Genomic DNA, 144,179 nt, shown 5'->3' on the forward strand with positions numbered 1-144,179 from the left:
AGTAATTTATAAATGAGTAAGTGTCTGCTTTTTGTTGTGAAAATAATTTTTTTTTATTTTTTTGGTTTTTAAAAGTTATAAAAAATTTTAGTTTATTTTCAATTTTATAAAAAAAAATTGGATAAAAGAGAAACCAAAAAACAATAAATAATTTGTTCCATTATGTAAAATAAACTTCAATTTTTATTTCTCAATTTCAAAATTTGTTGAATTTTTTATAATTCTTTAAAAATTAAAATTAAAAAATAAAAATCATCGTTCACTAGTAATTAAATTCTAATTTTTTTTCCTAATGTAATTGCACCATAAGACTGGCTCTCCTTTGGTACGAAATATGTATGTAACTCCTTTCCACCAATTTTTTTCTTTTTTAGGGTTTGGGATTGAGCAATTTGTTGATTAACCCTAAGTTTAGAAAAGGATATAAATCTTAATTAATGAGCAATTTTTTACATTTGTGTGATTTCAACAAAATATGACATAAAATTGTAATAAATTTTGTTCAAACTCATCCAAATTCTGAGGTTCATACTTTAAAATATAAGAGTAAGTTTGCTTAATTTATAATCAATCTCCATCAATTTGATATTGTACTTCTTTTATAAGGATCCTTTCTTGCTCTTGAAGAAATTCTGGAAAGTTAATGAGGCTGATCAGGACATCCAAAATGGGTTTTCTTATTTAGTTATTGTTAAGTTTTCTGTTCATCCTCTTTTCAGGTTGTAATTTCTCATCTCTTTCTTAATATATTTTGTTATATTGTATTAAATACTACTCATTCTGAAAATTTGATAATAATCTCTCCCATGCATGTATACATCTTTTGCATGTTTAATTAAATTCAAAATTGAGGTTATTTGGTATTTTTTGGTTGGACACAAGTGTCGCAATATCCTGGGGATCGTCTCTCTAAAGGAGATCAAATCTTTGAATCGCTCACATAATGGCGACTTCAAAGTTAATGAGAATAATGAGTTTACAATTTTCTCCAACAGGTCGCAACGTCTTAAGGGAGTGATTTCCAAAAAAAAAGTCAAAATTATGAATTGTCTCGATTGAATGACGACTTCAAAATAAATGAAAATAATGGATTTAAAATCATATCTGATAGAGTCGTTACTAACCTATTTTATCGCGGGTGAGGTTAGAACACTAATTAATTGCTACCAATTAATTGATTTCTAAGATAACGTGGGGCCAATAAAATGATGCTTAAAGTTTTGCACATCGAGATAAGGTTCAGGGCCAATCATACTGGCGTCAAGTTTCAAAAGAAGGTTTATTAGGCATGTCCATTTAATTTAATTAAAAAAGCACACAAATATATGTAGAGACAAGATACACGTACAAGTGAATATGTTAAGTTATTGTGTACTCAAATAAATATGCGAGAAAATATACCAAATAAATAACCATAAAATATGTGCATCGAACTCTGATGATCAAATAAAATCACTCTCGAGCAAACCCGAAGTGATTCTACTAGATGTTCCATCTCTAAGGAAGTGGTTGAGCATTGGATGGATTGCTTAACCTTATTTTAGGAGTTTTCTTTTCTCCTGGAGATGTACACACACCCAGTCACCCATGCACATGCAAATCAAAAGGTTTCAAAAATATATAATAAAAGTAAATCATGCATAAACTAACTAATTAAGATTACATTAGAGGTTTCAAAAATTAAAAGGCATAAAAAGGGGTCCTATTGGGTTAAGCACCTTTCAAATTTTTTTCATGATTTTTTATAAAAATTTTTTTGGGCATTTTTTGACTTTTTTTTTATAAATTTTTTATGGAATTTTCAAAAATTTTCACTGCATTTAGAATTTACTTGTCTATTTTTTACTTTTATTACTAAATTTTTTCTTCTAATTTTTTTTCTACAAAATTTTGAATTTTTTTGGTATTTTTCTTATTTTTAAATAATTCAAAATAGTTTTCCCTTTTTATATTTACAAAAAACCAAAAAGTATATAATTTTTTTTATTTTATAAATTTCTAATGTCTATAGAAAATTTTCACAAATTTTCTGATTTTTTCGTATTTTTAATTTTATTTATTAATTTTAAGATGATTTAAAAAAAATATTAATTATTCTTTTTTATTTTTGAGAAACCTGATAGTTTTTTATTGACTAGAACAATGAAACTTGTATAGCCATCTCCTTTGTTCATCTTCTTTGGTCTTAGCAATCAAGAGGCAAACACATGACTAGTTTAAAAAATGCACAAATCTATGTACCTCTGTTAATTGCATTACATTATTTATTTTAAATTAAAAACAGCCATGTCAGCCCTCTCTCCTTCATCCTCACATATTAGAGTACGACTCTCTAGATCTTACTCTTTGTTTTCATCTTCTTCTTTCTTTTAAGGAATGAATTATTATTATTTTATTTCTCAAAATATCTAACATTTTAGTACCCCACCCTCTCTTCTATGTGTATCGATAGGAGTCCAAATGTTACAAGTCATTCTTATTTAAATTTTTACAGGTGGTCGCAGTTGAAGATCAATCCATGTACACCATTCAATTTTTGACAACACATTTTTTCAACAATCTCTTCTCTATCGAAGATGAAGAGTAGTTGATCAAAAGACATTCTTTTGATCTGTAGACGACCTTTTTATGTTTCATGAATTGATACACCAATTACCAAGTGCATGCAGATCTTTTATGACACCATCAGAGCATCCAAACTAGACAACAGCTTAGAAACTTTAATCTCTTTTTAGTGTTTTGTTTGGTTGCTTCTAAGAAAATACCTAAATCTTTAAAGCTAATCTTGCAGTCTACTTTGACTAGGTAATTTTTATCTTACATAGCTTGAACGTAAGATTTCTTTGAGATTGTATTCCATTCAAACTTGTTGTGGACTCTTCTTGCTTAATTTGTTGTTGTTGATCGGACATCGTGACACCTTCGGCCTTTTGATTTCCTCCTTTGAATTTTGTGCATTCCTTTATTTGATAGTCCATCTTGAAATTTAGGTAGAATGTGCCTCTCTTGCTAATCTTTTTCATAATCCTTAAAAATGATCTACCATATTTTTTGATGAACAAATAGAAATAAGTTCTCGATTTCCATACCGTTACTATGTCTTGATCTTTTTCTTTATCGACTGACTTTAGACTAGATATGTTAGAAGAATGACTTTTTTTTGTTAAGCTCAGCATTATAATCGATAACGTCTTAAGTTATATACTACTTTTAAATGGATGATATAGGGTACCCAAATTTAAGTTTAAGACTTGTTTCATCAAAAACAAAAAAAAATAAAAAACAAAAAAAATGGATGCAAATATTAGGTTAGATGACTAAATCTCAAACAATAAACGGACCATCTTTCACGTTGCTGTTCAAAATTTCCTCACTATATTCTATATACATATAAAATAATTTTTTTCTTGATTATAATCAAACCTTTTGCTTTAAAAATAGAAAGAAAAATAAGGATAAAAAATAACAACCAATTAAACAATAAAAAGAAAATCGTATTTTTCTTTTTATTTTTAATTTTTTGTTTTCAAATTTCAAAACCCAAAGGCTAAAATTTGATAGCTGACTGGGCAGATCCCTTCCATTAAAAAGTGATCTGACATTATTTGATAATAAAATTTAAGTAAAGAATAAAACCGATGTTAACGCAAAGTTGAATGATTGGTTTAAGCTTATTGACATTAATTCCGAGAGCCAATCGGGGAGTCCTGATGATGCTTTCACGGCCTCTGAATTCGTCAGCGAGAAAGCCATTCTCCGGCATATATACCTAACTCCCCATTTCTCGCCTTCTCCTCGTAAATTTGAATTGCCGGCCGGAGGACATATAACCATATCCCATCGGCGAGGGGAAGTTGCCAGCGCACCGATGTTAATCCGGCGTTCAATCTCCGTCGATCTGTAATCATCAATGAAATCAGTGTTTTCCCGATAATTCATTACCACATGTTTCATTCTCTCTCTTCAGCACGCACTTGTTCTTTGCAGATTTCTCTGATTCTAATCTATTTCGATCCAATAAACTGCCAAATGGTTTCAATTAGTACTCTTTGCCTGTCTTAAATTTTTAATTTATGTCTTCTTGTTCTCATTGATCAATTTGCTCGTTTTCCCTTGCGTCTTCTTCTTTCTCACCGATCTCTCATCTCAATATAAATCAAACATGTGTAACAATAATATATTAGAATTTTTTTTTAAAAAAAATTGATTGAAGCAAGTACTTTTTTTTTTGGATTACGCACTGAATTTTCACGTGTCCATTTTACGGTCCACATGACTAATTCCACACCCCTTAAAACTGACCTCACAACTCCAAAGGGAGGTAAATTTCAGGAATCCACGGGTGGAAACAAACCCGAAAGGGTTTGAATACCTGACCTCATGAGAGATACTCCCGCAGCCCGCACTACCACTTGAACCACACCGATTTACCCTGGGGGTTAAATTGAAGCAATTACTTGATCGGAAAGGTGCATGTTGTGCATATGCAACTCTAATATTTAAATTTATTATTTTATTTATATAATATTCAATTTTTTTTTAAATGAAATCTATTTTGTTAAGCTATTAGCTATGTATAATTTGTTAATCTTATAAATTGTAATTGAAAAATAATTTATAAGATCAAGGGAATTTTAAACAATACATTTTTCTCTTAATTAGTTGTACAAATCCATAGCCCATAAAATTAATTTTATTTTATTTCAAAATTAAAATCGATGTTTGAGAATAGTTGTGAGATACTGGTATATATATACAGATATATATTTTGTACTGGGTTATTTTTGAAATGCTGGTTGTGGATATGGATATCTGGATGTTATAGTGTTCGTTTTTGGGTTGTTATATGGAACTCTGGTATTTATTTAAGATTATTTATTTATATTCTGCTGCGTGCATGTTAATTATGGTATCAAATGCAATTGATTAGAACACGTGGCATTCAGGCCTCATTTGGCGGGTTTTGGGGCCTCACAGCTAGAACGTAACATTTCTTTGAGATTGTATTCCTTTCAAACTTGTTGTAAACTCTTCCTGCTTAATTTGTTGTTGTTGATCGGACATCGCCTTCAGCCTTTTGATTTCCTCCTTTAAATTTTATGCATTCCTTTATTTGATAGTCCATCTTGAAATTTAGGTAGAATGTGCCTCTGTTGCTAATCTTTTTCATAATCCTTAAAAATGCTCTACCATATTTTCTTATAAACAAATAGAAATAAGTTCTCAATCTTTTTACTTTGCCTTAATCCATTTCTTTATTGATTGACTTTATTGATTGACTCTGATTCTAATCTATTTCGATCGAATAAACTGCCAAATGGTTTCAATTAGTACTCTTTACCTGTCTTAAATTTTTAATTTATGTCGTCTTGTTCTTATTGATCAATTTGCTCACTTTCCCTTACGTCTTCTTCTTCTCACTGATCTCTCATCTCAATATAAATCAAACATGTGTAACAATAAAATATTAGAATTTTAAAAAAAAAAAAATTGAAGCAATTACTTGATCGGAAAGGTGCATGTTGTGCATATGCAACTCTAATATTTAAATTTATTATTTTATTTATATAATATTCAATTTTTTTAAATGAAATCTATTTTGTTAAACTATTAGCTATGTATAATTTGTTAATCTTATAAATTGTAATTGAAAAATAATTTATGAGATCAAGGGAATGTTAAAAACAATACATTTTTCTCTTAATTTGTTGTATAGATCCAAAGCCCATAAAATTAATTTTATTTTATTTCAAAATTAGAATTGATGTTTGAGAATAGTTGGTTTATTAATTATTTTTAAAACTAAAATGCTCCTTACACACGTACACCATCAAATTAAATTTAAAATTAAAATTTAATTTTCATAAAAATTTAAAATTAGATTTTATGGGAGTTAAGGGACTACAGTATTAAGCTTGTTGATAAAATAATTTTAGAAACTAGTTAAAATTTAGAAGCTCTTGGAGCATAGTGACAAAATTTTGGACGATAAGCATGATCTAATCATTTAACTTTGTGTTAGTGTTGGTTTTATTCTTTTAAGAAAATTTAGATACACAAATTTAGGTAGCTAAACTTAAATTTTGTTACCAAATAATGTCAAATTTACCTCATGCATATAAAAATGTAATTTAATACAACATTAACAATTGATAATCAAGAAAACTATGAAAAAAAAATATTATGTATGTATATAGAACATAGTGATCACGAAATTTTGAACAGTAACCATGAATGATGATTTGTTTATTGTTTGAGATTTACTCATCTAACCTAATATTTGCATTGTTCGTTCTTTATTTTTGTATTTTTCTAAAATAGGTTTTGAACTTAGATTTGGATACCCTATATCATCCACTTAAAAGTAGTATATAACTTAAGACCTCATCGGTTATAATGCTAGACTTGACAAAAAAAGTCATTCTTCTAGCATTTCTAGTCTAGAGTGAGTCGGTAAAGAAATGGATTAAGGCAAGGAAACGGTATAAAAATCGAGAAGTTATTTCTATTTGTTCATCAAAAAAATATAATCGAGCATTTTTAAGGATTATGGAAAAGTTTAGCAATAATAGAGGCACATTCTACATAAATTTTGAGATGGACTACCTGATGAAGGAATGCACAAAACTTAAAGGGGGAAATCAAAAGGCTGAAGGCGTCACAATGTCCGATCAACAGCAACAAAGCAGGAAGAATCCACAACAAGTTTGAAGGGAATACAATCTAAAGGAAATCTTACGTTCAAGCTATGCAAGACAAAAATTACGTAGTCTGAAGAGATTGCAAGATTAGCTTTAAAGATTCAGGTATTTTCTTAGAAGCGGATTAACAAAACACTAAAAAAGATATTAAAGTTTCTAAGATGTTGTCTGGTCGGATGCTTTGATGATGGTATAAAAGATCTGCATGCACTTGGTAATTAGTGTATCAATTCATGGAACATTAGAGGCTATCTACATATCAAAAGAATGTCTTTTAATGAGCTGCTCTTTATCTTCGATAGGGAAGAGATTGCTAATAACGTTTGTTGCCAACAATTGAATGACATACATAGATTGATCTTTCGACCGCAACCATCTATAAGAATTCAAACAAGAATGACTGTAACATTTGGATTTCTATCGACGCATGTAGAAGAGAGGGTGGTGGTAGTAAAATGTTAGATATTTTGAGAAATAAATAAAAATAATAATTTTTTCACTTTTTTTTTTTTTAAAAAAGGATAAAAAAAATTAATAATGTAATGCAATTCATAGAGATACGTAGATTTGTACTCTTTTGAAAGTAAGTAGTCATGTATTTGCCTCTTGATTGTTAAGACCAAAGAAAGAGGACCGGAGGAGATGTTGTTCTACTCAATAAAAATCTATCATGTTTCTTGCAAAAAACAGAATAATTGTTTTCTTTCTTTTTAAAATCATCTTAAAATTAATAATTAATAATAAAAATATTAAAAATATGAAAATTTGTGAAACTTTTCTATGAAAATTAGAAATTTAGAAAATAAAAAAATAAATATAATTTGGCATTTTTTATTGCTCAGAAGAATTTCGTGAAGAGCCTGGTTTAGATGCTTGACTGTAGATGATAAAATTCAGGTTAAAGGAATATTGATGACTTCAGCTTGTGATTGCTGCGTTCAGAGAAGTCAGGAAAATATTGATCATATTCTTCCTTTAGGTGAGGTGGCTGCAGAGGTTTGGTATCGGGCTAGTGTGGCATTGGAGATTCCTTTCCAACAATCTCTTCCTTGGAAAAATAAAATGACAAATTGGTTCCACTATACTAAAAATCGTCTATTAAAGGTACTTTCTTCGGGCTGATTCCGTGTTTGATTACATGGTACCTCTGGAATCGAAGATGTAAAGCGAGAATGAAAGGAGTAATGCAGATCAGATGTTGAGAAATGTTGGATTCGAGGTTAGTTTTATTGCCGAGAGCAACAATTCTTTTCAAAAATTGAAGAAGTCGGATACTAAAATTTTGAACGAGTTTCAAATTAAGCATCAGGGAGTTTGCGACAAGTCTGAAAAAATTATTTCGTGGGTTAAACCTCTAGTAGGGTGGATAAACTTAATTGTGATGGGAATTATAGGGGCAACTCAGGTACTTCAGGAGGTGGAGGAATTATTCGGGATTGTCATGACATGGTAAAAGCGATTTTTTCTAGTTATTTTGGTAATGGTACGAATAATAGTGCGGAATTAAAAGCAATCAGGGAAGGAATTCATTTGTGCAAACGTTTGCATTATTTTAATGTCATTATTGGAAGTGACTAGCGAATTGTAGTTGATTGGCTTCGGAAAGGTAGATGTACTTTATAGTATATTTTGGAATTTTGGGAGGAGCTCGTGGTGAAGTTAGAAGGAGTGAACGTCATGATGTTGCATCAATATAGGGAAGACAATAGTGCAATTGATTTTCTTGCTAAAGAAGGAGAAAGAGGAAACTATGTAATCTACGAAAAACAACAACTTCTACCATGTTATCTGAAAGCTATTTGTCGGATGGATAGGTGAGGTCTTGTTTCCGTTTGTCGTTAGTTCAACTCTAGAGTTTCGTTTGGTATATTTTGATTTGATTTTGGTTGTGTTTATGTTTTTATCTTCTTTGCTAGGTATATTTAGTTTTGTTGTCCTAGTTAAGTTGGTTACTGGGGTTGGTTTTTTGGGAGGGTTTTTTTGTACCCTCCCTTATGTTTTATTTTGTAACCATGGATTCCTTCGCCAAAAGTGATGGTTTATTAATAAATAAATGGAGGTGCCGCTTTCTTTTAGTAAAAAATAAAAATAAAAAAAAATCTGCCATGCTTCTAAAAAAAAAAAAAAAATTGTTTTCTTTCTTTTTAAAATCATCTTAAAATTAATAATTAATAATAAAAATACTAAAAATATGAAAATTTGTGAAACATTTCTATAAAAATCAGAAATTTAGAAAATAAAAAAATAAATAAAATTTTTGGTTTTGTGTAAATATTAAAAAAGGAAAAAAAATTCTTTTAAATTATTAAAAAATACAAAAAGGTCAAAATTTTGTAGAAAAAAAAAATTACAGTAAAAAAATTTAGTAATAAAAGTCAAAAAATGACAAGAAAATTCTAAAACGAAGATAATTTTTCTTTCCTTCCCCTTCTTTCAATCTCTCTGTTTCACTCTTTATCTTTCTTTCTTAGTATGAGATATGAATTTTTCTTTCTCCATTTTGTATTTGAGAAGCTCCCTATTTGTAGGCAAAGTAGGAGCCAAGGAAGGCCCTGATTGACCCTCCCATTTATTGGATCAGGCAATTGATTGATTCTTTTATTTATTTTACTCATTAATGCATTACTCTTTCTCCTAGGCTCAGCCAGGCCCACTATGGGCCTACAATTTCAAAAATAGTCCAAAATGGGCTTTGTGTTGGTATAGGCCCACAATAGGCCTAAAAAACACAAAACAGGCCCAATTTTTGGGCCTCGTGATGGGCTGCTACTAAGCTGGAAATTTTTCTTCTTTTGCGTGTGTAGGTGCAGGACTTTGGGAGGCTCTACAAGACCACTGAAGATGTTGTGTGTTGCGTTGTGTGTGTGTGTATTTTTTTTTAAAGTATTCATTTTTTATTTTTGATTGTATTAATGAAGAGCAAATTATTGTACAATGGTCCCATCTATGCATACATAAATCCGACAATGAGGAGAGCAAAATGAGTGACCATGCCTAGGAAAAAAACCTTATACGTCCACAAATTTAAACTAAGAATAAATATTAGAAAAACAAAAAAGAATCCTAAAGTTTTGTTGTATAAAGTCTCGGACTTCAGGACAAAATGGGGTGTCTACATATATATATATATATATATATATATATATATTTTAATAGTACCACTACAAACCATGTCTCCCAATTTTATTAGAATATATTAATTTTTTAATTTTTAATTTTTAAAATTGAGAGTTGGAGGACAGAAAATGCATACGATTTTATTTTCATACAAAATAGAATATTCAAAACCTAAGCATATGCTTAGTTTCATAAAATAATTTAATTTTTTTCATTCTGATTTTCTAAAAGTTACAGAAGAAGATAATTTTCATTTCTACAACATTTTTTTGAAATAATTTTGGCACTATTTCTCTATGAGATTGGTTTTATTTTTTATTATTTATTTTTCAAATAATTACAAAAATGCCTCACTATTTTTAAATTTTTAAAATTATATAGCATGAAATTCAGATCTTAAACCTTAATTTATGTGAATCATGTTCAAAATTTCTTCAAAATCTACACAAATTTAAAGTCAAATTCTAAAATTCTATAATTTCAAACATTACAAATTAAAAAATTAGAAAACAAATTATCTATTATTTTAAAATGTGAAAATATAAAAAAGAAAAAATATTTTATGCAGGCGGGGAGGAATATGGCATGGCACATGGGCTTGCTCCTGCTCTGCAGAGTTTTCCTTTTTCAGTTCTTTCAATTTTTACTTTTATATTTTGAGAAGTATTAAAAACTTTTGGGGGGAGGCCCGAGGGGGGTAGGGTTGGAAATGGTTGTCCGGATTCTCGAGTAATGACACCCCACCCAGAGATTTAATTCCCACGCCAATTTTTCTATTAATTAATATGCACAAAACCCATAAAGAGGAGAGAGAGAGAGATCCAGAAGGAGAGAGAGAGAGAGAGAGATGGCGGATTGGGGGCCGGTGGTGATAGCGGTGGTGCTGTTTGTGCTGCTGACGCCGGGGCTGCTGATCCAAATACCTGGGCGGTCGAGGGTGGTGGAGTTCGGGAACATGCAGACCAGCGGCGCCTCCATCCTGGTTCACGCAATCATCTATTTCGGTCTACTCACCATCTTCCTTGTCGCCATCGGCGTCCACATCTACACTGGTTGAATTCAATCGATTTCTTCAATTTCTATTGTAATCCCTCGCCTTGAATTTCTAATTTCTACCTTGTTATCATAGATCTTTTTTTTTTTTTTTTTTTTTTTTGTTGGTTGTATCCATACCTCTCACTAAATTAACCTTGAATCTTCATCCTTAATTTTAATTATTTATACCGTTTTGGTTTTTTACTTATTTATTTTTATTAATTGGGCGTTTCTGCTTGGACTTTTAGATTTTGTTTTCTTGATTGGAAGAAATTGATAAATTTGATGGTTGAAAATGCTAACAACATCTGTCAAGTGTCAACATCATCATGAACTCTCTCAATAACCCTGATAAACCGTAAACCGTCTGGCGTGGTCGAATGGTGACTTGCCGGAGAACCAAAACCCAATCAGGAAATCCGATTTGCGACAAGGCCATGCTTGATATTTCTATTCAATTGTTCGTATAATTTTTCGTCTTAAAATTTTAATTTCTACGTTATTGTTTGTTTTCTTTTGAATCTGATTTTTTTTTTCTACGTGAAGAAAATGGTAAACATGGTTGTCAATATCATCGGAAAGAAATACTGGAAATCCGTCGAGCCGTCTGAACGTTGACTCGTCGGAAAACCAAAACCAAAACCCATTGCGCAATCGGCCACTTAAAAGGCACAAAAAAAGAATGTCCAAGCTGTTTTTTGGGAGATGAAACGTTTCGATTTTTGGGTTTTGAATAATATATTTTATTTAAATTATTTATATAAAAATAAAATCACATGCATTTTCTATCCTCCCTATGCAGAAGTCTAGAAATTTCTCACCGACCCCACACTTTATGCATATAATAATAATAATAATAATAATAATAATTATTATTATTATTATTATTATTATTATTATTATTATTTAGTTTTAAATTTTATTTTTTAAAGTAAAAAGACAAAAAAAAAAAAATCATTTCTGTATTTATGGTATTATTTGAAGTGCCAATGGTATTGTCTTTAAAATAATTTAATGTTAATGTTAATGTTCTATTATAAAAAAATCGATTTCAAGGAAGTAGGGTACCTATTTTCACTATTAATTTGTTGAAGAATAAATGGAAACATTTATTCAAAATTTTTTACCTATTTCTTGTTTTTATTATAAAAGTATTAATTTTATTTTTAGAAAAAAAATATTTTAAATCTTTTATTTGATTATTTTAATTTATTTTATTATTTTTATCATAATTTTATGGGATATTTTTATATTTTATATAATATGTAATTCAATATTTTTGTAACATCTTAATTGGTTGTGCTTAAATGCCTATATGTACATTAAAAAATTACATGACTTTGCATAATGCCTCACCATCACCAAAGAAATCAGATAAATAAAACATTAGGACACAAAGAAAAAATTAAAAGAACTACATCCTAACTTTTGTTTTGAGACTAACATCATGTTTGATTGATACAAAATTAAATAGAGAATGATCATGAAATTGTGAAATAAGAAGAGAATGGAACGTAATTTGAAAATTTTAAGTGAAAAATATGTAAAATTAAGTATTAAATTTATGTACATTAGCGCAAAATTAATTTTATTATGTTTAGTTTGCCTCCTATAGCACTAATTTTAGTTTAGCTTGTGGAATGAAATTGAGTCCTAGTTGACTGAAATAAAAATTTGAGCTGAGAATATGAAAAAATCAAGGAGATAAATCCATTTCAATTATTCTCAGTTTTATGTTTTTAGATCATAAATTTTGTCTTGATAAAAGAAAAAAAAAAGAAAAATAAGAAGGAATTTATTTTTTATTAAATTTCTTTCAATATCAAATGTTATTAAAAATAAAAGATGGTTAATATAATTAAAAATCAGAAAAAATTAAATGATTATAGTGTAAAATTTATTTTTTTGTTTGTTGATTTAGTGTGTGCGCGCGAGCGTATGTATATTTGTTTCTTACTCACATTCGTCGATAACTAAATATAAAAAATGGATTCTTTAATATTTTATTTTTTAAAACAATAATTATATATAATTATTAGAACATTTTGGAGTAATTATAATAGTTGTACTAGTATCTTTTTTAGCTTAGAGTTTTACAAGCATTTTGGATAGTTGGAAAAATCAAACGAAGAAAGAAGTGTTGTTTTAGTATTAGCACCAACAAACCTTAAATTCACTGCACGATTATTTCGTACTTTCTGTTTTTCATCTTTAGGTTCACAAATTTTATTTTAAGAACAAGACATGATTTTGCCTTAAATTTTTTGGGTACATGTCTAAATAATAATAATAATAATAATAATTCAGGTCTAATGGTCGAGAACTTTCAAGAAGAGAGGTTTCATTTTTTTCATTCTAACAGTGTAATAGGAAGGAACGCGTACAGACTGGTGAAATAATGACCCAAGCCATAAGCTGTTGGGTTGTACAGTAATGCCTTTTGTCCCAGAAAAAACAACTACAATGATGAAGTGGTGTCCTACTACGTTAGAAGACTATTATAAGCATTAGTTTGGCAATTGGCATCGCTGTACTGTTGGTCTCATGCTGCCCACCCTTGCATGTAATTCACCCTTGGCCCCGAGGCCGTGGCTGCGGCTGTCCTCTCCTCTCTTTGCAATTGGTACCTGCGCCAGTACTCTGGAAATCAGATCGGTCTAAGGAATAGTAATCGTCCCTTTGAATTAAGATTTTGGTGAGATCCTGTCGTGCCAGTGGATCCAAACCGAATGATAAAAAGCTAACAGGGATGAAAGTCCTAGTGTGGTGCAATCAAAGGCCATTGAACAAAATATTAGGGGTAAGTTTAGTTCCTCTATTCTCTTCTAATTTTTTATTTTTAAAATAAATATTATGTAAATTGTGTTCGGTAATTAACTCTTTCAATATTTGAAAGTTTATTTTTAACTTTTTTGAGAAGGCTATAAAAGTTATAAATTTTAAAATTTTAAAAATTAAAAATTAGGGGCTTGTTTAGTATCATCATTGTTTTTGTTTCTATGTTTTATTTGCATTTCTCCACAATGAAAAAATAACTTATTAAAAACGCATTTGTTTATGTTAATAGCTTTCTATTTCAGTTGCCGATTTTCAGCTCTTTGCCAAAAAATTGAAAACCTAATTTTATGATTTTCAATTGTTTTAACAACCTATTGTCATAAATTTTAATATTCAGGAATAGTCTTCCGAATTAAATTATTTTTTCTATATATATTTAAATTAAAATCAAAATTAAACGATCGTATAAATTTAAATGTAATTAAAATAAAAAATATACACAAATTTTAAAAAATAATAATAAAGTCAATTACATAATACTTTTACTATTTTTCAATTGCCATGTCTAATAAAATTTTATTGTAAAGTAAATTTTAAAAATAAAATAATTAAGTTTTATAAATATTAACTAAATAGGTTGCTGATTTTCTAATTTTTAGTTTCTATTTCTATTTTTTGGTTTTGCTTTAGGTTTTCAATTCTCCAATTATTTAAAGTGATATCAAATGACCCCTCTAGCAAAATATTTTGTCTTGTCGTCCATAATTTTTTTAAATATTATAAAAATATTAAAGCACTAATTATATTTATTCTGCGTCATCGAGATGCACTGCACAGGCTGCCACTATTGTTGTCGGCGACATCACTCGCCTAACACACTGACACGCTCCTTCTTCACCCGACTGACATGACTCGGCCCAGAAACTCGCAACCCGATTTGCGATCCGCCAACAGCAACCTGTACCGAAAATCCGCGAGCACGACCCGACTCGGAGACCGACTCGCGTCTAGATTCACGGATCCTCACCGACACGCGAATTGTCCAAAAGACGCCACGTGGTCTAATGGTGCTAACTGACGCCGTTAATCTACTATTAAGAAAAACCGGCCTAGCCAAACTTGTCCAAAATGGTTTTTAGCTGGTTCAGTGTTATTTGGACTAATTCTTTGCTTCCCAAAACTGGCTCCTCAAGGTTTTTAACCTTTTGAACACACTGGTGGCATTAGATTTGCCAAAATCCATCCCTAACATTCTATTTTTGAAATATATCAAACCCGATGGCGAACAGTACTCCATAAGCTCTCATTCCAAACTTGACAAAGGACAACTACATCAACTAGTGCATTCAAATGAGAGCCCTACTAGGTGCTTAGGATGTCATGGACATCGTTGAAGATGGGTACGAAGAAGCCCCATAAAAAAAAAAAAAGCCGAAGCATCTATGTCTGATGCTCAACAAACGACCCTCTGTGCCGATCGAAAAAGGGATTGCAAAGGCAAGTCCATTATCTACCAGATCCTTGATGAGGCTACCTTCGAAATCATCACCTCCGCCAAGTCGTCTCAAGAAATTTGGAATACTCTCCTTCGGACATACAAAAGAGCCAATAAAGTGAAGAGGATTCGCCTCAAAACTCTACGAGGTGAATTCGAATCCTGGCAAATGAAGTTGTTTGAGTCCATTGCCGAGTACCATACTCGGGTAATGGTTGCCTCAAACTAGTTGAGGAGAAATGGAGAGAATCTCACAGATATGAGGATATGTGAGAAAATTTTGCAATCTTTGGATCCAAAATTTGACTACATAGCCATCACGCTGGAAGAAATGAAAGATCTGGATACCATGTCTGTAGAAGAGCTCGTAGGATCTTTGCAAGCTCACGAGCAGAAGGTGAACAGAAGAAGTCATAGTAAGTCACTGGAAAAAATCCTACAGTCAAAACTATCATTGACTGATGGGAGACATGAGCAAGGGGGGACGTCGCATTGAGAACTAACATGATGTCAAGAATCTCGTGGAAGAGGATTTGGATATACTGAATCCAGAGGAGGAGGCCGAGGTCGACAAGGTTCCACGAAAGGAGGACGTGGACAAAAGAACAACATCCCACGAGGAAAAAGAAATGGAAGAAGAGGTGGTAGTTACAACAACCATCAGAACATTGATAAAAGAAACATTGAGTGCTATAACTACCATAAGTTTGGCCACTATAGCAACAACTTTTGGGCGCGACAACATGAAAAGGTTAGCAAGGGGGCTAACCTTGCCAAAACTGAACATGTAGCTGGAGAGTCGTTGATGCTAATGACGCACAGTTCAACCTAGGACCAAAGTGTTTGGTACCCTAAATCTGGAGCCAGCAACCATATGACTGACAGAAAGAACCTGTTCATTGAACTTGATGAGAAAGTTTAGGAGGCGATCTCTCAAAAGTCCCAATCCGAGGGAGAGGAGATGTTCTAATCAAGCGGAAGGCTGAAGATAACGCTTTCATCTCCAACGTCTATTATGTGCCAAACAAGAAGACCAACATCTTGAGTCTCAGACAGCTTGTGAAGAAAGACTACCAAATTAGAATTAGAGATAAGCAGATGCTGATATCAGACACTCGAGGTAAGCTTGTCACTTAAGTCACTATAGTAAAGAATTGGATGTTCTCTCTCGCCATCCATCACAACACGCCAAGATGTCTAAGCGCCATCATCAACAACAAAGATTGGTTGTGCCATCTGAAGTTTGGACACCTTAACTTTAAAAGGTTGAAGCAGTTAGGAACCAAGAATATGGTGAACAACTTACCCAACATCTAGCATTCGAATGAGATATGTGAAAGTTGTGTTCTGAGCAAGCAACACAGAAACAACTTTGGAAAGCAAACCGACTGGAGATCTACCACGCTGCTCTAGCTAGTACATGCAGACGTGCGTGGTCCATTGAACCTGATTTTAAATGGACAGTGTAAGAACCCGAACCATGATAAATAGGTTAAATAAATAAGAGAGGGGTAAAATGGGTATTTGATTAGGCTTCATCGATGAAGCCAGAATTCGTTGACGAAGGCCATGCATTTCTCATCGACGAAATTTAGGGGCTCGTCGGCGAGGAGAAGCCGAGAAGTTTTAGGAACCAGTGATATCAGGGTTCGTCGACGAATCCTCTACTTCGTCAACGAGTTGGGCTGGGTCAAAGGGTTATAAATAGGAATTTTCATTACTTCCTCACTAAGAAACTTCAAATATATATCTCTCTCTAGAACTCTCCTTACTCTCTCTCTCTAGATTTCTTCGCAGATCGTTGCTAGAATCGGGAATCAGAAGTTATCACGAGGATCGTGGAAGGATTCTCTACAAGTTCTATGGATCGAAATCCTGTTTCGGAGATTTTTCGGTTTCGGCGAAAAATCGAGGTAAGGCTCGATTTTCATTTCTGATCTAGTAGTTTTGTAGGTAACAATCTCGTGAGTATATTCTGTACTGTGATTTGTAGGTTTTGGAACTCCATTCGCTGTTTAGGGGCCTTGGAGTTCAGGATTTGCTATTCGGGGAAAAGGTAAGGGGAACTGTGTTTATATCGGTTGTTTTTCAAATCGGACTCGGTGGAACTGTGGTTCACGGTCCTGTTTGTGTTTTGGCTACTTATTTAGGGGGATCTAATGGAGAAAATTATGGGTTTTTCATTATTACAATTTTGGGAAAAAGGGGGCGATGGGTTGCATCCCTGATTTTGTTGAAAACTGAGGGTATATGTTGATTTATACTGTGATATTGGGATAGTCGTGCCTTGACTTGTTTAAACTATATTTGTTTGGAAAATCATGATTTAGATTGCCAAATGGGTATGATTTATTTGGTTATATGAGCATGCATATGTTGTATCTTGGTGAAATAGGAACGGGGTTCCGAATTGTTCTAGGTTTGAAAATCCAGCTTTTGCCGAAGAGTGTGCAATACCACTAGATTGGCTGGCTTTTGAGCCGAAGGGTGTGTGAACACCAGATTTGCACTGGTTCAACACTGATGCTATGCTAGGTTACCGGGGGCACCGGCGTTTGCCGAAGGGTGTGGAATATCACCAGACTGCCGGCGTTGGTCGAAGGGTGTGAAATACCACCAGATCACCGGTTTTTACTAAAGGGTGTGAAATACCACCAGATAGTCCAAATTTGAGCCGAAGGGTGTGATGACACCAGATTGTATTATTTGGTTTGTGAAAATACTAGAACTATTTTTATTGTTTTGACTATTGAACTATGCATGTTAATATGTCATGATAACACTCATATGCCACATACCGATATAACCTGTGTTCTTCCTTACTAAGAGGTGTCTCACCCCTGCTATATATACATTTTTACAGGTCCTTTGAGTGACCGAAACTAGCGTCCTAGTGTAGGGAGCATAGTGGCCGGTGTACTGCGGTTAGCGCTTGGGTAAGTGTTAGGATTGTATTTTTGGTGGGTTGCCATTTTGAGATGTATTTGGGCACCCGTTTGTACATTTTTAATAGAGCCGTGTTCTGCTCTTGTATAGACTCTGGTATGGTACTATATATGTTATATAGAATGACCTTTTTCGCTGCGTATGTGATTATGTTTGGATGTGTTTAGGGTGCCTGGGAACCCCACGGGGTTGGACCCTCATCCATTATACTGTATCTTTGGATGTTTTATCGGATACAGGGAAAGGTTAGATTACATTTTCACCCTTGGGTCCCATTTCAGGATTTAGGGCGTGATAGACAGAACCGATACTTCTTCACCTTCATTGACAATTAGCAGGAAGACTTGTGTCTACTTCCTAAAAAGGAAATCAGAAGTGTTCGACAAATTCAAAGAATTAAAAACTCTCGTGGAGAAGCAGAATGGCTATTGCATCAACTCACTCCAATTATACTAAGGAGGAGAGTATAAGGCAGAAGCTTTTCAGGAATTCCTTAAGCAACAAGGGATTCAAAACCAGTTCACACAAGCCTACACTCCCCAGTTGAACAATGTAGCTGAGAGGAAGAACCGCATGATCCTTAACACGGCCAAGAGCATGTTAAAGGATAAGAATGTGCCCAAAAGTTTTTGGGCAGAAGCAGTGTTATGAGTAGCCTATTTGCTCAACAGGTGTGCTACGAAAAGTCATGATACAAAGACACCACATGAAGCTTGGAGTACTCATAAGCCCAATATGAGTCATCTTAGAGCGTTTGGCTCCATAGCCTATGCCAAGATCCCAAAGGCAAGAAGGACAAAGTTAGAAGACAATTGATAGAAGTGTATCCTTGTTGGATATGACAACAACACCATGGGATATCGACTCTACAATCCTATCAACAAGAAATTCATTTTCAGTCGGGATATCATTTTTGAAGAAAATGAATCTTGGAAGTAGGACTAGGCTGAATCTTCCAAAGATGCAAAATTGACGCTTGAAGGAGAAGAACCCACCTAGACAAAAGAAGTGGCTATCGAGTCACAAGTTTCCGAACTGTAAAAACCTACACACAGTTTCCATTGACCACAGAGGAATGAAGCTCCATCACCAATTGAGCGTGAAATATCAGACATGAGGCTTAGAGGAGCCCGTACCCAAGTTGATCTGTATGAAAATACAAAACCTATGGAGGAGTATGTTACTCTATACTGTCTATTGTTGACTAGCGACTTGATTAGCTTTGAGGAGGCTAACGAAGAAGACAAATGAATAAAAAATGATGGATGAGTCCATTGAGAAAAACAAGACTTGAGAGCTAACAAATCTCCTAAAGAGTTGCAAGACTATTGGTGTGAAATGGATCTATAAGACCAAGAAGAACGCTTAAGGAGAAGTCCAGTGATACAAAACAAGACTTGTCGCCAAGGGCTATAGGCAGAAAGAAGGGATTGATTATGGTGAAATCTTTGCCCTGATTTCTAGGCTTGAGACTATCAGATTATTAATTTCACTCCCCGCACAAAATGGATAGAAGAGTAACCAGTTGGACGTGAAATCAACATTTCTGAATGGTTTTCTCGAAGAAGAGATCTATATCAATCAACCACTTGGATATGTGAATAAGGGCAAAGAAGATAGAGTGTACAAGCTGAAAAAAGCACTCTATGGCTTGAAGCAGGCACCTCGTGTATGGAACATGAGGATTAATGATTATTTCCAAAAGAATGGATTTGAAAAGTGTCCCTATGAGCATGCGCTATACATGAAGATGGAGACAGACTGAAGCATGATGATTGCCTGCCTATATGTTGATGATTTAATCTTCACCGGCGACAATCCAGAGATGTTTGCCATTTTCAAAAGAAGCATGGTCAAAGAATTTGAAATGATGGATATTAGCCAGATGACTCATTTCCTTGGCATAGAAGTCGTGCATAATGAGAAGGGAAGCTTCATCTCCTAGAGCCACTATGCAAAAGAAATAGTGAAGAAGTTTGGGATGGACAACTGTAACCTTGTGACAACTTTGGTTGAAATGAGATTGAAGTTGAGAAAGAATAAGAAAGGAGATGTTAACCTCACATATTTCAAGAGTTTTGTTGGAATCTTGAGGTATTTGACGTGCACTAGACCAACCATACTCTGTGGAGTTGGACTTGTTAGTAGGTACATGAAGACTCCTAACTAGTCTCATCTGAATACAGCGAAGAAGATACTCCATTATGTCAAGGGTACCATCACTGATGGTATGTTTTATTTATCAAGAGGTGGTTGCAAACTTATTGGCTATTTAGATATTGAGGAATGGATCTTGATGAAAGAAAAACGCAATTGGATTCACATTCTTCATGGAAGATACAACATTTACATGGTCATCAAAGAAGCAACCCATCGTAATACTATCATCATGCAAAGCTGAGTATGTTATTAGTTCAGTTGTTTGTCATGGTATATGGATCAAGAATGTACTGAAGTATCTGAGATTTTTCTTAGATGACCCCACAGAAGTCTACATCGATAACCAATTAGCAATTTCACTTGCGAAGAATCCAGTCTTTCATGAAAGAAGCAAACATGCATATTGATACTCGGTATCATTTTATCAGGAAGCATGTTAAGAAGAAAGAAGTGGAGCTGATGTCTTGCAGAACGTATGATCAGATTGCTGATATTTTCGCGAAGCCACTCAAGAATGATATTTTTGTACGACTCGAGACAATGCTCAGAATGATAAAGCTAGGATAGTCAAGTTGAAGAAGGATGAAGAAGAAGTAAAAGAAGCAGGTATGGGAAATGGACACATTTCCTACACAAAAGAAAATTTGTAGCCATCACCTCTGTAAATCACGCTGGCCAATCCTCAACGTTTACCACTTTTTCTCCTATAAATTGGTGTTCATTTTTCTGCGTAATATATGGTGGAAAAGAGGAAGAGTAACCAGTGAGAGAAGAAGAAATTGTGTATTTTAAGATTTTTTTTTTGTATTTTTTAGATTATTATTAAAATCAAAGAGTGTTTGTGTGCAATTGAGTATTTTCTCATTGAATTTAAATTACAACCAGTGATTGAACGAGTCCCCTCCACCCATCAATTTTCGCAAAGAGACTAAATATTTTTAAAATGATATGAATAAATTTCTTTTTAAAAGATCCTTTAAAAAAGTTAAAAGAATATTACGGTATATCATGTGGGGGAGAGGCTATTTGAGAAGGTAGAGTAGGTATTACCCGATCTGCAGTGTTGGCTCGCAGCCTAATGGATGAAAGAATGTATCACCCTGTGGCTGAGTTAGCTGCAGGTCATAGCTTGCTACATTTGCCCTTGGATCCCAGTGGAGAGCACTGGCTTGGTTTCCTTCATCCAACTGTGAAATCACAAAACATGTACTTAATGAATCTCAATTTCAATCTTCAATTCAAATTTAAAATTTCATTCAGTTGGTCAAAAGGCAGTATACGTGATGCTGTACAATACCCCTACTATTAGCTTTTAATTAGTATTTTTCCTCATTTTTCCAAAATTTTTCCCATTCTTACAAGTTATTATTTAGTTACAATATTTACAAATATGGATACATAAAGATTTTTAAAGTTTGACACTTAAATTATTCTCTACTATTGATATCATTGTAACTTTCATTCTTTCCAAAAAAAATAGTAACTCCAGTATTTGAGATGTTTTGCACATTTGAGTAATTCATCAGCATAAATGGTCTACCCCCTTTATCTTCCTCCATTAGATATTAAGGTGTTATCATCATTAGAAAGTCAAGGTCTGGAAGTCCTAAATCCCGACATCTAACATAAAAGCAAAGTTAACCAATTAATGAGTAATCAAACCCACATGGAAGTATAAAGGATAAGTTTACCAAATTAAGGACTAGTCAAAGATTTTGATCATCATAAGGATAATCATATGGTAAGTTGCAACATAATCTCCATATCTCCAGTTAAATTCTTTTATAATGCTCAGAATCAAAAAATTCTAAAAACAAAAATATTACATACTTTTTCGAGGTAGTATCTGAGAGGCATTACGACAAGACAAAGCTAGATGTGTCGACCCCACATGTAGTTGTGTAATGCTGGAATTTCTTCGGGGACACTAACTCAAGAAGGCTAAGCCTACTATTCTTAAAATGCTACCTAATAACAATGATAATTTCAAGTTTGGGCAATTAGTTTGACCAATTTTCTAATAGAGCCATCAAGATTTTCTCTGATATTGTTTTGAATTGGTTTTGTTTTTGAATTTGTATTTGTAATTTGAATTTTGTATATTTCTATTTCATTGTATTTAGGAGTTGGTTTAGGCAGACTTGTTAATTGAATCTTTCCGCTTCATTGTATCTAGAAGTTAGTTTAAGCCGGTAAAGCTGTCGTATTTGATTTTCCTTGTAATCTATAAATACTGATCAATGAAATGCCATCTTGTGTGTGGCTTTTATTTCCTTTCCTATCTTGTAATAATTTTAAATTGCTACCTCTATTCTTCTTTAAGCCACCACAGTCATGACTACAAACAATCATTAATCAAATTCTTCAACCTCCCAACTTGCAATTCACAACCCCAACGATCCAAACAATACCTTAATCACCATCAATATCTAAGCTCAGGCCCCACTCAAACTCACCACCAACATTAATTACATCTCATGGAATTGAAGTTTCAATTTCACACCCTCTTTATCAGATATGATCTCCTAGGATATGTAGATGGATCAAAACCATGTCCACTGGCCACAGTTAATACAAACAACACCACTACACCAAATCCTGCTCACATCATATGGGTTCGACAAGATCAATTTATTCTAAAAGCCCTTGTTTGATCCCTTTCTCCCACTATCATTCCTTTCATTGCTCGAGCCAAGATGTTGTAGGAAGCATGGACAATTTTGGCAAACACGTATGCTAAGCTGTCACGAGGACATATTAAGCAGGTAAAAAGTCACCTTAAAAATCTAACTTTGCCGTTAACAAGTTGTCGCAATTCATGCATAAACCAACCTCATATCATTGGATTCTTGTTAAGAGACTTCTTGATTTGTTATCTTTGTGGTTCGATTACTGAAGGCATACTCCTTTACTGTGAATCACCACAATCTTTACATGCTTTCTTCGATGTCGATTGGGTTGGGAACATAGATGATTTCATTTCCACTAATGCATATATTGTTTACCTTGGTCGTAATATGATTTCCTAGAGTTCCAAGCAGTGCTATGTTGCCTAATCCAGCACTGATGTTGAGTATCGATCTGTTGCAGATACTGCCGCCAAACTCAACTGGGTGTACTCTTTCTTAGCTGAACTTGGCGTGTCTCTTTTACATTCACCTGTGATTTACTGTGATAATATTGAGACTGCCACTAATCTTTGTTCCAACCCAATCTTCCACTCTAGAAAGAAGCACGTGGCTATCGACTTCCATTTTACTTGTGATCAACTTCAATAGGGATGTCTGCGTGTTGCTCATGTTTCTAACTAGTAAAGACCAACTTACTGATGGTCTAACAAAGCCCCTATCTAGGATACCGTTTCTTACTCTCAAAACCAAGATTAGACTCGCTACTCGAGCTCCATCTTGAGGAGGCATAATAGAGCCTTCGAGATTTTCTCTGATATTGTTTTAAATTGGTTTTGTTTTTGAATTTGTATTTTGTATATTTTTATTTCATTATATTTAGGAGTTAGTTTAGGCAGACTTTTTAATTCAATATTTCTCTATTTCATTGTGTCTAGGAGTTAGTTTAGGTAGACTTGTTATTTGAATCTTTGGATATCTTTCAATTTCATTGTATTTAGGAGTTAGTTTAAGTAGAGCTTTTGTATTTGATTTTCCCTATAATCTATAAATGCTTATCAATGAAAAGCCATCTTGTGTGTGGCCTTTATTATCCTTTTCTATCTTCAATGATTCTCTCTTTATTTTCTTGGGAAAAGGGTTATCATGCCAACACAATATGCAAATTGTTTAAAACCCTAATTAATAGGTAATTGTTATTTTTAGCCTCTACATGACTAATAAAAGATTTTGTATTTTTTTTATATCATGGGTAAAGACTTTGTAATCTAAAAAGAAAAATATATTCCCATAACATGTTCATAATGTAAGAAGCAATTCAGATGTACATACTCTTCCTTTCAAATTCCTATTAGATTCATGAAGTACATGTTCCTGCAAGAAAGAAATAAATATTCAGTAATATGGCAGAAAGAGTAACTTAAAAGTGTTAACCTGACATCCTTACCCTTCTTTGAAGATCATAAAGTTGATCAACCATAAGCTGGGTCTGCAAATAGATCAAATATAATCATTATGCATAAATTTTATGTTGATATTCCCAAAGGCAGAATGCATTTGTTCCACTAGTTTTATATATGGGATCAATTTTTCCCAATTAGCACCATTGACTTTTGTAAAAATATAGAATTTCTATCAATTTACAAAATTTTTCTAGTTAAAAATAGGATAAAATGCCTCCAAATCCTCTCAAGCTTCTAGAAATGATATATTGCACCACCGCACTTTAAAAAATGCCTAAAAATGACCATTACTTTATGCACCTATGATAAATAAGTATTTGAATTTAATTTGTACTCTTATCAAAGCACAAACTCAAGCCTAGCCCATCTGTACATACATATATGTACATTTTTACATGTGTTAGAAATACTGAACAAGTATAATTGTATTTCTTATTCATAAGACTATACATGGGTGCCTATTTATATAGGGGGTACGAAGTGTTGTACAATTGTAGTACAAGTGCAGTACAAGTAAATAAGGAAAGTACAAGTAAATAAGGAATACACGTTAACAACCCCCCTCAAATTCAAGGTGGGTGGGAGACTAGCTTGAGGTTGTCAACCAAAGTACGATGACATCCTTTAGGATGTGACTTGGTGAAGATATATGCAAACTGATCTTTAGAAAAACTAAGAAAAGCTTGAGAGCACCATGGACAAGATGATAATAGATAAAATGACAATCAATCTCGATGTGTTTAGTCCGTTCATGGAAGACATCATTGTGAGTAATGTGAATGGCACTTTGATTGCACAATAAAGAGGAGTAGCAGAGGATGTGGACACACTTAAGTCCTTAAGAAGCCGTCGTTGCCAAAGGAGCTCAGACGTGGAATCAGCAAGGGCATGATATTCTACCAGTGGTGGACCTGCAATCAGTGGGATCTCCTGCCCAATCAACATTAGAGAATGCACGAAGAACAAGCGGATACTTAGCAAAGTAGAAAAGGCCATGGAAGAGAGTGCCCTTCAAATATCAAAGAATGCGTATAACAGCAGCATAGTGTGTCGATCATGGAACGGACAGATACTGGCACACCTGGTGAACAACATAGGAGATGTCAGGACGAGAGACAGTGAGATAAACTAGGCTGCCAATCAAGTGTCTGTAAAGAGAGGGATTAGACAATGGTTTCCCCTCCTGAGGGAGTCAGATGCACATTAAGTTCAATTGGAGTGTCAATAGTCTTACTATCAGTGAGTCCAGCTTGAGACAAGAGTTCAAATGCATACTTGGCCTGAGAAATGTAAAGACCATCTATGGAATGAGTGATTTCAAGACCCAAGAAGTAGTTGAGATGCCCAAGATCTTTCATCTCAAACTGTTGACTGATAAAATCCTTGAGTTCTTGAATGCCAAGGGGTCATCACCATTTATGATCATATCATCCATATATAGGTGAAGCAAAATGATGCCTTTGTCAGTGCGATGAAGAAATAAGGCAGAATCATAAGAACTGGCAATGTAACCCAAGCGAATGATGGTGGAGTTGAACTTGGAAAACTAAGCACGCGGAGCTTGTTTAAGACCATAAAGTGCACGTCGAAGGTGACAAACCTTGTCTGGTTCAACAGAGAGACCAGGTGGAGGTTGCATATAAACTTATTTTCTTAACTCCCCATTAAGGAAGGCATTTTTGACATCCATCTAAAAAAGGTTCCACTTACTAGCACTAGTAACAGCTAAGAGGGCACGAACAAATGAGATACGGGCAACTGGAGTAAAGGTCTCCTCATAATCAATCTCGTACTCATGTGTAAAACCTTTTGCAACAAGACGAGCCTTATAGTGCTCAATGGACCCATTAGAGTGAGTTTTGATCTTGTAGATCCACTTACAACCAACAACGGACTGTCCAGAAGGGAGAGTAACCAAATCCTAAGTATGGTTCTTAGATAATGCATCAAGTTCCTCTTTCATTACAATCTTCCATAAAGGGTCAGTGGAGACCTCACGATAGGTGTGAGGCTCATGCAGTGTAGTAATGGTAGTGTAACAATGATAGTCAAGTAAGCATGCAGGAATGGATCTTACCCGAGTTGAGTGATGAGGTGGAATGTCTTCTACAAGATCTTCAGGTGGAGCAGAAGTAGGGGACCCAAGCTCAGGGTTGGGTAGCCTGTCGTCGACCTGTTCATATTCCACCTGTTTATTGAAGGGTGAACTGAGAAAGGGATTAAAAGTATCTGATGGTTGGATAGAGAAGTCTATAGGAGGATCATGAGCTTCTATAGAGGAAATAGGTGACTCATCTAGAAAGATTTTTGACATAGATGAGGTAGATAGGGAAGATCAAAAGTGAGAGAGCTAAACAAAGGATTAGTCTTCCTAAAAGACAACATTACAGGAGACAAGAAGAAAATGAGAAATAGGATCATAACACCGATACCCCTTTTGAGTTTCGCCATAGCCAAGGAAACCACAAAGTTTGTTGTGCTCATGTGGCTGAAGAAGAACAAAACAAGCAAAACCAAAGGAGCGAAGGTGATGATAGTCTGGAGGTGACCCAAAAAGACGCTCATATGGAGTTTGATTTTTGATGATAGGACAGGGAATGTGATTGGTAGTATGAACAACATGAAGAACAACTTCATCCCAAAAAGGGGCAAGAACTTTGGTAGAGAGAAGGAAAGCACGAACAGTGTCCAGAATATGACGAAGTTTTCGTTCGGCTCTACCATTTTGCTTAGAGGTACCTAGATAAGTTAGGTGATGTACAATGCCATATGAATGCAAAAAGGCTTGAAAAGCATTTTGAGTATATTCAAGAGAATTATCAGATTGAAAAATCTTGATACGTTTGGAAAATAGTGTTTCAACCATTTTTGCAAAGTTACTATAGATTGGAAGTAATTCAAAATGAGTTTTCATAGGAAAAATCCAACTATAACGAGAATAATCATTTATAAAGATAACAAAATATCGGGATCCACCAATACTAGTATCAGGAGAAGGTCCCCAAACATTATAATGAATTAACTAAAAAATTCTATTAGTGACAGATTCACTATTATTGAATGGTAAAGCTGGTTGTTTGCCTAATTGGCATGACATACAATCAAAATTGTCTTTGGAAACAAAACCTAACAGACCCCTAGAAGCTAATTGTTATACCCGAGAAGAGGGTGCATGACTAAGATGAGTATGCCAAAGTGCGAGAGAAGGTAAAGAAGAAACCGCAGCAGTTGCAGCAGCAACAAAAATAGGAGCAAAAGGTGGAAGATGAAGGTTGTCCATAGGAAGCATACGCCGAACTCTAGGACCGGTCCCAAGCTCCTGCCCCATCCTTGGATCCTGCATAATACATCCAAAATAGTCAAAGATAAGGCAATAACCTAGTTAAGCTAATTGTCCCATAGAGAATAAATTATAGGATAGGTCAGGTACGTGGAAGACCCCAGGAACTGAAGGGTTGGAGATCAAAACAGACCCTAGACTATTGCCATGTAAAGTGGAACCATTAGCTATATGAATATTTAGAGGGTGTGGTGCAGGTTCAAGTTTAGAAAATAAGGACGAGTAAGGTGTCATGTGGTTGCAATAGGCAGAATAAAAAAAACCAAGATTGAGACTTACCAGGCAAGATTGAGAGAGCAATGGAAAGAGATGCATTACTAGCCATACGAATAGCCTGAGCTATTATGTCTTGTAGTTTAGTTGAGGAGAGGTGGATAGTGGATCCAGAAGACTGAGACTCAGTTGAGACAGAAGGCATTGGCGGAGTAGAATCAGAATTGGCAATAATTGTAGTAGATTTGTTGCGATGGTAATAAGTCTTAATAGTGTGCCCAGGAGGCTTGCAATAGTTGCAAAACTTTTTGTTGGACTGCTTGCGACGATTGCTAGAGCAAGAGGCGTCAAACCCTGATTGCGAAGGTTGGTCTGTGGGAGCAGAAGGAGCAATAGCTAGAACATTCAGCTTATTCTGGGCTTGAAGGGTTGCAAGACGAGCTTCTTCTCCAGCCAAGTCATTTACAGCAGTATCAAGAAAAAAGGGAGGACTACAATTAAGAAGCAGACCTCGAATGGGCTTATAGGTCTTGTCAAGTGACATCAAGAACTCATAGAGACGGAATTCATCTCGAACATTAGCATATTGTTGAGCATCTTTTGAGCATTCCCAAGTTGGATTAGAAAGGTCAATTTGGTCCCAAAGGAAGCGAAGCTGATCATAGTAGTCATTGATATATTGCCTTGGTTCTTGCCAAAGCTTATGCAACTCAACCACTAACTGATATTTCATGGATTCGTGAGAAGTGGAATATCGTTTGGCCAACATATCCTATGCAGATTTTGCATCTTCAAAGCTGCCCAACAGATTAGAGATGGAAGGAATGGAAGTGTCTCGGAGCCAAGTAAGGATCATATAGTTATGACTATCCCATTCAACTAGGCGAGCAATGAATGCAGTAGCTTCTTTAGCTGCCCCCTTGACAGGAATAGTGATTGCATAAACACAATATTGCCAAAGCGTGCGACCTTTAAGAAAACTGCGCATAGCTTGAGACCAAGATAAATAATTTCTAGTCCCCTCTAATGTAGTATTGATGGAGCGAGGAATAAAAATATCCTTTTTATCCATTTAGAGACGCAATATACAAAAATAGACTGCAAAAAAAAAAAAAAAAATGAAATATATGCGTAAAATTGGGTAAGGAGAACCTGGTATGAAAAAGTCAACCCTGAGAAAGTCAACGATCAGTTTGGTCAACAGTCTGGTTAACGGTCAGCAGTGATGATGTGGCGTGCTTACCTGGCAAGCTGACATGATGGTGGGGCCTAATAATGATTGTGTTAAATTACACTAGGTAAATTCTCAAGTAAGTGGGGGGTCACAATGGACTGCTTAAGTCTTACTTTTCTAGATAGAATTTTCCTTAAACATGTAATTAGAACAATATAACTCCTGAGACCTCCAATCTGGTGTGTAGGCAGCCAGTGATTGGCGCTTGAGGTGCGTAGACACTAAAGCAGAGGATGCAGTGATTTGTGGTTTGATTCCTTGACGGCGGCAGAAGCGTTACAGGGAAGGAGCAATACCAAGAAAACAAGACTGCTAAGAAAAGGTTAGAGTAGTGGCTCTGATACCATGTTAGAAATACTGAACAAGAATAATTGTATTTCTTATTCGTAAGACTATACATGGGTGTCTATTTATATAAAAGGCACAGAGTGTTGTACAAGTATAGTACAAGTGTAGTACAAGTGCAGTACAAATGTGTAGTACAAGTATATACAAGTACAGTACAAGTGTGTAGTACAAGTGCAATACAAGTGTGTAGTACAAGTAAATAAGGAATGTACAAGTAAATAACAACATGCATATATGAATATAATATTTTCATAATTTTAATATCTTTTTATATAAACAAGTGGCTTTGGTAGACTTGAGCCTTTCTCAACTTCAGCCAAACGTGGCTCACCTAATATTCAAGTTCAGCAATATGCAAGCTTGATTCAATTTGCCTAGTACTACACTCATATATGTACACACACATTATTACACATGCATACAGCGTACTCATAAAACATGTATTCATCCACAGCACAAATGGGTGGTAAAATATAAGAGTAACTAGAGAACTACTACATATCAAGTGTAAAGAAAAGGTGCATTTTAATGATAAGAAGTCTTAAAAGTAAATTTACTAATGTCAATAGAATATTCATATCCATATGGTGAAACAGTACCCTTGTTGATCTGATCTGCCTCAATGAGAGATCAACCTGCCTTTCAAGAGACTCAAGCTCCTTGGTGCTAAGAGAGCCAAGATCCTCGCCCATGAAATTCCTAATAAGCAGCAACCAGCCAAGTGAATATACTTCTTTCAAGAAACATCTACACGTGCGTATGCACAGACACACACACATGCATATATATTAGTCAATTAAAAGTCCTTACATATACAAATACATATGGTTTGCATACGACCACTCATTGATACATTAATTGAAAATTAATAGGAAAAATCACCATATCAAGGGACTTACCTTTCCAATCGTCGTAGGTCATCATAACGTATTTTAAACTTCAAATACTCCTGGTAACTACTTTGTTCCTAAATATAGAAAGTACTAAAATTCATCATCAAATATTCTGTGATCAATGGGTAAATTTAAAAGAACCACAACTTGATCAAGGTTCGTAAGAAATATATTTATTCATTCTAAAAAGTAAGAGTTGGATTACAATCATTTATTAGTAAAGATCATAATTTGACTTAACATGTCTCGGTTTGCATAACGGGATGGACAAGAATAAAATAAAATAAAAATTAAATGCACACATGACAAATGAAGTGATAAAATTAGTTCTTATGCACAAATATGTAGTTAGAGTATTTTGAACGTTTTCCTCTTCTTTTTTTTAAAAAAAAAAATAAAAATAATTATATATAGTTTATTTTATTCATAATTCAGTGAAAAAGGTTAAGGAATAGGGTCTGTCTATTTATTTATTTTTCATTTCCAGAATTCCAAGTAATTAAAAAAATATAGTTTAGTTCCCAATTTTACAATATGTATATAGGAAACCAAGAGTACAGTAAAAACAAGATGTTATTTTTATAATTATTTGAAAAATTAGATATAAAAAACAAAATTATATTTCACTCCCAAGAAAAAGAAGGCATTAATTCTTTTACATTTCTCTCTCTCTCTCTCTCTCCCAATGTTTCCCAAGTTCTAATTAAATATAGATAGGAAAAAAATGCACATAGAATTTGTTTCATTTTTTGTGAAGAATTTAAAGAGATTATCATAAATCAACCAAAAGGACAATAAATTTGTAAATTAAGCTTAATTTATATCTTGTTGCCTTCATGTCAAAGGAGGATGATGCATATGCAACATGTATGGTTATAATAAAAAAAAAATAAAAGGAATTTGACCATATATTTTTTCATCATATTTAATTTTTTGTGCATATATATTCCACACGGCTAGTTGTAGTCATTAAATTCAAAAATAAACATCTAGTAAAATAGTGTTGTACACACCCTCCTAATATGTACGTACAATATTTCTATATTTAGGTTGTATTTCAACTAGACAATAATGAATTTGTGAGACCGTATTTTCTGAGTATTGAAATATTTCGGTTGATTGACATGGGGTTAGCTGATTTTATGGGCAATTCCATCTTTTGAGTTGGAAACTTTTCGATCATACGCATTTCGCTGAGTTTTTAAGCCAAGTAATATTAAGGAGATGTGTACATATAGGGATTTCTTCAAATTTCTGAGATTTCAGAAAATAAATTTCACAATGTAAAGGTTCGCGTAGACAATAGTGGGTCATTAATGAGCAAAAATAGATCATAAGAGACATAATTTTATTTTCTATGTACAATGAAATTAAGTGTATATATATATATATATATATATATATATGAGAGAGAGAGAGAGAGAGAGTGTCTCAATTCAAAAACTGAAGATTCCTAATTACCAGCACAATTAAACTGATCTAAACAAAAAAGGCGCCATTAACAGGAGACTTTTATAGCCATAAAGCATAAGTCTGTACTTTTTTTTTTCCTGATGTTGCATGAAGAAAAATAACAACAAAACAACCATAAGCTCAACTAACCTCCACCAAATGTAGAGTCCAGAAAGAAAATCAAAACTTCCGGAAACAATGAACCAAAAATATAAACAAACAAACCTAAAAATCTACTTTTAAAAAAAAATTGGGTGATTTTAGTTTCGAAATTACAGGGGAATGTTTCTATTCTAAGATAGAAACCATAAATTAAGCTGTTGCCTTAACAAAAGTTGTCAACTTACACTGATTTAGTTAAGTATGTATGAACCATCTCTATCCATATGGAAACGTGCCTCATCATGCAAGAGAAAATCTCTCCCCAAATTGATCACCCAATTCTCTTCCTGAAAATGGTATAGCTGCCCTAATCAACTTGCTTATATAAAACTAAAATGGGTTCCCAGAATTATTGAGTCCCACATCTTAACATGAAGTGATTGAAAAGGAAGCACCATCGTCATCCTTCATTTTAGGTTCTGCATGAAAGGTTAATGTTATTTTACAAGTTTTATTTTCAGAGAATGCCTGCATATTGCTCCCCTGTGTTTTGCTTGCTATTGTAGTTTGAAGCATTCATTCAGGTTCCATTTCTTGCGGTTATTGTGTTTTTTAGGCATTCATGTATGCGTTTTTTCTACAGAAGAAAAAATCAAATATCAATTATGTTGAACTCTTTTTTATTTTATTTTTTCAATTTAGGATTTTATTGTTTACAGTCTTCTGCTTCTTCTCATTTGTTTCGCAGGCATCATGCCTCGGTAGTGTATCGTTCAATTATTTTCATATATAGATTCTTGTCTTGTCTTTTCTTTTTTTCTTCTTTCCTTTTTAAACCCCAAAACTAACACGGCCCACAAAACCATTCGAAATTTTGATCATGTACCCCAAGAGTCTTCACTTTCAACCAAATGTTCCCACCGACACTCAATTCTTATTGCATGAGTTCAGCTTTGTATGTTCTTGTTGTCTTCGTAGTTTGTGCAGTTTTCTGTCCTAAAAAAAAAAAAGAAAAAGGATTACAGGTTTTTTGGTCCATAACATGGTTTTTAATTTGTTCTTATAGAATTTTGTTCATATTGTGTTCTTATACAGGTTTTCTCATAGAAGAAGATGTGGCGAGCATGATATCATATGCCAGAACAAAAACAGAAGAGTTGGATTCATGCAGCAGCAGTACCCACTGGCAGCCAAACAAGTTGCGCAGAATACAGCACATTAGTGCAGCCTCCCCACCAAAATTCAAAGGCGTGGTGATGCTGCACAATGGGAATTGGGGTGCACAAATTTACAGCAACCACCAGCGGATCTGGCTTGGAACATTCAAATCAGATAAGGAAGCTGCTATCGCATATGACAGTGCAGCCATCAAGTTTAGAAGCGAAGATTTGCATCGAAACTTCCCATGGAATAGTTTGAGTGCTCAAGAGCCAATTTTCCAAAGCCACCTTACAGCAGAAGAAGTCATAAACATGATCAAAGATGGAACTTACCAATCCAGGTTTGAGGAGTATTTGAGGAACCAACCTTACATAAATAGCAAAGTAGAGCTCAGCCTAGCCACTGCTGGGCATGTGAGTGAAGCCAAGGAAGGAGGGTCCTCATGCCAACAACTATTCCAGAAGGAGCTCACTCTTAGTGATGTAGGGAAACTCAACAGACTTGTGATTCCAAAGAAATATGCTGTGAGATATTTTCCTCAGCTCTCTGACGGGGAAGACAGCATGCAAGTAGTTGTCTTCGACAAACAAATGAAGCCATGGACATTTCGCTATTGCTATTGGAAGAGTAGTCAGAGCTTTGTTTTCACCAAAGGATGGAACAGATTTGTCAAGGAAAAACAGCTGAGGGAAAAAGATGTGATTACTTTCTACAAGCGTGATAGTAGAAGAGCCATGAAAGAAGGAAGGTCGTTCCTAATGATCGATCACGAAGAAGAAAATAATTTCTGTTTTGTTAAGGGGTTGGAAGAGTTGGAAACACGAAAGGCATCTCTGATGGTCAATGAAGGAATTAGGCTTTTTGGTGTACAAATTGGGTGATGCAACTTAGGGGACTGTTTGCGCTCAATTTGAGAAGTGATTCGGATAATATTAATTTCAAGCTAATTATTGGAATACCATGACTTGTTTAGGTCTCGCGTGTAGAAATACCAATATTTCTTTCTATTTAATAAAGTATGACAAGTCTTAGAACTGATTTAGTTATTGTTTCTAGAGGAACATTAATAATGACTTTCAATATTTTTCTCTAATAAATATGTCATTGCAGCCTTTTACCAGAATTGGTATTACTTTAATCTGCAAGCAATATTGCTGCAACTTCCAACATTTATATTCATTAATATGTGCAAAACATTATTCAATTGCTAATGCCCTGATTCTTTAAAGTAGCAAGTTGATAATGTTAGGAATCTGAGGAGCCCATGGGTGGGCTTGATATGCATGGGTGAACACCAACTTGACTCAAAAGCTTAAATCTTGAGCCCAACCATGTATATAAGCACTTATCATCTACTTTATTTTCCAATGTGGGACAAGCTCACAAGTGAAATTCTCAACAATCCCCCCCTCACTTGTGAGTTCCAACCGCTCCCTTTTGAATGGAATCAGTCTTCCTTTTTGGGAGTAAGTTCAATTCTCCAACAGTTGCTCAAGTGGGCCTTACCACTGGCACCTTAAGTGCGTCAGATTGCATTCAACGTGCTTCCGAACCAATCCTATCTCTTACATCTTAACCCTATTTGGATCCATCCGTAGCCTAGATAATCCTTATTAGTCTCAGTCACACACTTGGTCCTCCAACTGTTAGCATGTTAGGAGAATTAATTTTACGTCTCGACTTTTTTTACGATGTCGCTCACCTAGAGTTACAAACCGTTGGCTCTGATACCACTTGTTAGGAAAATGAGGAGCCTATGGGTGGGCTTGATACACATGGGTGAACACCAACTTGACCCAAAAGCTTAAGCCTATTGGGTCTTGGGCCCAACTATATATATAAGCACCCATTATCCACTCTAATTTTTCAATGTGGGATAAGCTAACAAGTGGAATTCTCAATAGATACTTCCACTAAAATTACAATGAAAGCAATCAATGTAATGTTTATAATATAAAAAAGTTATGTCGTTTATGTACCAGAAAATTAGTTAAGGAGAACAAAAACTATTTGTTTTATTTTCATACAACATGATTGGGACAGTTTTATGCCTTTCATTTCACTAACATACTGACTGTTGTTAAATTATTCTAATGAATATTGTCAAGGATAATAACTGATTGAATTGTGAAAATTTTTAGTTACTTTCAAAGGAATTATGTTACCTAAGATAAGCAATGTATAATTTTTATCAGCAAATAAAATCTTATTAAAAGGGTATCAAAGAGATGGCATCCAAGTACACTAAACAAGAAAAGAATCACCACACAGCAAGATCTCAAAAGAATCAAAAATGACTGGAGGATCATTAAGAAATAGCCCACCATGCCAGCTCATAACAATGGTTCCACTGGTCTCTATTGATCTGTAGGGGCATAGCCAATGAAAATCTTGTGACCACTCTTACGTGGGGAAAAGAAACTCTTGACTAAATTTTTATCAAAGATTGAAAGTATGTGATGAAGGAGGACTTGTGGTAAAGGGTAATAATAAGTGAGGCAAAGAAAAATCCAAACATGGATCAAGTCAGAAATCCCGCAATCAATCTAAGAAGAAGAAAGCAATCTGGTGTTATAAATGCGGTAAAAAGGGACATGTGAAACCGAAGTGTCCGGATTGAAAGAAGGGAAATTTTGAAAAACATGAGAGTACTTCAAAATTTGTGAATGCTATTCAAGAAGGAGGTTCATTGTGTAGTGATGGTGATGTTCTATTAGTTTTAGCGGGGTCGGATAATCTAACGGACTCTTGGATACTTGACTAGACATGTTCTTATCACATGGCTCCGAACAAGGAGTGGTTCAACACTTATAGGTTAGTGAATTCTGGATCAGTTCTTATGAGTGATGATGTTTCTTGCAATATCATTGACATAGGAAATGTAAAGATAAAAATATTTGATGGTGCTGTGAGAACGTTGTGTAATGTAAGACATATACCAGAGTTGAGGAAGATTTTGATATCATTTGGAACTTTGGATTGTAATGATTTCAATTACAAGTCAGAAGGTGAAGTTATGAAAGTATGGAAAGGAAATCTGACTGTAATGAAAGAGCAGAAACTGGATGGGAATATCTACACATTGTAGGGAACTACCATTGTAGGTGAAGCTGCAGCCATAAATGTTGAATCAGATGAAACCGTCTCATGGCATATGCGCCTTTAGCATAAGGGGGGACACGACATTAAGGAATTACACAAGAGGAAACTTTTGAAGGGCTTGAAATCATGTCAGCTAGAATTTTGCAGGATTTATGTTCTTGGAAAACAAAATAGGGTAAAGTTCGGATCAACTATACACAAGACAAAGGGTATTTTTTATTATGTGCATTCAGATGTTTGGGGCCCGGTTAGAGTTGCATCAAAGGGTGGACATGTGTATTATGTGAGTTTTATTGATGATTACTCACGGAAGGTCTGGGTTTACTTCATGCATCACAAATCAGATACTTTTGTCAGGTTTAAGATTTGAAAAGCTGAAGTGCATAACCAGACGGGGAGAAGAATCAAATACTTAAGGTCGGATAATAGAACGAGTACGATAATTCTCGGTTTGTAGAGTTTTGTGTGCAGCAGAGCATCAAGAGACACTTTACAATTTGCTGGACACCTCAGCAAAATGGTGTGGTAGAATGGATGAATTGGACTCTTACTGAAAGGGCTCGGTGTCTCAGATTAAATGCAGAGCTACCGAAGAACTTCTAGGCAGAGACAATGAGTATAATTTGTTTTCTGATAAATCAATCACCAAGGGCATCACTAGAGGGTAAAGTGGTAGAAGAGGTTTGGACAGAAAATGCAATAGACTACTCTGGATTGAAAGTATTCGGGTGTTCAGCCTATGTTCACATATCTAGTCAGGAGAGGTCTAAGCTTGACCCAAAGTCTCATTGTTACATTTTTTTGGGATATCTAGAAGGTGTAAAGGGGTACAAGCTGAGAGATACAGTGGCAACAAGGTGGTGATTAGTAGGGATATAGCCTTTGATGAGAAGGTTATAGTGAAGTGTACTCAAGAGTGTGATGAACAGAAATAGAAGCCAGAAAGCTAGGGTAGTGATGAACATGTTGTGCAGGTGGAATTGGAAGCTTAGGGCAACGATAATGATTATGGTCCTATGGTTGCAGGGAGCTCTTGCTTCGGAAACTAGCAAGTCAATGGTATTCCTATGCGGAGATCCAGACACACTATCAGACCTACACCAAGGTATGGATTTGAAGAGTTAGTATCTTATGCTCTCCTAACTAGTTGCAATAATCCAACTATATTTCAAGAGGTAGTGCACGACTAGGAGAAAGATAGGTGGATGAATGCGATGATTGAGGAGATGAAACCACTACATAAGAACCAAACTTGGGATTTGGTGGAGCTTGCAGATGGGAAGAGATCGATAGGTTGCAAATGGGTCTATAGGAAGAAGGAGACAATTTCATAAAAGGAAGGAGAGAAATTCAAGGCACGGTTGGTGGCAAAAGGATATTCACAGAAGAAGGGGATAGATTATGATGAGATCTTTTCTCCAGTGGTTCGACATACTTCTATCAGAATTGTGTTGGGGTTGGTAGCCCATTATGATTTTCATTTGGAACAAATGGATGTAAAGACGACGTTTCTTCACGGTTACTTGGAGGAACAAATCTGCATGGTACAGCCAAAGGGATTCATTGAACTAGGAAAAGAAAATTTAGTTTGCAGGTTGAAGAAATCTCTTTATGGGCTGAAATAGTCTCCAAGGTAATGGTATAAACAATTTGATTCTTACATGATCAAGATTGGTTGCAAAAGGTGTGAGTATGACTACTGCGTATATGTGAACAAGCTTGAGGATGATTCTTTTATTTTCTTGTTATTTTATGTCGATGACATGTTGATAGCTGTAAAAGATTTAACTGAGGTGAATCAATTAAAGGACATGTTGTATAAGGAATTTGACATGAAGGATCTTGACTTGGCCAAGAAAATACTTGGGATGGAGATTCGCCGAGACAGGACTGTAGGAAGATTATGACTATCTTAAGGCGATTATGTGCATAAGATGTTGGAGAGGTTTAGCATGACTGATGCAAAATCGGTGTGTACACCTTTACGAATCATTTTAAGTTGTCTACTATAGGTTGCCCAAGTATGGATGAGGAAATCCGAGACATGTCAAAGGTCCCCTATGCTAGTGTTATGAGGAGTTTAATGTATGCCATGGTGTGTACGAGGCCAGATTTGGCTCATGCTATGAGCGTGGTAAGTAAGTTTCTCTTTAATCTAGGAAGGTAGCATTGGGAAGTCGTCAAATGGATACTTAGATACTTACGAGGTACATCCGGATATGACATCATGTTCGGCAAGCAATATAGTTGTCCTTCAGTTATGGGGTTTGTAGATACTGATTATGCTAGAGATATGAATGACAGAAGGTCTACAACGAGATATGTATTTACCCTTGTTGGAGGACTGGTATGTTGGAGATCCATGGTAAAGTCTTTGGTAGCATTATTCATGATTGAAACGGAATATATGGCAGTTGCCGAAACTGCAAAAGAAGCCTTATGGCTTAGCGGTTTAGTTAGAGAACTGGGGTTACAGCAAGATGGAGTGGCATTGCATTGTGATAGTCAGAGTGCGATTTATTTGGCGAAGAATAAGATATACCATGTTAGAATCAAGCACATTGATGTGAGGTTCCACAAGGTTTGGGAATTGATTGCTTTGTGTGAGCTTGTGTTGGAGAAAGTTCACACGTCTGAAAATATAGCAGATATTCTGATGAAATCGGTTACTTTTGAGAAGTTCAAGCATTTCTTGGACTTATTTCATGTCTCCAATTGATAGAAGGGAGACAAACTGAACCAAGCGATTCAAGTTCAAGGTGGAGATTGTTGTTTATGGTATGAATCTTATACTTGGGGTTTATAAATAAAGGGAAGGAAAAACATATGAATACTTTTTGGTGTGGTGTAGCAGTAGGGACTTATCGACGAGTGCCTTGTGCTCGTCGATGAGTAGATACCGAGAGCCAGAATTTCTCATAGTTGAAGACTCGTCGATGAGAGGATAGACTAGTTGACAAGTGGGCTTCTTTGGCTCATTGACGAATCCCCTGTACTCATCGACGAGTGCGCCTGGGCTGTGAGTAGTGTTTTTGAATTTTGAATTTGAACGTTGGGGAGGTTGGGTAATTGGAGGGAAACCTCTGAGGGATTGTTATATATGTCATTCTTGGCATGTATTGACAGAGCGAGAGAACATTGTGAAGTGTATTGTGTAGTTTGACATTTCCTTAGTGAAATTGTTTGTGCCATTGCTTCCGTGGATGTAGGCTTTGCCGAACCACGTAAATCTTGTTGTTGTTGTTGTTGTTTATCATTCTCTGATTGTGTTTCATTTACTTGTTGTATTTATTCCACTGTACATCCTATTTATCCAATCCTTATTGCAACAGTCTTGTGCGTGTTATTATTTTTTCTTTGGCATATGTTTTTTTCCATTTTGTTTCTCAAAAGTTTTTGGGAATTTCGAATTAATTTCCCCACAACTGGTATCAGAGCCTAGGGTTAGGTTTTGATTGGGAGTAATGGTAGAGGAAGCAGGAAGGGCACCTGGAATAGAAAAGTTCGTTGGCACAGATTTTGGATTCTGGAGGATGCAAATCGAGGATTATCTTTATGGGAAGAAGTTGCATTTGTCGCTTCTAGGGGAAAAACCTGCTACTATGAAGGATGAGGAATGAAATCTTCTCGATAGACAGGTACTTGGAGTTATCGGGTTAACTCTGTCTAGGTCTGTTGTACACAATGTTGTAAAGGAGAAGACCACAACAAATTTGATGAATGCTTTGTCTAGTATGTTTGAAAAGCCATCAATAAACAACAAGGTGCATCTGGATGAAGAAACTATTCAATTTGAAGATGACAAAGAATACATCAGTCGCTCAACATCTGAACGAGTTTAACACTATCACAAATCAATTGTCGCCGATGGAAATTGATTTTGATGATGAGATCCATGCACTGATCGTTTTGGCTTCCTTGCCAAACAGTTGGGAGGCATTAAGGATAACAGTAAGCAATTCTATTGGAAAAGAAAAACTAAAGTACAATGACATACGAGATTTAATTTTGGATGAGGAGATTCACAGAAAAGATGCAAGTGAAACCTCAGGATCTAGTTTTCCCCTAAACCTTGAGACAATAGGCAAAGGTAATGATAGAAATTCAAATTAGGATAGATCAAAATCCAAAAATTCTAATTGGAACAAAAGTAAATCTAGATCTGGCCAACAAGTACAATGCTGGAATTGAGGGAAAACAGGTCACATTAGGAGGCAATGCAAATGTGATACCCCATGGATGAAAAAGACTTAAAAGATTAGATGTTACTACCTATATCAACAAGGTGCACCTTTCTTTTCGAGAGCCTTCCCATAAGAACTCCATAGTTAAGTGGGGCTAGTCATTAGTCCGATAAGGCCCGCCCCCTACTGTTTGGTCCAGGTGGAGGAGGAGAGACGCAGTACTCCCTGGTAGACCTAGGTTGGGGCATTACAAATGGTATCAGAGCCAACACCCAGCCGGAAGTGTGATGAGATTCACATTGCTTGGGTTTGGAAATGTGGGTTCACAACGAGGACGTTGCGTTCTATAAGTGGGGGAGAATGTGATACCCCATGGATGAAAAAGACTTAAAAGATTAGATGTTACTACCTATATCAACAAGGTGCACCTTTCTTTTCGAGAGCCTTCCTATAAGAACTCCATAGTTAAGCGTGCTTGAATTGGAGAAATCTTAGGATGGGTGACCACTTAGGAAGTTTTTTCAAGAAGTGTGTGAGTGAGGACAAAACACACTGAAAAGGACATGTGTTGATTTGTGGGGCCACTCATTAGTCTGATAAGGCCCACCCCCCTGTTGTCTGGTCCAGGCGGAGGAGGAGAGTCGTAGTGCTACCTGGCATACTCAGGTTGGGGCGTTACAACAAAAGTCTTAAGAAAGAGAATGCAGATGATTCTGCTAATGCTATAACAGAAGAGGTACATGTTGCATTACTTCTTGCAGTAGATAGTCCACTTGATGATTGGGTTTTGGACTCAAGAGCTTCGTTTCTTACCATTTCACACTCAGAAATCATACAAACTATGTTGCAGGTGATTTTTGTAAGGTGTATTTGGCGGATGGTACAACCTTGGATATTGTGGGTATAGGAAATGTCTGGAAGTTATTGCCCACTGGGTCTGTTTGGTTACTAGAGAAGGTTCGACATATTCCTGACCTGAGGAGGAATCTAATTTCTATTGGACAGCTTAATGATGAAGGGCATACAATGTTGTTTGTTGGTGGTACTTGGAAGGTCACAAAGGGAGCCAGAGTATTGGCTCTTAGAAAGAAGACTGGTACTTTATATATGACCTCAAGTCCAAAGACACAATTGTAGTTGTTGAAGCAAGTACTGATACAAGCTTATGGCACTGCAGACTTGGTCACATGAGTGAGAAAGCGATGAAGATGCTACTCGTAAAAGGGAAACTACCATAATTGAAGTTCCTTAATTTTGACATGTGTGAAAGCTGCATCTTAGGGAAGCAGAAGAAGGTGAGCTTCTTGAAAACTGGTAGGACATAGATAGAGGGTTCAGTGAGTATTGTGCGGCACATGGAATCAAAATGGAGAAGACCATTCTTGGGACACCACAGCAAAATGGTGTGGCTTAGAGCATGAACAAAACTCTCAATGAGCGTGCTAGGAGTATGAGGTTGTATGTTGGACTACCAAAAACTTTCTAGGCGGATGTTGTTAGTACTGTAACTTACCTGACGAACCAAGGACCTTCAGTTCCCATGAAGTTCAGACTTCTTGAAGAGGTTTGGAGCAATAAAGAAGTAAAGTTTTCCCATTTAAAAGTTTCATTGGCTATGGTGATGAGAAATTTGGCTATCAGTTTTGGGATGAACAAAAAATAAAAATCATCAAAAGTAGAAATGAGATATTTAATGAACATGTTATGTACAAGGATAGGTCAACTATAGTGCCAGATGTCATAGAGATAGATCAGAAGAAATATGAGTTTGTCAACTTAGATGAATTGATTGAAAATACTATCCAGAAAAGGGGTGAAGAGGATAAGGAGAATGTAGAATCACAGGTAAATTAGAGTACACTTGTAGCTAAAGTCTGCAGATCTTCTAGGATCATTAGACCTCCACAACGTTATTAACTCGCTCTAAATTATCTTCTATTGACTGATAGTGGTGAGCTAGAGTGTTATGATGAAGCCTCGCAGGATTAAAATTCAAGAAAGTGGAAGTTAGCCATGAAGGATGAGATGGATTCTATGTTGGGGAATCAGACATGAGAACTGACTGAATTGCCAGTAGCGAAGAAGACTTTGCACAACAAGCAGGTATACATAATAAAGAATAAGCATGATGCTAGCAAGCGTTGTAAGGCTAGATTAGTTGTAAAAGGGTTCCAACAGAAGAAGGGCATTGACTACTCAGAAATATTTTCTCTAGTTGTGAAGATGTCAACAATTAGACTGGTAATGGGAATGGTGGCTGCGAAAAACCTACATTTTGAGCAGTTAGATGTGAAGATGCCATTCCTTCATGGTGACTTGGAGGAAGACATTTACATGATTTAGCCAGAAGGGTTCATTGTTCAGGGACAAGAGCATCTAGTCTACAAGCTGAGAAAGAGCTTGTATGGCGTAAAACAAGCTTTAAGACAGTGGTATAAGAAATTTGACAGTTTTATGCATAAAATTGGGTTCAAGAGATGTGAAACTGATCACTGTTGCTATGTTAAGTTCTTTGACAATTCTTACATCATTTTACTGTTGTATGTAAATGATATGCTCATTGTAGGGTCTAACATTGAGGAGATCGATAATGTAAAGAAGCAATTGTCAAAACAATTTGCAATAAAGGAAATTCTTAGCAGGTTCAGCATGAATGAAGCTAAACTAGTAAACACACCCTTGGCTACTCATTTCAAACTAAGCAAAGAACAGTCACCAAAGACAAAAGAAGAAAGGGACCATATGAGCAAGGTGCCCTATGCTTCAGCTATTGGCAGCTTGATGTATGCTATGGTGTGTACAAGGCTATACATTGCACATGCAGTGGGAGTTGTGAGCAGATTCATGAGTAGGCCAGGAAAGTAGCATTTGGAGGTAGTCAAGTGAATTCTGAGATATCTAAGAGGTTCATTAGATACATGTATTTACTTCACAAATGCAAGTTTGAAATTGTAGGGTTATTGAGATGTTGATTTTTCTGGTGATATTGATAATAGAAAGAAAACTACTCAGTTTGTATTTACTCTGGGTGGTACAACTATATCTTGGGCTTCAAATCTACAAAAGACTGTTACTTTGTCTACTACAAAAGCTGAGTATGTTGCAACAATTGAAGTTGGAAAGGAGATGATTTGGTTACATGGCTTCTTAGATGAATTGGGTAAGAAGCAGGAGATGGGCATTCTATACAGTGACATTCAAAGCGTAATTTTTCTTACTAAAAATTTGGCTTTTCATTCAAAGTTGAAGCATATACAGAAAAAATACCACTTTATCCATTACCTTGTTGAAGATAAGTTGGTAATACTTGAGAAGATCTGTGGATCTAAAAACCTGACAAACATGTTGACTAAGAGTGTCACTATTGAGAAGCTGAAGTTGTGTGTAGCTTCAGTTGACCTTCTAGCTTGAGGATAGGAGGATGAGTTGCAGGGATGAGGAATTGTTCTTTTGGAGGATTGCGGTTGATGTTAGTGATTGAACTAATCTCCAAGTGGAAGATTTGTTGGGCTTTGTGGAGCCTAATTGTGTTTGATTCGGATAATGATTCGACCGGAAATAATGTTGCATGGTTTTTTTAATGGGAGATTTTTTTTAGGCTTAGTCCATGGAGTGGAAGCTTGGGCCACAGTTTTAAGAGAGAGGAAAAACTATACTGCCGCACTCTGTATTTTTCTATGATAATAGTGAAATCCCTATAACTTTGTGGACATAGGCAAATTGCCGAACCACGTAAATACTGTTTTGTGTGTGTGATTATTTTTTTTTTTTTGCATGTGTTTTGCTCTATTTTGTTTCTCACAAGTTTTTGGGAATTTCGTGATAATTTCCCAACATATCCATTGGTAATATTTGGCACCAAAACTCATACAATCTTTTGTAAAAGTGAATGAGGTGATCAATTTTTCGAATAGTGAAATTTCTAGTTAAAGGAATGATCCAAAAAAGCCCTTTGATTTGAAATCTAGAGATGTTGATTAATGAGGGCTTCCTTACCATAGGACAAATTGAAAAAAAGAAAATATTGTCCCCATTCACCACATGAAATGCAAAAAAAAAAAAATTATCCCTAACTTCTTATCAAAGGTGATCCACTTCTTTCATGAATCTCTGTACCCATTTCCCTCAAAGGAGTTTATTGAAAGTAGAGAAAAATATTTTTGACAAGGCAGTTCTCCCCTAAAGCTCCTCCAAAGAATCTCCTTTGAATCCCTTTAAGCCTTTAGGCAACTAAAGAAGGTAAAGGGAAAAGTGACATAATGAATCAGGAGGTTAGTCAAGGTGCTATTGATAAGTATAAGTCTCCTAATTTTGGACATGAAGTTCCTTTTTCTAGTTTGCCGACCATTTCTTAAAATTTTCAACTAAGGGATCTAAACTTGCTTATATGTGAATTTGGCTCCAAGAGGAAAATCAAAATACTAAATTAGGAAGGTTCCCATGTTGTAACCCTGAAGTCCAATAAGGAGAGGCCTCCTAGTATTCTTCACAACATATTCACCTCTAGGCCTAACATTGCCTGAAACCTAACCAAAATGCATAAATAGTTAAGAATTTGGCGAGAGTTTTCTTCAAAGAAAAGGTGGCCTCATTTGCAAAGAGAAGATAAAAAGATGATGGTGTTCTCCGCTTGATTTTGGTGCTGCCTAATGAAAATAGTTTTTTTTAGCGTTATGACAAGGACTTTCGCGAAAAGCTTGCAGATACTTCCCACAAAGTTGATTGGGCAAAAGTCCTTAATATATATTGCTGTGAAGGGAGACTGTGATGCTTAATGAGGAAGGTCCATTCTTGCAGCCGAGAAGTCCAGCAAGGAGAGGCCCCCTAGTGTTGTCCCTAACATATACTCCTTTAGGTCGAGACTACCACAAACCTGACCCAAATGCATAGAAAATTAAGGATTTGGTGAGCCTTCTTCACAAAAAATGATGGCATAATTTGCAAAGAGAAGATGGGAAAATGATGGCATCACCCACATTGAAGGATTTGGTGTTGCCCAATGATTCTAGAATAGCGCCTTTTTCTTTAGTGTTTCTTAAGTAGGATCTTGTCGATACCACAATTCTGTGGCGAAAGTAGCTGATATATATTGTAGAGAAGGGATTGGGTGGAACGGATCTTTTCTCTATTTAATTATAGTAAAGGGATTGTAGGAATAAAATTAGTTTCACGTTTACTTACATACGCCCATTTAGATGTAGGAATGAATTTAATTTGAAACGTATTACATATACCCATTTAGATGTCAAACTGTTGCATCTATAAACATTTGTAGCAAGCAATAAATTCAATTTTTACTTCTAACAATATACAACTATATAAACTTTTTCTCCAACAGTTTTTATGTATTTTGGTTTGTTTCATAATTTATTTAGGATAAAAGGCATTAACTTTCCCTAAGGTTTGGCAAAAAAACACTGGTGACACCTAAGATTTCAAAAATTTCTAGAATCTTCCTTAAGGTTTCAAAAATTACACAGACCTTTGTTGATGCCTATTTTGATTAGGGTTGCCTCTTTTCTTTAACTTGACAAGTTAGAAAGATTTTAGTACCCTTTTATTCCCCCTTATAAATTATTATTATTTTTAGCCTTTTAGTGCTTTAATTTGAGTTGGTGAGTCCCTTTTCCAAATTGGATGGATCTTTTCATAATTATTTTAACTTTTTATGTCCCCCAAACACAGTGAGAGGACAAGGAGGTAATTCCTTCTTGCTCCCAGTGTACCCTGGATGACACCTTTTAACCCCCTAAATTTTGCTTATAGACAGGAGGCACGAGGTGGAGGAAACACGTTAAAAAGGGGGAGCTAGGCCAACTTGCATCGAGAGAGAGAGAGAGAGAGAGAGAGAGAGAGAGAGAGCACACATCTTGAACATGCATACGCTTCCACGTTGGAGGAGTTTTCACTAGAAGAGAAGAGAAGGAGCACTCATGCTTGGAGGGGAGAAATCTGTGCTCAGAAAGGTTAGAAGGGGAAGTAAAATCATACTGGTCTATGTTCATTGGAAGAAGTGAAGAAGGTTCGAGAGGGTTGTTTACTTGCGGATACAAGTTTTCTCTTTCTCATCGGGTTTTCTTGTGAGAAATATCTAAAGATAATCATAATAAGGTATGGTCTCTCACCCTTTACTTCATTTTGTTGTTTGAGTTTAAGATGATTTTGTTGGTTTTATGTCCCACATTGGTGGGAAGGTTTTTTAAACTTTTAGTTTGAGGGTAAAAAATGAGCTTTCCTCATCATTTGTAAACACACCTCCCATTTGTAGAGTTACAAATAATATTTATACTCTATAGGGTATTTCTAATTACTATTGATAATTTAAAATTTACTCAAATTGTAATTTTTTGAAAGTAGTGGATTGATTGTCAGCGCTCGAGAGCGTATGTAATTCTTTACTGAATCTTGTAAATTATTGTGTTATTTTTTATTGCTGTCTTTTATTATTAGTTTCTGAATTGTTTTAGTTTTTTTTTTTTTTATGTACTTAATAGCAGTAGTTGTTGTATTGGTGTTTGACACAAGTGAGGTGCTTGACATAACAATTGGTATTAGAGCTAGGCTGAATAGTGCCGATACGAAGGTGTTTCTCTGTTAGGATCCTCGATTCCATTTTTGATGCCTAAGAAAGACCTTGTATAAGCAAGTGCTCAGAAACCATTGCGACTCAATCACTCCCTGGAGGTCGGCTTGGTCAAAGTGGAATTTTATAAGATATACAAAGTAGATACAATTGAGATAAATGTGGTACTATTTATCCTAGGCCTTCTGTTCTGTTGGTTTACTTTTGGATATATAGTTTTGGAAGATGACAAAAACTGCACCTGTAGTAGTAGAAGAAACTCTGTTTATATGAACTCCAACCCCAACAACTTTGTCATCATCTTCAAAGATGATAGCTATTGCTCGATTTGAGGTGGAGAAATTTGATGGTACTAAGAATTTTGGTATGTGGCAGCGTGAGGTGATGGACCACCTATACCAGTAGGAATTAGATATTGCTTCAAATGATAAGCCAGGGGATATGAGCGACAAAGATTGGAAAAAGATCAATCGTCAGACATGTGATTCAATCCGTTTATTTCTTGCTAAAAATCATAAATAGTGTTATGAGGCAGACATGCATCTGCAAAGAAATTGTGGAAGACATTGGAAAATACATTTATGACCAAGAGTTTGGAAAATTGGCTCTATTTAAAAAAATAAATTGTTTCGCTTCTAGTGTCAACTAGGAATTTCTATAAATGACTACATAAATGCTTTCAATAAAATTTTGGTTGATTTATTGAATTCGAATGGAAAGTTTAAAGATGAGGATAAGACCTTATTGCTATTGAATTCTCTCTCTGATGATTGTGAACATCTCACCACCACTTTATTATCTGGGAAGGATAAAGTTACTTTTGATGCTGTTTGTACTACATTGATTAATACTGAATGCAAAAAAAAAAAAAAGGATTAGAAGGTTCATAAGGAAATAGTAGCAGAAGCATTGACAATAAGGGGACGTTCTCAGAGTCGTAAACTTGGAAGGAGTAAATCTCGAGGGAGACCTGCTAAAGGTGAATTAAATGCGTTTTTTACCTTCTAATGCCTATATAGCCAAGCGTGATGGAAGTGAGTTAGATGGATTTTGGTTGTTCCTATCACTTGTGTCCCAATAGGGAATGATTTTCAAATTTTGAAGAATTACAAGGTGAAGTTATTTTTATGAGAAATGATAATACCTGTAAAACAACTGGAATAAGTTCAATACAGTTAAAATGTCAAAATAGAACTATTAAAACCTTGACTAATGTTAGATATGTTTCAAGCCTAAAGAAAAATGTAATCTCATTAAAGAAAAAATTGATCTCATTAGGTGCCTTAGAATCTAAAGGGTTCACTATTACTTATATTGATGGAACCTTGGTTAAATCAGGTGCGCTTGTCGTGATGAAAGGTATTAGGAAAAATAACTTATATTATTTTCAAGGTAGTACAGTTATTGGCTCAGTACAAGTTGTTTATGAGAAAGATGTAGGTTCAGATACAACCAAGTTATGACACATGCAATTGCCATATGCAAGTGAAAAATCTTTGCAACATTTGGTTAAGTGAGGTTTGTTGAAGGGTGCAAAGGTATGTAAGCTTGAATTTTGTGAACATTGTATTATGAGAAAACAGATAAAAGTGAAATTTGGCACTACAACCTATCGGACTAAAGGTATTTTAGACTACATCCGCAAAGATGTATGTGGGCCTACCAAAACTGCTTCATTGGGTGGTATGCATTATTTTGTCACTTTTGTTGATGATTTTTCCAAAAGAGTTTAGGTATATGCTATGAAAAATAAAAATGAAATGTGTGATATTTTCCTAATTAAGTGGGAAAAATTGGTTGAAACTCAAACTAATAAAAATATCAAACAACTCAAATCAGATAATGGTGGTAAATACACAAGTGATCCATTTATGAAAGTATGTCAAGATGAAGGTATTGCTCAAAACTTTATAGTTAGAAATACACCACAACATAATGGGGTGGAAGAGTGCATGAATCGGACTTTACTAGAGAAAGTTTGATGTATGTTATCTAATGCTGGGTTGGACAAAAGGTTTTGGGCTGAGGCTGTTAGGTATGTGTGTCATCTCATCAACCGTCTACCATCATCTGCTATTGGGAGAAAAATACTCTATGAGCTATAGTCTGGAGAACCTACTAATGATTATGATTTTTTACATGTGTTTGGTGATGTTACTTATTATCATGTTAAAGAATCTAAGTTGGACCCAAGAGTCAAGAAAGTAAAATTCTTGGGGATTAGTGCAGGAGTCAAAGGATATCGTCTTTGGTGTCTAGAGACAAAAAATATGATTCTAAACTGGGATGTGACTTTTGATGAACTTGTGATGATAAAGAAAACAATATGTAAGGAGTCACCAGTTGAAAAAAAGACTAGTGGTACTTAACAATAGGGGGAGGTTAAGACAATTTTGGGAAACTCAGAAAGAAAGGAACTCTCTAGTCACAATGAGAATAGTATAAAAAAAAGACGGGATTTTAATTTAAGAATTTTCACAGCAATAAGAATCGATTATTTCTCAAAAGCCATGAAGAGAAATTTAAAAACCTACTTGGTATACTAACATGGTGGCCCATGCACTTCCAGTTGTAAATGATGATGTTCCTTGCACTTTCAAAAAAGTAGTGAGGAACTCTGAATTAGATAAATGAAAAAGAGCAATGAATGAAGAAATGCAATCTCTTTATAATAATAATACTTGGGAGCTAGTCCAGCTGCCCAAAGGTAAGAAAGCAATTTTGTTGCAAGTGGGTTTATACAAAGAAAGAAGGATTTGCAGACGTAAATAATGTTTGCTTCAAAGTTAGATTGATAGCTAAGGGTTGTGTATAGAAGGAAGGTATTGATTATAATGAAGTATTTTCTCCAATTGTTAAAAATTCTTCCATTCAAATTTTGTTGACTTTGGTAGCACAATTTGATATTGAACTAGTTCAGCTTGATGTAAAAATTGCATTCTTACATGGTGATTTGGAAGAGAAAATCTATATGACTCAGTCAGATGAATTTAAGATTGCAAAGAAAATTGGGTATGCAAAATGGGAAAACCGTTGTATGGTTTAAAAAAGTCTCCAAGACAGTGGTACAAATAATTTCATCAGTTTATGACTAGTCACAAGTACATTAGAAATAAACATGATCATTGTGTTTATTTTCATAGACTACAAAATGGATCTTTTATATATTTACTCATACATGTTGATGATATGTTGATAGCTTCAGAGAACAAGGTAGGGGCCATTTTGGTTGCATTTAGTTAAAGAGAATGTAGACCCAATGGTGCTCTTGTCATTATTGCAGGTAACAGGTCAAGTAATGCCAAAATGGGCAACTTTTGGGTTAATGTTTCTGGTCGGAGGATCGCCAAAGGCCAATGAGGGTGGTTGCATGCTTTGGAACACATGGCAATGGGCCATGGTGGTCAAGAAGATTAGTTGCAAGGTATTGGGTAGTGTTTCGAATGAAATCTATTGCAAGAAAAAGGACATCTCGATAGGCCAGTTGACTAGTTTGCTAAACTGGTCAACTGCACCCCTTTTCTGCCTTAGTCCGATTGACTAATCTCTCTCCTCTTTTTCCCTTTTCACCATTTTGTCTTTGATGTTTCTTATTTTGAACTATTTAAAAAAAACAAAATAAAATATTTCTATTTGGCAAATAAAGATTTTTTTTCCTAATAAAATGATCTTTGGAAATTCAAAATATTTTTAAAAAAGGGTACAAATTGAAAATGGTCAAGGAAAAGGATATCATTGATTTATTTGTGGTTCTATTTTGGAAAATTGGAGAGAGAAACACCCGCTTGACTTGCACTTATTGCTTGTTAACTCGTATACTCGATGTGATATTTTATGCTTTGATTTGCTCCTTTGTAATTAGCTTCATTTAATTGCAAATCAGTTTATCCTAAATGTGTCTTTTGGAGCTCATCTTAAAATTAAGTACCTCTGTGTTTAATCGGTGAGTTATTCATCTTGGACTATGATATGGATGGGAGAGTGAATTTCACCGTATAGTGCCTTTCTCTTTCCCTATCATAGGCACAGACAGATACTCTCTCTTAAGCCCATATGGGTGAATGTGAGTAGGTGCCTACACCTCGAGTTTGAAACGCAAAGAGAAAACTTGGAATTCGTCTTCCATTTTTCAAAATGCTTCCTTTCCAAAGACTTTTTGACTTGATTCTAAATTTTCTTTTTTTCTTTTTTTTGGTTGATGATGAAGCCCTAGTATGTAGTGTTTAAAAGAAAAAAAAAAAAAAAATTCCATTTGTTTGTTAAATCTTCCCATTTTAAAGAAAATATTCTTATTTCTAATCTTGTATCCAATCAAATATACTCTTTTTAATTACATCTTCTTGTTTGATTCCAAATTAAAAATCTTTCCAATCTCCATTAAATCACGAACTACAATTAATAGTTTCCCTCTCAAGCAACATTAAATTTCTGATTTTAATTAGTGAATATTATTGGATTTCAACTTTCCATCAGCATTTATATAATCCCCGATTCAATCAGTGGATTTCCTCTTAATCACCATTTAATCTCTAATTTCAATCTTGGATTTCAACTCTCATTAGCATTTAATCCCCAAGTTCTATCAGTAGATTTTCCTCTTAATTACCTTTTAATATTTTATTTCTATGTTGAATTTCAAAACTCCATCAGTTTTAAATCCTCTATTTTCAATTAATAGATTTTCATAACCAATGACCATTTAATCCTTGATTTCAACCACATGATTCAAATCTCCATCACCATTAATCCTCGATTCCAATTAGTGATTTTCATATCAGTAATCATTTAAACCACTAATTTCAATCATGGATTTTAAATCTTCATCACCATTAATCTTTGATTCCAATAAGTGATTTTCATATCATAGACAACATCAGTTCGTAATCCAATCAATGATTTCATATGAGTCATTCAATCCTTAATTTTAATTAAGAGATTTCAATGTCGATCTCTGTCAATCCCTAATTTCAAATTTATTCCAACTTTTTTTTTTTTTTATTTGGTTACTAATCAAAATTCCATCATATCCATTTAAAAAAAATCAATTTTAAAATCCAATCATTTTCTTCGGTCAAGTCTAATCTCATTTTGAATTCGATGGCACACCAAATTTCTCCATCTTTTTATTTTATTAAACAATTCATTTTTTTTAATAAAAAATCAATAATTTTGAACTCATCAATTGCATTAATCAAAATTCTTCCATCCTTTTTCACTTTCTCTGTTATTTTATTTTCAAAATTTATGATTTCCTAAGTCCAACACTTTTTCAAAATAAGAGCATATTAGGGTTTCTAACTTTGTTGTTGGGACTCTTGGATGATGATATTTCATCGGATGATCGAAAAGGAAAATCGTTCTTTCTTTTTTCTTTGTTTAAAATGTGTGGACACACACACACACACACACACACTCAGCAGGAACTCCTTCTAAAATGGGTGTCGATAGGGGTGTTGGTTGATTGACCTCCCTTGGAAAGGTTGGGCAGCCACCTTCTCTGTGCACAAACGTACTCTTAAGCCCTTTTCTCTATTTTGTAGTTCTCCTAGGGTTTTTTCCTTTATTTTCCCTCTTCAATAAATAAATAAATGTGGCAACTCCACTTTTTCAATCATTCTATCTAGTAAATAGGATCTTTGTTTTCCTTTTGTTTTCTTGTTTAGGATATCACCAGGCAACTCCTATTCGTCGGCACCTTTGGACGAAATTTAGTGTCGATAACCTCTTTTGAGATTTTTCAAAAAGATATAAAACTCTTCTTAAATATTTTTTTTAACAAAAATAATTTTTTAAGGGTTATAACTGTCTTAAAAATTAAATGTCAAGAGAGGTCTGTGTCATTTTTGAATTCATGAGATTTTTGAAATCTTAGAAAAGGTCGCTATCTTCTAACCAAATTTCAGGCAAGATTAGTGTCTTCTTCCCATTTATTTATGTTTCCTAAAAAAGGACAGACTAGATTTCAAAATAACTAAGATGCTAAATTTGTTGTTCAACTGAAAGGTTAATTTCCAATATTGTCCCTCTATCCAAATGTACATCTTTGTGATAGCAACATGCTTGTAGTCTTGTTGGTTGTCCTCTCACACAAACATTCAACAAATATAATGCTTGTGAACAAAAACTAAAATTGAGATGTGCATGCATGCCCCTGCGAGGGGTGGGGAAATGGAGTTTTACCAGTGCCTCCTTAGCTGAAATACTTGTCTCTGGTGGTCCACAGTTGCATTTTTCATACCTTTCAACTGTTTTCAACATGCTGAAAATTGAAGTGAAAAACATGGTTTCAATATTAGATAATGACAACAATTAAAAAAAAAATTCATATTTTCAAATAATGATTATAAATTTTTTTAAATAAATCATGATATTGACAAAAATAGAAAATGAAATCATAATATTTCTTATATAAGGGTAAACAAAAAAACTCAAAGAAGAATTTATAATCACCATATGTTAGTTTTTCTACTTTCTGAAGTATGTTATTCGCATGCTTTTGACTTTTGAAGTGTAGAATACAATTAATTGAATGCCATCTACAATCATGCATTGCATCTAAAAGTTCTTAGTTTCCATGCTTTCTTTTCCCTTTCCTTTCTTTTTGTTATATGGCATCAATTAGAAGTTGAGAATTGGAGGTGGTAGACTACAATAAAAGACTAGCTCTTATTAATTTAAGGAAATAAAATAGATGCCTAGCACCTTCCACTTGAACAGAAAATGAGATGCTTACACCAAACAACAAACACCCTTATACAACCTAATACACCTCACAACTACAAGATGACACTCAGGGCACTTAGCAATCTCACTTACAACACTTCCTTTTTTCCTACACACAACACACAGTCACAATTCTTTCTTGTATGCACAACACACATAATTTTTGCTACTTGTGTGAAATTGGAGCCTTGAGCTCCATATATAGGTTCTAAAAGTAGGTGCCAGCTACGTAGAAATTTCTAAGACACTAGAGCTGGTGTTTTTAGATAGAAGTGGGGAAAATTTTAGAGAAGAAAGTTCTAGAGAGGGGTAGAGAATTATCTAAAGGACTTTGCTGGAAAAAGAGAGAAGGAATAACTTTTAGGAAGAAGCATTAGAGAGAAGCATTAGAGAGAGAGAGAGAGAGAGAGAGAGAGAGTGCTCACTCAACACTATCCCTCAAAGATAACTTTCTCTTAATGTTGCTTTTGAATTCATCCTAAGTTTCTTTTTGTATCATTTGAACTTGGCACCACTATGTCCTTTATTAAATAGGTTTGCAACTTGTTCTTCAGTATAATGCACTCTAGTACTCCATCTTCTTTAGTTAAAGCTATATATGTTGGGTGTCCCTCCTTGTGGGGCCCAAGTCTTGGAAAAGTTGGGTCTTTCACAGCACCTTCTTTTTGGAAAAGGACGTGGTGTAATATTTTTATTTTACATTTTATATTTTATATTTTATATTTTTTGGCTTCTCTAAGAAGCTTGGCTAGAGACTTTCGGTATTCTGGCTCTCATTTTGTGTTCTGCAAGTACTCTTGGCAACCCCGGGTTTTAGACTTGTTCCAGTAAGCAAAAGAAGTATTATCAGCATATTGGGCTTTCGGTTGTGCTTATATTTGTATTTGTAAGGTTTGTGCCTTTTGTACCCACTTTGTACGAACTTTGGTGATAGTGGATTTGGACCGTCGTATCCCGTGGATGTACCTTAATATTTGAGGGAAACACGTTAAATTTCTTGTGTCTCACTTTATTTATTTATATATTTGCATTATACCATTGATTTACTTGTGGGAATCTTATATTTTTTTCCCAACAAGTGGTATCAGAGCCGTGTTATTTGGACTCATTAGGATTGTGCAAATCATGGATGGTAATGTTGGCCGTATAATTAGCTTCAATGGAAGCCATTGGGTAACTTGGAAAACAAAAATGTAAAAATGTAAGATCTTTTATTTTACAAAGATTTGGATGGACCTATTGACAGTGATAGCCGAAAGCCTAAAGATAGAAAGTCGGTTACAAATAAAGCTTTTCTTATTCGAAAATTGGTGAACTTGAAATATAGAGATGGTGGTTTTATTACCGAGCATTTGAATGAGATGAAAAATATTATCAATCAACTTGCTACTATGAAAATATTTTTTGATGATGAGTTGCAGGCTCTAATGCTTCTTAACTCTTTGTTGGAAAGTTGAGAGACTTTGGTTGTGACAGTTAGTAATTCGGCTCCCGATAGAATTGTTAGTATGAACCAAGTAAATAGCATCTTGTTGAATGAAGAAATAAGAAGAAAAGTTGGCTTTTCTCATTTAGAAGCACTTGTGTCAGAAAATCGGGGGAGAGGTAGAAGCTGTTGGGGTTGTCCCATGTTGTTTGTGGAAGGGGCTGGTAGTCAATTATTAAGTGTGAGGGAAAACCTCACCCCATGAACTAACTTTTGGGGTTGAGGGCCTTGGACCACCCAGTACTCGTATCAGAGCCATGGTTCAACATTCTCCCTAAGATGCCTAGTACGTGGTGCCACCGATTTGGGAGCCTCATGTGTGAGGGAAAAGATTGTTGGGGTTATCTCATATTAGTTGTGGAAGGGGCTGGTCAGTTATTAAGTGTGAGGGAAAGCCTCACCCCATGAGTTAGATTTTGGGGTTGAGAAGGCCCTGGACCACCCAACAGAAGTAAGAGTAGATCTCCTCACCGTAATGATAAATCAAAAGGCCGGTCTAGCTCAGTTTCAAAAAAAAGATATTGAGTGTCATTATTGTCATAAGAAAGGGCATATGCAGTGGGAGTGTAGAAAATTGAAATTCAAGGAGCAAAACAAAGAGAAAAATTTTGAGAAAAAACATGAAGGCACAACTTTAGTTGCATTTGATGGTGATCTTATGGTTGTTTGTGATGAAAATGTCATTAATTTGACAAGTCAGGAGACTAATTGGATTATTGATTTCAGTGGGTCATTCCATGTCTCTTCTCGGGAAAATTTCTTCACTTCCTAATCCAAAGGAAGTTATGGAGTTGATGGGAAATGAAAGTTTATAAAAAATTATTGGCATGGGAAATGTTTGCTTAGAAACAAATATTGGATGCAAGTTGGTGCTCAAAGATGTGAGACATGTATCTGACATTCGGCTAAATTTGATATCTATCATAAAGCTTGATGATGAAGGGTTTGACAACCATTTTGGTGATGGAAAATGGAAGCTCACAAAGGGTAATTTGGTGGTGACGAAAGGCAAGAAGACTAGTATACTTTATATGATGCAAGGTAACATTGGTAATGGTGTTGTGAATGCAATTGAGAGTCACACTTCTACCGATTTGTGGCATAAGCAGCTTGGGCGCATGAGTGAAAAAGGAATGCAACTTTTGTTCAAAAAGAATCTTCTACTCGGGATGAAAGGTACCCCTCTTAAAACTTGTGTTCATTGTTTGGCCGGTAAGCACTATAGAGCTCCTTTCCGTACAAAGTTTGTTACTAAAAAATCTAATGTTCTAAAGTCTTGGAAAAGTGTTCCACCTTTTAAACTTCTTTTGTAGGGTCTCTCGTGCACGGTTCCAGCACCTTCTTTTTGGAAAAAGGTGGTGTAATATTTTTTTTTATTTTTTTATTATTTTTTTTGTTGGCTTCTCTAAGGAGCTTGGCTAGAGACTTTTCGGTTGTGCTTACATTTGTGCTCTATTATGGTTGGCTTTTGGAGTTTTGTTCTCAATATTTGATGAGGTCTTTCTTCTTGTTACATTTGTTATACACTTTTGTGTATTTGTAAGGCTTGTGCCTTTTGTACCCACTTTGTACGAACTTTGGTGATACTAGATTTGGACCATCGTGTCCTGTGGACGTACCTTAATATTTGAGGGAACCAAGTTAAATTTCTAGTGTCTCACTTTATTTATTTATTTGCATTACACCATTGATTTACTTGTGGGAATCTCATATTTTTTTCCCAACAATATAAGTGTACTTGGAATGTGCCTTTCATTGTCTAGTTGACTTGTGAAGTTGAGGTTAAGGACCTTCCTTTTCTTCCAACTCATGTAGTTGACTCAGTCTATCTTCTTCTATAGCCTTGCGGTAAAATCTTATTTGTCATGGACTCATAAATTTTCCAAGGACTTAGTTCTAGATGCTTTTCTTGCTTGGCCTTTCCAATGGGTTCAACTTCCTCAACTTTCTTATGGTTTTGTTGAATATTGTTAATTAATTTGAGTAATTTGCCTTGGAACTTTTCTTTGATTTTTTTGTATTTGAATGCAATATTGCTTGTGAAGACCACCATGACGATGTCTTGTTAAATAATACATTCCTAGAGGGATAACACAATTGGTTTTGGGATCACAACATCTTCATCCCTTACTTTGAATATCATAGCCCACAAATATGAAAAAAATTTCCTTCTTGTTGAACTTCGCCTATAAATTATTAGACACAAATACATAACATACCAAGCCAAATACTAAAAATGACTCACCGTTGGTTTGACATTCCATAACTTGTTGTAGGTTGAAGTGAATCTTGTCTTTTGTTGAGGTAATCTATTAATCACGCACACTAATGTCTTCATGCACTTGACCCAAAAACGTGGTGGCATGTTCTTGACATACTACTACATGTTTTGCAGAATGTCGATTCTCTCTTTAAGCTACACCTTTCTGTGGTAGACAAGTCAAATTGTTGACTTATATTATATTCTTAAAGATAGAATGATAACTCTTTTAATGTGTACTCTCCCCCATTATCTAGTGTAGACAACATATCTTATGTCTTGTTTCTTTTTCCACCATCTTCTTCAATTCCTTAAATTTGTGTAATATTTTGATTTTTATTTCATAAAGTCAAGCTGGACATAACTAGAGAAATCGTCTATTAAGGTTGTCATGTATTGAAATTCACTAATGAACTTCTATTTTACTCTTTCAAATTCGTCCAAGTCAATAATTTAAAGAGGCTTCTTGGTATGAAACGTTAAATCTCCAAATGGTAATTGATGTGCTTTTCCATATTGGCATCCAACGCACACGCTGTCTTCTTGAACATCTACCTGGGGGAGGCCTTTAAGCATCAACTTCTTCATTATTATTTTAAACTTGTGAGAATGCGCAAGAATGCGCATGCCCAAGTCTTACATGCCACAAGTCTGTTATCTCATTCTATTTTGTCCTATCTATGTATGCTTCTTGAGTTGCCATTACATATACAGACTCCAGTATTTGCTTCTTCATGATTGGTGTACCCGAAACTCTAGTACACCCTAACTTTGTTTGAGTATAGCACCATGTAATTTTGTGAAGCAGTGAGTTGTGAAATTGATAGCAAATTTTTCTTCATTCCAGGAACATGCAACAATTTCTACAGTTGCACTCTTTATAAGTTGAACCTTGGTGCTGTCACTGTTTGTCCAATATGAGTTATTGGATGTTTAGAGTTGTTGGCGCTTACCATGACTCGTCCTCCTTTATATTCAAAAATATAATTTCTAATTTATTTACTTTTTTCCAATCATGTGATTAGAACATCCATAATCTACTACCCAATCACTATTATAATTAACTACTTTATCACTTACCATAATGAGTGTTGATTCTTCCTTTAATTTGATAATGCAAGAAACTACGTGCTCTTCATTAGACTTGTCCTTTGTTATTGCGAAGGATGTTTTGAGGTCCTATTCTTCTTTGTAGTCCTTTTTACTCTATATGGATGTTGCAACATTCCCTTGAGCTAGTTTGTATCAACAATCTCGAGTGAAGTGTTTTCTCTTCCCATAGTTATAACATTGTTTTGCCACCAATATCTCTTATTTTCATTTCTTCTTTGTTGTGGTTTTGTTAAGCTCCCCGTCATATCTAGCCTTTTTTGCCTATCTTCTTGCATATTTCTAGATTTAATGTCTCCAATGTGTATCCTCACAGCTACTTATCTTTCCTTTAAAGATTCTCTTACTAAAGATGGCCTTTTCTTTATCCTTTAGTGAGAATCTAGACATTTGTTTGTCTAAAGTCTCTAGATTGGCTAAAATATATTTTCCAACTCTATTAGAGTTGGTTCTTCGGCCAATCCATGAGTGGTACTAATGAGACTATTATATTTTGGCCTAAGATCATGAAAAATAATTCTTTTCATTATTGTCTTTGAAAATTTATTTTCTAGGTCTAAATTTATTTGAAACCTCTTCACAAATAGATTTAACTTTCATAAAATATTAACTTTATATATTTTTCTATGAGATTGATAGAGCTTATTTTTAAACTACTGGAGGTTTGGGTCATATGTCCTGTCAAATATAGCTACAAGGGCATCCCATGTATCCTTGGGCACTTTTGTGTCTCTGATGTGTTGTAATAGCTCATCCTTTATTGTTGCTACCAGCACATACAATGCTTTGGTGGCTCTCTCTTTCCATTTCTTCAATTCTTCAACATCAGTTGGTGGTGCAGTTTGGCTAGTGCCAACTATCTCCTATAAATCTTGTCCAAGCAAGTAAAGTTGCATGCAAATAAACTAATTTTTATGATAGTTATGGTTGAGCTTCCTTATATTGCTTGCCAAAGTTGCAATATCCACCATCATTACTTGGTGATGTCCTGTACTTAACCAAGTAAGCTTGGACCTAGACCAATTGACTTCACAACCACATACACATACTAGAGAAATCTCCTTTAACCATGATCTTTGCAACTGTCTCAGATTGTCAACTTTAGTACCATTTATTGAGAATTGAAGGTGGTGGACTACAAAAAAAAGACTAACTCTTATTGATTTGAGGAAATAAAATAGGTGCCTAACACCTTGCACTTGGCCCGACAATGAAGCACTCACGCCAAACATCAAACACTCTTACACATTCTACTATACCTTACAATTACAAGATGCCACTCAATTAACACTCTTAGCACTCTCACTTATAGAGCACTTCCTTGCCACTCACACACACTTCCTTGCTATAATAAAAGACTAGATCTTATTGATTTGAGGACATAAAATAGGAGCGCAACACCTTACACTTAGTTAAACAATGTGACACTCACACCTAACAACAAACGTCCTTACACACTCTAATATACCTCATTATTAAAAGATGCCACTTAACACTCTTAAGACTATTACTTTTAGATCACTTCCTTGCTACCCACACACATTCACAATTCTTTCGTACACATAGCACACACAATTTTTACTACTTGTCCAACATTTAAGCCTTGAGCTCCTTATATAAATGTTGAAAGAGGATGGCAGCTAAGTTGAAATTTCTAGGAAGCTCCTGGTGTTTCTATATAGAATTAGAGAGAATTATGGAGAAGAAAGTTCTAAAGAGGAGCAAAGAATTATCTAAAGAAAGGATCAAGAAGTTTGCTGGAGAGAGATAGACAAAAGAAACTTCTAGGAGAGAGAGAGAGAGAGAGAGAGAGAGAGAGAAGAATTTTCTAAAGAGAACTAGAGAGAGAATTGTTAGGATCAAGCACCACCGGTTCTTCTAGAACCAATTGGTGGTAGAAGGGGCGCAACTTTTTCCTTTAATAGATTGCATAGAGCCCTGCACTAAGTGTTGAGTGGACATGAGGGGCAGCACCAGTTCCAAGCAGGGGTCCCACGGGTTGGGCACGCCAAGCTCATGCGATCCTTGGGCCCCTAGGCAGTCCCTGGGGCGCTCGAACCTGCAACCTCATTCTGATACCACTTGTCAGGATCAAGCGCTATCGATTCTTTTAAAACCAATTGGTGGTAGAAGGGGCACAACTTTTTCCTTTAAACAACAACACAGAGCCCCGCACTAAGCTTTGAGTGGACATGAGGGACTGCACCAGTTCCAAGCAGGGGTGCCGCGAGCTGGGCATGCAAAGCCCATGTGATCCTTGAGCCGCTGCCCTATTGCAGACAGGGTTGATGCTAGCCCCCATAAAGCCAACAAGAATTTTCTGGAGAAAGAAACTTTTGAAGAGAAAAAGAGAGAGTCAGTAATTGCTCAACATTGGAAGATCGATGATGCAATTGCCTCCTTTTAACCTTTATTTTCTCATTTTTTTTTTAATTTTAAATTGAGCATATCTTAAAATTAAAACGAAAGAAATCTAATTTATTGATAGTTTCCATATAAGAAAGTAAAATCCCGGGTGTAATACCCTTTTCCCACTATCTTTGAGATTTCTGAAATTATTTTGACCTTCAAAAAAATTGTTTTACAGTTAATCTCAAAAGATTCTCAATCTTTGGGCAAAAGTCATTTTCCACTTCATTAATGTCATAACGTCCCTAGAGGTGGTCAACTCCCAAGAAAGGGAAGTCGAATCTCCAAATCATCTTGACTAAGTGGCAAACTCGATATCTTGGGCAACCTGGTATAAAATATAGGAGTGAAAAATGAGTTACTTGTAAGTCAACAGAGTCACCACTAACCTATTGTTATCCTAGGTGAGGTTAGAACAGCTACTTATATGTCACTAGTTCATTGGTCGCTAAAATGCACCAAAGTCTAAGGGAACTAGTCGTCAATGGTTTGCGTTACCAGGGTAGGTTCGGGAGTACGATTATGTAAGGGAAAGTTAGCACTCCTTCACACTTGTCTAATATATGGTACCAAATTAGTTTTAAATTGCCTTCAAAAACAACCAATCAAAACTCTAATTCTTATTTTTTATTTTATTACTTGATCGTTAAATATTGGATAGCCCTGCAGAAGACAGAGACTATCTTCACCTCAAAATCTCTAAAAGCGTGCGAAGGACACGACCTCCAATGACCCTATCAATGATTTATTTATTTAGTTTGTTTTCCTCATTTTTGATGCATAGTTTACGAGATCTTTAGTTTATTGAATGGTCTTGTTGTGATACCCCATGGATGAAAAGACTTAAAAAGATTAGATATTACTACCCATATCAACAAAGGTGTACCTTTCTTTTCGGGAACTTTCCCATAAGAACTCCATTGGTAAGCGTGCTTGGCTTGGAGTAATATTGGGATGGGTGACCTCCTGGAAGTTTTTTTAGGAAGTGTGTGAGTGAGGAAAAAACATATTGAAAAGGACACGTGTTGATTTGTGGGACTAGTAATTAGTCCGATAAGGCCCGCCCCCCTATTGTCTGGTCCAAGTGGAGGAGGAGAGATGCAGTGTTCTCTGACAGACCCAGGTTGGGACGTTATACTTGTATGAGACAAAGACACTCTCACCTATGATTCTTAAAGGCATGCTAAGTTATACTTCTAAAGTCCATAGGAAAGTTCCTTTGGCTTATATAATTAGTAGCAAACAAGCATAGGTAATGATTAGACAACAAAAAAATTCAACATACAAACATATATGCAAGGCATGCACCAAAATCCAAAAAGTCTAATAGAAGGGGCATGCAATGAGTAAGCCACACAAGAAAACATATTGAAAAATTACCAAAATCAAGCAAAATGGGTCATACAATTTTTTTTCATAATTTTCCTCCATTTTTTAGGATTTTTTATATATATTTTAAATATTTTTGAAATATTTCCCATAAAATTTATTTATTTTTATGATTTTTAGTTTTTAAAATTTTCTAAGTCAAAAGGGCTTCTAATTTTTTTTTTTCTAATTTCCTTGATTGTTAACGGCTTCTTTGCAATTTTTCTCAAATTTTTGAAACATAGAAGGGGAAGTTTAGGTGGCAGGTTGAAGGGGTACGACTAGTCAAATTGGTTTGACTAATAAGCACTAGTGAATCAATTTTACTAGGGCTAAATGAGGTTGACCCAGTCAATAGGGGAGAAGTGGGAAAAGACCTCGCCTTGCTATGTGTCACCCATAAGAGGTGACACATGGCCCACTATAAACAGATAAGATTTCTTTTCTTTTAAAAAAAAAAAAAAAAAAAATTTTAACGCAGACACATGGTAGGGTGACATCAACCTATGTCACCTCTTGTCTCATCTCCTTCCACGTGGCGCAAAGTTATTGACCCCTAATCTTTCACCCATATCACTAATGTGAGAGCGATCCAACCATTCATAGAAACTCAAATCGGAACAATTAGGAATGCACCACATCACCGAGTGACATCACCTTGCTAGTGATCTATGGTCCTCATTTTGCCACGTGTCACCTCACAATGGGTGACACATGATGTAACAACCCAAAGAATAATAATATTTAAATAATAAAAGAAAGGGAAAAGGAAATAGGAAACATAAGGAGGCAATCGACTTCGTCGATGAATAGAGGGGACTCGTTGATGAGGGTATAATAGGAGCTCGTCAACGAGGATGGGATTCGTCGACAAAAATATAATTGGGCTCGTCAACGAGGTGGCGTGACTCGTCGATGAGGTGACGTGGCTCATCGACGAGGAAATACCGAGGGGATGATTTTGGGGTGTATGAATTTCGTTGACAAAGGGGAAAGTTCGTTGACGAATTTTGTATTGACCTTGTCGACGAGGTGACGTGGCTCGTCGAGGAAGGCCATAGTTTAAATAGGCCTAAAGTTCATTTTCAGCTGAAATTTTCTGCGCAGATCCTTTCTCTCTCCTACCCTTCAGTCCTTCCTCCTTCTCTCTTTGATTTCAGTCAAGATTTTCGCCGGTTCGACGATTTGGAAGCCACCACGACACTCTTGGGAAAGTTCTCTACAAGTCTGTCGGAACGGATCGTCGGTGGGGCTGAAGTGGAAACCATCCCAAATCCAGGGTAAGACTTTCTACTCAGTATTTGGTTAATTGACAATTGTGGAAAGTGTTATACACTTGGAAATACTAAACTTTAGTTTTGGGAAATTCTGTTTTCAGGGTGTTGAACGGGGAACCCTGCGAGTGTGGGACATATTTTCTTAAAGGCTTTTCAGGAATTAAGTAGGGGGATAAACTAAGCTAGTTCTTTTTAAGAAAATGTATGTATATATAGCATTTGATTTCAGGAAAGTAAATATGTTCATATATATGATTTATATTTGAGAAAACACTGTTAAAAATGATGGTATGTTGAATATGCGGAAAACCTGTTTAGTGTGGCATGAGTAGAAATTAATATGAAATATTGTTTCTGTGAATGTGTTAATGATATGGATTTTTATAATGAAAAACCAGCATACGGGCCAAGATTTTTATATGTTTTGCCGGCGTACAGGCTGTGCTATGTGTATGATTTTCCAGCGTACGAGTTGAGTTATATATATGATTTGCCGGCGTACGGGCCGAGCTATGGATGTGATTTGCCAATGTACGGGTTGTGCTATAATTTGCCAGCGTACGGGCCGAGCTATGATAAAATGTGAAATACTAGCGTACGGGCCGAAGATTTTCATGATATACGTATATATGCAAAATGACATGATTGATTTGATAATTAATGATATGAAATATCCATGTATCACAGTTTCAGTATATGTTATATGATATCAGAACCTGGTTGGCTTGGTCTAGGCTAGCACTTGCACGGTATTGTTGCTATGTGCCCATGGTCTTCATGATCATGATATCTGTGTTAACGCTGCTGTATGGAGTGGTGTGAGATTGGATGGTCAATGTGGTTTTTAAGAAGTGTGTGAGAGCGCCCTTGGTGTACGAACCAAGTCTGGCAGACCCATTAGACTTACAGACTGTACTTTTGAATTGGCAGTGGTCAGCCAACCATTGTCAGATCCCACCTTCGGGTCACACAACCTAGTCTTGTGAGGGTAATACATGACAACGACCAGCTAACCTACCAGAAATATTTTTGTATTATTATTATTATTATTATATGAGATGATATATGTTTATGAAAATGCAGTATGTCCTGCAATGTTTTGATGATATATATGTTTTCCCAAATCCGACATAACAATTACTAAATATGTTCTGTATGGTATATGTATAACACGAATACTCATGTTGCCACACACTGGTATTAGTTTATTTCCTTTATTGAGAGGTGTTTTACCCCAAAATTTTATAAACTTTTCAGGAGCCCCTAATAGGAGAGCGTGTAAAGCCCCGCTGATCTAGTACGGTAGATCTGCCCTTTTAGAAGGATAAGTATTTTGATAGGGTTGAATGTATTTTGTGGAAATGGGCCTAAGACATCTTTTTGGGTTGGGTGTTGTGTATATATGTGTATAGTGATTGTAGTTACTCTGGTATTGTGATATATGGTATAATGAGGTGTTTGTGATTTATGTTTCCCACTGCATAGGCTTCCGTGATGTATTTCTGATGTATCCCTGGTACCTATGGGTCCAGGTGGATTATGATCTACTGAGATTGGTGATATTGATTTTATTATATCATTATAAAAAAAATGTGGAAATTAAGCAGGTTGTCACACATAACCCACTAGGGATTTTTTAGAATTTATTAATTTAAAAATATTTATTTGTTTATTTTATCTTTCTTTTCATTTCATTCCCTTCTTTTCCTTTCTCATCTCTCTCTCTCTCTCTCTCTCTCTCTCTCTCTCTCTCTCTCGTACTTTCTCTTCTCTCCTTTGTCATCTCTGCCTTCTACCTCTTTTTGCTACTACCATGGCCATGACCATGACTGCCTCCACTTCTAGCCTTCTCTGCCCTTGTCAGCTTCGCCCAAGTAAGGATCTCTCACTTTCTTTCGTTTTCTCTCTCTCTCTCTCTCTCTCTCTCTCTCTCTCTCTCTCTCTCTCTCTCTCTCTCTCTCTCTCTCTCTCTCTCTCTCTTGCTATAATCTCATTCTTTCTTATTCTCTTTCTTTTTTACCGACTCTCACTTTCTTTATTTTGGTTCTCCCTCATACTCACATAACCACAAAACACCTTAGGGTTCTCTTTGTTGCCCAAACCACGGGCATGGATGCCAGACTTCCCTTCGAGGACTAGCTAAGTGTGTTCTTTGACTCTTTCTCCTCTTTGATCTATTGCTCTCTACTCTTCCATTCTCATTCTCTTTTATTTTCTTTCATTTTTTTTACTTTCTTGCATTTTCTTTCGAACCAAACAAAGTGGAAAATCTAGGGGAGGCTTAACTATGGTTTGGGTCAAAGTTAGACTTGGGCTAGGTTAAGTTTGGTATGGGTTAGGTTAGGTTTGGACCTAAGTTGAGTTTTGAACTTTAACACGAGTTAGAGATCAAGTTTGGGCTAGGGCTTGAGCAAGTTGGGCTTAGGTTAAGTTTTGGGAAAGGCTTAAGTTGGGCTTAAGTAGGCTTGGATCAATCATGGGCTACGTCTATGGGTCTACTGACTTAAGTAATTGGGTTGGATTTGGGTTTGGGCCTAAGTCATGCTTAGGCCTGGCTTAGCTTAATTAAGGTAAGTTGGGATGGGGTTGGGTAAATAGGTAGTTTTGACCAAGTCTTCAAGTAGGTTTGATTAGGTCTTTAGGTCACTTTGACCTGGGTATTTGTGTTTGAGGATTTTGGTTTTATTTTTTGTTTTTTTTTTGAATGGGTATTTTGAGTTGAATTTTGGATTTAAGTGATCGAATTAAGTGTTCTGTTTGTTTTGATTTTGGGATTTTAGGTTTATTCAATCAAAAGCATGTTAGGGAATTATTTTTATTTAAAAAAAAAACATCATTGAATGAGTAATTGCAAAATCATTCTTCTTTCAAAATCAATTTCAATTTTGCAATCAACCATTCTTCATTTCAAAATATTGCAATCTCATTTTTACCGATCAAGCAACAACCTTAATCTTCCTTTTCTACCACATTCATTCAATCAAATAGACAGAATAAAGTTATGTATTCATCAAAATGAGAGAGAATGAGGGTACTTACCTCTTAAGTACTCCTTTCCCTTCACTGCTTTTGCCAGTAAAGTGCAAGAAGGCTACTGATTGATCATTTTCAACGTAGTCTCCTTTTGAACTTTTTCGGTTGCTTTCTTCCTTGATGCTCACTCATTCTGAACATCCCAAAAAAATTCTCCCATTTTAGTCCTCAACCTTTATTTGAAGGCAAGTTAGGAATGGGAAATAGTTCTTTGGGAACTATCGATTTTGGTTGGCCATAGGAACTAGTTGTATGAGAATTGCAGATTATGGGGAATAGCCATATAGGAACTCAGCTAACTCAATTAAAAGGTCTTAAGTTGGGCCTTAAATTACGCTTAGCCCAGATTGGGCTTTAATTAAAAAAGAAAGGCCCACAATGGGTCTTAATCACCAAAATTGGCCCACATTGGGATTCTACCTCAAACAAAGGCCCACAGTGGGCCTTAAACACCCAATAGGCCCAAATTGGCAGCAATAGAAGCAATGAGACCATAATGGGCCCAAATCACAAATTAGCTCAAACTAGGGTGCAGTCTTTAAATTAAAATGCCCTAACTTATGAAATCGACTTTGAAATATGTTATGCATGCAAGTTAATGCAGGTGGAGGAGGTTCAATGCAAACAACTTATAGATGAAGAATGAAATTATATATATAATGTTGTTCTTGTAATGCAAAAAGGGTGAATGTAAACAACACTTTGTAACACAAGCTTCGTGAAAGAAACTTTACTTTAAGGTAGTGAGATTGAGAGAAACAAGTCAAATAATGAGAGCTCCCACTTAGGCAAAAACCTTAGAAGGTGCCTATGATTAAAGAAGAAAGTAAAAGAGAGAGTGCTATACAAAAGGAAGTGAATATCACTTGGTGTACTTAACTTATAATTTTGAGATGTATATATAACAATACAAGAGAGTGAGGTTATCCTAACATTCCAATGTGGGACTAAAAAAATATACACTATGTTCAATACTCCCCCTTAAGTTGAAACGAAGATGTTGACAAGTTGAAGCTTAGAGATAGAAGTCTATAATAAACCTAGGTCAACAGACTTGGTGAAGACATCAACAACTTGGCCTTTGGAGGAGATAAAGTAGGGAGAGATAATCCCAGAATGAACTTTTTCCTTGATAACGTGAATATCCACCTCAATATGCTTGGTCCTCTCATGTAGAACTAAATCAGAAGAGAGAGATATAGTAGACTTGTTGTCACAAAACAATAAAGAAGAGTCTGTCACAGGAAATCCAATCTCAAATAGGAGAGAGCGTAGCGACAGGATCTCACAGGTACCTTGTGCCATAGCACAGTACTCAGCCTCCACAAAGGAATGTGAAACTACCGCCTACTTTTTACTCTTCAAAGAATGAAGATGATCACCCTTGAAAGTACAAATACCTGAGGTAGATCATTTGTCAGTCTTGGACCTAGCATAGTCAGCATCAGTAAACACGGAAAGACATGGTTGTATTCCAGATGAATAGAATAATCCCAGTTTAGGTGAGATCTCCACATACCGTAAGATATGATAGATGACATCAAAATGTGAAGTCCCAGAAGAATGCATGAATTGACTTACTAGGCTCACTGTATAGGCCAAATCAGGCCAGGTGTTGGTCAAATAGATGAGGCGACCAATAGGTCTCTAATACACTGAAGAGTCTGTCAATAGCTCACCCGACTCTACAAAAAGGGACATATTCGGATCCAGGGGCGTAGAAGCAGGCCGACATTCCAACATACCAGTGTCCATAAGGAGATCTAGGGCATATTTCCACAGAGAGAGGGAAATGCTCTTGTGGGAGCGTGCTATCTCGATGCCCAAAAAATACTTGAGGGGTCCTAGATCCTTGATGTCAAAGGTGTCCCCTAAGTCCTTTCTAATCTGAGCAATTCTGCAAAATTCATTACCTGTAACAATAATATCATCCACATAAACAGAGATAATGGTGCAAGGACCATGGGAGAAACGCCTAATAAAGCAAGTGTGGTCTGATTGGCACTGAATAAATCCTATAGAGATAAGCACATCACTGAATCTTCTAAACCATGCACGAGGTGATTGCTTAAGCCCATATAAGGACTTGGGCAATTTACACACCTTTCCAGAATACTCCCCCCTGAGTAGAAAAATCAGGACATCAAGCTAATATAAAGGCCAAGTGAAAGAAGCTGCCAATGAGATCAAGAGGTGAATAGTAGTAAGCTTCACCATATGAGCAAATGTAGCATGAAAATCATGTCTGAGAATCTGTGTAAAACCTTTGGCTACCAAGTGGTCTTTATACCTGTCAACAGTACCAGCTCACCGTGCGTGCACTTGAAGAAAGGGGAACAAGATCCCAAGTATGTTGCTGATGTAGAACTTCCATCTCAGTACGCATGGCTGCAACTCATTTGGGGTCTTGGAGGGCCTTATGAACTAAGCGAGGTATAATAATAGCATCAACCTATCTCAAAAAAAGGCTTGATAACTTGAGGAAATATCCTGATAAGAAAAATATTAGGAGATAGGGTGGTCAGTAGAACAGGCTAAAGAAAGTCTATCAAGAGCTTGACGGATTCGAGAAAGATACCGTGATAAGGGAGCAGGGGGATCAAGGACTACAAGGACATACCTGAGCTCAGTGAAGATGCTAACAGAGACTCCAAAGGGCGCGGTTGGCGAGTGTAAACCTGTGGAATTAAAGAGATGTGGTCTTGCCCAGTGGGGGCAGAGGTAGGAGGCTTAGAATATGAAGATGGCACCAAAGAAGAGGGCACTGGTACAGGTGGGAGAAAGATAGGCTCAGGTCGAGGAAGTGGATATGGCACTGGCAGAGATATGGAAGGAGAGGAGTCAGTGTAGAAGGGGGTAAACTTATGGAACATGACATCGAGAGAGATTGTTGTAGCTGGAGCTGAGTTGGAAACGCTCTCCATTTATTTTGGTTTAATCTTGATGGATGAAACTCCCAAATTTTTAATTTAATATATTAATTGTGATTTAAATATCATCCCTATTAATAAAGGGCTGAGGAATACAAGAGATGAACAAGTGAGAAGCTCAGAGAGGAGAGAGGAGAAAGAGAGGAGGAAGAGAGGGAGAATTGTAAATTTTTGGTGAATAGTGAATTTTGTGGTGTGCTCCGTGGATGTAGGTCGATATCGACCGAACCACGTTAAATTTCTGGTGTCACATCTTTCTAGTTGCTTATAGGTTCCTAAAAAGTGGTATCAGAGCCCGGTTGGAGCAGGAAAGCCAGATCGGAAGTGATCCCAAAATTAAAGCTCTGTTTAGTGGCTCGAAATTGAGTTTTTAGGCCACCATCATATTCAGTTCGTTGAGACGAAGAGAACCATGCAAGTCAGAGCTTGAAAGGAGCTCAGAAGAAGCCTTATGCACCTCCATGCGCCACACTAGAGCAAGACACTTTACCACGCGCTGGTCACGCCCTGATGACCAGCTGATCACATGCTACATGCGCTGCACGCATCTTCCTCACTCGAACTGCCTCAACCCTACTCGGTCAAAATCTGACCCGACCCGGAGCCTCTCTCAGATCGGATCAACCCGCCACCTGGTCCGCGGATCTGTATCTGACCCATCGTCTCAGAACCGGCCACGTTATTGACACTAAGTTAGTTGCCATGTTTGCCAGACCCACCACCACGCCAGTAGACAGACCCCACTGCCACGTCAGCAAATGGACCCTACTGCAACGTCAGCAGGTGCCCCGTCAGCCCTGCCACATCATCGTGCCATGTCAGTAGAGTTGACCAGGTTTGACCTAACTTTGACCGAGCTTTTTAGAGTTATTTTGGGTTTGTTTTTCAAGTGACTTGAACCATTTCTAGGGTTTTCGACCATTCTGGATCCAGCCATGCTATCCATTTGAGTTAATTCCATCTCTAGATCAGCAAATCGAGATGTCGAATGAAAAGAGCTCAAAAATCGAAATGTTCAACAGAAACAATTTCGGTTTCTAGAAGATGCCGATGGAAGATTATTTGTTTGGGAAGGAATTGTACTTATCGTTGAAGGGTAAGCCAATATCCATGAATGAGGACGAGTGGGAGTTTCTTGATCGAAAAGCTCTCAGAGCCATCAGAATGAAGTTGTCGAAGTCTGTGGCGTTCAATATCAAGTATATATCATCCACCAAGTCTCTGATAGATGCGCTCTCTAATATGTGCGAGCAGCCTTAAGCCGCAAACAAAGTACATATCATGAAAGGACTATTTATGATGATCATGTCTGTAGGTGAAAGTTTCAGCAGACATTTGAATAATTTCAATGAGTTGTTAGATCAACTCGCCTCATTCGGGATAACGTTTGATAATGAGATTCGGGCTCTATTGATTCTCAGTTAGTTGCCTGAAAGTTGGAATGGTGTTGTTACTGCTATCAGTAGCTCCGTAGGAAAATTGAAGCTTGTATACGATGAGGTCGTCAGCATGATTTTGATGGAGGAAATCAGAATGCAGTCGAACCATGACTCCACTTCGAGTTCAGCCTTGAACATGGAGAGTCGAGGCTAAGGAAACAAGCATGGACGATCAAACAACTAGAGCAAATCTAGATCTAGGCGATCTAAATCCATAAATCCCTGCGGTACTTAAGTCACAGGTTCCCATAGCAGAAAAGTTATTGAGTACTGGAACTGTATAAAATTTAGTCATTACAAGAACCAGTGCAGAAGTTAGAAGAAAGAATAGGAGACGAGGGCAAAGACAAATGCAAATATTGTTTTTGAAAATGATGACTTGTTGATCTGCTCTTTGGAGAGCAAGCAGGAGTTTTGGGTTTTAGACTCCAAAGCCTTATTTCATACGACTTGCTGTAGAGATTGCCTAGAGGAGTATACACCAGGTAATTTTGGTAAGGTGTACCTTGGCAATGATCAACCTTGTGACATAACCGATAAGGGAGTTGTGAAGATCAAAATGAATGGTTCAGTATGGAAACTGAGAGATGTTAGGTATATTCCAGACTTGAGAAAGAATTTGATCTCAGTTGGTCAGCTGGTAGATGAAGGATACACAACGAAATTCATTGGCGATGAATGGAAAGTTTCAAAGGGTGTATTAACGATTGCGCGAGGTAATAAAAGCAGAACACTTTTTCTAACCTCCAATGCCTCCATGTCTATTTTAGTTGCTGCAAGAAATGACGACAACAACATCTGGCACCAATGACTTGGTCATATGAGCGAGAAGGGACTCAGGGTGATGCACTCAAAGGAAAAATTGAGTGGTCTATAGTCAGTGCAGATTAATATGTGTGAGGATTGTATAGTCGGGAAACAGAAGAGGGTCGGTTTTTAGATAAACACCCGTGCCCCAATGAAGAAGAGACTAGAACTAGTTCACTTAGAATGTGTCGACACACAATAGCAAAATGTCGAGAATCCTCAGGTGGAGGAACCGGTGGAGCAGATCATTGCACCACTGTCTCCTACTCCAGCTCCAGAGCTTAGGAGATCTACTCAATCCCATATACCAAACAGAAGGTAAATTGATTACTTACTTCCTATAGATGGAGGAAAGCTCGAATGCTATGATGAAGCATGTCAGGTTGTAGATACGAGCAAGTGGGAGCATGCGATGAAGGATGAGATGAAGTCCCTCACCTCCAGCAGAATGTGGGAACTAATTAAGTTTCCCAAAGGCCTTCACAACAAGTGGATGTACATAATCAAAAAGGAGCATGACTTTAGAAGATATAAGCCTCAGTTGGTAGTCAAAGGCTTCGAACAGAAGGAAGGGATTGACTACACCGACATCTTTGCACGAGTTGTAATGCTGACAGCCATTAGATTAGTACGCAGGAATTGAGCATATAGGAAGGTGGTGATAATAGAGAAACTGAAGTTGAGTTCAACTTTAGTTGGTCTTCATGCTTGAAGACATATTTTGAGCACATCATTTATTCATGATACTAGTTGAGGAGGCATCTCTGTCTCCAAGTGTAACGACCCAAAAAACAAAAATTAATTAAAAAAATTATTATTAAGAAAATTAATTAAATTAACAAATTTTCAGGTTCTTCTTGAGACCGGGTTTGAAGGCCTTGGTTGGGATTGTATTTGGTGGTTTCTTTTTGGGGTATTGTGAGATACTGGTATATATATACATATATATTTGTACTGGATTTTGTTTTAAATGCTGGTTGTAGATATGGATATCTGGATGTTGTAGTGTTCGTTTTTGGGTTGTTATATAGAACTCTGGTATTTATTTGAGGTTATTTATTTATATTCCGCTGCGTGCATGTTAATTATGGTATCAGATATAGGTGATTGGAACACGCGGCACACGGGCCTCACTTGTCGGGTTTCGAGGCGTCACACCAAGTGGGAGATTGTTGTAGCTAGAGCTAGGAGATAGCCAGGAGTTGGAAACACTCTCCATTTATTTTGATTTTATCATGATGGATGAAACTCCCAAATTTGTAATTTAATGTATTAATTGTGATTTAAATATCAGTCCTATAAATAGAGGGCTAAGGAATACAAGAGTTGAACAAGTGAGAAGCTCAGAGAGCAGAGAGGAGAAAGAGATGAGGAAGAGAGGGAGAGAGAGAGTGAGAATTGTAAATTTTCGGCGAATAATGAATTTTGTGGTGTGCTCCGTGGACGTAGGTTGATATTGACTGAACCACGTTAAATTTCTGGTGTCACATCTTTTTGGTTGTTCAAAGGTTCCTAACAAGATTGTTGAGAATTCCACTTGTGAGTTTGTCCCACATTGGAAAATTAGAGTGGATGATGGGTGCTTATATACATGGTTGGACCCAAGACCCAATAGGCTTAAGCTTTTGTGTTAAGTTGGTGTTCACCCATGTGTATCAAGCCCATCCATGGGCTCCTCCAGTCCTAACAAGTGGTATCAGAGCCGATGGTTTGTAACTCTGGGTGAGTGACATTGTAAAAAGTCGAGACGTGAAGTTAATTCTCTTGACGTACTAATAGTTGGAGGACCAAGTGTGTGACTGAGTCCAATTAGGATTATCTAAGTTGTTGATGGATCCGAATAGGGTCAAGACATGAGAGGTAGGATTGATTCGCACGTGGAATGCAATCTAAGGCACGTAAGGCACCAGTGGTAAGGCCCACTTAAGCCACTATTGGAGAATTATCCCAGAAGGGAGACGGTTTCTGTTCAAGGGGGAGCAGCTAGAACTCACAAGTGAGGGGGAGATTGTTGAGAATTCCACTTGTGAGCTTGTCCCACATTGGAAAATTAAAGTGGATGATGGGTGTATATATACATGGTTGGAGCCAAGACCCAATAAGCTTAAGATTTTGGGTCAAGTTGGTGTTCACCCATGTGTATCAAGCCCATTCATGGGCTCCTCCGGTCCTAATAGAGTGATAAGTGTGACGACCAATAGGATCATAATAGGGCTATTCCTTACACATATAGGAATACCATAGAAAAATGCACTGGATGGCCTTATCATCAAGCTTGGTCCAAGAAGGACTTCGGTCGTGAATAAAGCAGATCCAAACACTCTAGGAAGAAAGGAGAAAAGGGATCTGTCAGGATGCAGAAGATGAAGTGGAGCAAAATTTTGTAATGCACGACTAAAGGTACAATTAAGAAGATAGGCTACAATGAGAATGACGTGAGGCCAATAAGACTTGGAGACTTATATTCCTTGAAGAAGACAATAGACAATAGAGATGATGTGGCGATTTTTGCATTCAGCCACACCATTTTGTTCAGGAGTGTATGGACAAGTCAGCTGTTGGAGAATACCTTGTTCACACAACTCAACACGAAACTCATTATTGAGGTACTCACGGCCATTGTCAGACCTCAAGATACGAACCATGGTATTGTATTGAGTCTTCATCATTCGCAAGAAAGCTTGAAAATGAGTGAAAACTTCGAATTTATTTTTCATGAGGTAGACCCAGGTACAACGGGAGTAATCGTTAATAAAGGTGACATAATATCAATGCTAAGTGAGTGAGGAGACTAGGGAGGGACCCTAGACATCACTATGAACAATATCAAAAGTTGCAAGAGAACGGTGCATACGAGACGAATAAGATAAATGAACATGCTTAGATAATTCGCAAGTAGCACACTAAAAACTAAAATTCTTGCAAGATTTATTAAATTTTGGGAAAAACCAATACAAATATTTAAAATTTACATGTCCTAAATAGGCATGCCACAAATCCAAGGTTTTTAAAAGAGAAAATCGTAGAAGCATCAGAAGGAAAAACAGATGCTTGAAAGCTAGAAAAGGATGCAAGACAGGAAGGTAGATCGCCAAAGTAGTAGAGCTCGTCCCTTTCAAAGCCCCTCCCAAAAATCTTCCTCAAACTCAGGTCCTACAATTAACAAATGTTGGGTAAGAAAACCACAGCACAATTTTATTGTTTGGCAATACAACTAATAGATAACAAGTTATAGGAAAATTATGGAACATTATAAATAGGGAATAAAGATAGAGTTGAGGATAAACAGGTAGTATCTTGGGTATGAATGGAACGAGAGGTACCATTGGCAATATGGACAGTATGAACCAATGAAGGTTCAAGGGATGTAATGAGAGATGCTTCACTAGTCAAATGATTGTTCACTCCTGAGTCCAGTATCCAAACGGGTGTGCCACAGAGCATACTAGACTTACTTAAAAGGGCAATAGGGTTACTTGCAGCAAAGCTGGCTGTAGAGGAGGATGCAGTAGAGGCAAGGAGGCTAATCTGAGACTGAAGTTGAGTAAGCTGAGCTTGGAGCTGAGAGAAATATGAAGCAGTAGTAGGTGCAAGAGTAAGAGAAGCTGGAGGTGTAGGAAGAGATTCTGCAACAGCTCCAATGTTAGAAGGTCCACGACCTTTGCCACAACCACGACCATGAAAGGCTTATTTGAAGTAACGTTATTACAGCTCAGAGTGGAGAATGAAGCAATGCTTAATGATGTGATTATTCCATTGGCAGTGCTGACATAATCGAATCTTGCGATCAACAGACCTAGCACCAATAGGGGCTACAAGGGCAACCTGCTCGGGCACACTAAAAGAAGCAAATCCAAGGAGAAGACGTCATCGACGATCATCACCATCAATCATTGCACATACCTCGTACATAGAGGGAATCGGGGTGTGTTCAAAATCTAAGTCTCGAGTGATTCAAACTCAGGTTTTAAACCTATGAAGAACTGATAGGTATGTCGATGATCCTGGCGCTTTGCCTCAATAGTTGTTGCCTCGATAGGAAACTTTGAAAGAGGCTCATACTGGGCAAGCTCCTCTCACCGAGACTAGAGATAGCCGAAGAAGTCAGTCACAGATAAACCCAAAGAAGCTTGGGTAGCTTGGTGGAGCTCCTGATAAAGTTCAAAAATCTGAGGCTCACACCTTGTGTGGGTGAATATTTTGGTTAAGGCAGGCCGAAGGCTGCAAATAGTATCGTGAAACAATAACATCCTATAGAGGCGATCTTCCATAAAAGCAAATATCCAACCCAGGATAACACAGTTGTTGTAATGCCCCGACCCACCACGTGGGCCCAGAATTCTAGAAAACATAACATAAAAAAATACTCTTTGATACCATACATAAGAGGGTCTGACCCCAAAGGGTTCACGATTGCTTTATCTATAAAGCACATACAATAAAGCAGTGGAAAAGTTTCATTCTCAAAATACCATACTAGAGTTTTAAGTCATTACTATTACATAAATATCTCCAATGTTTCTATTACAACCCCAAAAAGATAACCTAACCATAATCCAGTACTTACATAAGTACTTACAAAAGGACTCAAAAAACACTACGCTCCAGAACCCACTAGAATGCTAGGTCCTCTTCCCTATAGGACCAAAAATAAGATTGTATATTGGGGTGAGACACTTCTCAGTAAGGTGGATCATATTACATCAGTGTGTGACTGCATAAGTTTATTCCAACAAAAAACAATAGTAAGTTTAACTAAAATAAGTTGTGCAGTTAAAACCTTCTCAACCCTACAAAATATAGTGTAGCTCATTACAAGCGAGAGTTCCCGAGCTTGGGGTAGGATATAGGCCCATACACTGTAAAATCCCTTGGCCCAGTACTCAAAGCTATAACTCCGCCCATTTTATTTTTAAATCATGTATATGCAGATCGAACTCCTCCCTGCCTAGGAACACCACATAAACACCATTTACTTCCCCTATGGTACGGGTTGTACAGTCCATCGACCTGATCTAACTCTGGCGGCCCACCAGTCTAATGACTTCAATGTTACAAGCTCACTTTAGTTATTTCCCACCCTGAATCAAACACCAGAGCCCATTGACCAATTGACTTTTCATATACCCACCCTTACCAATAAGGCGTGGTTGCACTGTATCACCTATTAGCAACGGTACTGTGCTTCCATAGTAACCAGTTCCTCAGGTGGTTCATACATCATATATACAATTTATAATGAAAGCACAGTAACCTGTTTTCATTCCATAAAGCATTTAAGCAATTCCAGTATTTTTCACAAACTCATTCATTAATCAACATTAATAGGCATACACAGCCCTCGGTTTTAAACTGGTATCTGATTTTCCACAATTCCTGAAAACAATTTGGAACTCCAGTTCCCATATTTCATACCAAATATTCCACAAGTTCAATTCATTCACAATTACCATCTCATGTCATGCTCATTTGATTAAATATTCTATAATATAATAAATGGTTCAGAAAATATCCTTTAATTTAAAAAAAAAAAAGGGTTCAAGCATCTCCAACCTTTAATATAATAAGAATAAGTTTAAAGAAAAATGGAGACCATACCCCAAAACCCTAATTTTTTCTGAAACCTTAGAATACAGTTTAACCAGTTCAGATTTCAAAATAACTGATGTAAGACAAATTCCCTTACCTGACTTACAAGAAAGCCCCTTGGAAATCCCAAACTCCTCACCCTACAGCGTTTGCAGTTCAAAATCTTGAAACCACATTTTTCCCAAATAAATCAATACAAACTTTAGGTCAACAACCATTAATCCTTTCCTAAGCCTTCCTATAGTTCACAACAACCATAAAACCTTAAAATAACCTACTTACCCTGATTTTGGAGTAACTCCCGAAATACTTAGATCAAAGATCTGCTCTGCTAAACTTGTAGAGAATCTCTCCTATATCCTCGTAGTAACTTTCGATCATCGAATCTGACAAAGAGTGGCAAGAAATCATATATAGAGAGAGAGAGAGAGAGAGAGAGAGAGAGAGAGAGAGAGAAAGAGAGCGTGGGCATGGGTTAGAGAGAGAGAGAGAGAGAGAGAGAGAGAGAGAGAGAAATTATGTTTTTTAATGAAGAAGCAAACAAATTTTCTATTTATAGACTCCTTGACCCAGTCTAATTCGTCGACGAATTAGACCTTCGTCGACGAGTTACAGAAGGTCCTTCGTCGACGAGAGAAGGGCTTCGTCGACGAAATCTAAGCCTAATATTTTTCAGACGTTCTAGATCTCTTCAGCTACGAAGCTCTAAATTTCAGCGATGAACCACTTTGGAACTTTGTCGATGAGAACATGGACTTCGTCGACGAATTCTGCTGAAATCCCCTATTTCCTTTTCTTATTTAATTTCCTTATTTTCTTAGTTCGAATCCCTATAGTTGTCAATGGACCACAGTCAGTGAGCTAAATCAGTATTAGCAATGTGAACCTCCAATCCTAACAACCACTCCACCTTGCCACGACCCCTAATATATAAGCGAAGGGTCTGTGACCAGGCATGAAAGTTGCTGCCATTCAGAAGAATGCTGGTGACCTTCTGAACAGGAGCAGTCTGAGCCAAAGATAAGTCAGGGTGAGGATGGTTTAGAGAAGAAGAGGTGGATCTATTGTCCTTGGTTGGCATATCACCGTCCTTAGTAGCCATTGTAAAGAAGAGGAATAGGTTGCAAAAGTATCAACACAACAAAGCAGAGCAAGTCATCGGAAAAGCTGCAGGGAAAAGGATATCGGATGACGTAGAGTCATTGGAAAAGCCACCAAAAGCCGCTGGAGTGTCTGATAAAGTCACCGAAAAAAGGTAACTGGAATCACCGAAGTCGACGGAAAAGTCATCAGAAAGTTGCCGAAAACGTTGGGAAAGTCGTCGGAAAGTACCGGGAAAATAGTAGACGAAGTTTTATGATGTATAAGATCTACTAAAAGTGGCAAGTAAAGAGCATACGACTTAGCCTACTACCAATAAAGCTTTCGAATGCACAAGCTCCAAATAAGTGGCGAGTGTAGAGCATACGACTCAATTGAGAACCCGATCCGTAAACAAGGAACCCAACCTTGCTCTGATACCAAGAAGAAAGTAAAAGAGAGATAACTATACAAGAGGAAGTGAATATCATTTGGTGTACTTAGCTTATTCTTTGAAATGTATATATAGCTATACAAAAGAGTGAGGTTATCCTAACATTCCAATGTGGGACTAAAAAACTATACACTATGTTCAATAATTAACATTAACTTCAAAAAGAACTAAAACAGTTTATTTAAAAAGAAAACAATTTTTGAAAACTCAAGATTTTCAGAACTTGAACAAATAAAAAGTTTTGCTATGTAATGGCCAAACAAATAGGGTATCTACAATTAAGATTGTTTTCCAAAAATTCCTTATATGGATTGCATGCTAGTAAAAAGTATTCTCATTGCAAATCTCCATTTATCTTTTGCATCTTAGAGGGCTCATATTAAATGATAGAATGAATCCTGATTTTGATGATGTTGTTTCCAATTTGAAGAAATTGCAAAAACCTTGTGGATTTCAAATATGCTAGTTCGTGTCTAAGCCAATATTTATGAGTTGTTTCTCTGGTTTTGAATTTGTTTGTCCACGGAGAGAATAGTTCCATGGCTTACTTTTTTAATTTATTTTTTATTTTTTTTAATCCACGTATCATGTTATTATAGATCAACTAACATAGTCAAATCCCCCACTTTAATGTGTTGGGAGAAGGAGGTATGGTGGTTAAGCCACATAATAACTCAAAATAAACATTTCCCTAATCCAATCAACACTAGAAACAATAATTAATTATTAAAACAGGAGTAATTAGTAACCAACACCACATATCAGCCATACAATGACGAAAAGAAAACCAAGATTTACGTGAAAAATCCCTTGATGTGAAGGAAAAAAATATGGGACCAAAGTTTGCTTCCTATCTTCCATAATACTAGAATAATATGTTACAATGGGTCTTTATTAACTAAAACTACAGGCATACATCAACTACAATAATCAGGAATTACAAATTCTTGACCTATAAAGTAATATAAGTCATCAATAACAAGATGGAATCAAACATCAATAAGAAATGTAGAGGTCTCATAAAAAAGAGAGGTTGCTTTCGAAACTATGAAACCAAGTTCGTAGATCTTTATATGACAATTAAACCAACCAAAATGAAGGGAAGGATGAGCGACCAACAAATATTCAAAACTTCAACTTAATCAAATGAAATATTACTATCTAATCGTTAAGATCAAGTTGACTGCGGAAATTTTTAATTTTGAATTTTCAACAATAATTTTTTTCTCCCTCACTCTCTTCTTGGTTGTCTCCAAGGATGCACAAAACATACTTACTGCAACAATAGCTTCTCAAGTTAATTATTTTAACTTTTTTGAAGATAATCGTTCATCTTCCAAAGAAAGCCCCAACCAACTAAATAAATGAACCAATCCATTCCAATACAACAAGTAGGCTACCACCGAGCATAAAGTCCTCTAAACTTACTTGTACATGGATTTCACTTGTGTATTTATCAAGAAATCCAAGTATGTGGGTCATCCTTTGCATAATAGGGAAACTTAACATAATGAGAGAAGTTAAGAGTTTACTCCAAAAGACTTTGGCGGTTATAGCCTTTTGCTTTCGTTATTTTGCAAATGAATTTTATTTACAAAAGTTCATTTTGCTACTATTTCTTTATTATTGTTTCATATAAATAAAAAAAAACCATTAATATATTGTGATCTTGATTTGTATTTACAGGAGTTTCTCAAACTCAAATTGGATTCATTGATCAACATATATTTATTTATATTTATTATTTACATGCATCTTCTTGAACTTCTCTCACAACCTAATAGTGATTGATAAAGAAATAGACTGCAAAAGCATTGTTATAGATATGGATATGGACGCTATTGTTTATATTTCAAAATCCTAAGAGGAGTGCTACAATAAGTTATGGAAAATCCAAAATATCTAAAAGGAAATTGTACTTTTCAAAAGATGATTTACCCTACTAAGGAAAATATTTAAATTAATCTTAACTTAAGGAAATTGGAAAACTTGTCCGTTAAAAAGTAAAATGGGGAACCTCATTTTCAAAAAGAAAACATCCTTCATGAAAGACAAATGACAAGAAAAAAATGAACATCTTTTTTTTTTCCTTTTCAAAATGAAAAAAGACTTTGATTTCAAAAAACAAAAGATCAAAACAGCTAACGGTGGCTGATTCCATGGGCAGAGAATGTGATTGAACTTACTATTTGAAACTCACCCAATTTGGGTTGAAACTACCAACAATTTTACAACCTCTTTAATGCAGCTTTTTTGACTATAAATGGAACAGCTAATTGTGGCTGATCCCGTGGTCAGGGATTGTGATTGAATACACTAATTCAAACTAACCCAATTTGGTTGAAATTACTAAAAAATTTACAACCCCTTTAATGCAACTTTTTTAAGTATAAAAGGAGAAATCTAACAAATGCAAGGCAATACCTTAGAAGTTTCGTTTTCAAAAAAACTTACTTATGCTTATTCCTCTCATTTGTTAGCTATCTCACAGTCAAATGCTTTCATGATCAAAATCTTGAAGAATTTCAAGATCAAACTTGTGTCTTGTAAGTTTGCAATCTTTATGGCGATTTTGAACTCAATTACTTTTATATTTCAATTATTTGCTTTTTAATTATTCTTACATATATTATTTGAATATTATTCATCACTCTTCTGAGCGCATGCACCACCCTTGGCTCATTAGACTCACTTAATTAAGGTTAAAAAAAATTTATATCATTTAAATTGCTAGAAAATATTAATTAATATAAAAAATTTTTATTTTCTCTTCCTTTTCATTGTGATCCACGCTTTCATGTAATATCTAGTTCCTATTGCATATTCCCTACCATGATAGATGTGTTATGAAAATTATGATTTTTTTTTTTAGATTTTTGAAGAAATTGTATGTTTTGGGTGTTTTTAGGGGAGGAGAAGAGTGAGGGTGCGTAATGAAAGAGATGAATTTGAGGAAGTTGTTATATAGGTGACAAGTAAAGGCAAGAAAAATGAACCTATGATCGAATGTGTAGTATCTTGAAACCTTAATATCAAGTATCTTCAAACAACAATGTTCAATTTAAATGTGAAATATTTAGTTGTTAATCAGAATTTAAGCTTTGGAATGATCTTGATATGTGGGAGAAGCAAGCAGAGCATCAAGGTGAAAAAACAACAATTCCAACAATTAATCTCCACACAATTTAAAGCAAATGGAGAGAGAGAGAGAGAGAGAGAGAGAGAGAGAGAGAGAGAGAGAGAGAGAGAGAGAGAGAGAGAGAGAGAGAGAGAGAGAGAGAGAGAGGCCCATGGCTAATGCCAAAATCATATATTGAACTTTTAATAATTTGAATTTAAAATTTTGTCATGGTTAGACTATAAAAATTTTTTTTTTTGCAATCCAATGTCAACATAAAAATTTTGAGTTTTGATTTTACAAGCTTCATTTAATAAGTTATATTTCAATTATGTTTATTTTAATATTTACATTGCTCTATACTCCATCTATACCTAGCCAACCTTATTGCATTTTCCAAGCTGATTAAATTGATAGAAAGTATTAGTACATAACAACAATTTCTATGTTTTTGTTTCACGTTTATTGTGAAACATGATCATACAATTCCTACTAGTATGCATATTCCGTCATACAAGCACTAGTGTTGTTTCTTTATGTCAATTTCTTGGAGAAATGTAAGAATAATTCTTTTTCTCTTTATCCTTTTTGGGTATTGGAAAGAAGGATGAGGGAGTTGGATTTTGAGGTTGTTACACGTATATATGTATTTGGGATTGATTTATTTTATAAAGGATTACATAGCTAATTTCCCAAAATCTTAACATCAAAATTTTAAATAACAGAGGAAAGCATGCTAAACTCAAATGTCAAAAGGCTAAATTTGAAACTAAATTCCAAGGTTTAAAAGGACTTTTGATATTTATGATCAAAATTATCTTTAAGAGAAATTGAGAGAACATGTTCATAAACTTGTACATCTAACTTGATATTTTGTTTGATAATAATACCTACAAATAGCTATTTTGTATTCAAGCCATTGTGCTCATATGGAATAAAAAGTTAATTCTTAACTTCCTCAAACATTCTCTATTGGAACATTTTAAATTTTTTTCTCTAATTAATTAAACTACTCCTAAAAGGCTAAAGAAAAAATTTTGGTAGTCCTCTAAGTGATAACTTTTTTATTACCTAGATTACCCTTTGAGTGTTATTTATGTAAAATTTAAATTATTGTTATATCTCAATTTGTAACATTATGCCCAAAAGACCCATTTTCTTATTGTTTTTTTTACTCCACATAGTTCCCTTCTCAACCCTTTGTTTTTCAACGCTTCACTTCCTCTCCCCATTCTCTTCAACTTCCAACACTCTGTCTTTCCATTTTTTTCGTCTTTCCCCCATCATATAAAAAACTCACTCTGCTAATCTTGTTTTCTCAAGACATGATTAGTGTCTCATCTTCTCACATGCTTATGGACCTGTATGGTAATTTTACTACAAACTTACATTGCACAGAAAAACATTAATGATATATGCATGAGACAAGGTAAACTTCGTCATCCATTCTCTTGTTTCCTTTTTCTTTTCTTTACCTATTAGATTGTATTGATTTGTATTGCAAAGGTAGATAGAACTCTCTTTCTCTCATTCCTTTTCTTTTTTTTTGGGTCGAGAAGTAGAGAATGAAACATTAATTAAAAAATAAATGATAGTTAGAAGAATTAAGAAGACCCAATGGAGCCCAATAATTCTACTTTAATTTAAAGAAAAACATCTATTGATGTTGTTCTCAATTTGTTGGAGAAGCCTAAAGGCGCTCTAATTTAGTAGCTCATGATCCTACCATTTGGATTGCTTGCAACCCTCAACTCCTTAACTTGGGGGATACTTATGAGCTTATTGTAGATATTAACTTTACTTTTGGTAAGCATTTTGTGAAAAACCACACATTTCTAAATTTTGTTTTGGTAACCAACTTCATGACAATATTATTCAATAACTTTGCGTTACCTTTAGGAAAAAGTTCTACTTTACACATGGAATTCAAGAAATGTGCACACCAAGGAAGAGAGTATGAAAGAGTTTTTTGTTTTATTTTCTTTTATTTATTTTCTTTTCTTTTCTTTTCTTTTCCTTGTTATGTAAATTATATATATATTTTTTTGGACTAAATTCTTGTTTGTAATGATAATATTGATTTTTGGATATTAGACATGTAATTGTAGCTTATAATTTATTTTAAAAAATAATACAGTTATACATAAATTAGCTTAAATTCAAGGAATTTTCAGTAACCTTATTAAAATGCAATTAATTATAAAATATATATTGATTAGTCATACAAGTTGTAGAATTTCATTTTTTAACTTAAATTATTATTGTCAATAATTGAAATTACATCTTATTATGCTGATAATAAGATTAGATTAGTTACAAAGAGTTTATTTTTTCTTACTCAAGAAAACATTGATTATTATATGTAACATATAAAATATATTCCACATGCAACACATGTACCATAATTAGTTTCCAACAAAAAATTAGAGAAAAATATAATAGCCTTCAAATTAAAATTAATTAATTGCCGTAATAGTAATATGACTTGAGCATTACGATATATTGCAGCAATAGCTAGTGATATATATAGTGGCTGGAGGCCTATGGGAGCATTATGTTCCATTGCATAATGCCATAATACTTCCATTAACCTACTACTTTCAATTTAAAAGTTCTAAGCTAGCTTTAAACCGCAAAATATGTCTTTTGTATTTAAAAAATGAAAGAAGATGATAACTATCCCGCTTCGTATGTCTTGGGAAGCACCCTAAAATCCCCACATGTGGGCCCACGTGAGCTACCCTTATATGCCTTGCCGAGGAACTAGTCCTAGGACGCAGTTGTCAACTCTAACTTTGTAAAAGCACATCACCATAATTTTTTTTATAAAAAAAAAAATCAAAATATTCCAATGAACTCTGGACTTGGGATAAGCAGTTTTCTTTGAGCTGGTGCAAGAGAAAAACATATATTTCATTAATGATCATGGACCCTAAATGCGTGGAAGCAAAAGAAGCAGCTAGTAATACATTACGCACATGCATCTACGTAATTCTTGTCGATTTTATGCTCACTTAAATGTTTTAGATCGTCATCATAAAATCAAGCTTCAAAAAAATTATCCAAAGACCCAAGATCTACAGCTTTACAAAAGTCAAAGCGTTATTCATGAGCTGAACATGAGATTTGTGTCTTTCAATTCACGAAGAAGATTGAAGCTGATCCATATTACTCGGAAGTATACAAATATATAGTAACTAATTAGTTCCTTCGAAAAAAATATATATGTATATCGAAACAGTAATTAGTGCAACGTAATCGGCGGAGTTGATCTGACGCCTAATACTGCATTTCCAGTTTTATATTCCGATTCTAGCCGCAGATCTAAAACTTGACACCATAAATATTGCACGAAATCAAGTTTCACAAAACTCGCTAATCACGCACAACGACTAAATCAGATAAAACAGTAACACATATGCTCGGTTCTCACATATAATGCATATGAAAATCATACTCTAATCACTTACTCATATTTCCAAAAGCAAATCAAGATCAACAAGCCAGCATTTCGGAATCATTCAATATTTAGGATTTCAGCTCAAGCATTAGTCAAAAATATGATATTTGAGAGCTAGCTATATATATATATATATATATATATATATATATATATATATATTCATCGATAAAAATACTCATCAATGCAACGAAATGTAAGTGCGCAAGTGTGTTTACCTGGAGCTGCTGCAGAACTCGAAGAGCTTGCCTCTGTTAGAGAAGATGATGAGGGCAACTTCAGCGTCGCAGAGGACGGAGAGCTCGTATGCTTTCTTGAGGAGGCCATTTCGGCGCTTGGCGAAGGTCACCTGCCGGTTGATCTTGTTCTCGATCCGCTTCAGCTCCAGTCTGCCTCGCTTCATCGATCTGATCGATCTTCAACTCTGTATTTGCCTCTGAGATCTTAGGGTTTATAGATGCGTATAGCGAGCTAGGTAGCTCTCCTTCAAGGCTGCTCAGGAGGAGTAACCCTTTTTCCCTAGCAGCTGGTTTTCCTCCTTTTCTCTGTCTGTTTTCCCTCTGATGCTGACAGAAAGGTGACAAAAATAAAAGCACCAGTGTGAAAGAGATATTCCTGTAGCAAATTAAAACTTTATTCATTTTTCAATAATGAAAATTTCTTTCACAAATTTATAACCCAATATTTTGATTCATGGAATGAAGTTGATTGACTGTGAAATGAAATATAAATTGATATACTTTAGCAGCTGTCTGCTTAAGTATATGTAATTAAATAAATAAAACTTAATGTTTGCATAATTATCTAGTTTGGAAATATTTCTTATCAATTTTTTTTTTATTAAGGAATTTTTTTTGTCTTATTTTCTTTGTAATGCTTAGTATGTGAGATGGACAATTTGTCAATAAAAAAAATTTAAATTTTATATTAACATATTATTATGATATTTGAATGTTCACTATTTTAATCCTATTTTTGGAGAGGCTTTTATTTTATTTATTATAATTTATTTAAAAAAGAAAAAAGAAAAAAGGGAAAAGGTAAAGTGATGATTAGGCGAAGATGTGTAACCTTAACGCAGGCGGGGTAAGGTAATAAATACAAGGTGGCAGATGGTGCTACGTGTCGGCAGATGAGTGTAGGATAGGCGGAGCCCGAGGTATCAACGCGACTACGCCTGATATGACCCGGTGTTGGACATTCTTGACGCCGGCTGGACCCATGGATCCCGATCCCGGATCTGGATAGTATACCTTGAATACGACGTAGTTTCAATATTTTTAAAGAAAATAAATCTAAAAAAGTGAAAGGCCAGTTCTAATGTCAAATCTCTCTCTTCAATGTAAGATAAAATAGTAAAATTTTTAGGTGTAATAAATGTAATTTTTTATTTACTGGCAGGCCAGTTCTAAAAAATTTCTTGTTAGGATGAGAATTTTTTTTATGAATTCATATTGTGCAATGGATCAACCTTATGGACAAGAAAATTTGCGTACGTATATAACTTTTTCTCAATTCGATTTAAATGGAATTAATTATTATGAATTTTTTTTTGAATGTTACAAAATCGAAGAGGGAAAATTCAACACTATAAAAATTCATAGTTAATTGAACATTAGTCCTCATTTTTAAAAAAAAAAAAAAAGTTAAATCCAGTAACATTTTTTGAGCTTTTTAAATATGAAAATTCATTTTCTATTGGTTGGTTGAATTGTGGTTCATTTTTCAAGTTGATTGAGTACTACATTTAATAAATTATATAGCAAGTTAAATAAAATCAGGAAAAATTAAAAAATTACCTCGAACAAAGGTCAACAAATTTATATTTGAATTTTTTTTATTGATTTAGCATTTATATTTTAGACACTGAAAAACTAACATTCAATTTTATAGTTTTAATTTATGAAGTATAAATTTTAAATTTTAAATTTATATTTTTTTTAGCTCTATATTTGATAGGTTAGTTGAATTTAACAATTTTGAACTAAGTTTTACTTGTTTTATGATGTGCTTAATCATTTAATTTTTTTATGAAAATTACATTTAACAAACATTTTTTAGCATTATAATTATTAAATATTTTTTCGTGACTTATTAGTCATTTTTATCTTAAATATATTTTTAAAATAAATTTGAAATAATAATAATTTTTTTTGTTATGCTACTATTAATTAATTAATCTAAAGTGATTGAACAAGCTGAAGAGGTCAATTCAAGAATTGGTTAGATCTTTGTTTTGCTTAGCCACTTGTCAAAAAATTATATTGATTACTTTTTTCAATTTAATTTATTAAATTGATTTCAATTATAAATATTATTTTTATTAATATTTATCTTAAATATATTTTTAAATAAATTTTAAAAAATAATAAAATATATATATTTATATTATACTTACATCAATTTATTGATTCAAAGTGATTGGAGCAACTGGACCGACGAATTCAAGGATTGGTTAGATCTTCAATTCACTTAGGTGGCTTTCAAGATATTATATTGACCAATTTTCTAAATTTAATTTTATTAAATTGAATTGATTTTAAAATATTATTTGACTATGAGTAAATTTATTTTTCACATATATTTAACGGTTGACAAGCAGTCAAAGGTTTATTTTGTCATTAAAACTAAATTTTGAGAGGGTTTTTAGTTTTTTTTTTTTTTTTTTTAAATAATGAATACAGTGTCATATTTTAAAAACTCAAATGGTGTTACTGTAATTCACCTAAAAAAAGAAGATTCGGTAAACTTATGTTTTTCTAATTAGACAATTAATACTTCAAATCTTGAAAAGGATTATGATTTTTTTAATTAAAATAAACTTTAGTATTTAAGTGAAGAAAATAGAGAGACAAACTTATTATTCCAATAAAATTAATTAAATGTTCAAAAGGTCTTGACATCATAGTATCAAAATAGAAAGAAAACAAAATATGGGCATTGAAGAAAATCCGTTTGATGAATTGAACTTTTAAAAAAAAAAGATAAAGCGGGGACCAATTAGATGTGGATCTCAGTCCTCCACTTGGTTCATGTTTTCTTAGTTCAATAAGTACAACATATAAAATCTATTGCAAATTTTTATTTTTTCTATTTAAGGCACAACAAATCTCAAGTGAAGATTAACCTTAATTGCTTTGTCCTAATCATATTAAATCTCTTATAAGTAATGACTAGTCAAGATTACATTTTGAAGACATTTTCTTTTTCGTCATTTATTAGAGAAATTATACGGGGGACTTTCCCCTCCACATGTCCGTATGCCTATTTTCTTAATATTAGGCATGTGGCAAATTGATCCTACCTTAATTAAGGAAACATGCATATGAACACGTGGAGAGGGAAGTTCCCATATAATTTTTCCATTTATTGACTAATTTATGTCAAAATATGCACTTGAGAGTTGACATTTACTTTTTTTGTTTATCCTCTTATTAAGTTTAGGATTGTACTTGTGTGGAAATAAAATAACTTCTTTTTCAAGAGATTGATTAGAACTTTGAAAATATAATGAAGGAAAGAAAAAGTATGGAGGAAACTATTTTTTCTTACTCAATATTCTAAAAAATGAGTAAAAAAATAAAATATATAGTAAATAATTATTTTTAAAATTTTATACTAATTTTATTTTCTAATAATAAAATCAACTATCTCCCCTTCTTTCTATGATTATCTTATAAATCATCTCTCTCCCCCTTTTTCTATGATTTTGTTAGAATTATTTGGGATTAATGTACATTACATAATTTAATTTTATCATTAACGCAAATAATCCTTAAAAAATACATTGAACAAAACATGACCCATAGTAAGTTATACTCTTATAATTGGAGTTAGATGGCTTGACTATTGAGTCCATGACTCCATCTCAACTCCAGTTTGAATCAAAGATTATTTAGAAATGCGCTCATACTTGTCATATATTTCATGTTACATATAGACAACATGGATGGACAAATTGATCGCTATATAATTTCTTGATTTTGAATGTTTTATCATGTTACATTTTCTAAAATGAAGAAATTATATAGGGGACATGTCCTTTCATAGTGTTCATATGCCTAGTTTCTAGATGTTAAACATGTGACAATAGATCCAACATTTATTAATATCAAAGAGTATAAAAACCAAGATCCATTTGCCACATACTTGTGGTCCGATTAGGCCTTTTCATCAATGAAAAGACTTTAAAACAGTGGGTACGCGAATGGACAAGTCTCTTATGTAATTTCTTCATCAATGAGCATTTCTTATGTGCTCAAGAGATTCTGAAGATCATACTCGTTCCAACCTACAGTCTGCTCTTCCTCCACACTAGCAGCAGTATTGCTCCATCCCTTGCCCTGTGGTGCAATGGTATTGTCATCAACCCAGAGGCTTGCACCAATCTCCTCTGCAAACCCAGTTGTTAAAGAACAATCCAGCTCTGGTACAGCGGAAGCTTCATCAGCTTCTTGAGGAAACAACAGGGTTTCCCAACACTCTGTCTGATTATTCAGTTCTGGCACTGGGGAAGCTGGAAGGAGTTTCATGTTAATGCAGTGGTCTTTCATTAATGGAGGAATTGGGTCATCTGCAACTCTGGGTCTCAACTTTGACAAGTCCTTCGTGAAGCTCCATGGGCGAGGCTTTATAACATTAATGGCTTCTGTAGTTTGCTGGGCTGCGGCTTCCACCTTTGCTTGTTGACATGGAAGTGATGGAACCCTCTTATTGTGAAGGCGAGTGTTCCAGTAGTTTTTTACATCGTTTGCTGTTCTTCCAGGCAACCTTTGAGCAATTAAGGACCATCTAATGAATTAAACACACAACAAATTTGGATCCATTAATTACCACGATAGGCTCCATTTCAAACTCGAAAGATATGATGAAAAGGAAAGAAAAATATAAGGAAATTGATATTTTCATGTTATCAAGGAAAGTAAAAAAGGAAATGAAAAATTTATCAAATTCATAGACAAAATTTAATTTTACTCATTATTTATGTTTACTTTTTTTTAAAAAATTTTTAATCATATAAAAATAAAAACTTTCAATTTTAATAGAATCTAATGTAGAAGACAAAATAATGAAAAATGACTTTTCTCTTTATTTTCCTTTTCTTTTCTTTTCTCGAATAAAATCCTTGATCCGGATGAACCGTTATGGTCAATTTAAAACTTTCATGACAAAGGTTTCATGTTTAAACCTTGGGAACATATAGATGATTAAAGGATATTATATAAATGAAAATACAATACTTATCTTCTAAATATCACACTTTATTTATCCATTACTTTGTGGATATTATACTATGGATACGATATAGCTATATAAAGTTGAATGTACATAAAAGTGCAATGTTTGGTAAGTAAGCATAGAAATACTCATATGTATAGGAAGGGAAATATGTTACCTTCTATTCAATTATGTAGCTCAGCTCAACACGGGCCTTCCTACTAGACCAAAGAAATAGCACTCACGTCTTATAAGTAAAATAGTTAATACTTTTTTCCCCCTTATTTGGGCATAGTAACGGAATATATGTCCAATGGGCATAAGCTATACCCGGTCACCCTTATTTGTATGTCACCCTAGCTAGTTTTTTTATAAAAGATAATTTCATTAAAGAGAAAATTCAAGCAAGTAGCTTGAAATTTTTGAATAAGACAAGAAATACAAAGGTTGGAGGCGCAAGTAAAATTTCCCTCCCAAATTCAAGAAAATGCATAAAAACTCTTCCTAGTCTAAGGATGACATAGGTGTATTGGATCTAGTCCAATGAAATAGATTTGAAAAATGCAAGATATACAGAATACAATAGCTTGTTGAAGATTAAAACTAAACTTGATGGTGGCAGCAAAATTTGACGGAGGTAGCTCCACCAATCCCAGCCCACTGTTGTTGAATTACAGTGGAGAGTAGGCAACCTACCTTCACCAACTAGCCTACTTGTTTGAATTTAATCCTACCTACGATTCATCCTTTGCTAATAGATGTGTGTGTGTGTGTGTGTGTAATGTAATGTGTGGTGTAGAGAGGGTGAATAACCAACGAGTGAGAAATTGTTTTGAGATTTTCCTCTGCAATTTTTTTTTTTGCTAAAAGAGGGCGGCACCTCCATTTATTTATTTCCAGTTTATTATTGAAATCAATTGAGTGTATTTGTGTATAATCCTTACTGAGTTTCAATCACAACCAGTGATTGAGTTAGTCACATGTAAGAACCCGAACCATGATAATAGGTTTAAATAAATAAGAGAGGGGCAAATTGGGAATTTGACATATTTCGTCGACGAAACCAAATTTTATCGACGAAACCCGTGTTCTTCTCATCGACGAAATTTAGAGACTCATCGACGAGGAGAAGCCGAGGAGTTCCGGAAAAATCAGAGATGCCAAATTCGTCGACGAGGCCATCGATTCGTCGACGAAGTCAGTGAAAGATTCATCGACAAGAACACCATTTCGTCGACGAAATTGCCTAGGGTCAAAGGCCTATAAATAGAAATTCCTTTACTTCCTCACTAAGAAAACTTAGATTTTATCTCTCTCCCTCTCTAAACCTCTCACTACTCTCTCTTTCTCTAGATTTCTTTGTCGATCGTTGATGCAATCAAAAATCTGAAGTTACCACGAGGATCGTGGAAGGATTCTCTACAATTTCTACGAATCGGAATCTCGTTTCGGAGATTTTCGAGTTTTGGCAAAAAATCGAGGTAAGGCTCGGTTTTCATTTCTGATCCGGTAGTTTTGTAGGAAACTATTTTGTGAGTATATTATGTATTGTGATATGTAGGTTTTGGAACTTGGTTCGCTGTTTAGGGGCCTTGGAGTTCGGGATTTGTTATTCGGGGAAAAGGTAAAGGGAACTATGTTTATATTGGTTATTTTTGAAATCGGACTCTGTAGAACTGTGGTTCACGGTCTTATGTGTGTTTTGGCTACTCATTTGGGGGGATATAAGGGGGAAAACTATGGGTTTTTCATTATTACAGTTTTGGGAAAAAGGGGGCAATGGGCTGTATCCCTAGTTTTGTTGAAAACCGTGGGTATATGATGATTTATACTATGATATTGGGATGGTCATGCCTTAACTTGCTTTAACTATATGTGTTAGGAAGACCATGTTTTAGATTACCAAATGGGTGTGGTTTGTTTGGTTATATGAGCATGCATATGTTGTATCTTTGTGAAATAGGAACAGAGTTCCGAATTGTCCCAGGTTTGAAAATCTGGTTTTTGCCGAAGAGTGCACAATACCACTAGAATGGCCGGCTATTGAGCTGAAGGGTGTGCCAACACCAGATTTGCACCGGTTCAACGCTGATGTTATGCCAGGTTACCGGGGGCACCGAAGTTAGCCTAAGGGTGTGAAATACTACCAAATCACCGGTTTTTATCGAAGGGTGTGAAATACCATCAAACAGTCCGACTTTGAGCTGAATGGTGTGAAATACCACCAAATCACTGGTTTTCACCGAAGGGTGTGAAATACTACCAGACAGTTCGGCTTCGATCCAAAGGGTGTGACGACACCAAATTGTATTGTTTGGTTTGTGAAAATACTGGAACTGTTTTGATTGTTTTGACTATTGATCTATGCATGTTAGTGTATCATGATAACACTTAAATGTCACACACCGATATAACATGTGTTCTTCCTTACTGAGAGGTGTCTCACCCTTGCTGTACATACATTTTTATAGGTCCTTCGGGTAACCGGAACTAGCGTCCTGGTGTAGAGAGCGTAGTGGCCGGTGTACCGTGTTTAGCGCTAGGTAAGTGCTAGGACTGTAATTTTGGTGGGTTGCCATTTTGGAATGTGTTGGGCACTGTGTACATTTTGATAGAGTATTGTGTCAGCTCTTATATAGATTCTGGTATGGTACTGTATATGTTTATATAGAATGACTTTTTCGCTATGTATATGATTGTGTTTGGATGTGTTTAGGGTGCTTGTGAACCCCACGGGGTCGGACCCTCGTCCATTGTACTGTATCTATGGGATGTTTAATCAAATACAGGGACAGGTTAGTTAGATTTTCACCCTTGGGTCCCATTTCGGGGTTCAAGGCGTGACATCACCTCCATCCATCAGTGGTATTAGAGCTTCAAGTTTGCCGAAATTTGCAAAACAGAGGTGAACCGAGGGGAAATTCAAAATTTTTTCCTAGATTTGAAGTTACTCAAAATCAAAAGTTGAGTATACTATTGTGAAATTCACGTAGAGACAAGTCCAAAGGTGGAAACCACATCTTAAATGGAGTCCTAGAGCCTCTACACACGCTTCCACATGCCAACAGATGAAACAACATCCTCCACACTCGTTGCACGCGCCGGCGAGGAAACTGACTACCGACGTCACGCCCTCATGCGCCAACACGCGTCTTCTTCTCCCAACTGGCGTGATCTGACCCGGACACCCGATCCGCGACCCAACCCAGCATCCAGCAATCCAAATTTGGACCCACGAGCACAACCCGACCCAGCTGACGGACCCACGTCCAATCATCAACACGCAGCATGCCTTGAAGCTGCCACATGGACTAATGGTAAGAACTAACACTTTTTATCTCGGTTAAGAAAAACCAGTCTAAGTCAAACTAGTCTAGAATTGTTTTTTAGTCGATTTAGTGGTTTTTAAATCGGTTCGTTGTAACCCAAAACTGGTTCCTAAGGTTTTTCAACCTTTTGAACACATTGGGGCATCACATTTACCAAAATCAATCCCCATCACTCTGTTTTTTATATATTAAATTCAATGGCGAATGGTGCTACCGAAGCAGTTATTCCATTGTTGACACAAGAGAACTATGACAACTGGTCTATTCAAATGAGAGCCTTTCTAGGTCTTTAGGATGTCATGGACATCGTTAAAGATGGGTACAGAGAAGCCCCATCAAAAGAATACGAAGCATCTATGTTTGATGCTCAAAGAACGATCTTACGAGCCGATCGAAAGAAGGATTGCAAGGCAAAGTCAATAATCCACCAAGGCCTTGATGAGGCCACGTTCAAAATCATCGCCTCTGCCAAGGCATCCAAAGAACATTAGGACTCTCTTCATCGAGCACACAAAGGTGTAGACAAAGTAAAGAAGATTTATTTTCAAACATTGCGAGGTGATTTTGAATAAAATCTACTAAACCTATTGCTGATCACTATTCACGAGTTATGGTAGTATCAAATCAATTGAGAAGAATAGAGAGACTCTCAATGGCGAGAGAAAGAACCTGTTTACTGAACTTGATAAGAAAGTTCAGGGAGAGATATCATTTGGTGATCTCTTTAAAGTCCTAGTTCGAGGAAGGGGAAATGTCTTAATCAAGAGGAAGGGTGGAGACCATGCTTTTATCTCTAACGTGTACTATGTGCCAGCTCTGAAGACTAATATACTGAGTCTCGAACATCTTGTGGAGAAAGGCTACCAAATTAGCCTTAAAGATAAGGAGATGGTGATAACAGATGCTCGAGGTAAGCTCGTTACTCGAGTACAAATGGCGAAGAATCGAATTTTTCCACTTGTCATTCAACATGATACGCCAAGGTGTTTGAGTGCTATCATCAAAAATTGGCTATGACATCTTAGGTATGGACATCTTAATTTTGAAATTTTGAAACAGTTAGGAAGCAAGAAGATGGTAAAAGGCTCACCCGACATTCACCACCCAAATGTGATATGTGAAAGCTGTGTTTTAAGCAAGCAACACAGAAATAGCTTTGAAAAGCAAGCTAACTGGAGATATACCATGCCACTTTAGCTAGTACACACAGACGTGTGTGGTCCATTGAGGTTGTTTTCAAATGGATCCTCACCTTCATTGACAATTATAGCAGGAAGACTTGGGTCTATTTCCTGAAAAGGAAGTCAAAGGTGTTCGACAAGTTCAAAGATTTCAAAGCCCTTTTGGAGAAACAGAGTGGCTATTGCATCAAGTCATTTCAATCAGACCAAGGTGGAGAGTACAAGGACGAAGCTTTCTTGGAATTCCTTAGGCAATAAGGGATTCAAAAATAGTTCACGCCGACCTACACTCCCCAGTTGAACGGTGTATCAGAGAGGAAGAACTGCACGATCTTTAACATGGCCAAGAGCATGTTAAAGGACAAGAATGTGCCTAAGAGTTTTTGGACAGAAGCAGTATCATGTGTAGTTTATCTTCTTAATAGGTGTCCTACGAAGAGTCTTATACAAAGACACCACATGAAGCCTAGAGTGCTCACAAGCCCAGTGTGAGTCATCTTAGTGTATTTGGCTCTAGAGCCTACGCCAAGATCCCAGAGGTAAGAAGGTTGAAGTTTGAAGATAAAGGAGAGAAATATATCCTTGTTGGATACGGTGATAGCACCATGAGATATTGACTATACAATCCCATCAACAAGAAATTTATTCACAGTAGGGATGTCATTTTTGAAGAAAATGAATCATGGAAGTGGGACCAGGCTGAATCTTCCAAAGATTCGAAATTGACGCTTGAAGGAGAAAAACCCACACAGACAAGAGAAGTGGCTATCGAGCCACAACTTCCCAAGGTGCAGACACCTCCACATGGTTCACCACAGAGGAATGAAGCTCTATCACCAATTGAGTGTGAAATCTCAGGCATGAGGCCTAGAGGAGCTCGTAATCTAGCTGATCTATATGAAACTACAGAACCAATAGAAGAATATGTTACACTATATTGTCTATTGTTAGACTAGCGACCTGATTAGCTTCGAGGAGGCTAATGAAGAAGACAAAGGGAGAAAAGCGATAGATGAGGAGATTCAATCCATCAAGAAGAACAAGACTTGGGAGTTGACAAATCTCCCAAAGGGCCGCAAAACTATTGGTGTGAAATGGGTCTACAAGACCAAGAAGAATGCTTAAGGAGATGTTTAAAGATAGAAAGCAAGACTTGTCGCTAAGGGCTACAGGCAGAAAGAAGGGATTGATTATGGAGAAATCTTTGCCCCAGTTACCATTCTTGAAACTATCGAATTACTAATTTCACTATCAGTACAAAATAGATGGAAGATTTACCATATGGATGTGAAATTATCATTTTTGAATGGTTTTCTAGAAGAAGAGATCCATATCGATCAACCACCTGGATATGTGAAAAATGGAAAAGAAGATAGAATGTACAAATTGATGAAAGCACTCTATGGTTTTAAGCAGACACCTTGTGTGTGGAACATGAGGATCGATGACTATTTTCAGAAGAATGGATTTGAGAAGTGTCCCTACGAGCATGTGTTATACATGAAAATGGAGTCAGATGGAAGTGTGTTGATAGTTTGCCTATATGTTATTGATTTGATCTTCACTGGCAACAATCAAAAGATTTTTGTCATTTTCAAGAGGTGCATGGTCAAAGAATTCGAAATGACATATGTTGGCTAAATGACTCATTTTCTTGACATAGAAGTCGTGCAAAGCGAGAAAGGAATCTTCATCTCCCAAAGCCACTATGCAAAAGAAGTATTGAAGAAGTTTGAGATGGACAAATGCAATCCTATGACAACTCTAGTTGAAATGGGATTCGAATTCAGAATGAATAAGCAAGGAGATGTTGACCCCACCTATTTCAAGAGTTTGGTTGGAAGCTTGAGTTATTTGATGTGCACTAGACTAGACATACTCTATGGATTTGGACTTGTTAGCAGGTACATGGAGACTCCTGACTAGTCCCACCTGAATGCAATAAAGAGGATATTTCGCTATGTCAAGGGTACCATCACCGATGGTATGTTCTGTTCACCAAGAGGTGATTGCAAACTTATCGACTATCTAAATAGTGATTGAGGAAGAGATCTTGATGAAAGAAAAAAGTACGACTAGATTCACATTCTTCATGGGAGATACATCATTTACATGGTCATCAAAGAAGCAACCCATTGTAACGCTATCATCATGTGAAGCTGAGTATGTTACTACCAGTCCAGCTCTTTGTCATGGTATATGGATCAGGAATGTACTGAAGTATTTGGGATTTCTTCAAGATAACCCCACATAAATCTACATTGACAATCGATCAGTGATTGCACTTGCGAAAAATTTAGTATTCCATGAAAGAAGCAAGCATATTGATACTCGGTATCATTTTATCAGGGAGCATGTCAAGAAGAAAGAAGTGGAGTTGATATCTTGCAGAACGTATGATCAGATTGTTGACATTTTCACAAAACCACTCAGGCATGATATTTTTACAAGACCGAAGACAATACTCGGAATGACAGAGTCAGGAGAGTCGAGTTTAAGGGGGGATGTTGAAGATTAAAACTAAACTTAACGGTGGCAGCTCCACCAAGCTGAGCCCATTGTTGTTGAATTGCAGTGGAGAGTAGGCAACCTACCTTCACCAACTCGCCTACTTGATTGAATTTAATCCTACCTACCATTCATCCTTTACTATAAATAGATGTGTGTGTGTGTGTGTGTGTGTGTGTAATGTAATGTGTGGTGTAGAGAGGGTGAATAACCAGTGAGTGAGAAATTGTTTTTAGATTTTCCTCTATAATTTATTTTGAGTTTGTTATTGAAATCAATTGAATGTATTTGTGTGCAATTCTCACTAAGTTTCAATCACAACCAGTGATTGAGTGAGTCACCTCCACCCATCATAGCTTATTCTATTAAATCAGAGTTCACCTAAAAACGCAAGAGCTATTCAATTTTACAAACAAATTCTTTCTTTATTTTCAATTTTTAATATAATTACAAAAATATTATTATTAGTTTGTTTAAAATTTCCAACATTAAAAAATATTAAAAAATAAAAAAAAAATTAATATTTTTTTATTTTATTTTTTGTAAAAATAATGAAAAATAATAACAAGACAGATTTCCATAATTTTATGAAAAAATAAAAACTGAAAAAATAAAATTGATTTCCACCAAGTATATTGAACTACAAACCACAAGTTTTAATGTTGAAAAGTTCCTACAACTCTTTTCTTCTGTGTTATTAATTTTTCATAATTGCGTAGTGTGTTGAGTAGCTAGCTAGTTTTCTTTATAACAAAAATACATCATGAAAGTGAAAATACTATTTAAGAGGAGAAAAAAAAGCATTCGAAGTATTAAGGGGGATCTTAATGGTAAAGAGATTTATTTCATAATCAAAGAATTGCTTCATAATTGAGTAACTTGCCTGTTGCCTAAAAGTTTATGAAGCCTAATGATGAGATCAACTTCGTCCAACGCAAACTTTCCTTTGTTGATATTCGGCCTCAGATAGTTCAACCACCTCAATCTACAGCTTTTCCTGCATCGATTTAACCCTATACGCAAATCAAAATAATAAGCAATTCTCTATTCACTCACTCTCTCTCTCTCTCTCTCTCTCTCTCTCTCTCTCTCTCTCTCTCTCTCTCTCTGTACCTGCTCTGCGAGGAACAAGATGCCAGTGGCCTTCCCCATAAGCCTCCACGCACCTCCTCAGCAAGAGATCTTCTTCCGCAGTCCATGCACCTTTCCTCACTCCTAAACTCCCCATAGTGTCAACCCACAGCTTCCCTGCCCGCATTACATATATACATAAAATGATATAAATACTTTCTTTCTTTTTTTGACAATGTAAAGATTTTATTAAACAATAAAATTGAAGCACAACTTACAAGTTGAAGTCAGAGTGTTAAGATACTAAACTAAAAACAGAACACAAATATAATGATATAAATACTCAAATCACATATCTTGCTTATTAACTTGCTGACCAATACACACACACACACAGAGAAAATATAAAACTGGCTTTTGTACGTCAGCTGCTGGGATATAAACGCATGTTCCAAGTTGCATTGGGCTTCAGCTTACGTGCATGGCTTCCGGCCACAGACCAATTCCACGAAAGTCGGGCCTGGGACCAGAAATTGACGCGACACAGAGGTAGATACACTAGTGGATCTGTTTTTTCTAATTATAGCATGCGAACTCACGCATGCATCGATATATCTACCGGTCCAAAACATTTTAAACCCCTTAAATTAGAGTTCTTTTCGATTTTATTTTTATTTTAAAATAATATATTAAATAATATCCACTTTTGAGAAAATATTTTCTAAAATGACTCTAAAGTAATGTCGATATTTTATACAGCGAGATTTAAACAAATCTTACTGGACCAAATAGCGAGATTTGAACGAAAATGGCCAAAGATCGCTTGATGGCTAAATCTCACTACTCCATTTAGTGAGATTTGCATGCACATTTCCATGGGTGTTTTCCCCTTCTCGGCGTGTTGATCTGCAGATCTACGACTCCATTCTCTTGGCCATGAGCTACAAGTTCTCCATCCAGATCCTTCGACAGTCTCAAGTTCTGCTTTCTTCTCGATCTTCTTTTCTCTCACTCCGTTGATGTTCTCTGTTTGGGTACTCTGTCTTCGGACATCTGTCTAGTGTGCTACGTGTCTTGTTTTGAGTTCATTTTGCCCAGAAAAAAACTAAAATGATTTATTCTGTGTCATTTTTCTATTTAAGATAGCAACACACTCAAGGTGAAGTCCGCCATTGTTGCTAAAACAAGGTATACTGAAAATAATTTGCGTTTAAGTTAAAATTTTACACAAATTTATTTTCATCTTAGCCATAAAAGCAATAGCAGATTTTTGTTTTTCTTTTTATTATTTGTTTTGAATTGGAGCTTGTTGATTTATGGCTTATTCTAGAAGCCTAGCATTGCCATTGAAGTCGTCAATGGTGGGCTGTTTTTTTCTAAGGTAGGTGATTAGTGGTTGTAATAATGGTATTTCCTAACCTATATAAACCCATCACCTCCATTTGTAATTTCATCCCCAAAATTGCCTACTTCTCTCTTAGGCACATTCTCTCTTCTCTCTCTCATTTTGTAATATTTCTACAATAGAGAAATATTGATTGATAGTGTCCGAGGACGTAGGCACAATTAGCCGAACCTCGTTAATTTTGGTTTTCTTCCTTTTAACTATTCAGTAGTTAACTTTTATCGGGTATAGTTGTAGTAATATATTGTGTTAATTACATGTCTAAGGATTATTTCTAAGAAAGAGGGATTTAAGCGGTCCGTTATGACCCCCCACTTCCCTGGGAATTTACCTGGTGTAATTTTGCACAATTATTCACTCTCTATTTACCTGTACAATTGTAACTGTGGTAAAGTTAGGTGGAATAATCTCAAGTTTCACAACAATTGGTATCAGAGCCAAGGTTATTCTTAGTATGCTCTGTGGTTGCAGCTTAGTCTGATCTTCCACATCAGAAAAGTTTTCCTTGGGCTATTGGCATTCCACATCGGCAACTATTAAATAGCATTTATGGCGGAGATGGCAGATAGTGCAAAAGCATCCACATCAAACTCGTCTATTTTGGCAAGAACTACTGTGACAAATGCCATATTTGCAATGAAGATTTTTTACGGCACCGGTCATTTTGGTATGTGGCAAAGTGAGGTTCTAGACGCTCTCTTTCAGCAAGGTCTAGACATTGCCATTGAAGAAGAGAAACCAGAAGATATTGAGAAGAAAGAATGGGGGACCATCAATCGGTTAGCATAAGGTACAATTCGATCGTGTCTTTCAAGAGAACAGAAGTATGCATTTTGTAAGGAAAATTCTGCAAACAAGTTGTGGAAGGCACTAGAGGAAAAGTTTTTGAAGAAAAGCTCTCAGAACAAACTCCATATGAAGAAGAGACTATTTCGCTTCACTTATGTCTCGGGTACCACTATGAATGATCATATCACCAACTTTAATAGGTTGGTTACTGATCTAGTTAATCTGGATGAGACTTTTAAAGATGAAAACCTGGCTTTGATTTTGTTGGGATCCTTTCCTGAGGAGTTTGAGTTTCTTGAAACTACTCTACTCCATGGAAAAGATAAAGTGTCTCTTGGCGAGGTTTGTGCTGCTTTGTACAGCTATGAATTGAGGAAGAAGGACAAGCTTGAAAGCACAAGTGGAGCCAACGAGGCTCTAGTAGTTCGAGGCCGTTCACAAAGCCAGAATAGTAGAAAGAAAGAGAGATCCAAGTCAAGGTCCAAACCAAACAAAGATGAATGTGCCTTTTGTCAGGAAAAGGGACACTGGAAGAAAGACTGTCTGAAGCTAAAGAATAAAGGCAAACTTGATAAAGGAAAGGCCATCTCATATGTGGCTAAGTACGAAGATGGGAGCTCAGATCTTTCGCTTGCTGCTACGCCATCAACTAGTTTTTCGAGTATATGGCTACTAGATTCTAGGTGTAGCCATCATATGTGTCCCAATCGGGATTGGTTCTTTGATTTTAAAGAACTAGAAGGTGGAGTCGTCTACACAGCAAATGATGTCCCTCTTACCACACATGGGATTGGTTCAGTCCGCTTGAGGAATCAAGATGGATCAATCAAACGGACATTAGATATGTACCAAGTTTGATGAAGAATCTTATTTCTGTGGGAACCCTAGAATCAAAGGGATTCAAAGCAACAGCAGAAAACAGAGTCATGAAGATCATCTCTGGTGCACTTGTGGTAATCAAGGGAATTCGGAAGAACAATAACTTGTATCACTATCAAGGTCGTACAGTTGTTGGGACGGCAGCAACAGTTTCTTCTAATGATAAAGAAATAGAAGCAACTAGGTTATGGCATATACGCTTGGGGCATGCACGTGAAAAATCCTTGGGACTTCTTACAAATCAAGGATTATTAAAGGGAGCAAAGATCTGCAAGCTAGATTTCTGTGAACATTGCATCAAAGGGAAGCAAACAAGAGTGAAATTTGGTACTGCAATCCATAATACCAAGGGTATTTTGGATTATGTTCACTCTGATGTGTAGGGACCTTCCAAGACAACTTCACTGGGAGGAAAACACTACTATGTGACCTTTGTTGACGATTTTTCTCGAAGAGTATGGGTGTATACTATGAAAACTAAGGATGAAGTGTTAGGAGTCTTCCTCAAATGGAAAAATATGGTGGAAACTCAAACAAGCAGAAGGATCAAGCGCCTCTGTACAGATAATGGTGGAGAATATAGAAGTGATCCATTTCTTAAAGTCTGCGAAGATGAAGGTATTATACGACACTTCACAGTGAGAAGTACACCACAATAGAATGGAGTGGCAGAACATATGAATCGAACATTGTTGGAGAAGGTTCGGTGAATGTTATCCAATGCTAGGTTGGGTAGAGAATTTTGGGCTGAGGCTGTAACATATGCCTGCCACCTCATCAACCGCCTACCATCTACTGCTATTTGTGGTAAAACACCATTGGAGAAATGGTTTGGAATGCCTGCTACAGATTATGATTCCTTACATTTATTCGGTTCCACTGCCTACTATCATGTCAAGGAATCAAAACTAGATCCGAGGGCTAAGAAAGCAATCTTTATGGGAATCACCTCTGGAGTAAAAGGATATCGTCTTTGGTGTCCATAAACAAAGAAAATAATCTTCAGCAGGGATGTTACCTTTAATGAATCTACTTTTCTAAGAAAGGTGACAACAAAAAAAAGATGGTGCTCCAAAACAGGTAGAGTTTGATAGAAGAATTGTTTACCCAGAAAATGAAGACTCTCCTATGGTAGAAGAAGAGTCGCTTGTAGAAGAGGTTTCAACCCAAGAACCTCCACAGCAACATGAATCTATTGCATTGAGTAAGCCAAAGAGAAAAATTAGAAAGCCTGCTCGCTTTGTTGACATGGTGGCTTACGCATCTCCAATTGCAAACGATGATACTCCTGTTACTTACAATGAAGCAATCCAAAATTCGGAAGAAGAAAAGTGGAGGGAAGCCATGAATGAAGAAATGCAGTCCCTTCATAAGAATCGAACATGGAAGCTTGTTAGTCTTCCGAAGGGAAAGAAGGCAATTGGGTGTAAATGGGTATATACAAAGAAAGATGTATTTTCTGACAAGAATAGTGTTCGCTACAAAGCAAGGTTGGTGGCTAAAGGCTATGCACAAACGGAGGGAATTGATTACAATGAGGTATTTTCTCCAATAGTAAAACATTCCTTCATTAGAATCTTATTGGCTTTGGTAGCAAAATTGGATATGGAACTAGTTCAATTAGATGTAAAAACTGCATTTTTACATGGAGACTTGGAAGAGGAAATCTACATGACTCAGCCATGAGGTTTCAAAGTTGCTGGAAAAGAAAATATGGTGTGCAAACTTGAAAAATCGTTGTATGGATTAAAGCAATCCCCAAGGCAGTGGTACAAACGATTTGACAAGTTTATGATGGGGCAAAAGTACAGAAGAAGCAAATATGATCACTGTGTGTATTTTTGCAAGCTACAAGATAGATCTTTCATATATCTTCTTCTTTATGTTGATGATATATTGATGGCCTCCAAGAGTCAGACAGAAATTGACAAACTAAAGGCTCGGTTGAATAGGGAGTTTGAGATGAAGGATCTAGGCGAAGCAAAGAAAATTCTCGGTATGGAGACAAGTAGAGAAAGGAAATTGGGGAGGCTTTGTTTGACTCAAAAACAATATTTGAGAAAAGTACTGAAGCGTTTTAATATGGATGAGAAGTCAAAACCTGTTAGTACTCCGCTTGCTCCTCATTTCAAGCTGAATGCATCTATGTCTCCAAAAAATGAAGCAGAACGAGAATACATGTCAAAAGTACCGTATTCAAGTGCTGTTGGTAGCTTGATGTATGCCATGGTGTGTACAAGGCCCGATATTTCACAAGCCGTTGGAGTTGTGAGCAGGTATATGCATGATCCTGGAAAGGAACATTGGCAAGCTGTGAAATGGATTCTACGATACATTTTGTATACGGTAGATGTTGGACTAATATTTGAGCAGGATAAGCAAGATGATCATAGTATTGTTGGATACTGTGATTCCGACTACGCTGGTGATTTGGATAAGCATCGGTCAACTACTGGCTATGTTTTTACTCTTGCAAAAGTGCCAGTTAGTTGGAGGTCTACCTTACAGTCAATAGTTGCTTTGTCTACTACAGAGGCAGAGTATATGGCAGTCACAGATGCTGTGAAGGAGGCAATTTGGCTTCAAGAATTGATGAAAGATTTGGGAATTGAACAGAAGCACATCAAAGTGCATTGTGATAGCTAAAGTGCTATCCATCTAGCAAAGAACCAAGTCTACTATTCAAGGACAAAGCACATCGACGTTCGATATCACTTTGTTCGAGAAATTCTAGAAGAAGGTGGAGTAGTAATCCAGAAGATTCGAACCACTGAGAATCCTGCTGATATGATGACAAAAGTGGTAACTGTGGTCAAGTTTCAACATTGCTTGAACTTGATCAACATTGTTAAAAATTGAAAGATTTGCGCTACAAGCACGTTTGAAGACATTATGGAATTTATGAGAGATGTTAAGAGATGGAATTTCGCCAAGGTCGAGATTTGTTGAATTATGACTTATTCTAAAAGCCTACCATTGCCATTGAAGTCTTCAATGGTGGAGATTTGTTGAATTATGGTTTATTCTAGAAGCCTACCATTGCCATTGAAGTCTTCAATGGTGGGCTATTTTTTTCTAAGGTAGGTGATTAGTGGTTGTAATAGTGGTATTTCCTAACCTATATAAACTCATCACCTCCATTTGTAATCTCATCCCCAAAATTGTCTACTTCTCTCTTAGGCACATTCTCTCTTCTCTCTCTCATTTTGTAATATTTCTACAATAGAGAAATATTGATTGATAGTGTCCGAGGACGTAGGCACAATTAGCCAAATCTCGTTAATTCTGGTGTTCTTCCTTTTATCTATTCAGTAGTTAACTTTTGTCGAGTATAGTTGTAGTAATATATTGTGTTAATTACATATCTAAGGATTCTGTCTAGGAAAGAGGGATTTAAGCGGTCCGTTGTGACCCCCCACTTCCCTGGGAATTTACCTGGTGTAATTTTGCACAATTATTCACTCTCTATTTACCTGTACAATTGTAACTGTGGTAAAGTTAGGTGGAACAATCTCAAGTTTCACAATAGAGCTCTCTCTCTCTCTCTCTTATTGATTCCTACGTTTACTAACCCAGACATCAAGGCTACGTCCCCAGAAGCCAATATAGTAGTGGGAGTGTGGAGTTCGAAGCTTTGGATTTTTTGTTGTTCATATAAATTCAAAGCATTGAACTGGATGCTTCAAATGCAGTGTTGAATGTGGTATTATGGAATTTTTCAGATGAGTTTCTCGAGAGGCATCAATTCGTTGGTAGTTTTTCTAAATTCTGAGAGTTCTCATATACCCCTGTTTGGTTCAACAGAAAATTAAATTAGATTATTAGAGGGAAAGAAACTTCGCTTCAAATTTAACTCCCAAATGCGAGGAAAAGTGAGTGGAAGCAAATTCTTTTTTTTTTTTCTTTCTTTCTAGTAATTTCATTATCCAGGTACTGATAATTTTTCCTTCACTTTCTTCCATTTTAAACACTGCACACAAAGCCCTAAATAAACAAACAGAGAGGGTTGAAAGAATTCCCAAAGTCCAAACAACAACAAATATTTTTACACAGAGTATTCTTCGAAGCTAGCCGCTGCAAATGGGAACGGGGAGTACCAGTTAGATTTAGAATTTTAAAAAGAAAGAGGAGCAGGAGGGGAAGCAGAGATGAAGATGAATCAAATTTTGTGGTCGGGTCACTGCTTGGTGGAGGAGCGGTGGTCGTCGTAGAGGCATTTGCGCTGTTGCTCAAGGCGGGAGGAGGCGGGGGAGAGAGAGCGTTCATCGAGCCACTCGACGATGTCGATGTTGTCGAGGGACTCGCTGTAGGTGAGGTAGTGCCACATGCCGGGGTACACCTTGAAGTTCTTGTCCCAACTGGTCGCCGATTCGTACAGCTCCTTGCTCGCCGATATGTCCGTCACCTTGTCCTCCCCTCCGTGCAGCACCAAAAATGGCAGTGACACCTATATATCCATTCCCCACCATCCATCCCACACATATTTAGTTATCAGTAGTTTCTTCATATAACTAAATATGAATGGTTTAGTGATCTGCTGTGGAGTGACTGGGTCTGGTGCTGGTTTTTTTTTTGCTCTGGCGGCTGCAGTCCTCATCGGAGGGAGGAGGAAAAACTCGCTGGAGGGGAAAAAAACTTCATGCAAATGTCCGCAAATCTCGCTACTCCATCCCGGGAGATTTGTTCAAATGGACTAACCGGTGAGATTATATCAAATTATTTTGAAAATATTTTCTCATATTATTTAATATATTATTTTAAAATAAAGATAAAATCGAAAAAAAAAAACTCCCTAAAATTAGATACATTCATGCATACAGTCCCTTCGTGTTGCTACGGGTTGTCGCAACGTGGCTGGAGGCCAAGGTGTGCCGGAATGGGCGAGGGTTAATATATATATATATTGGAAATTTGATGAAATCATCACCAACCTATTATTTTAGTTACCACTAGCCTATTATTTTAATTAAGTACGATTATAACACTTAATTACTCTTCATTGATAAGTTTTTTGACTAATCTTAAATTAATGAACCAGTTGTCTTGGTCTATTTTTACCAAAGTTGGAATCGAAAATTTAGTTTTGCAAGGAGAAGGTATCGACACCCCCTACACACCCGTTTTACGAAAGATACCTAACTAATTATGAATTATTCCTAAATTGAATTCAGTAGTCTTTAATTAACTCCTTGGAAATAAAACAATTAAAAAAATCAAATTTAAAATGAGAATGAAAATTAAAGTGCGATTTAGGAATGTCTAATTAGACCTCCAAACGAGAGGATCTTGTTTGATAAAACCCCCTCAAAACTAATATTGGTGAGGTTTAAAATACCTCTTTATCCTTTGTTAAATCATTGGGACACACGCATGCAAAAATTAGGAAAAATTATCAAATTTTAAGCAAAAGAATCTTCAAAAAATATCCTTAGAATGGTAACATGTGGAAAAATCGTCTTGATTTTTCCTTGATTTCCCCCATTTTTAAAAATTTTAAAAAATAAATAAAATAAAATAAAATAAAATAAATGGTTCACAAAACCAAATTGGTTCAATCAGTCTAGACCAGGCTCAGTCCGGTTGGGCTTGGTGGGCCACGTGTCCACCCATAATGGTGACACATGGCTCCTTTTTTCTTTTTTCTTTTTTCTTTTCACTGTACCAGCGTGACATCACTTGCCACATGTCAAACTTCTGTTACTTTTCTTTTTTAAAAAAAAATTACTGTAACAAGGTGATGTCACGTGCTTCGGTTACATTTGTTTTGTAATTGTATTGCACTTAATTTTTTATCTTTGGTTTGTAATAATACAGGCATTTACATGATATGGATGAATGTTGAGATCGACCGTAGATAGACTCTAAGGATCAGCACATTTCACCAAAAACCTTTTTTCTAAAAAGTCTAAAATCATACAAAGTTTTGGGAATAGCTTTATGGTCAAAATTGGGGAAAACACAAAGCCTTAGATCGATCGATGCCAGATTTTTTGGGCAAAATATTCATTGTTAATGCCCTCGATCGATTGAACCAAACTAGTAATAACTAGCTTGGTCGACCGAACCATTGTTTACCCAGAAGTCAAAAGTTTGACCTGCAACAATCGACCGAACATGTGGAGTTATAATTGCCACGGTCAACCGAACCATTTGGAAGTCAACATTTTGACTTCGTTCGATTAATCGTTCTGTTTTGAATGTATCTTCCTCGGTCGACCAAACCAACACATGTCTGAAACCCTAACTATTTCATTGACCGAACTCACAGTTCATTTTGGCCACGGTCAACCGAACCTAAAGGTACGGTCAACCGACCTTATCTTGGTCGACCAAACCCACGAAGGGGCACTACAAAAAAATTTGTTTTTAGTGATGAAAATGATGGGTGGAGGAGACTCACTCAATCACTGGTTGTGATTGAAATTCAGTGAGGATTGCACACAAATAGAAAACAGTTAATTTCAATCTGAAAAGGAAACAAATAGAGACGAATTTACGATACACAGACTCTTTTCTTCTCACTGGTTATTCACCCTCACAACACCACACATTAGATTACACACACATACATATATTTATAGTAGAACAAGTGAATATTAAAATCAACAATTGTGGGCTCGTTGGTGAGGTTGGTGGCCGACTCCTGCCCAAATTCAACAGAGGTGGGTTGTCGGCCATGTTTTGCTTCCACCATCCCACCGTCAAGTTTATTCTTCAACATCCCCTCTTAAACTTGACTCCTAGATTTGTCATTCCGAGCATTGTCTTCTGTCTTGCAAAAATATCATGCCTGAGTGGCTTCATGAAAATGGCAGCAATCTGATCATACGTTCTGTAAGATGTCAACTCCACTTCTTTCTTTTTGACATGCTTCCTAATAAAATGATACCGAGTATCAATATGTTTGCTTCTTTCATGGTAAACTTGATTTTTCGCAAGTGTAATCACTAATTTGTTGTCGATGTAGACTTCTATGAGGTTATCTTGAAGAAATCCCAGATACTTCAGTACATTCCTAATCCATATATCATAATAAACAGTAGAGCTGGCAGCAACATACTCAACTTCACAAGATGATGGTGTTACGATGGATTGCTTATTCGATGACCATGTAAATGTTGTATCTCCCATGAAGAATATGAATCTAGTCATACTTTTTCTTTCATCAAGATCTCTTCCCTAATCGCTATTTAAATAGCCAATAAGTTTACAATCACCTCTTGATGAATAAAACATACCATCAGTGATGGTACCCTTGACATAGCAGAGTATCCTTTTTACTGCATTCAGGTGGGACTGGTCAGGAGTCTCCATGTACCTGCTAATAAGTCCAACTCCATAGAGTATGTCAAGTATAGTGCAAGTCAAATACCTCAAGCTTCCAACTAGACTCTTGAAATATGTGGGGTCAACATCTCCTTGCTCATTCTTTCTTAATTCTAATCCTGTTTCAATTGGAGTTGTCACGGGGTTGCATTTTTCCATCCCAAACTTCTTCAGTACTTCTTTTGCATAGTAGCTCTAGAGATGAAGATTCCCTTCCCGCTTTGCATGACTTCTATGCAAAGGAAATGATCCATCTAGCCAATATCTGTCATGTCGAATTCTTTGACTATGCTCCTCTTGAAAGTAGAAAACATCTCTGAATTGTTGCCAGTGAAAATTAGATCATCAATATACAGGTAGGAAATCAGCATGCTTCCGTCTATCTCCATCTTCATGTATAGTGCATGCTCATAGGGACACTTCTGAAATCCCTTCTTCTAAAAGTAGTCATCAATCCTCATGTTCCACGCACGAGGTGCCTGCTCTAAACCATAGAATGTTTTCTTTAGCTTGTACACTCCATCTTCTTTTCCCTTCTTCACATATCCAAGTAATTGATCAATATAGATCTCTTCTTTCAGAAAACCGCTGAGAAATGCTGATTTCACATCTAGTTGGTAAATCTTCCATCCATTTTGTGCTGATAGTGAAATTAATATTTTGATAGTTTCAAGCCTGGCAACTGGGGTAAATATTTCTCCATAATCAATAGGTAGAGACCTAAACCCGAGATAAGCTAGGTTCTTCGACAAAGTCCTTCAGGGCCTCGTCGACAAAATTCAGAGCTTTGTTGACAAACAAATACTGAGCAGGTCAGATAACTACCCGGAACTTGGTCTTGGCGACGAAGGGAAGGCTTCGTCGACGAAGACGCTGCCTCGTCGACGAGTTGGACTTGGTCAAAGGCCCTATAAATATCCATTTTGGTTGCTTAGAAGCTAAGTTTCTTCCCAAAAGCTCTCTCTCTCTCTCTCTCTCTCTCTCTCTCTACCAATGAAATTTCTCTCTCTCTCTCTCTCTCTCTAAGATTCTTTGTAGTTCGACGCCCGTTTCTAAAATTGAAAGTTCCTGTGGGGATCAGAGGAGGAAGTTCTACAACTTTAGCGGATCGGATCGTTCTTTTGAAGATTTTCGGGTTTCCCAAAAATCGAGGTAAGGATCTGATTTCAATTTTTATTGGATATTTGGATAGTAGTCAAAATTATAGTAAGGTTATGTTCTATGGTTTTAGGTTTCCAGGATCTCGGGTTGTCGGTTTGGATCGGTTTTGTACGAAGTTTTGTTTCGAGTTTAAGGTAAGGGGAAATTGATTATAACAGTTATTTCGTAAAACTAAAGGCTAAAAAGATAGTTTACACTCATACGATTGATTTGAATGATATTTTACTAAATTTCATCAGGTTGAAATGTCGAGTTTCATGATTTTATGGTTTTGGTAAAAATATAGATTTTGGAGTATGAACTCCAATTGTTTTAAAACTTATTTATTTGGATTATTATGTATGTAGGAGATGCCCGAACCCTTTATTTTTATTTAAAATGTTGTTTATCTTATCATCTATTATATAGCGGATTTTTTGTTTAAATTAGTGTGATATGTGGATAAAATTGAACTTGTGAACATTTGCTATTAGTAATATGGATTATAGGAACGGAGTTCCAACTTGTTATACTAAAAATGTGGAAAACATAGGCCGGTTATACACCGAACTGTATATGTGAAGAGAGGAAAACCGAGAGGATATGTGCCGGTTTAAACCTGATATGGATATATATAAGTTTGTGAAAATACTGGAATTGCACAGGTTATCATTTTTTGTTATAAGTTGTATATATGATAAATGGAACCACAACTTGTTACCTAAGGAGTTGAAAGATACTCCAGCAAAAGGGGTTGAAAGATACTCCAAAGTGAGAAGTTGAAAAAGCTTCATTAATGGAGGTGAAAGATACTCCCAATGGTAGGGAATTCCTCAGCTGGAAGGGTACAGTTGAACCACACATGTAAATCAGTGTGGGTACATAGATAGTCGGCTAGTAGGAGTAATGAAACCACTGGTGAAATAATAGACCAGATGGGGGCAGTCGAACTACAAATTTGATGCTTGACAAATGCCTGCACGAGCAGGGCATTATTAGAGATATCAGTGCACAACATGTGCCATGGGGTAAAGTAGGCATTTTATGTGATACAAAGCTATTGGTCGCTCTATATTCATATACATGATTTAAAAGCTGATATGAAAAAACGGTATTATTTATATTGATATATGTGTAGTGCTTCGGTATTAAAAATCTTTATTTTATACATATAGATACGTGTTTTAAATTGAAATACTCACATGTGGTCACACACTGATTGTAATACTTTCTTCCTTACTAAGAGGTGTCTCACCCCATTATACAACCTTTGTTTTTCAGGTCCATCAGGACGTCCGTCCTAGTTGCTTAAGGGACTTGGAGAATTGTTTTTGGGTTGTAGCATATGTAAGTAGTTTATGTGTATATTAACTTAGTTGGAATATCCTTTTGGGGTTGTATTAATAGAATATGTTCTAAGTCCGTATGAAGGTATTCGAGGATACAATAGTAAACTCTGGTATATGTTTATTAGAAATCCCGATGAATGTTTATGTTTTTCCGCAACATTTACATTCCTGTTATGTATGAGTTACACCCGTATGTCCCTGTTTAGGGTGGGTTGTATATGTATCTTGTTCAGGTATAGATATTTTGTATGAGCGAGTGACACCTGGGTCCGTTTAAAGGGTCGGGTCCTTACAGTTGGTAAGAGAGCCCTTAACCAGTCAGAAGTATGATTTGATTCATGGTGCCTGGTTAGGGATATGTACAAAACTTAGGATTTTCTAGTTTTTATAGTCTAGAATATACCAGAGTATAGGACATGGATAAGACCTTGACTTCTGCTTTGTATACTTGGAGATGTAAATCCATTGATAGACTTTTGTGTTTTTTTGGATCAATCGAAAGGTTTAAGAAAATCATGGCAATCCATTGACGGTTTTGTTTCCAAGTGGAAGAGTGGAACTTGAGCAAGAATGAGGGTGTCAAATTTATAGAGTATGTCAATGTGAAGGATATAAACTTAGAGAATTGACCTTATATTGTGATAGTAGTAGTTGAGGGGCAGGCTATTACTTTTCTAATGGATTCTCGTAATTATTTTTAGGATGGAATCCAGGGATATCACTACCAACATGGGAGGCAGTAGTAGTTAGGGTGCTAGTCCTGAGGCTAGTAATGATTTTTACTAGTGTGTTGCGTGACTTCACACAACAGCTTATGGCTGAAGTAGTGCGGACGAATAGGGGGCAAGATCGTCTTACAACTATGTTGGGTTGCTCCATCCAGCAGTTCACCAGGTTGAAGCCCTCGGCTTTTGTGGGCAGTGCAGATCCAGTTCGTGCAAAGAATTAAATCCAAAAGATCAAGAAGTTCCTAGACGTGTTGAACTACACTGAGAGGCAGAAAGTCACCTTCGCCATGTTCAAGTTGGCAGGGGAGGTTGAAAGATAGTGGGTGTCTGTTAAGCAGATGGAAGAGCACCGACCTATACCAATAGCATTGATGTGGGCCTGATTCAAAGAGCTCTTCTTTGAACGTTATTTTCTGGCCACAGTTAGAAATGCAAAGATGGAGGAATTCATGAATTTGACTCAGGGATCGTTGACAGTGCTGCAGTACGCTACCAAATTCTAGGAGTTGTCTCGATTCACTTCATTCATGATACCGGATGAAGTGAAGAAGGCCTGAAAATTCTAGAGGGGTCTGAGGAAAGAGATCCGTAGGCAGACGGTGATTCTACAGTTACAAAACTTTGCTACGTTGGTTGACAAAGCCACCGTTGCAGAGGAGTGTTTGCTTGAGGACGCAGAGGTCCAAGTTCTGAAGAAGAGGCCAGCGCCTCCTAGTGCTTCATCTGGGGCAAGGTAGGGTAATTGGAAAAAGAATAGTGGTGGTATGTCTCAGAACGCCGCACGTTTTCAATGTTGCCCTTTGTGTGGTAGGAGACACCCTAGACAGTGTTGGTTGTCTACGGGGGCACCAGGAGAGAGACTGTGGGATGTAGGGAAACAAGAAAAGCCTCGCAGCAGCCATACAGAGGGAATGCTCCGACACAGCGTGGCGGTCAATAGGGGGTAGGACCTAGGCTAGGGTGTATTCTCTGACTCCTAGTGATGTTGAGAACACTAGCGATGTTGTCACAGGTATCATTTACATGATTTCTCATAAAGATGTAGTATTATTTGATTCTGGGGCAACGCATTCTTTTACTTCCCGTGGATTTGTTAAACTATATGGATTAGAGGTGCAATTGTTAAATTATGAACCAATAGTAGTTACACCGTTTGGGTTTGTGGTCGAGTGTAGCAGTATAGTCCTTGACTTTTTTATTGAAATTCAGGGAAGGATGCTACCAATTAACGTTGTGATGTATGACATGTTTGGCTTTGATATCATCTTTGGGATGGACTGGTTATCAGCCAGTTATGCCAGTATCGATTGCTATAGGAGGGAGGTGTTGTTCAGACCGCCAGGAAAGCAAGAATTTTAGTTCCTTGGATCGTGTGTGTGTTCTACACCATGGATCCTTTCTACTATGCAAGTTAGAAGGCTACTCCTTAAAGGGTGCCAAGGGTAGCTGACATTTGTGAAAGACACGCCAGCAAAAGAACAAGAATTGGAGATGATTGTTGTAATGCGCGAGTTCCCTGATGTGTTTCCAGAGGACTTGCCCAAGTTACCTCCAGACCGTGAAGTGGAATTTCCTATTGAGTTTGCTCCAGGTACGGCACCAATATTGAAAGCTCTGTATCGTATGGATCCAGATGAATTGAGAGAGTTGAAAGAACAACTTTAGGAGCTGCTAGGCAAGGGGTACATTCGACCTAGTGTTTCTCCTTAGGGAGCACCGGTGTTATTTGTGAAGAAGAAGGATGGGTCAATGAGGATGTGCATCGACTACCGAGAACTAAATAAGGTGACAATAAAGAATAAATATCCATTACCCAAGATTAATAATTTTTTTTACCAACTCCAGGGCACGCAAGCCTTCTCCAAGATTGACCTATGGTCTGGGTATCACCAGCTGAAGGTGAAAGCGAAGGACGTCTCGAAAACTACATTTGGAACCCGATATGACCATTTTGAATTCATGGTTATGCCTTTTGATTTGACTAATGCACCTGCAGCATTTATGGATTTGATGAACAAGGTCTTTCACGATTATCTAGACCAGTTCATCATGGTATTTATTGATGACATCCTAGTGTATTCTAGGAGTGGTGTAGAGCATGAAGTTCATTTGAGGCTAGTATTGCAAATGCTTAGGGATAAGAGGTTGTATGCTAAGCTAAAGAAGTGCGAGTTCTAGTTAGAACAGATTGCATTTCCAGGGCACGTAGTGTCCAAGGAAGGTGTATCAGTGGACCCATGTAAGATTGAAGCAGTAGTGGACTGGGCTAGATCGAAGAGTGTTCAAGAGGTCAGAATTTTTCTGGGTCTTGCAGGTTACTACCATTAGTTCGTGGAAAGGGTTCTCTAGTCTAGCAGGTCCTTTAACGAAACTTATGCAGAAGAACGTGAGGTATGATTGGACGGATGAGTGCGAGCTGTGTTTCCAGGAGCTAAAACGGCAACTGGTCATTGCTCCAGTTCTAACTCTTCCATCCAGTGATGGTGGCTTTGTTATTTATAGTGATGTTTCGAAAAAGGGCCTTGGTTGTGTTCTTATGCAGCAAAGCAAGGTAGTTGCTTACGCTTCTCATCAACTCAAAGAATACGAGCAAGAACTACCCGACGCATGATATGGAGTTAGTAGCGATAGTGTTTGCATTGAAAATTTTGAGGCACTACTTGTATGGTGAAAGGTGTGAGGTTTTTACCGACCATAAAAGTCTTAAATACTTTTTCACCTAGAAGGAGCTCAACATTAGACAGCGTAGATGGCTTGATTTGAATAAAGACTACGAATGTGTTATTAGCTATCACCCAGGAAAGGCTAATGTGGTAGTCGATGCTTTGAGTCGGAAGTCTGTGGATGCGTCTGTTTCGAAAGTGGAGGTTCAGCATCAAATCTGTATGGACCTTGAAAGGTTAAGTTTGTAGGTGATAAAAGGAAACCATCAGGTTGTCCTTGCTAGCTTGGTGGTACAACCGACTTTACAGAAGAGGATTCGAGTCGTGCAAAAGGAGAATCCTGAGTTGGTTGAGGTTATAGAAGGAGTTCAAAAGGGGTTAAAGCCATATTTCAGTATCTCTGGCGATGGGATATTGAGATTTCACGGCAGGATTTGTGTACCGAATGATGACGTGGTTAAATGAGTCATTCTAGAAGAGGCACATCGTTCACTCTATAATGTACATCCTGGTAGTATGAAAATATACCAGGATTTAAAGGAATCTTTCTAGTGGTCCAACATGAAAAGAGAGATCGCCCAATTTGTAGAGCAATGCCTGACATGTTAGCGAATCAAAGTGGAACATCAGAGGCCTGTAGGACCACTTCGGCCACTTGACATCCCTAAGTGGAAGTGAGAACACGTCTCGATGGATTTTTTGAGAAGTCTACCTCCAGTGATACATGGGTAGAATGCTATTTGGGTTATAGTGGATCGGCTAACGAAGCCTGCACATTTCATTCTAATCAGAGTCAGCTACTCTCTCAATAAGCTAGCAGAACTTTATGTGCAAGAGGTGGTACGACTCCATGGTGTCCCTATTTCTATTGTTTCAGATTGGGATCCGTGTTTTACATCTCGTTTCAGAAAGGGTTTATAGGATGCCCTGGGATCGCGACTGACATTCAGTACGTCTTTTCACCCATAAATGGATGGACAGTCGGAGAGGACTATTCTTACGTTAGAGGATATTTTGCAGGCTTGTGTACTAGATTTTGGTGATAGTTGGATATGATATCTACCACTTGTTGAATTTGCATATAACAACAGTTACCAGGCGAGCATAGAGATGGCACCTTGCGAGGCTTTGTATGGTCATTGGTGTCGATCTCCGTTGTACTGGGATCAGGTAGGTGAGCTGCCGATAGTGGGTCCAGAGTTAATTCAGCAGACCTCTGCAAAGGTCGGATTGATCAGAGAAAGAATCAAAGTAGCTCAGAGTCGACAGAAGAGTTATGCTGATACTCATCGATGAGAGTTGGAATTTGAGGTAGGAGATATGGTAGTCCTGCGGATTGCTCCAATAAAAGGGGTGATAAGGTTTGGGAAGAAGGGGAAGCTAAGGTTTGGGAAGAAGGGGAAGCTAAGTCCTCGGTATATCGGGCCTTTTAAGATCCTTGAAAGGATATGTTTGGTTGCTTATCGAGTGGCTCTACCTCTAACATTATCCAGAGTCCATGATGTATTTCACATGTCAGTACTGAGGAAGTACGTACCAGATCCATCACACGCACTAAGTTACGAACCTCTAGAGATCAGTGATGCCTTATTGTATGAGGAAGTACCAGTGTAGATATTGGATCGAAAGGTACAACAGTTATGGACTAAGGAAATAACTCTCGTGAAGGTATTATGGTGTAACCATGCAGTGGAAGGAGCTTCCTGGGAATTAGAATCTGAAATACGCCAGAAGTACTCGCAGTTATTTGATAGTACATAAGTATATAGTTGGGTGGATGGTATAGATTAAATGGTATGATCTTTGGGAGAGTTTTGTATGTGTATGTAATCTTCCGAAATATCTTTTTGTAACCATAGTATTCCTCCACCATATGTGAGGGTATGTAATGAAATTGGACCAAAGTCACTTTGTAGGTGACGATCGACTCTATGTAAATCGAAATAATAAGAAAAGTTATGTTGAGCAATGGTTAGTAAATTTCTAGGACGAAATTTTTATAAGGAGGAGAGATTGTAAAGACCCAAACATGAGATAAGCTGGGTTCGTCAACGAAGGAGTCACGTTCGTCACGAAGTCTTCTAGGGCATCGTCGACGAATTTCAGAGCTCCGTCGACGAGCAAATACCGAGCGGGTCAAAGAAATATCTAGAACTTAGGCTCGGCAACAAAGGGATGGCTTCGTCAACGAGCTGTGTGGTGGATTTGTCGACAAAGACGCCGCCTCGTCGACAAACTGGACTTGATCAAAGGCCCTATAAATATCCATTTTGGTTGCTTAGAAGCTAAGTTTCTTCCCAAAGGCTCTCTCTCTCTCTCTCTCTCTCTCTAAGATTCTTCGTCGTTCGATGCTTGTTTCTAAAAACGGAAGTTCCTACGAGGATCAGAGGAGGAAGTTCTACAACTTTAATGGATCGGATCGTTATTTTGAAGATTTTTGGGTTTTCCCAAAAATCGAGGTAAGGATCTGATTTCAATTTTGATTGGATATTTGGATAGTAGTCGAAATTATAGAAAGGTTATGTTCTGTGGTTTTAGGTTTCCAGGATCCCGGGTTGTCGGTTTGGATCGGTTTTGTATGAAATTTCGTTTCGAGTTTAAGGTAAGGGGAAATTGACTGCAACAGTTATTTCGTAAAACTAAACCGCTAAAAAGATAGTTTACATTCATATGGTTGATTTGAATGCTATTTTACTAAATTTCACAGGGTTGAAATGTCGGGTTTTGTGATTTTACGATTTTGGTAAAAATATGGATTTTGGCGTATGGACTCCAAATGTTTTAAAACTTATTTATTTGGATTATTATGTATGTAGGAGATGCCTGAATCTTTTATTTTTATTTAAAATGGTGTTTATCATATCATATATTATATAGCAGATTTTTTTTTTAAATTAGTGTGACATGTGGATGAAATTGAACTTGTGAACATTTGCAATTAGTAATATGGATTATAGGAATGGAGTTCCAACTTGTTATACTGAAAATGTGGAAAACATAGGCCGGTTATACACCGAACTATATATGTGAAAAGGGAAAACGGAGAGGATAGGTGCCGGTTTAAACCTGATATGGATATATAAGTTTGTGAAAATACTGGAATTGCACAGGTTATCATGTTTTGTTATAAGTTGTATATATGATAAATGGAACCACATCTTGTTTCCTAAGGTGTTGAAAGATACTCCAGCAAAAGGGGTTGAAAGATACTCCAAAGTGAGAAGTTCAAAAAGCTTCATTAATGGAGGTGAAAGATAATCCCAATGGTAGGGAATTCCTCAGCTGAAAGGGTACAGTGCAACCACACATGTAAATCAGTGTGGGTGCATAGATAGTCCGCTAGTAGGAGTAATGAAACTACTGGTGAAATAATAAACCAGATGGGGGTAGTCAGACTATATATTTGATGCTTGACAAATGTCTACACGAACAGGGCAATGTTAGAGATATCAGTGCACAACCCGTGCCACGGGGTAAAATAGGCATTTTATGTGATACAAAGCTGTTGGTCGTTCTATATTCATATACATGATTTAAAAACTTATATGGAAAAACGGTATTATTTATATTGATATATGTGTAGTGCTTCGGTATTAAAAATCTTTGTTTTATACGTATGGATACACGTTTTAAATTGAAATACTCACATATGGTCACACACTGATTGTAATACTTTCTTCCTTACTGAGAGGTGTCTTACCCCATTATCCAACCTTTGTTTTTCAAGTCGATCAGAACGTCGGTCCTAGTTGCTTAAGGGACTTGGAGAATTGTTTTTGGGTTGTAGCATACGTAAGTAGTTTATGTGTATATTGAACTTAGTTGGAATATCCTTTTGGGGTTGTATTAATAGAATATGTTCTAAGTCTGTATAAATGTATTCGAGGATACAACAGTAAACTTTGGTATATGTTTATTAGAAATCCCGATGAATGTTTATGTTTTTCCGCAAAATTTACATTCATGTTATGTATGAGTTACACTTGTATGTCCCTATTTAGGGTGGGTTGTATATGTATCTTTATCAGGTATAGGTATTTTGTATGAGTGAGTGACACCTAGGTCCGTTTAAAGGGCCGGGTCATTACATAATCCCTTCTTTCTGCTGGAGCATTCTTTTTGGTCTTGTAGACCCATTTCACACCAATAGTTTGGCTACCTTTCAGGAGATTTGTCAACTCCCAAGTCTTGTTCTTCTCGATGGATTGAATCTCATCATCCATTGCTTTTCTCCATTTGTATTCTTATTTAGCCTCCTCAAAGCTAACCGGGTCTCTAGTAAAAAATAGACAATATAGTGTAACATACTCTTCTATTAGTTTTGTAGTTTCATATAGAACAGTTAGATTTCAAGCTCCTCTAGGCCTTTTTTCTAAGATTTCTTGTCCGCTCAATTGGTGATGGAGATTCATTCCTCTGTGGTGAATCGTGTGGAGGTTTCTACAACTTGGGAACTTGTGACTCAATAGCCTCTTCTCTTGTCTGTGTGGGTTCTTCTACTTCAAGCGCCAATTCCGCATATTTGGAAGACTCAACCTAGTCCCACTTCCAGGATTCATTTTCTTTAAAAATTACATCCCTATGGTGAATAACTTTCTTGTTAATGGGATTTTATAGTCAATATCCCATAGTGTTGTCACTGTATCCAACAAGGATATATTTCTCTCCTTTATCTTCCAACTTTATCCTTCTTGCCTCTGGGATCTTGGTGTAGGCTATGGAGCCAAACACTCTAAGATGACTCACACAGGGCTTGTGAGTACTCCAGGCTTCATGTGGCATTTTTGTATCAAGACTCTTCATAGGACACTTGTTAAGCAGATAAATTGCACATGATACTGCTTTTGCCAAAAAACTCTTAAGGATTGTGCAATTCTTCCTCTTAGCTACACCATTCAACTGGAGAGTTTAGGTCCGTGTGAACTATTTTTGAATCCTTTGTTGCCTAAGGAATTCCAGGAAAGCTTTGTCCTTGTACTCTCATCCTTGGTCTGATCGGAGTAACTTGATGCGATAGCCACTCTATTTCTCCACAAGTGCTTTGAACTCTTTGAACTTGTCGAACACCTGTGACTTCCTTTTCAGGAAGTAGACCCTAGTCTTCCTACTGTAATTGTCAATAAAGGTGAGGAAGTATCAATTCTGCCCATTTGAAAAAAGTCTCAATGGACCACACACGTTTGTGTGTACTAGCTGGAGCGGCATGGTAGATCTCAAGTCGACTTGCTTTCTAAAGCTGTTTATGTGTTGCTTGCTCAGAACACAACTTTCACATATCACGTTTTGGTGGTGGATGTTGGGTAAGCCTTTTACCATCTTCTTGCTTCCCAATTGTTTCAAACTTTCAACATTTAGATGTCCGTACCTGAGATGCCATAGCCAGTCTTTGATGATAGTGCTCAAACACCTTGGCATATCATGTTGAATGGCGAGTGGAAACATTTGATTCTCTGCCATTTTTACTTGAGTAACGAGCTTACCTTGAGCATCTGTTATCACCATCTGCTTATCTTTAAGGCTAATTTGGTAGCCTTTCTCCACAAGATGTCCGAGACAAAGTATATTAGTCTTCATGGCTGGCACATAGTACACGTTGGAGATAAAAGCATGGTCACCATCCTTCCTCTTGATTAGGACATTTCCCTTTCCTCAAACTGGGACTTTAGAGAGATCACCAAATGATATCTCTCCCTAAACTTTATCATCATGTTCATTAAATAGGTTCTTTCTTCCAGTCATGTGATTTCTGGCTCCAGCGTCAAGGTACAAAATATTTTGGTCCTGGTGGGTTGAATTGTGTGTCATCGATATTAACGATTCTCCTTCGGCTTTCTCCTTTTTTGCAGAGTTAGCATTTTCATTTAGTTCGTGATTTTGGGGATTACCTCTGCACTCATTGCTATAGTGTCCATACTTGTGGTAGTTATAGCACTGAACGTTTCTCTTGTCTACATTCGGACGATTATTGTATCCCCCTCTTCTTCTTTATCCTTTGCCTCATGGGACATAGTTCTGTTGATTGCGTCTAGTGGTACCTCTTCCGCCTCTGCCACCTTCTCTAGAGTCAAAATTTCTATAATTTGTTCCACGAGATCCTTGGCCTCGTCCTCTTCCTCGTTGTGATGTCCCCCCTTTATCATATCTATTTGTAGTAAGGGACAACTTTGTTTGGAGGGCTTGCTCCAGTGCTTTATCAACACTCCTTTTGTTGACTTCCTGCTCATGGGCTTAGAGTGAGCCCACAAGTTCTTCTATGAACATGGTTTCCAAATCTTTTGTTTCTTCCATGGTCACAACTATATAATCATATTTTTTATCCAAAGATCACAAAATTTTCTCACAAATTCTCTCGTCATTGTGAGTCTCTCCATTTCTTCTCATTTGATTTGATACTACCATAACTCATGTATAGTAATCAACAATAGATTTAGTAGATTTCATTCTTAAAGATTCAAAATCACCTCGCAATGTTTGAAGACGAATCTTCTTCACTTTTTCTACACCTTTGTGTGTTCGATGGAGAGAGTCCCAAACTTCTATGGATGTCTTGGCAGAGTCGATGATTTCGAACGTGGCCTCATCAAGGCCTTGGTAGATTATCGACTTTGTCTTGCAATCCTTCTTTCGATCGGCTCATAAGATCGTTCTTTGAGCATCAGACATAGTTGCTTCAACTTCTTTTGATGGGCTTTCTCTACACCCATCTTCAACGATGTCCATGATATCCTAAGCACCTCAAAGAGCTCTCATTTGAATAGACCAGTTGTCATAATTCTACCGTGTCAACTTTGGAATAACAACCTGTGTAGAATCGCTAGCCATTTGATTTAATATATCAAAAAATAGAGTAATGGGGATAGATTTTGGCAAATATGATGCCACCAATGTGTTCATAAGGTCGAAAAACTTTAGGAACCAATTTTGGGTTGCAAAAAACAGGTTTAAAAATCATTAAATAGGCTAAGAAACAATTCTGAACCGATTTAACTAGATGGATTCAACTTAACAGATATTAACAAAGATAATGGCATGAGTGGTTATCGTTAGGGCCACATGGCAGCTTCTAGGCGTGCCGCATGTCGGCAACTGAACGCGGGTCGGTAGCCAGGTTGGTTCGTTCATGCGGGGCTGGAGCCAGGTTGCTGGGCCAGGTTGCGAATCGGATTACGGGTCGAATCTCACCAGCCGAGCAAAGAAGACGCGTGCAAGGTGCGTGTAGAGTGTGAACTCACCGGTTATCCCTCTCGCAGGCGTGTGCAGCACGTCTAGATGATGCTATGTTGTCTCTCGGTGTGTGGGAGCGCATGCGTGGGCCCCCAGACTCCTTTTGAAGCACAGTTTTCACCTTTAGAATCGTCTCAACGCAAATTTCACAATGGTATGCTCAATTTTGGATTTTGAGCAACTTCAAATTTGGGAAAAAAATCAAATTTCTTTCTGTTCGCCTTTGTTTGGTGAATTTCAGCAAACTTGGATACTCTGATACCACTAAAAGGTGGAGTGGATTTACTCAATCACTGGTCGTGATTGAAACTCAGTGAGGATTGCGCACAAATACAAAACAATTAATTTCAATCTGAAAAAGAAACAAATAGAGACGAATTGAAGATACACAAACTCTCTTCTTCTCACTGGTTATTCACCCTCACTACACCACACAGTACATTACACATACACATACATTTATAGCAAAACAAGTGAAGATTGAAATCAAAAATTGTAGGCTGGTTGGTGAAGTTGGTGGCTGACTCTTGCCCAAATTCAACAGAGGTGGGCTTCCGGCCATGTTTTACTGCCACCGTCCCACCGTCAAGTTTACTCTTCAACAGAAACTAATAGTGAAAGATTCAATTTCGTCACTAAAAGTGGATATTAGTGATGGTTTTAGCAACCGTTACTAGTACGACACTACTGGTGACGAATTTTAAACCGTCACTAATACTTTCATTACTAAAAACTGAAAAATATTGCAGGAAAAAAATTTTCACGCAGAAATTGTCTCGGAAAAATATTAGCGACGATTTCTGAGGTATTAGTGACGAATTAAATCCATCACTAAAATAAAATTATTAGCGACGACTGATAACCGTTACTAATAGTATTTTTTAAAAAAAACCAATTTTTTTTTATTTCACAATATTAGTGACAAATCTTATCATTCGTCAGTATTAGCCAATTATTAGTGAAGGATTAGAAGTCATCACTAATACTTCTTTTATTTAAAAAAATTGAAAAAATGTATTTCATAGTTTTAGTGACGAATTGGTAGATTCATCACTATTAGCCAATTATTAGTGACAGTAGTACTTCTTTAATTTTAAAAAAATGAAAAAAATTTATTTCGCAATATTAGAAACGAATTTACAAACCGTTACTAATACGTCTTTCATTTAAAAAAATAAAAAATTTTATTTCATAGTACTAGTGACGGATTTGATGATTTGTCACTACTATCACATTATTAGTGACGGATTTGGGAATCGTTACTTATACTTCTATTATTTAAAAAAATATAAAAAAATTATTTCATAGTATTAGTGACGAATTTGAAGATTCGTTACTATCATCATTTTATTAGTGACAGATTACTATTATCCCATTATTAGTGATGGATTTACAAACCATCACTAATACTTCTTTTATTTTATTTTTAAAAAAAATTCATTGTATTAGTGACGGATTTAGTAATTCGTTACTATTATCCCCTTATTAGTGACGGATTTGGGGACCATTACTAATACTTTTTTTATTAAAAAAAATATAAAGAATTTATTTCATAGTATTAGTGACGAAATTTAAAATTTGTTACTATTATCCCATTATTAGTGACAGTTCCTAAATCCGTTACTAATACTTCTGTTATTTAAAAAAAAATGTATTAAACACTATTAGCCGAATTTGAGGATTCGTCAATAATAGTTTGACACTAAAAAGCCTGCACGCACGTTTCCCAATCTTATTTCTTTCCCTCCAAGCCTCCTAATTTCCCTCGATCTCTCTCTCTCTCTCTCTCTCTCTCCATCTGATCTCTTTGTTGCCGCCGCCGCTTACGCTTCGGTCTGTTCCCGTCGTCTTTGCCGAGGAGATCAATCTCCGGAGGCCTTCAAGGTATTCTCAATCTATCTGGTCTCTCTCTCTTAGTCTCTCCATATCTCTCAATCTCTCTGGTCTCTCTCTGTCAGTCTCTCCATTTGATTTCTTCGTCGCCGCAGCCACTGACGCTCTAGATTGTTCCCATCGCCTTCACCGAGGAGATAAACTGCCGAAGGCCTTCGAGGTATTCTCAATCTCTCTAGTTTCTCTCTCTTGGTCTCTCCATATCTCTTAATCTGTCTGGTCTCCATTTGTCAGTCTCTTCATCTCTCTTCGTAGCCGCTGCTGTTGATACTCCGGATCCGTCCCCGTCCCCTTCGCCGAGGAGATCAACCACTAGAAGCCTTCTAGCCTTCAAGGTATGTTTCAAACTTTGTTGTAAACAAGTTAAGTGATGTTAGTATTCCTCCATTAGGGCCGAGATTGAACTGCTTCATGTCTTCTTTGTCTCTGTCTAACAGAGAATTTAAACTCACAAATTCTAATAAATCAATTTTTAATTTCACCAACATTCTGGAAGTGCTTTCCTTGCTTTTAAGAGCTTAAAATCAGTTTGTTATTTGATATTTTTTATTTGAAAATATAAAAAAAATAATCATATATATATAAATATATTATAATAAAATATTAAATCGATTAAAATCACTTAATCGATTTAATCGAAATTTAGTTCAATCTATTGTGAGTTTTGTTCATATGAAATTTCAATCAATTTGGTTAATGAAATTTTTTTAAAAAAATTTTAATTAATTAACTGAATTAACCAAACCGATCAAACCCCTAACCCTTAATTATACCACACGAGAGCATAACTTCATTTTTTACACTGTTGAAGCCGAGGGATGGTCACTGGCATGTACATATTTAGAAACCCCCCCCCCCCTGAATAAATTCTAATTGAGACTTGGGAAAACAAAATTTAAAATTACTATATTAAAGATTAATGTAAAAAATGGATCAAAACCTAATCAATTTTAACAATGGCGCTAAATGCAATCCTTGCCACTGCATCAAGGACGAGCCATAATGAACAATGACCTAGTATTACAAAGATGCGGCAGCAGACTTTGAGCTGATTCCATCAATTTTTTTCTTTTTTCCTTTTTTTTACATCTCTTTTTCAATCCTTGATTTTACATCCCCATTTTTGGGGAGGGGTGGAACTTTTGCAAGTATATTGTTTGAAGTAGTAGCTGTAGCAGTACCCATCTGTGATGTCTTTGCTGTGGGTGGCATGATAGGTTTGGCAACACCATTGCTAATAAGTTCTTGCTGATTCCCCACTTCATTTGTGAAACTTGAGCTACTATTGCTGAATGGGTCTTTTTGATTCCCCGTCTCAATTTTGGCTAATGACAAACATTTTGTTTCTGCAACATTGATCATAACTTTTGAATTGGTTTGTTTGGTTCGAAGAAAATAGCTATTCATTGAAATAAGATGGAATATAGTTTAACTTTTGGGAATCATGGGATAGTTATTTCTTATATATTCCTAATTATTTCATTTAACATTAAATAAGAAAAGAATACACATCCTCATAATGAAATTTCGAAATAATTATTTCTTAGCCTATGGGTCTAGACGAAAAACAAATTCTAGCCCCAAAAGAAAGCCTAAAGAACCTTATCTCTTTCCCAAACCCGTCTTCTATTTAATAAAAATACCCAACCAGTGCAGGAGTGGGCAATCTGAGTAGGTAGAAAAGCTTACACAAACACGTGAATCTTATTAAACATGATAAAACCAGCTTATGATACCTATAGTTTTAGAAAACTCAAAAGTTGAGTTTAAGAGCATAGATTCTAAGGCCTTAGATTCGGATATCTGAGTATTTGTTTCATAATTGCACTTAGATTCGGAAATTATTGAAGAACTCGTCGACGAGATGATGTGGCTCGTCGACGAATCAAGCCCTATAAATGACTGAAACCCGGATTTTTATGAAATTTCAGCGCAGGAAATCCCCTTCTCTCTCTCTCTCTCTCTCTCTCTCTCTCTCTCTCTCTCTCTCTCTCTCTCTCTCTCTCTCTCTCTCTCTCTCTCTCTACGTCCCTCTCACCTTCTCTCTTCGATTCCCGACCAGTTTCTCGCCAGACCGAAGATCTAAGGTTACCACGACACTCCTGGAGAAGTTCTCTACAAGTCTTCCGGAGCTGATGGTTGGAGAAGTGGGTTTGAATTTCGTCCTAATCTCACGGTAAGACATTTTATTTAGTATTTTTCATTCACTCAATTATAAGAAATACAATACATGAAAAAATACTGATGTTTTGTTCTGAGGGATGTGGTTTTCAGGGTGTTGAGTAGAGAGCCCTGCGGGTATCGGGCTAGAGTATAGTAGGGGCTTTTCAGAGATAAGGTAAGGGAAATATGTCATGTTAGGAGATTTATTTATGTTATCATAAATTTTATATATATATATATATATATATATATATATGCATGTATACCAAATATTATACAGAATGTGAATTTTCAAAGTATGTGTGGCCTGAGGACATGATATTGAAATGGAGTTGTATATAGTTTTTCAGTATTTCAAGTTATGCAGCTATAGATAGATGTTTGCAGATTTTATACAGACAAAATATATATACATATACAGTTTATTTCAGATGATTAAATGGACAATTATATATTTATATATATATCAGTATACAAATATTTATTCAGAACAGTATATATAGTGTATATAGAAAGTTATGTTTCCCTAAATGCCAAAACACTTAGATTATACAGAAAGGAAGTACAGACATATTATATAAAAAGAAAGTACAGACAGATTACACAATTATAGGATCAAGATGCTACAAATATTACAGTAATTACAGTACAGTAATATAGGATTATGGTTATTTTGGAAATATAATGAAAACAGTATAAAGAGTATAGTACGTATATGTATATAATATCAGATCCATGTGGAAAGATTACAAACAGATACAATAGAGATATAGAATACAGTGCATGGTACCGTTGCTAGATATAGATAAAGTGTAACCACATATCTCAGATAGTATGTGGGTACCGTCAGCCGTGCTCGGAGAGTATGCAGCTCCCCAGTTCGCTGGGTTGAGGGGGGGCCGATTTGACGAGGTAGCAGCCAATCTCGTGCCTAGGAGAGTATGCAGTTTGGCCGAGCTGAGTTAGCCAGTCCCACGCCTAGGAGAGTATGTAGTTTGGATGGGCAGAGGTAGTGTAAAGTATGATGACTTACCTAGAGGGCCGACCAGGTTAAGTCCCGCCTACGGGCCGCACAACCCTATTATGAGGGGTCAAATTATGACATACAAAGTCCCAGGGAAAGAACACTATTATGTATATGTATACATTTTTATAGTTTTTATTGTATGTAGTACGTTATAGCAGAATGAATGATAGAAAGCTCAGATGATACAGATATTTTAAGCTTTATACATGTGTTTTATAGATTTTCCAGATTATGTAGTTTTAGATACTAGTATTATAATTTTATGACTCGGTCGCCACATGCTAGTAATAGCTTATTTCCACTTACTGAGTGTCGACTCACCCCATTATTTTACCATTTTTCAGGTGAGACAGTTAGGCTCGCATATTAGGCTCGCGAATTGGAAGTTTACGTGATTACCCCGGTTGTAGGGTGAGTTATGACAGGGTTTTGTATTTTTGAGGTAGATGATGCTGGAGGGGTTTATTTTGTGTGGTTGTGGCTTGTATATACTGGATTCTGGTATTGTATAGCATATATATATATATATATATATATAAATGGTTATATGATTTGTATTTCCGCTGCTTAGGTATGGATGTAGATACACACACACACACACACACACACACACACACACACATATATATATATATATATATATAATGGTAAGAATTTTGAGGATGTTACAATTTGGTATCAGAGCCTAGGTTGCTAGGTTTTGTAGACTCTAGAGTGCAGCGGAAAACAATACCACAATATAGGAAAAAAATTTAAGGTTTTGTTCTGTGATTTGGATACGGGATTTCATGATTCTTTCTATGTTTTTCTTGGAGTGATGATTCGAGGAGAACCATAGTAAACTGTCGACGAGTCATGTGTTTAGGTTGCAGGATTGGATTGTGGGATAGGATTAAGGAGAAAAGTTGATGTGTAGGGAATAGGATTCTAAAAATGGTGTTCTATATGTTTGCATGATGGACCCAGGAGGCGGTAGCGCTCATGCCAGTGGGGAATTTAGATGCTGTGCTTCGTAGTGTGGCTTAACAAGTTATGGTTGAGATAGCACAGAGCTCTAGAGAGCAAGGAGGTCCATCTCCAGTTCAGGGATGTACCATAGAGAAATTCATGAAGATGAATCCGTCAGTTTTTTCTGGAGCGATCGATCCTGCAATAGCTGAGAATTGGATGCAGGAGATAGAAAAGATTCTGACAGTACTTCACTGCACTGATGAGCAGAGGATCTTATATGCTATATATAGGCTGGTTGGGGAGGTCGAAAGATGGTGGTTAGCCACCAAACTGTTGGAGGTGTAGAGGGCGATACCAGTGCAGATTACCTGGGCTCGATTCAGGGACATGTTCTTTGATAGATATTATCCTGCTTCAGTCAGAGATGCTCGAGTACAAGAATTTTTGAGTCTGTCCTAGGGGTCGTTGACTGTACAGCAGTACACTACGAGATTTATTGAGCTATCGCGTTTCTGCCCCTATATTGTCCTAGATGAAGCAAAGAAGGCTAGAATGTTTGAGAGAAACTTGAGGCATGATATTTATAGGCAGGTGGCAATACTGAGGATCTAGGACTTCTCAGAGTTGGTTCTCAGGGCTATTATAGGAGAGGAAAGTTTGCCCATGCAGACTGAGACACAGAGTCAGAAGAAGAGGACTACGCCCTTGAGTCTTCAGGCGGGTCCTAGCCGAGGCCCTTGGAGAGGGGATAGATTTAGCGAAGGCCAGAGACAGATGGTAGAGCATGGTGGATTTCAGGGTGGACAACTTCCTGCCATTTGTCCTAGATGCGGACGGAGACATCCTGGTGAGTGCCGACTGGGGGAAATGTTTGTTATCGATGTGAGAGGCCCGGTCACATAACTCAATCGTGTCAAATGCCGTCGAATTATGCACAGGCTCCCAAACCATTTTGAGGTGGATATCAGCAGAGGAACATTGCACCGGCGAGGGTCTACGCGTTGACATTGGGAGACGCTGAGACAACTAGAGACGTGATCACAGATACACTACCATGTAAAATTATTGTTTTGTTTGATACAGGTGTCACCCACTCTTTTATATCGGCGGGATATGTGAAAATAGCTAGAATAGAGACACAACCATTAGATATAGAATTGTCTGTGGGTACGCCCATGGGATCTGTGGTTAGATGTAGGAGGGTACTTCGAAATTTTCTAGTAAGTATTCAAGAAAGAGTGCTTTTAACCGATCTTGTGGTCCTGGATATGCAAAGATTTGATGTGATACTAGGTATGGATTGGTTAGCTATCTATCATGCTAGTATTGATTGTCATAAGAAAGAAGTAATTTTCAGACCCCCGGGTGTGCCAGAATTTATATTTACGGGTTCACACGTGCGTGCCTCGCCACAGCTAGTGTCAGCTATTCAGGTGAGGAGATTGTTACAGGGTGGTTGCCAGGGGTATGTCGCATACATAAAAGAATTGCCAAAAGAAGAATTGGGACAAACCAACATACCAGTAGTGAGGGAATTCTCAAATGTATTTCTAGAAGAATTGTCTGGTTTGCCACCAGATCATGAAATTGAGTTCACTATAGACTAGTTGCTGGGATCTGCACCAATATCAAAAGCACCATACCGTATGGCCCCAGTAGAGTTAAAAGAACAAAAAGATCAACTACAAGAATTACTGGATAAGAGTTTTATCAGGCCCAGTGTGTCGCCCTGGGGAGCACTAGTTATGTTCGTGAAAAAGAAAGATGGAACCATGAGGTTATGCATCGATTATAGGGAGATAAATAAATTGACAGTCAAGAATAAATATCCTCTCCCTACGATCGATGATTTATTTGATCAGCTCTAGGGGACCCAGGTTTACTCTAAAATTGATCTGCGATCAGGCTACCATCAGGCGAAAGTTAAAGCAAAAGATATCTCGAAGACCGCATTTCATACCAGGTATGGGCATTACGAGTTCTTAGTGATGTCATTTGGGTTAACTAATGCATCGGCAGTATTTATGGATCTGATGAATCAGGTGTTCCATCAGTATTTGGACCAGTTTGTGGTTGTATTCATTGATGATATACTAGTCTACTCGAGGAGTTTTGAGGAGCACGAGCATCATTTGAGACTGGTGTTGCGGATATTGAGAGAAAAGAAATTATATGCAAAATTTAAGAAGTGTGAGTTTTGGTTAAAACATATCACTTTTCTTGGCTATGTGATCTCAATTGATCCGAGTAAAATAGAGGCAGTGGTGAGTTGGGAAAGGCCAGGAAATGTTTAAGAAGTCAGGAGTTTTCTGGGATTAGCAGGCTATTACCGACACTTCATAGAGGGATTTTCCAGTTTATCAGGTCCGTTGACACTACTTACGAGGAAAAATGTAAGGTTTGAATGGACTGATGACTGTGAGCGGAGCTTCCAGGAGTTGAAGCAAAGGTTGGTTATAGTCCTAATGTTGACTATTCCATCAGGAGAGGATGGGTTTGTAATATATAGTGATGCACCCCTGAAAGGGCTTGGGTGCGTGTTGATGCAGCACGGTAGGGTTATTGCATATACGTTTAGGCAACTTAAAGAATATGAGAATAATTATCATGTCCATGACTTAGAGCTTGCTGCAGTGGTGTATACTTTTAAGATTTGCAGGTATTACCTATATGGTGGAAAGTGCGAGATTTTCACGGATCACAAAAGCCTGAAATATGTCTTTACCCAGAAGGAGTTGAATATGAGGCAAAGAAGGTGGCTAAAACTCATTAAAGACTATGATTGCACAATTAGTTATCATCTTGGAAAAGAAAATGTGGTGGCAGATGCTCTGAGCAGGAAATCAGGGGGACCCGTACTGGCAACTATGAAGATATTCAGCACTCAATTCTGATGGATTTGGAGAGGCTTAGTATAGAATTGGTAAAGAAGAGTCTTCAGGTATTTATTACCAGTCTAGTGGTTCAACTTACACTATACGAGAGGATTAAAGGCTCAGGGTGATGATGCGAAGTTGGCAGAGGTGATGGCTAAAGTGCGGGATGGTCGGGGAGAGGAGTTCAGCATATCAGATGACGGAGCTCTGCGGTTCCATACTAGGCCGTGTGTTCCTGCAGATACTGAGATCGGGAGAACTATACTGAAAGAGGCTCACAGATCCCTATACACGGTCCATCTAGGCAGTACAAAAATGTACAGGGACCTACAAAAGTATTTTTGGTGGAGTGGAATGAAGGGGGAGATAGCCGATTTGTTCAGCAATGCTTGACGTGTCAGCAGGTTAAAGCTGAGCACCAAAGACCGGCAGGACAATTCCAACCACTGTTCATTCCAAAATTGAAATGGGACCACGTTTCGACGGACTTCGTTATGAGGTTACCACCAGTACGATAGGGACTAAATGCGATTTGGGTGGTTGTTGATCGTATAACGAAGACCGCTCATTTCATCCCTATTAAAATTAGCTATTCCAGGATAGGTTGGCAGAGATATATGTTCAGGAGATAGTTCGCGTCCATGGTGTGCCAGTATCCATAGTCTTCGACCGAGATTCTCGGTTCACTTCATGATTTTACAAGAGTTTTTAAGAAGCTATGGGAACACAATTAGCATTTAGCACTGCATTCCATCCCCAGAAAAATGACCAAACTGAGAGGACGATCCATGCATTAGAAGATATGCTTCGTGCGTGTGTGCTAGATTTTGGGGGTAGCTAGACTCAATTTCTACCACTAGTTGAATTTGCTTATAATGACAGCTACCAGGCTAGTATTGGCATGGCACCATACGAGACATTGTATGGTAGGAGATGTTGTTCTCCTCTCTTTTGGGACGAGGTAGGTGAAAGGCTAGTTTTGGGTCCAGAGATAATACAACAGGCTTGTGACAAAGTCCGAGTAATTAGAGAAAGAATCAGTACAACACAAAGTCGGCAGAAAAGTTATGCAAACACTTGTCGTTAAGAGTTAGAATTTGATGTGGGAGATCGAGTATTTTTGAAGATAACTCCTCTGAAAGGAGTCATGAGATTCGGAAAGAAGGGCAAGTTGAGCCCTAGGTATATTGGGCCTTTCGAGATACTTGAGAGAATAGGGTCAGTTGCCTATAGGCTAGCGTTGCCACCATCTTTGGCTAGAATTCATAACGTGTTTCATGTTTCTATGTTAAGGAAATACGTCCCAGACCCATCCTATATAATCAGTTAGAGATAGAGCTGAAGGATTCATTAGTTTATGAAGAAACACCAGTATAGTTTTAGATAGAAAGACACAAGTACTGCGCACCAAAGAAATTCAATTAGTAAAAGCTTCATGGAAGAATTGCGCTATAAAGGAAGCTTCTTGAGAACTTGAGGAACAGATCAGACAGAGATACCCGCAGTTGTTCCAAGAGATATAGAGGTACTCAGGTAAAGTATAATAGTTGGATAAGTTTCTCTTGCAGGTACATGTATTGATTTTAGTTAGTAGATAGTTTTTAGTTTTATATGTGTAATTTCTCAAAACATAAATGTAACCACGATATTCCTCCGCCACAAGTGAGGGCGGGTAATAAAATAAGTAGACCATTTGCCTTTATGGGATGATAGATGGAGATAAAGATAGTAAATTTCGAGGATGAAATTTTATAAAGAGGGGAGAATGTAATGACCCAAAAAATAATGGTATTTAAATATTAAAGAGAGAGGAAAATGGAAACAGAAATGCAAGGAGGCAGCAGGCTTCGTCAACGACATTACACTTTAGAAGGAATAACCGAAGGAAAATCATCAGGGCTTTGTCGACGAACACAGGGGATTCATCGACGAGGCTATAAAAGGATCTCGTCGATGAAGACAGGATTCGTCAACGAGGAAATACCGAGAGAGCTTTTGAGTAGTCTGAATTTCATCGACAGGGAGTGAGTTTCGTCGATGAAATTATTGAAGAACTCGTCGATGAGATGACGTGGCTCGTCGACGATTCCAGCCCTATAAATAGCTGAAACCTGGATTTTTATAAAATTTTAGCGCAGGAAATCCCCTTCTCTCTCTCTCTCTCTCTCTCTCTATCTCTCTCTCTCTCTACGTCCCTCTCTCCTTCTCTCTTCGATTCTCGGCATTTTCCTTGCCAGATCGAAGATCTAAGGTTACCACGACACTCCTAGTGAAGTTCTCTGCAAGTCTATCGGAGCTGATCGTTGGAGAAGTTGGTTTGGATTTAATCCTAATCTCAAGGTAAGGCATTTTATTCAGTATTTGTCTTTTTCTCAGTTATAAGAAATACAATACACAAAGAAATACTGATGTTTTGTTCTGAGGGATGTGGTTTTCAAGGTATTGAGTAGATAGCCCTGCAGGTTTCGGGCTAGAGTACAACAGGGGCTTTTCAGAGATAAAGTAAGGGAAATATGTGACTCACTTGAAAAATGAGCAGCTCGGAAGCTATCCCAAGTATAGGAGTTATGTCGTGTAATATTAAGCCCAAGGGCTAGATCATTTCCTCAAGGAATGCATTTTAATCTCATATTTTACGTTCTTCCTATCGAAATTAAAAGGGACTGAACTCGGTTCAGATTCTAGATTTTCAAGATTGTTGAGATTCTTTTTGATCAATTAAAATAACATGCAATTTAAATCTTAAAACTAACATGCACTGAATTAACAAACAAAAAAAATGGAAATCATAATCTACTCAAGGAAACATCGAAGCACACATTAATTAAAGATGGTAACCTAGAAATCAAATTCAATCACACACTAAAAACCAAACTTTTAATCAAATCACACTTTTGAACCAAAATGCCAGCACATCAAAAATCTAAGCTTGAACGATAATGGAAAATAAAAATACAAACTTTGGTAAAACTGATCCTAACTAAATTAATTAAATAACTTGGAACATTAAATTAACCTACAACAAAAATTTAACTAAAAGAGAATAAATAAACAATTAAACTTCAATAATAATAAAACACCCTAAATAATATTCGAAATCTAAAAATTCCAATAAACTCAAATAAAGAGTTAACAATATTCAACTATTTAGTTAGTAATAATAAAAGAAAGAGTAAAGATAAAAAGAGAGAGAGAGAGAGAGAGTGGTGGCTCGGATCTGCGCTGGTGCTGGCAGCATGTGGCTCGGCTGGTGGGCTATGCTGCTGTGCTCGTTGGCGGCTACTGGCATGGCTAGTCGGAGAAGTTGCATAGGCTGGAGGGATTCTGGAGAGGAGCAGAGCAGAGGAAGTCGGCTGGAGCTGCTGCTATGGTTGTTGGAACAGGGCTGCCTCTGCGGCTGTGTACTGGTGTGGTGGCTTGCCGATAGAACTGGTGGTTGGAGCTCGAACAGGGGGTTGCGGCTGGAGCAGAGGAGAGCTCGGGTGGCTGCCAGAGGCAGTGGCAGAGAGGGACAGGGGAAGAGAAGATATAGAGAGCTGAGAAAAGAGAAGAGCAGAAAGAAAGAAAGGCTAAGAAGAGAGAAAGAACAGAAGAAACAAAAGAGAAGAGGAAGAAGAAGAAGAAGAAGAAGAGGAGAGGAGAGCCCTCACGGGGCTGCCTGCGCAGGGGGAGGAAGAGAAGGGAATTTAAAGGATAAGGGGGAAAGCCCTAGACCTGGATCCAGCCCAGCAACTTGACCCAATTGGAGTTGACCCGAATTGTTATATTTTTTTTTTCATTTTTTTTCATTCTCTGTTCATCACAAATATGACTCTTTTGGAGCCCGTTTCTCATAAAACTCAAAACATAAAAGTTTTAGATAATCCTTTTCTCTTTCTCTAGAAATTTGAATCGTCTTGATCGGAGATCGGAAGGAAAAGTTATACATGAAATACGAACAGGTGTTTGTTTTGGTTTAAGAGATTTTTCCTGCAACAAAAAATTACCAAAACTTCATAAATAGTGCAATAAAGTTCAAGAATGATGATTTTGGAACTTTATTAAAATATTGGATAATTTTGGATATTTAATTAAAAATATAAACCGTAAAGACCGGCTTAAAATGCCCAATTACGCAGTTTTCACGCATAACCACATCCCCCAACTAACATTTTGCTAGTCTCTAGCAAATGACGTAAATGAATCTCAGGGTGGTATCTACAACTACAAACTCCAATGCTCATGAAATCAATGCACATGCGACACAAGCATACCACTTCACATACAAGAACATAACTGAATTTCACACAAGTTTGTTCATCTTCAATGCACATTCTCCAAAGCACGTCACTCATGCAAGTTTCATCGTTTATATGTCATTTAAAAGCAGTATACTCACATGAAGTTAATTAGTTACACATTCAGGGTTAATGCAATCATATAAGTTCGAGTATAAACAGGTAAACTCTCAAGGTGTGTGTGATGTGTGTGACTCGGTACACTTAGGACGCCAGTGGACATCTACAGAATGGTCGCTTTGACTCGACCTAACTGGTATACCCTTAAGAACACTCAAAGAAATTGGGTTCACTCATCATATGTGAGGAGGAGTATCGCGATCAAACATCCCACATATGAAAAGAAACAACGCTAAGTATATGGAGTGGACTAGTCTGGAAAGGATCTAGCCTATCTATGAGGTGTTGGGTCCTTCACCCTAGCATCTTCTCACCTACTCGTCATATCCAACTGAGACCACCCTAGATCAACTCATTCACAAACTTGTCGTGAATGCATCTGAGGCATTAATCGGTTGAAGAATCTTCATACGCGAAAAATATGTGTCGTGTCCTTGATTCTTTGTGATATGTATTTGGGCCGGCATTGACATTTCATTTCATGCGCATGTGTATTGCTTATTCTTTTTTCTACTCATTCTTTATTTTCTGTCTTTTCTTGAGCAATAAGGACAATCATAACACTTCTTTTGTAATCTTCATACCATCAATGGGAATTAAGCTCGAATAGGAGTTCATGAATTAAGTCTATCTCTAGGGGTGGCTCAGCCTTCACATCTTGAGTAGGCTACAAGACCTAGGTTTCTATCTCCCCACTAGTGTACAAAGGAATCATCCAGAAAAAGAGAATTGAGTTCCATGAACTCTGATTTGATATTAACGCTCAAAAGGACGATAAATAGCTCAAGGATATCTCACAATGTGTCATAGTCGCCACGGGTGCTCTCTCAGTGCTCACAGGAAACCCTAAATGCAATGAATCACGTGAATATGTTTATTCAGCCTCGTGAGATGTCGTGTAAATACAGGAAATTATATAGTCAAATTAACATGAGTGTACTACCAATCAATTTTTCATGGAGTCATAAGATTATATAAAGAGAAAACTACGCATGATTGACTCAAGTGTGTCATTCTTAAGTTATACATGAGTATGTAAAAGGGTATAAACAGTGTTAAGCATGACATAGTGCAATGTAATTCCTCAGTACTCCTCCTTCTTTCTCTCTCTTTTTGATTTTTTTTTTTTTGATTTTTTTTTAAATTAAAAACCCAGTACGTGTACATGCACAGTGTTACATGCGAATGCTCATCCCCCCCCAACTAAAGTGGAAGATTGTCCTCAATGTGAAAGCATAGGGGAAATAGAAAAGATTGTGCATGGGAAAGGTAAAGCGTACCTGAGTGGCGAAATAATGGAAAACAAAGATCGAACTACGAGAAAATAGACCTGAAAACTAACTAAAAATAAAATAAGATAAAAAAAAAGGAAAATAAGGGAAAGAAAAACATCACAATTGTCTTGGCGGAGGCTCTGGAGGAATTTTGTCTGGTTGCCGCAGGTCCATAAATTGCATTGGAAGTTCTCCAAATTTGAGCCGCCACAATCGATCAGTCGTCATACCTACACGAAAATCAACCTTAAATGAATTAATGCGTGTCAAAATACCAAACAATTTGTATGCAGGTCGACCCTCGTGTGTGGATAAGAAAGGGTCTTTATTCAACATTGTGTCCAGAAAATGTGCTTCTTTACGAACTAACATGTGATGGGAAGTTATTGGAGCAATTACCTGTAGTTCTTCAAAAGCATTAACATTAAAAGTTTTACCTGGTTCTTTGAAAATTATATGCTCACCAGACTGATCACCCTCTTTATCGGGTGTACATATCATCATACCACTGCAAGAGTCTGCCTCCACATTAGGCTCCTTAACATCTGACTCAGGCAAGAGTGACGATTTCACGATTTCTGAGCTCGGAGTATGAGGTACCACAGGTTGGTACTTTGTATGAGTATCAGTCTCCTCATCAACTAACTGCTCCACTTCTGGCCCCGTTTCCTCTGATTTTTCTTTGACCTCTTATGATTCAGCCATGACTTCTAGTGCTGGGACAACTGGTTGTTCGACGATAAGCATCTCAGGTTAGGGAAATTCTTTCTCGCTTCTCGAAGTAGTGGTGGCCTCTGCTGTCTCAATAGAAACATCGTGTATTTGTTGGTGTGGCTGCTGATATTCTTGAGAACTAGACTAAGGTTTCACGGGCAATTCTTAGTTTTCTAAGATGTCCAACTGCGTGCTTATACCATTAATGGTATCCCGCAATTCATTATTATAATCGACTTGAGTTTGCATGAATTGTTGGAGCATGTTCGCCATCTGTGTTATGCTATCCTCGAAAAGGTCTAACGATGTACAGCTCGGAGAGGTCTGTTGTGGCTGATATTGAGGCGGAGGGTTGTTTGGGCAGTTTTTTGGCTTGTATACATCTCCACCACTAATTGTGCTGGTAGGGTGTGCAGTCATGGGTGCCTGAGTATATCGTGTATTGCACTGTGGGACATTGTCAGCTAAGTAATCAAAGAATGATAATACCTGATCTCGATCCTCGCTGACAGGCTCTCCATTAGACATAGTCTGGACAAAACACTTGCAATCAGGGGTAAGAGCAGTATAAAAATAATCAACTAACCTCCATGAGTCAAACCCGTGATTTGGACAAGTGCGTAGTAGATCCTTGAATCGCTCCCAACAAGCCCCAAATGTCTCGTCATCCTGCTGCACATAATTAAGAATCTATTCCTGCAAAAATTGAGTTTTATGTGAGGGACAAAACGCATGGAGAAATTCACGCTCCATATCAGTCCAATTAGTGATAGAGTAAGGTCTCATAGAATGAAACCAAATCAGTGCCTTATCCTGCAAAGTAGCAAGAAATAAATTTAGTCTAGTAAATTCGTCTGCTCTAGCATGAGAGAAAAACATGTTGTAGGTTAACTCAAACTTTGCTAAGTGCTGATAAGGGCACTCAGATTCCGTCCCGTAGAACTTGGGTAGCAGTGACGTCCTCCTGCGCTGCATCATGAAATTAAGCTCGTCATAAGGCAAAACAGTGGAAGAGGATGCAAGGGCATATTCAAGCTGCAAAAAATCCATTATCGTATGCGGTGCAGATGCAGCCATTTTTCAAAACTCAAAATTTTTTCTATTTTTGTTTTCTATTTTTTTTTCTTTATCATAAAACTAACAAAAATGACGGGAAAAACGCAAAGGAGAGCTTGCCGATAGAACTGGTGGTTGGAGCTCGAACAGGGGGTTGCAGCTGGAGCAGAGGAGAGCTTGGGTGGCTGCCGGAGGCAGTGGTAGAGAGGGAAAGGGGAAGAGAAGATACAAAGAGCTGAGAAAAGAGAAGAGCAGAAAGAAAGAAAGGCTAGGAAGAGAGAAGGGACAGAAGAAACAAAAGAGAAGAAGAAGAAGAAGAAGAAGAAGAAGAAGAAGAAGAAGAAGAGGAGGAGAGGAGAGCCCTCACGGGGCTGCCTGCGTAGGGGGAGGAAGAGAAGGGAATTTAAAGGATAGGGGGGAAAAGCCCTAGACCCGGATCCAGCCCAGCAACTTGACCCAATTGGAGTTGACCCGAATTGTTATATTTTTTTTTCATTTTTTTCATTCTCTGTTCATAGCAAATCTGACTCTTTTGGATCCCATTTCTCACAAAACTCAAAACACAAAAGTTGTAGATAATTCTTTTCTATTTCTCTAGAAATTTGAATCGTCTCAATCGGAGCTCGGACGGAAAAGTTATACATGAAATACGAACAGGTGTCGGTTTTGATTTTCGAGATTTTTCCTGCAACAAAAAATTACCAAAACTTCATAAATAGTGAAATAAAGTTCAAGAATGATGATTTTGGAACTTTATTAAAATATTGGATAATTTTGTACATTTAATTAAAAATATAAACCGTAAAGACCGGGTTAAAATGCCCAATTACGCAGTTTTCACGCGTAATCAATATGCTATGTTAGGAGATTTATTTATGTTATCAAAAATTTTATATATATATATATATATATATATATAATTTCTTATATGCATGTATACCAAATATTATACAAAATGTGAATTTTCAAAGTATGTGTGGCTTGAGTGCATGATATTGAAATGGAGTTATATGTAGTTTTTCAGTATTTCAAGTTATGCAGCTATAGATAGATGTTTGCAAATTTTATACAAACAGAATATGTATACATATACAGTTTATTTCAGATGATTACTTGGAAATATATATATATATATATATATATATATATATATCAGTATACAAATATTTATTCAGAACAGTATATACAGTGTATATAGAAAGTTATGTTTCCCTAAATGCCAAAACACTTAGATTATACAGAAAGGAAGTACAGAAAGATTATATAGAAAGAAAGTATAGACAGATTACACAGTTATAGCATCAAGATGCTACAAATATTACAGTAATTACAGTACATCAATATAGTGTCATGGTTATTATGGAAATATAATGAAAACAGTATAAAGAGTATAGTACATATATATATAGTATCAAATCCCTATGGAAAGATTACAGACAGATACAGTACAGATATAGAATACAGAGCACAGTAGCGTTGCTAGATATAGATAGAGTGCAACCACATATCTCAAATAGTATATGGGTATCGTCAGCTGTGCTCGGAGAGTATGCAGCTCTCCAGTTTGCTGGGTTGAGGGGGGGTGGTTTGACGAGGTAGCAGCCAGTCCCGTGCCTAGGAGAGTATGCAGTTTGGCTGGGCTGAGGTAGTGTAGAGTATGATGACTTAACTGGAGGGCCAATTAGGTTAAGTCTCGCCTACGGGCCGCACAACCCTGTCATAAGGGGTCAAATCATGACATACAGAGTCCTAGGGAAAGAACACAGTTATGTATATAAATACAGTTTTATAGTTTTTATTGTACGTAGTACATTATAGCAGTATGAATGATAGAAAGCTCAGATAATACAGATGTTTTAAGCTTTTATACATGTGTTTTATAGATTTTCCAGATCATGTAGTTTTAGATACTTTTATTATAATTTTATGACTCGATCGCCACACACTAGTAGTAGCATATTTCCACTTACTGAGCGTCGACTCGCCCCATTACTTCACCATTTTTCAGGTGAGACAGCTAGGTGAGTAGATTAGGCTCGCGGATAGGAAGTTTACATGATTACCCCGGTTGTAGGGTGAGTTATGACAGGATTTTGCATTTTTAAGGTCGATGATGCTGGAGGGGTTTATTTTGTGTGGTTGTGGCTTGTATATACTGGATTCTGGTATTGTATAGCATATATATAAATGGTTATATGATTTATGTTTCCACTGCTTAGGTATGGATGTAGATATAATGGTAAGAATTTTGAGGATGTTACACAGGCTCCCCATCAGATATGGGTTAGGGAGGGCAGATCTGACCGGGGAAGTACAGTGGTTTACCCTGGTCAGCCAGCCAGGGTAGATCCCGCCTACGGGCCGCACAACCCTGTCATGAGGGATTAAATCATGACACACAGTTATCCACAGGAAAGTTTTCAGTTATTACTATGTGTATACAGATTTACAGAGACAGAAAATATACTTATGTACATTAGAAGTATTTTAAATAGTAACCTAAAATACTGATATGTTAAGCAACATGAAAATGGTGGTGGTTTCTATTACTTATACTGTATTTACATATCCAGTTATACCTGATTACATAGAAATAGATTTTCATAATGTTGTAACTCATCTACCACACACTAGCAATAGCATATTTCGTCTTACTGAGCATTGGCTCATCCCAATTACTTTAACATTTTTCAGGTGATCCTGGTAGGCAAGCAGATCAGGCTCGCAGGTAAAGGGGCCTCGGTATTGCCCTAACAGTTGTGTGAGTATTTTTGGGAATATTTGGTATAGCCCTAGCCAATTGAGGGTATTCTAGAAAACAGACATATATGTTTATTTTAGGAAACACTTTAGCATTATGGTATTGTATATAATTACATATGGTTATGTTTATTTGATTCCTGCTTCTCGCTGCTTAGGTTGATGATTGGGTTTAATCTAGCATGGTATCAAAGCATGTTAAATGTTATAGTATAATAAAAAATAAAAAATAAAACTAAGTAAAATAGTAGGTCGATACATGTAATGTATGATAATATTTGTACAAAAAAAAATGGTATGAAAAATCTAAGTCTAGTATAAATTCCTAAGAGTTTTAGTCACAAATTTGAAGTTTTAAGACTACTTACATGAGACTCTAAACACATTAAATATATTTGAATCCTAATTCTTCATGTAGTATAGCTTTAAGATCTTGCAAGCTTGATCAATGTTTCAGTAAACTTGTATTCTTCAAGACTTGTGACTTTAAGATGAGCTTTAGTCAATTCTTCATCAAGTTTAACCATTGTGCTTGTGAAAACCACAATACCTGAAATTTAATCTTGGAAGCATTATTAGTATTCTTAATTTGTTATCATCAAAACGGGATTAAGCCTTGTTAGGCCAACACTCTAGCAATCCTATCAAAGATTATATAAAAGCAACCCCACTCCACACTGATATAGATGAACACTTCAAGTGTGCACTACAATTAAACATGTCACCCATAAGGGCTATATAATTCATTAAGAGCAAGTACTCAACCTTATAATTAAACATGTCACCCGCACTTAAAGCTTTAAAAAGTTGTAGTGTTTCCTAGTGTCACAATCAACAACTCAAGATTCATAAATATTTTACTATTTATCACTTTAATCAACCCTATAAACCTTGTTCAAACCCTAATTGAAAGAAGACATCTGCTCTACTAATATCAGAATAACCCCTTTGATAGTTCATCTTATAAACATAGATGGTATAGGTAGAAGCAACAAATAAAAATTAATTGTCGTTTGAACCCAAGATATTGATTGCAGAAATGCCTTAAACATTAATCCAGACTTCATTTGCAATTGATTGGATCTTGTGCGTAGCAAACTCTAGAAAAAGATTCATACAGTGATCATTCACCAGCAGAGTTAAGGGTATTGAACCTTGTAGTGCATCTAGGTCAAACCATCCATGGATTCACAAATCCCAATCGAAAAAACATAATTTCCATATTTAAATCAACTTTCAAAACCAAGAAATGTAAATTTTCAGAATTACAACACACTAAAGAGCTAATCCAAGCCGAAGTGAACGAATCTTATAAAAATAAAATATTAAAATAAAAAGAAATCACTTCACAAAACTAGATCAAATGAAGTTTACCCAACATGATACAAAGTTATGCTCACAAATTTGAAGGGGTACAAGTAGGGAAAATCTAGACCGTTAGGGCTTATTTTTCTTGTCAATTCATAAAAAAGAAAAATCATGACAAAGTAATCTATAGAAAGATGCATTAGCAGTGAACTGACAAACTCAAAAATTCATAGCAATTACCATCTCGCGATTGCACAGTCAATCAAGAAACGCTAAAGAGGCAAAGGAAGAGGCACAAAGATCACTTACCAATTCAATGCAAAATATTAGCATGAAACTTTTGAATTCTTCTGACACTCACAATGGAACCAACCACGACAAACTTACTTTTGGTTTACTATTAGGTTAACCTGTACTTGGTAGGTACTAGCGGCGAAGGGAGGAGGGAGGATCGCAAGGGATCTGGGATAGGGAAGGGTTTTGGTGGTGACAATGGGTACTGACGGTGCAGGGAGGAGGGAAAAGGGAGGAGCGCGAGGGAGCTAGGAGATGGAAGGGTTTCAGCGGTGGTGGTGGGTACTGGTGGTGGAGGGAGGAGCATAAGGGTGTTGGGATAGTGAAGGGTTGCGACTGTGGAAGTAGGTACTAGCGGCGCAAGGAGGAGGAAGGAGCCCGAGGGAGCTGGGAGAGGGAAGGGTTTCAGGCGAGAGGGGATTTGGGGGATTCAGCACGAAGAAATGAAGGGGAAAGGGGGGGTTTTCTGGGTAAGGGTTTTAGTGACGGTTTCAAAAATAGTCACTAATAGTTGAATATTAGTGACAAAAATTTTTATCACTAATACCCAAAAAATCGTTGCTAATATTTTCCCAAAATAATTTGAACGGGAAATCTACCTTTAGTGACGAAAGTATTAGTGTCGATTTCATTTTATTTTCGTCACTAAAATTGCACTATTAATATGTTGACTATTAGTTATGAATTTTATTTTCATCACTAATGGCTCATTATTAGTGACGATTTTATCTCTGTCACTAATAGTTTTGTCACTCATTATATAGACCTTTCTTTAAATTAGAGCCCAATTTGAGCAAAGGTTTTAAGTGATTAAAGGACCATTATGGACCTTTCTTTAAATTAAAGTTCAATTTGGGCTAAGGGCAGTCAAAGAACAGGGTGACCTTTCTTCCATGAATGCACTAAACATATCAAGGTTGATTGCCACTTCATCTCTGAAGCATTTGAAGCTCAGACTATCTCTCTTCCTCATGTGTCTAACAATCTTCAAGTGGCAGATATTTCCACCAAAGCTCTCACACGGCAATGTCGTAATTTTCTTACAAACAAATGGATGGATGACCCACATCAATTTGAGGGGGGATGTCAATAGATCGAAGGCTATAAATTATGCCTTGTTAAAAGCTATTCATCTAGGTGTATATACTTTCATAAATAGGAGAGGAGATTTAGCTTACCA

General features: G+C 36.5%; 4 protein-coding genes across 4 annotated transcripts; 2 read left to right on the forward strand and 2 right to left on the reverse strand.

Annotated features, from left to right (window-relative positions):
* Positions 1-10,558: 10,558 nt before the first annotated feature.
* LOC131160687 (uncharacterized) lies at positions 10,559-11,055 on the forward strand. Its single transcript, XM_058116543.1, has one exon. It carries the CDS (start codon positions 10,666-10,668, stop codon positions 10,873-10,875), a length of 210 nt encoding a protein of 69 aa, XP_057972526.1. The 5' UTR covers positions 10,559-10,665; the 3' UTR covers positions 10,876-11,055.
* Positions 11,056-13,177: 2,122 nt separating this feature from the next.
* Positions 13,178-85,995, reverse strand: LOC131160689 (agamous-like MADS-box protein MADS4). The gene is made up of 8 exons (XM_058116545.1): positions 85,696-85,995; positions 53,115-53,193; positions 30,357-30,424; positions 30,057-30,156; positions 24,307-24,348; positions 24,192-24,233; positions 21,283-21,419; positions 13,178-13,480 (listed from the first exon to the last, which is right to left on the reverse strand). The coding sequence occupies exons 1-8, from the start codon at positions 85,878-85,880 to the stop codon at positions 13,396-13,398; spliced, it is 738 nt and encodes a 245-aa protein (XP_057972528.1). The 5' UTR covers positions 85,881-85,995; the 3' UTR covers positions 13,178-13,395.
* LOC131160688 (AP2/ERF and B3 domain-containing transcription factor At1g51120-like) lies at positions 32,224-34,185 on the forward strand. The gene is made up of 2 exons (XM_058116544.1): positions 32,224-32,394; positions 33,000-34,185. Exons 1-2 carry the CDS (start codon positions 32,388-32,390, stop codon positions 33,944-33,946), a joined length of 954 nt encoding a protein of 317 aa, XP_057972527.1. The 5' UTR covers positions 32,224-32,387; the 3' UTR covers positions 33,947-34,185.
* Positions 85,996-89,727: 3,732 nt separating the features above from the next.
* Positions 89,728-98,940, reverse strand: LOC131161004 (transcription factor MYB75-like). Its single transcript, XM_058116863.1, has 3 exons — positions 98,826-98,940; positions 98,596-98,725; positions 89,728-90,268 (listed from the first exon to the last, which is right to left on the reverse strand). The coding sequence occupies exons 1-3, from the start codon at positions 98,938-98,940 to the stop codon at positions 89,728-89,730; spliced, it is 786 nt and encodes a 261-aa protein (XP_057972846.1).
* Positions 98,941-144,179: the final 45,239 nt, after the last annotated feature.

This window comes from Malania oleifera, chromosome 7 (genome assembly GCF_029873635.1).
Source record: "Malania oleifera isolate guangnan ecotype guangnan chromosome 7, ASM2987363v1, whole genome shotgun sequence".
Taxonomy (NCBI): domain Eukaryota; kingdom Viridiplantae; phylum Streptophyta; class Magnoliopsida; order Santalales; family Ximeniaceae; genus Malania; species Malania oleifera.

What these genes read in the sequence shown, in the direction of transcription:
- LOC131161004 (XM_058116863.1), bottom strand. Translation starts at nt 98,940, where the DNA reads ATGGGGAGTTTAGGAGTGAGGAAAGGTGCATGGACTGCGGAAGAAGAT. An exon ending in TCTTGTTCCTCGCAGAGCAG is followed by an intron (nt 98,726 to 98,825) that starts GTACAGAGAGAG and finishes ATTTGCGTATAG; the next exon opens with GGTTAAATCGATGCAGGAAA. An exon ending in CATAAACTTTTAGGCAACAG is followed by an intron (nt 90,269 to 98,595) that starts GCAAGTTACTCA and finishes TTAATTCATTAG; the next exon opens with ATGGTCCTTAATTGCTCAAA.
- LOC131160687 (XM_058116543.1), top strand. Translation starts at nt 10,666, where the DNA reads ATGGCGGATTGGGGGCCGGTGGTGATAGCGGTGGTGCTGTTTGTGCTG.
- LOC131160689 (XM_058116545.1), bottom strand. Translation starts at nt 85,880, where the DNA reads ATGAAGCGAGGCAGACTGGAGCTGAAGCGGATCGAGAACAAGATCAAC. An exon ending in TTTCAGCTAAGGAGGCACTG is followed by an intron (nt 30,425 to 53,114) that starts GTAAAACTCCAT and finishes TTCTATATTTAG; the next exon opens with GAACAAAGTAGTTACCAGGA. An exon ending in TTTATGATCTTCAAAGAAGG is followed by an intron (nt 24,234 to 24,306) that starts GTAAGGATGTCA and finishes TCTTTCTTGCAG; the next exon opens with GAACATGTACTTCATGAATC.